We start from the raw sequence: 144,179 nt of genomic DNA, 5'->3' as shown, positions 1-144,179 counted from the left end.
GCAGCTCCCACATTCGGAGCATATATATTGAGGATTGTTAAGTCCTCTTGTTGAATAGATCCTTTAAGTATGATATAGTGTCCCTCTTCATCTCTCACTACAGTCTTCAGGGTAAATTTTAGTTTATCTGATATAAGGATGGCTACCCCTGCTTTCTTTTGAGGACCATTCGAATGGTAAATGGTTCTCCAACCTTTTATTTTCAGGCTGTAGGTGTCCTTCTGTCTAAAATGAGTCTCTTGTAGACAGCAAATAGATGGGTCCTGCTTTTTTATCCAGTCTGAAACCCTGCGCCTTTTGATGGGGTCATTAAGCCCGTTCACATTCAGAGTTACTATTGAGAGATACGAGTTTAGTGTCATCATGATATCTATTCAGTCTTTGTTTTTGTGGACTGTTCCACTGAACTTCTTCTTAAAGGGGAATTTTAAGAGGCCCCCTTAAAATTTCTTGCAGAGCTGGTTTGGAGGTCACATATTCTTTTAGTTGCTGCCTGTCTCGGAAGCTCTTTATCTCTCCTTCCATTTTGAATGAGAGCCTTGCTGGATAAAGTATTCTTGGTTGCATGTTCTTCTCATTTAGGACCCTGAATATATCCTGCCAGCCCTTTCTGGCGTGCCAGGTCTCTGTGGAGAGGTCTGCTGTTACCCTAATATTCCTCCCCATAAAAGTCAGGGATTTCTTGTCTCTTGCTGCTTTAAGGATCTTCTCCTTATCTTTGGAATTTGCAAGCTTCACAATTAAATGTCGAGGTGTTGAACGGTTTTTATTGATTTTAGGGGGGGATCTCTCTATTTCCTGGATCTGAATGCCTGTTTCCCTTCCCAGATTAGGAAAGTTTTCAGCTAGAATTTGTTCAAATACATATTCTGGCCCTCTGTCCCTTTCGGCGCCCTCGGGAACCCCAATTAAACGTAGGTTTTTCTTCCTCAGGCTGTCGTTTATTTCCCTTAATCTATCTTCATGGTCTTTTAATTGTTTGTCTCTTTTTTCCTCAGTTTCCCTCTTTGCTATCAACTTGTCTTCTAGGTCACTCACTCGTTCTTCCACCTCGTTAACCCTCGTCGTTAGGACTTCTAGTTTGGATTGCATCTCATTCAATTGATTTTTAATTTCTGCCTGATTAGCTCTAAATTCTGCAGTCATGAAGTCTCTTGAGTCCTTTATACTTTTTTCTAGAGCCACCAGTAGCTGTATAATAGTGCTTCTGAATTGGCTTTCTGACATTGAATTGTAATCCAGATTTTGTAACTCTGTGGGAGAGGGGACTGTTTCTGATTCTTTCTTTTGAGGTGAGGTTTTCCTTCTAGTCATTTTGCTCAGTGCAGAGTGGCCAAAAGCAAGTTGTATTGGGAAAAAGAGAAAAAGAGAGGAGAGAAAGAAGGAAAGAAAAGAGAAAGAGAGAAAAAAAAAGGGAAGAAAAAGAAAAAAAAAACGAAAAAAAAAAAAGAAGAAAAAGAGAAAGAAAAAGAAAGGAGAAAAAAAAGGGGGTGGGGGAAGGAAACAAATCAAAAAGCAAAACAAAACAAAAACAAAAACAAAAACAAACAAACAAAAAAAGAACCACCGGGGAGTATCTTCTGATTCTGTGTACTTTAAGTCCCTTGGCTTCTCCTGGAAGTTGTCCGTCTAGCTGGTGTTCTGGGGGAGGGGCCTGTTGTGCTGATTTTCAGGTGTTAGCACTTGGGGGAGCTGCTGTGCCCCTGCCTGGTGCAGGGCTCGGTGGGGGTTGTTTACCCCGTGAGGCCGCAGGAGGAACAGCCCCAGTGGCGGGGCCAGCTCTGGAAACCTGGATTCAGCTCCGGCAGGAACTCCGTCTGCAGGGCCTGGAGGCTCCGGGGCGGGGCCGCTGATGTGCTCAGCTGGGGCAGGAGCGTCCTTGCTGTCCTGGGCCCTCCCGGCCTCTGCCTGTCCCGGGGGAGGCGGGATCCTGGGCTGTGTCCCGGCGCCCTGTGCTCCGGAGCCTGCGCTGTTGGATTCGCGCTCTCGGGCCGCAGCCCCCTCCGCGGAGCCGCCGCCCGAGCCCCTCCGAGCTGCTCCTGGAACTGCGCAGGCCCCTCCGCACGGAGCCTCTTCCTCTGCCCGAGCCCCTCCGAGCTGCTCCCGGGGCCGCGCAGCCCCCTCCGCGGAGCCGCCGCCCGAGCCCCTTCAGCTGCTCCGGGTCCCGCCGGGTTCCGCCGTGCGCGCTGCAGCCCTTAGGGAGCTCGGCGCACTCTCCTGGGTGCGCAGTTGCTGTTACTGTCCCCGGGAGCCTGAGGGCATCCCCGCCCTCCTGGGTCCTGCTCCACCTCCCCGCGAGCCCCTCTCCGCCCGGTAAGGTCGGTGCAGCTCCTGCTCCTCCGGGACGGGGCTCTCCTGTCCTGGGGACACTCGCCCCGGCCTCAGCCCGGCTCCTCGCGGGGCCCCTCCCCCTTGGAGGCCTTTGTTTCTTTATTTCTTTTTCCCCGTCTTCCTACCTTGATAGAAGCGCGAACTCTTCTCACTGTAGCATTCCAGCTGGTCTTTCTTTAAATCTCAGGCCGAATTCATAGATTTTCAGGATAATTTGAAGGTTTTCTAGGTAGTTTGGTGGAGACAGGTGATTTGGAGACCCTACTCTTCCGCCATCTTGCTCCTCCCCCGCGAAGGCCTTATTCTCAAGTCTATATTTCTTCTTCTTGGTAGCTGATGTCTGAAATCCTGTTATTTAGAGTTGAGTCTTTGATTCTTTAATATGTAACAAAACATAGACTATGTTCATTTCACTTTTGTACCTGCACAGAATCTAACAACCATGCCTGGCCCATAGGTAATGCTTAATGAATATTTGTTGAATTTGACCTTAACTTCAGAACATTCTTGGAGAGAAAGCATGACTTTCATTTCACACATAAGGCAAAATCATCAAATACAGTTTCTTTCTCCCAACCCATGGCAGATAGTATTAAACAATTTTGGCACTTCTTCTTGCTAAGCTTAGTCCCTAGAGACTGGTGGTTGCCCCCCCCCCCCCCGCCCCCACATACAGTCTTCCCTTCTTGCTTGACATTTGGCTGCCCAGCTAGACTACAATTCCCAACCTCCTTTGCACTTACATGATCTACAGATTATTGTTATAACCACTGAAGTGAGTGGAAGTGATGTGTGCCATATTTGGGCCTGGCTCTTAAGATTTAGTGTATTATTGCCTCTCCATTCTCTCATCTCTTCCCACTCCCTGCAACTTAGACATAATAGATATCTACCTTCAACCATACAAATGGCAGTCATTCCCTATGAGTTGGAAGTACAATTACTTGTAAGAAAGCAAGTCCCTGAATGACTAAGAAATAGAGTTATCCCTCTGACCTGAATTTTCTACATTGGGAGTGTCATGTAAGAAAGAGAATGTGTTTAAGCCATTGAATTATTGATATTCATCCTTACTTTAGTGCATTCTTCCCATAACTCAAAACAACTAGATGCAACCCCACAATCCTTTACAAAGCATTTCAGGTAACTACTATCAATAATTTAGAGTTGGCATACAAGATAAAATCTATTTAACATCCTAGCACTAAGGATAAATTTTTAAGAGCAAATCATATTTGTAAAGAGAATGGTGAAGAAGCTGGAGAAGGCATTTAGTCTCTGAGGACAGGAAAAGGTATTAAGAGAAATAGGGACAATACAGACAAATCTTACTTCTTTAATCTTCTTTTAGGCTTTTCTGTGGTTCATAATATAAGTCAGAAAGATGAGAAATGAGGCCTTTAGTTGGAGACGAGTGGCCAGAAGGAAAAGAGAATGTCTTACCTTAAATAGATCCCTTTGATGGCAATGCTAAGGAGAAAACAGCAAATGAAAAAAAAAAAAAAACAAAAAACAAACAAACCTCAAACTAAAAAAGTATCATATAGCCCAACTCAGAAAGAAAGAATAGATATGTCTTACAAGAAAGTCCAAGTGAGTTCTAATATTTTGCCTTATTAGTTTTTAGACAGGTTTAGAAAATGATAATTGGCATTAGTTCATCCAGTCCAGTATTAGATCTACATAACCTGTGGAAACAAGATAATGGGCTTAAAATGAGTGGATTATACTGTTTATTTTTAGTTCCTTTGTGTTTGATTTTCACAAAGAGACTAGATATTATCCAGGGTGATGATATTATCCAGGGTGACAACAATTTGGGGATCACCTTGTTCTGCGGTAGAGTTTAGCTAGAAAATAGTTGAAGCCACATCATTGTTTGTGTACCCTGTATCTATGAAAATGGAAAGTAGGAAGTAGTAAACATTCTCAGCGCCAGGGGATCCATTGTGAAATGTGGATAAAAATGAATGTAAGTTTTCTACTTTATGTCCACAGATCATTTCACTATTGGCAGTGATATTTAATACTAAAAGCAGGGATCCCTGGGTGGCGCAGTGGTTTAGCGCCTGCCTTTGGCTCGGGGCGTGATCCTGGAGACCCGGGATCGAGTCCCACGTCAGGCTCCCGGTGCATGGAGCCAGCTTCTCCCTCTGCCTGTGTCCCTGCCTCTCTCTCTCTCTCTCTCTCTCTCTCTCTGTGACTATCATAAAAAAATAAAAATAAAAAAAATGATTTAAAATACTAAAGGCAGTAATCACAGGCACAGATAATCTTGGGAAATAAAAGTCAACATAGGGATGTGTTATAATTTAAACAGTTTTAACACCTACTATTTTGAATTGCTGGCAGTCAGTCCTTAATGTAGATATAAGCCACTGATTTAAAGCAGTGGTTGGTTATCACAACCAGATTCATAATTTATGTGATGTCTTCATACATCAAATGGGTGGTAGTGTCACCATATCTAAGGTTGGCTATTTCTTCTGTGACTCCATTTACTTTTTCCTTTTTTCTTTCAAAAATTTTTTTACCAGTTTCTAAGGATCTTTTTTTTTTACGATTCTATTTATTTATTCATGAGAGAGAGAGAGAGAGAGAGAGGCAGAGACACAGACAGAGGGAGAAGCAGGATACATGCAGGAAGCCCAATGTAGGACTCGATCCCAGGACCTCAGGATCTCGCTCGGGGCCAAAGGCAGGTGCTAAACCGCCGAGCCACCCAGGGATCCCCTCTAAGGATCTTTATTCACAAGTCAGTATAGTATTGATGAGTTTGAATGTCATATGTATGGTAATACAGATTATGAAAAGTATCATTCACAATAAAACTATTATTTTATATAACTGAATCATCTGATATGCTACCTCCAGCAGTAACTTAGTGGACACAACTGTACCCTCTGATTGAACCAGTTTTATGATTTTTTTCCTAGAAAGTTTTGAGTTGAATATAGTTTCTTGCTGCTTCTTTCCATGATTCAAGGCTTAAGATAAAATCCTTAGAAACAAACAATTATAATGTGATGTCTTTCAGGATCAAGGAGAGATAGGAGTGAGAAAAAGGTCATCTTGTCATTTTTTAAAGGTCCACAATTGCTATGCTTTGTGGGGTATGGGGGAGAGGACTTCACAGTAGAGGAGGAAAGAATCAGTTCCAACAATCATGAACATTTCTAAACTGTCAATATCAAGAGTTAATTTCTAAAACACAAATTTATAAATAGAAGCCATCTAGTTAGCTGTTAACTGAAATGCATATGCAGTATAGTTAGGGAAATACTGTGCTTGCAAAACCACATACCTTTTATTAGAGATATCTAATTTTAAAATAATACATTTCCTTATTGGATATGCAAGTGAGCAACAGAGGAAGTGGTGCATTTGCAATACCAGCTGGTGCTAAGGATTTCAACTTCCAGAAGATGCAAGCTAGAGAACATTTTTAGGCCCCAGGGGGGTTCTTTTCTCTCAAACAAGATGTCTCCATTTAAGTCACTTGAATTTTGTTTCAATCTTCTATTATGAAAAGTCTAGTATTGGTTGAGGATAGTCTCCAAATGTTTCTTGAGTCACTCTCTGAACTCTGTTTTTCTATTCTGTTTTCATGAATGATCATTGAATCCATGTATATATCCAGCTCAAGGGTTCGTTCTTGTAGAAGTCTAGTAGAGCTGTGAATTTCAATGGTCTGATTATACTTTTTAAAAAAAACAATAGACTTAAGAGAGTCCAGATGCTGGCTATTTAAGTCGATATTCACAATCTTATGGTGATTGTTAGCAACTATCAGTGCCTGACCCAGAAGGGATATATTGCTCTCAGCTCGCAGGAAGTGATGGCATAGGGAATCTGGGAATAATACACCATAGAAGCAGGTTTGTGCTGGTTTGGCTTTCTATACTGTACCCCAGGTAATTTGAACCTATACTGCATTCTCCTCAGTGTCTCTGAAGCTATCACATTTTTTGATGCTCTCTGAAGAATTTTCTTTTTTAAAAAAGATTTTATTTATTTGACAAAAAGAGCACAAGCAGAGGGAGTGGCAGACAGAGGGAGAGGGAGCCACAGGCCTCCTGCTGAGCAGAGAGCCAGACTTGGGGCTCGATCCCAAGACCCTGGGATCATGACTTGAGCTGAAGGCAGATGCTTAACACCCAGGTTCCCATCTCTGAAGAATTTTCTTAAATGAATGTGAATTGTTCCATATCAAAAAGGTCAGTGTCTTCATCTGGTCATTTATTCATCTGAAAAATATCCCAAACTTTCTGGTGCCAATGAAATTAAGTATAAATGATGTCTAAAAGGTCTGCATCATTGAGACTTGCACACTTCTCCCAAAGCAGAACCAAGTCCTGAATGAGAGATTCCTTTCTCTGCTGGAAGTTTATGGCTTGCAGTTGATTTTCAGAGAAAAAAAAATCTCAGGCTTTGAGGATTGTCATTTCAGTAATTGGGATTTTCTTATTTCTTATTTATTTATTTATTTATTTGATTTCAAGTTGTTTAATTCTAGTTAGTTAACATATATGGTAAAATTGGTTTCAGGTGTAGAGTTTAGTGATTCATCACTTAAATATGACATCCAGTGCTCATCACAAGTGCCCTCCTTAACACCTAGCGCCCATTTAGTCTACCTCTGGCTGCCTCCCTACATCAACCCTTAGTTTGGTCTCTATGGTTAAGACTTTCTTATGGTTTGTTTTTCTCTCTTTTTCCCTCCTTCCCCTATGTTCGTCTGTTTTGATTCTTAATTTCCACATATGAGTGAAATCATGTGGTCTTCTGGGAAGGAGCTGCTGCTCTGATTGTGGGCCAACTTGCCCTAGTAAAGATGCACCTGCAAGGTGCAGCGGGGCAGGCCTTGGTGGCTCCAGCTTCCACTGAGGGCAACTGTGTTGCTTACTGAAGTCTGTCAGTGTGTTAGGCATGGGGAAAATGGTGAAACCATTTTCAGGAAACCCTCACAGAAGAGTGAACAACCTCCCCTTCTTGTGTCCCTGCATCTCTGCCTCTCTCTCTATTCTAGCTTGACTGCCTGCCGGGGTGGCACAGTACTCCTGTGTTTTATCTCAGGCATGCAGCAGTTTCAAAACGTCAAGTTTTAGGGATCCTATGTGGCATGGACCTGTTCTGATCCCCTGGGGGGAGGTCTCCTCATGGTGTGACGGTGCTGCTTAGTTCCAGAAAAGCAGTCACACTACCATGCAGAGGCTTGGAGTTTATGATAAAGCACAGTAAAAAGCTGGGACCAAGGTTTGCTGCCCTCAGCAGATATCTCTGTTCCTATGCTAATGACCAGAGCAATAGGTTAGTGCCTGCCAGCTCTTTTGTCCCCTGAGAGGCCCTGCCACCTCTCTCAAGTGCACTCCAAGTAGGAGAACTTTCTCTCTCAGTGCAACCCAGGGGATCCTCAAGCCATCCACTCCCAGGCCTCTGCATATCTTCCCCATAGGAGCACTGCTATGCCAGTCAGTCTCCTCTTGGCAGTGGCATGGACTTCTACAACCTCAGACTTTGAGCTCTGCTGCTTGTAAAAACGTGATAATCAACTGCTCTAGTTTTTCCAGTTAATGGTTTTGGGGATGTGCTTCTCTTGTTCAATTCCCTGTGGGCTGCTTTCTCTCTGTTTCTCTCTAAGATCAAGGATCCTTCCCCTCTGCAGCATCTATGATTCCTTTCTCCACAGAATCACATCTCAGCACCTCCTGCCTTCCATAGTGTGGCTTCTTTTTTCTCGTTCTGCAATTTGTTCTCTCAGCATTTAGATCGATCTCTTGGGTGTTAAGAATGACTTGATATTTATCTAGCTGTGTTCAAGGGTTGAGACAAGCATAGAGTTCTACTGCTCTGCCATCTTAACTTCTTCCCCCAGTCATTGGGATTTTTAAGATGATTCTCTTGATAGACTTGGCAACAGTTTCATACATCTCTTTGGCAAGTCCGACTTTGCCAGCAATGTCTTTTCTCAGCAGCTGTTCTCTTTTCTTCCTTTTTTTTTTTTAAATGGAAATATAATCAACATACAGTATTATTAATTTTGGGTGTACGATATAATGATTCAATAACTCATCAAGGTAAGTGTACTCTTAGTCTCTTTGATATATTTCACCCATCCCCTCACTCACCTCCCCTCTGGCAACCATCAGTTTGTTCTCTGTAGTTTAGAGTATGTTGTGGGTTTTTTTTTTTCAGTCTGTCTTTATTTGTTTTTTAAGTTCCACTTAACGGATGAAATCATATGGTATTTTCCTTGCTTTCACTGTCTTATTTCACATTATGTTTATACATGAAGCTAGTATAACATGTTAATTATTATTGAATTAAAATATATATATTAAACTTTAAAAATCACTTTTAGTTTCTTTTTTGAACTTTCATCTTTACTGGCTAATTCATTTTCTCATTATACATTTTTGTTAAACGTCATATGGGTTTATCAGTAGGAAACAAAGAGGCAATATAAACAAATGCTTTGTTCCCTGCACATAAGCTGAGTATATGCTCAGTGACCAATCACCAAAAGACTGAAAAAAATGATGTAATTAGTCATTAACCATAATTTACATCTGTTAATTGCATAGTAATGATTTATGTACTCAAGAGCTAAAAGTGTGTACTTTATTCAATTACTGACGTTAGTGTACCATGGTAAATGAAACTTCAATTGTGTTGTTGGGCAACTGGTATTATTTAACTAAAGCATGGTAAGTGAAATCTATGCATTCCAGAACTGTGCAAAGTAAGGAATACCTGCATTTTTGCTATTTCCTTTGAATATTGATCATTTTAGTATATATGTGGACATATATGTGAAACTGTGTCTTTTTTAAACAGTCAATTATAAGCTGATATGCTTGTTTTTAAAAATAGACCTTTTGTAAGTATAATTACATCTAGATTTCAATAATGGCCCTATTTATATTATGGTAACTAACATAAACTAGAGATCTGTAGAGTGAAGTAAAAAAGGCTATCTTATCCTACTGTTTTAGGCATGCCACACCCAGTGTATACAAGGGAGAAGTCTGAGCTTTGTAGAACTAGAATCTCAGTTACACCAAAACAGTCACTGGTTTATAGCTCAGAGACCTACTATCAAGTTGTCCACACTGTTGAATGGGGGAGAGGATAGACTAGGTTCGTCAAGCCTTAGACTTGGCATTGCTTAGTACAATAAGCCTTTCAGGTGTATTCAGTAAACCTACAATTAAAACAGTTGGATCAACCCCTTCAAATTAGCAATCAAAGCCCAAGGGGCAGAAAGAGCCTGAATAGTGCATTTTGCAAATATTTATTGAACACTTACTAAATAATAGTAGGTGTTAAGCACTGGTGAATAAAATCTCAACAGACATTATCCCTGACTAAACTTAAAATCTATTGGAAGAGGCAGAAAATACCAAGAAAATATAAACATATAATTATACATTGTGATAAGAATATTAAAGGGAAAGGGAAATTGGATGCAGTATAAAACAAGGGAAAGGGACATATTTACTTTAGAAAGGGTGGCTAGAGAAGGAATCTGTGAAAAGATCACATTTAAAGCCAAACCTAAGGAGAAAGAAATCTGCCACAAAGGGAATGGGTTGTGCTTCCTATGCAATGTAGGCAAACTATTGTGGCTAGATAGAGATCAACAAACTATGGCTCATTGGCTGAATCTGACTTGCTGCATCTTTTTTTGTTTGGCTGGCATCCATAGAAGGTTTATATATTTTTTTGTTCATTAGAAGGAAAAAAATCCTAAAGAAAAAAAAATTCATGTTATATGTAAGTTTTATGAAATTCAAGTATCCAAACAAATTTTGGAATACAGCCAAGCTATTTTATTTATTCTCAATACTGCTTGATGTTGTAACAGCATAGGTGAATAGTTGTAACAAAAATCATATGACCAAAAAGTTTAAAATAATTGCTATCTGGTGTTTTGCAAGAAATGATTGCCAATTGTTGGACTAGAAATTAAGAGTAATGTCATGTGAAAAAGTTGAAAGGGTACGACAGAATAAGATCATGAAAGACACTAGAGAAAGAGAGCCAAAGAGAATTAGTTTGTATTTTATTATTTAAAATTTTTTGATGTACAGTGGGAAACCACTGAATCTTAGGAAGCAAAGGAATGTCCTGATCCAATTTATATTTTAGGAAGATCATTCTGACATTTGATTTTAAATCATAATGTAGAAGTAGTAAAAGACCATTATTCCCACTATAACTAGAAAAAAAAAACCCTAAACAAATAAAATACAAACATCAGAATTTCTAGCTCCGCATAGGTATAGAAAGTTAGAGAAGGTCAAGATCATCAAATAGCCACCATCTTCAAGAGAAGAAGATGGTGGTGGTGGAGGAGGAGAACTCTAAGCTTGCCTCATCCCATGAATGCAACTAAATAACTATCAAATCATTTGAGATATCCCAGAAATCAATCTGAAGAGTACTAGGACAAATTCTACAACTAAATGTAAAGAAGAGGTGACATCAAAGAAAGTACAAATTGTGGAGACTATAGCTTGGGAGAGAAATGGATTGTTGCCTCTGTGATAGAGAGATTAGCCATGGTTGCAGAGAAAGGCCAGAGACAGACTAGCACATAGGGGAGCACAAAAGGAAAATGAATCTCCATAGCAGTGCGCTTGGAAAGTGGGAGAGACTAAATTTTATGAGTTCTGGCAACCAGCAGGGCTTAAGCTTGGCATTTTAAAAGTCAGCATGCTTGGCTCTGAGAGAGCTGGAAAGACAGGGGGCTGCTCTTAGAGAAAAGGCAGGGCAAACAGCATGTGACATACAACATGGAAACAGCTATCTAAAGAGCACCTTGGGCACACAATGGGGAGGTTAGTTGCTCATTTTACAGCATTTCCCAGAGAGGCAACATTCAGAGACCCCTCAAGGAACAAAGGAAGTGGTAGGTTCCATTTTCCTCCTACCCCTCTGCATAAACACAGAGCCACTACAGGAACCAGTGCAGTGCCAACACTTGCTACTTAGCTTGCTTACACCAAGGAGAACCATCCTTCCCAGGCATACTTGCCTCAGTTCTAGTGTGGTGGGCATCCTCTCCCAGAAGACCAACCGAAACCACTGCCAACACCAAGTCTCCTGACCCAGGTCTCATTTCACAAGCAGACCGGAGCATACCTAGATAAAACTCACCACATTCAAGCCAGGGACCAAAAGCTGCCCACAACAGGCAAAGAGAGCCTCTACAGAAGACTGGCCTGAGGGACAAAATGGCCAGGACGCAATAGCAGAGCACACACAGCATACAATGGAGAAACTCTCAGCAATGCCAGGTCCTGGGGAAAAGGGGACACTACACTGCAGAGCACTGAAGGACCCCTTCTTCATAAAGCCTGAAGGACAGAAGTAGCTGACTTTCCTTACACACAGAAATAGGCTCAGAGACAGGCAAAATCAGGAGAAATTTGTCCCAAATGAAAGAACAGCACAAGGCCACAGCCAGAGATCTAAGTGAAACCATTGTAAGTAACATAACTGATGAAGAATTGAAAGTAATGATTATAAGAATACTCATTGGGCTTGAGAAAATAGTGGAGCCCTTAACATGAGGTGGGCACTTGACAGGATGAGCACTGGGTGTTATTCTGTATGTTGACAAATTGAACACCAATAAAAAATAAATTTATTAAAAAAAAGAAATAAGGAATAACAGCACAGATAAGGAACTCAATAAAAAAAAATGAGAAGCACACTTGATGGAGTGACCAGCAGGCTGGAAGAAGCAGAGCAACAAATTAATGACCTAGAAGACAGAGTAATGGAAAGTCATCAAGCTAAACAAAAGAGAGAGAAAAAAAATTATTCAGGAACTCAATGAAACCATCATATGTAATAATATTTGTATTATAGGAGTCCCAGAAGAAAAGAGACAAAAAGGTACAGAGAATTTATTTGAGGAAATAAGAGCTGAAAACTTCCCTAATTTGGGGAAGGAAACCAATATCCAGATCCAGGAGGCACAGACAACTCCCAACAAAATCAACAAAAGCAGATCCACACCAAGACATACTGTAATTAAAATGATTAAGTGGGTTGATGAATCACTGAATTCTACCTCTGAAACTTAAAAATACACTATATGTTAATTAGTTGAATTTAAATAAAAAATAAATTAAAAATTAAATGGTAAAATGTAGTGATAAAGAAAAAATATTAAAAGCAGCAAGACCAAAGAAGACAGTTACATACAAAGAAACCACATAGGGCTATTGGTGGATTTTTCAGCAGAAACATTCCACACCAGAAAGAAGTGTCATGATATATTCAAAGTGCTGAATGGGAAACACCTGCAGCCAAGAATGCTGTATGCAGCAAGGTATCATTTAGAATAGAAGGAAAGATAAAGTTTTAGAGACAAAAACTAAAGAAGTTTGTGACCACTAAACCAGCCCTGCAGGAAATAAAGGGGACTTGTTGAGTAGGAAGGAAAGACCAAACACAGTATCAAGGTAGGAAACACAGAAGCAGTAAAAAATATTGAATATTTCTGTAAAAAATCAGTGAAGGGACTCACAAAATAAGAGAATGTAAAATATGACACCATATATCTAAAACATGGGGAGAACAGTAAATAATGTGTTGAAATGTAAAGGATTATAAACTTAATACAGACTGCCATATGTAGATGATGTTATATACAAACCTAATGATAACCACAAATCAAAAACCACTAATAAATATGCAAAGTATAAAGTGAAAAAATCCAAATATATCACTAAAGAAATGCAGAAAACCCAGAAAGAGGGAAAGATAATAAATGAAAAAGTAATTAACTGGCAACAAATATATATCTATCAATAGTTACTTTGGATGTAAATGAACTAAATGTAATAATCAAAAGATATATGGTGACAGAATGCATAAAAAACAAGACCAATCTATATGCTACCTACAAGAGACTCATTTCAGACCTAAAGACATCTACAGATTGAAAGTGAGGGGGTGGAATAATATTTATCATACAAATGGATGTCAAAAGAAAACCATAGTAGCAATACTTACGTCAGACAAGCTAGACTTAAAAAAAAGGCTCACAAGAGATAAGGAAGGGCATTATATAATCATAAAGGGGACAATCAAACAAAAGTTATAATAACTGTAAATATTTATGCACCCAGCATGGAGCACTCAAATACATAAAACAGTTAATAACAAACATAAAGGAACTAATCAATAATAATACAATAATAGTTGGAGACGTTAATACCCCACATATATCAATGGATCAATGGACAGATTATCTAAACAAAATCAATTATGAAGCAGTGGCTCATTTCAACAGATGCAGAAAAAGTATTGACAAAGTACAATATCCACTCATGATTAAAAAAAAAACCTTCAACAAAACAGGTTTAGAGGAAACATTCATCATAATAAGGCCATATATGAGAAATCCACACTGAACATTATATTGAATGGGGAAAAACTGAGAGCTTTTCCCCTAAGGTCAGGAACTAGACAAGATGTCCACTGTCACCAGTTTTATCCAACATAGTACTGTAAAAACTAGCCACAGCAATCAGGTAACAAAAATAAATAAAATGCATGCATATTGATAAGGAAGAAATAAAATTTTCACTATTTGCAGAGGACATGACATTTTATTTTTTTTAATTTTTATTTATTTATGATAGTCACACACACACAGAGAGAGAGAGAGAGAGAGAGAGGCAGAGACACAGGCAGAGGGAGAAGCAGGCTCTATGCACCGGGAGCCCGACGTGGGATTTGATCCCGGGTCTCCAGGATCGCGCCCTGGGCCAAAGGCAGGCGCTAAACCACTGCGCCACCCAGGGATCCCGAAATGACATTTTATATAGAAAACCTGACTCTCCCCTAAAATTGCTAGAACTCAAAAATGAATTCAATATAGTTGCAGAATAAAAAAAAGTGTATAGAAATCTGCTGCATTTCTATACACCAGTAATGAATCAGCAGAAAAAGAGATTAAGGAAACAATCCCATTTCAACTGCACCAAAAATAATAAGATACCTAGGAATACACCTAACCAAAGGGGTGAAAAAATTGTACTCTGGAAAGTATAAAACCGAGATGGAAGAAATTGAAGATGCCACCAACAAATGGAAAGACATTCAATGCTCATGGATTGGAAGAACAAATATTGTTAAAATGTCTATACTACCCAAACAATCTACATATTTAATGCAATCCCTACCAAAATTCCATCAGCATTTTTCATAGCACTAAAACACACAATCCTAAAGTTTCTATGGAACCACAAAAGACCCCAAATCGCCAAAGGAACCTTGAGGAAGAAGAACAAAACTGGAGGTATCACAATTCAAGACTTCAAGTTGTATTACAATGCTGTAATCATCAAGACAGTATGGTACTGGTACAAAAACAGACACATAGATTAAGAGAACAGAATAGAAAATCCAGTATGAACCCACAACTATATGGTCAGTTTATTTTTGACAAAGCAGGAAAGAATATACAACGTGAAAAAGAAAGTCTCCTCAACAAACGTTACTGGGAAAACTGGAGAGCAACATGCAAAAGAATGAAACTGGACCACTTTCTTATACCATACACAAAAATAAATTTAACATGGATGAAAGACCTAAATGTGAGACCTGAAAACATAAAAGTCCTAGAAGAGAGCATAGGTAGGATCCTGTCTGACATCAGCCATAGGAACATTTTTCTAGATATGTATCCCGAGGCAATGGAAACAAAAGGAAAAACAAACTATTGGGACTTCATCAAAATAAAAAGCTGCTGCACAGTGAAAGAAACTATCAATAAAGCTAAAAGGCAACCTATGGAATGGGAGATGGTATTTGCAAATGACATGTTCAGTAAAAAATTAATATCCAAATATATAAAGAACTGATACATCTCACCACCTAATACCAAAATAATCTAATTAAAGTTGAGAAGACATGAACAGACATTTCTCCAATGAAGACATACAGATGGGCAACAGACACATGAAAAGATGCCCATCATTACTCATCATCATGGAAGTGGAAATCAAACCTACAATGAGATATTACCTCACATCAGTCAGAATGGCTAAAATCAACAACAGGAGAAACAACAGTTGTTGGCAATGATGTGAAGAAAAAGGAACCCTCTTGCCACTTGGTGGTGGTAATGCAAGCTGGTGCTGCCACTCTGGAAAAGACTATGGAGTTTCCTCAAAATGTTAAAAAATGGAACCACCTTCTGATCTAGCAGTCACACTACTGGGTATTTATGAAGGAATTGTAAAACATGAATCATTTATAATAGTCAAGATATAGAAGCAGCCCTAGTTTCCATCAACTAATGAATGGATAAAGAAGATGTGGCATATATATACAATGGAATATTATTTGGCCATGAAAAGAATGAAGTTTTGCCATTTGTAATGACATGGATGGAGATAAAGAATATAATGCTAAGCAAAATAAGTCAGTCAGAGAATGACAAATATCATATGACTTTACTCATGTGGAATTTAAGAAACAAAATAATAAATGCGGAAAAAAAAGAGAGGCAAACCAAGAAACAGATTCTTTTTTTTTTGTAAATTTATTTTTATTGGTGTTCAATTTGCCAACATATAGAATAACACCCAGTGCTCATCCCATCAAGTGCCCCCCTCAGTGCCCATCACCCAGCCACCCCCACCCCATGCCCACCTCCCCTTCCCCCACCCCGAGTTCGTTTCCCAGAGTTAGGAGTCTCTCATGTTCTGTCTCCCTTTCTGTTATTTCCCACTCATTTTTCTCCTTTCCCCTTTATTCCCTGTCACTATTTTTTATATTCCCCAAATGAATGAGAACATATAATGTTTGTCCTTCTCCGATTGATTTACTTCACTCAGCATAATACCCACCAGTTCCATCCACGTTGAAGCAAATGGTGGGTATTTGTCATTTCTAATAGCTGAGTAATATTCCTCTGTGAAATAAGTCAATCTTATTTAAGGAAAGAAAAATAATTATAACTGATAAATTCCCAAAATTAATGATAGGTACCAATCCACAGATCAAGGAATCTTAGCTGACAATAGCACAAAACTTCTACACCTTAGGATATCATATTCAAAGTGGAAAAATTAAAGAGGAAGAAAAGTATTGAAAAATTTAGAGGAACAAACTCCTTAGTTATGGAACAGCAAGGAAATAAATTACATTGCAGTTCTCTTCAGAAACCATGCAAACAAGAGGAAAGTTCAGTATGATATTTTAAGGCATTGAAATAAAAAAATCTAGAATTATATATCCAACAAAAGCAACTTTCATAGGTAAAGGAGAAAGAATAACTTTCTCAGACAAATGAAAATGGGAGAATGTTGTTGCCAGTAGACCTGTGTTTTAAGAAATGGTAAAAATTCTTAATTAAAAGGAAATTTTCATAAGTCAGAAACAGACCCAGATAGAGAAAGAAACAGCATTACAGAAGGAATAAATGAAAGTAAAATAAATACTTTAGCTAGAGAAAGTAGAAAAAATGTGAATGATAAAAAATCAAAACGAAATAACAAAGACAATGAACACAAAACAGTAACAGATATGATATATTTCAATATATGAATAACAATTTTAAACAGCAATGGTATAAATAATTAGTTAACAGAAAGTGTCATAATGGGGAAAAAAATCCTGAAGAACCAAATATATGTTGTTGACAAGAAAACAACTTAAATAAAGACACAGGTTAAATGCAAAAAGGATAAAGGAAAATATGCTATGCTAACACTAATGAAAACGTAACTGGAGTAGCTATGTTAATTTGAGGTAAAGCAGTCTTCAGAGCAAGAATAATTATCAAAGATTATGAGGGGCATTATGATAAAAGGGATCAATTCTTCAAGAAACCGTAACAGTTCTTAATGTGTACGCATCTAAGAACAGAGCACCAAAATATTTGAGGAAAATCTGATGAAACTGCATGTTGAAGGAGACAAATCCACTATTACAGTTGGATATATCAGCACTCCACATTTATTAATGAACTGAACTAGCAGGCAGAAAAATTAATAAAAATACAGTTGAACTGAGCAACTTCACCAATCAACTAAATCTAATTTCCATGTATAGACTGTCATCCAACAACAGCAGAATACACATTCTTCTCAAATTAACACAAAATATTCTGCAAGATATGCCACACTTTGGGCACTAAAATCCACCATAACAAATTTGAAAGAATAGATATAATAAAACATATACTCTAGGATGGTTCAATATTCACAAATCAATCAATGATATTACATCAATAAGAGAAAGGCTAAAAATCATATGGTCATTTCAATAGATGTAGAAAAAGCATTTGCTAAGTACCACATCCATTCATGATAAAAGCCCTCAACAAAGTAGCCTTATCTTTTTAATTTTTAAAAAATATTTTATTTATTTATTCATGAGACACACACACACAGACAGAGAGAGAGAGAGGGAGAGGCAGAGACATAGGCAGAGAGAGGATCAGGTTCCATGCAGGGAGCCTGATGTGGGACTGGATCCTGGGACTCCAGAATCATGCCCTGGGCCAAAGGCAAGTGCTCAACCACTAAGCCACCCAGGCTTCCCAACAAAGTAGCTTTAAAAGGAACATACTTCAACACTATAAAAGCCATCTATGAAAAACCCACAGTGAACATCACATTAAATGGGGAAAAAACGGAGAGTTTTCCCCTACTTATAGGAAAAAGACAAGGATGTCACCAATTTCATTTAAAATAGCATCGAAACTCCAGGAAAGATGGCAGAAGAGTAGGGTCCCTAAGTCACTTGGCCCACCAACTTACCTAGATAACTTGCAAATCATCCTGAAAACCTATGAATGTGACCTGAGATTTAAAGAGAGAACAGCTGGAATGCTACAGTGAGAAGAGTTTGTGCTTCTATCAAGGTAGGAAGACAGAAAAAAATTAATTAAAAAACATCCAAGGGGGAGGGGCCTGCACAAGGAGCTGGGCTAAGGCCTGCGGTGAGTACCCCCAGGACAGGAGAGCCCAGTACCAGAGAAGCAGAAACTTTACCAACCTTCCCGGACAGAAAGGCGTTGGATGGAAAGGCGCTTGCAGGGAGCTCAGGGAGGATCCGTGGAGGGGCAGGGATGCACTCAGGCTCCTAGGGGCACTAACAGAGGAACAGCACCCCAGGGTAGAGTGCATCACACACCCTGGGCAGAGCTCCCTAAAGGGCTGGAGCCTGCCCAGTGGGACAAGGAAGCAGATCAGCCAGCAGCTCCGGCAGCGACTCTGCACAGAGGGGGCTGTGCGGCCTGTAAGCATGATTCCTGCAGTGCAGGCCCCGGAGCACAGGGTGCCGGGGGACACAGCATGGATCCGGCACTTCGCCGGGACAGGTAGAGGCCAGGAGGACACAGGGCAGCAAGAACACTCCTGCCACGGGGCAGCCCTGAGCACTGCAGATCAGTGCCACCGGCCCCTGGAGCATCCAGGCCCCTGCAGACTGAGAGCTGTGCTGGATACTGCGGGAGCTAACTCCAGGGCTGGAGAGCTGGCTGCTGCCACTGTAATAGTTCCTCCTGGTTTCCCCTGGTACCTGGGATTGAGCAGGGGCCTCAGAGGATAAACAGTTCCCACTGAGCCGTGCACCTGGCAGGGGACTGGGCAGCTCCCCCAGGTGCACACACCTGAGAATCACCACAGCAGGCCCCTTCCCTAGAAGACCAGCTGGAAGGACAGGGAAGGAGCAAGTTGTTGACAAAGCAGCTCGGGCAAGTTCCAGGGGAAGTCGAGGGATTCACAGTATATAGAATCAGAGGATACTCCCCCCCTTTTTTTTCCTGTTTGTCCCCCACCCCTTTTTTCTCTCTTTTTATCCTTTTTCCAGTACAACTTGTTTTTGGCCACTCTGCACTGAGCAAAATGACTAGAAGGAAAAACTCACCTCAAAAGAAAGAATCAAACACAGTCCTCTCTCCCAGAGTTACAAAATTTGGATTACAATTTAATGTCAGAAAGCCAATTCAGAAGCACTATTATAAAGCTACTGGTGGCTCTACAAAAAAGCATAAAGGATTCAAGAGACTTCATGACTGCAGATTTCAGATCTAATCAGGCCAAATTAAAAATCAATTAAATGAGATGCAGTCCAAACTGGAGGTACTAATGACGAGAGTTAAAGAGGTAGAAGAACGAGTGAGTGACATAGAAGACAAGTTGATGGCAGGGAAGGAAGCTGAGGAAAAAAGAGAAAAGCAATTAAAAGATCATGAGGATAGGTTAAGGGAAATAAATGACAGCCTCAGAAGGAAAAAATCTACATTTAATTGGGTTTGCAGAGGGCGCTGAAAGAGACAGACGACCAGAAAGTGTATTTGAACAGATAATATCAGAGAACTTCCCTAACTTGGGAAGGGAAACAGGCATTCAGATCCAAGAGATAGAGAGATCCCCCCTAAAATCAATAAAAACTGTTCAACACCTCGACATTTAATAGTGAAGCTTGCAAATTCCAAAGATAAAGAGAAGATCCTTAAAGCAGCAAGAAACAAGAGATTCCTAATCTTTATGGGGACAAGTATTAGGTTAACAGCTGACCTCTCCACAGAGACCTGGCAGGCCAGAAAGGGCTGGCAGGATATATTCAGGGTCCTAAATGAGAAGAACCTTCAGCCAAGAATATTTTATCCAGCAAGGCTCTCATTCAGAATAGAAGGAGAGATAAAGAGCTTCCAAGATAGGCAGAAACTGAAAGAATATGTGACCAGCAGGCCGGCTCTGCAAGAAATACTAAGGGGTATTCTGTAAAAGAAAGAGGAAGTCCAAGGAATCAATCCACAAAAACAGGGACTGAAGAGGTATCATGATGACACTAAATTCATATCTCTCAATAGTAACTCTGAATGTGAATGGGCTTAATGACCCCATCAAAAGGCACAGGGTTTTAGACTGAATGAAAGAGGAAGACCCACCTATTTGCTGTCTACAAGAGACTCATTATAGACATAAGGACACCTAGAGCCCGAAAATAAAAGGTTGGAGAACCATGTACCATTCAAATGGTCCTCAAAAGAAAGCAGGGGTAGCCATCTTTTCATCAGATAAATTAAACTTTATCCCAAAGACTGTAGTAAGAGATGAAGAGGGACACTATAACATACTTAAAGGATCTATCCAACAAGAGGACCTAACAATCATGAATATTTATGCCCTGAATGTGGCAGCTGCCAAGTATATCAATTAATAACCAAAGTTAAGACATATTTATATAATAATACACTTATTCGTGGTGACTTGAATGTAGCGCTTTCTACAATTGACAGATAGTCTAAGCACAACATCTCCAAAGAAACAAGAGCTTTAAATGATACACTTTACCAGGGAGATTTCACAGATATTTACAGAACTTTACATCCAAACGCAGATGAATACACATTCTTCTGAAGTGCACATGGAAGTTTCTCCAGAATAGACCACATACTGGGACACAAATCAGGCCTTAACCAATACCAAAAGATTGTGATCGTCCCCTGCATATTTTCAGACAATAATGCTTTGAAACTAGAACTCAATCACAAGAGGAATTTTGGAAGGATTTCAAACATGTGGAGGTTAAGGACCATCTTGCTAAAAGATGAAAGGGTCAACCAGGAAATTAGAGAAGAATTAAAAAGATTCATGGAAACTAATGAGAATGAAGATACAACCATTCAAAATCTTTGGGATACAGCAAAAGCAGTCCTGAGGGGGAAATACATCGCAATACAAGCATCCATCCAAAAACTGGAAAGAACTCAAATACAAAAGTCTACTTTGCACCTAAAGGAGTTGGAGAAAAAACAGCAAATAGATCCTACACCCAGCAAAAGAAGAGAATAAAGATTCGAGCAGAACTCAATGAAATAGAGACCAGAAGAACTGTAGATCAACAAAACCAGGAGTTGGTTCTTGGAAAGAATTAATAAGATAGATAAACCATTAGCCATCCTTATTAAAAGAAGAGAGAAAAGACTCAAGTTAATAAAATAATGATTGAGAAAGGAGAGATCACCACCAACACCAAGGAAATACAAACGATTTTAAAAACTTATTATGAGAGCTATACGCCAATAAATTAGGCAATCTAGAAGAAATGGACGCATTTCTGGAAAACCACAAACCACCAAACCTGGAACAGGAAGAAATAGAAAACCTGAATAGGCCAATAACCAGCAAGGAAATTGAAGCAGTCATCAAAAACCTCCCAAGACACAAAAGTCCAGGGCCAGATGGCTTCCCAGGGGAATTCTATCAAATATTTAAAGAAGAAACCATACCTATTCTACTAAAACTGTTCAGAAAGATTGAAAGAGATGGAATACTTCCAAACTCATTCTATGAGGCGAGCATCACCTTAATTCCAAAACCAAAGACCCCACCAAAATGGAGAATTATTGACCAATATCCCTGATGGAACATGGATGCAAAAATTCTCAACAAGATACAAGCCAATGGGATCCACCAATACATTAAGAATCTTACTCACCATGACGAAGTGGGATTTATCCCCGGGATGCAAGGCTGGTTAAAAACTCATAAAGCAGTCAATATGATTGACCATATCAGCAAGAGAAAAAACAAGAACGATATGATTCTCTCAATAGATGCAGAGGAATCATTTGACGAAATACAGCATCCATTCCTGATCAAAACTCTTCATAGTATAGTGATAGAGGGAACATTCCTCAGCATCTTAAAAGCCATCTATGAAAAGCCCACAGCAATTATCATTCTCAATGGGGAAATACTGGAGCCTTTTCCCTAAGATCAGGAACAAGATAGGGATATCCACTCTCACCACTGCTATTCAACATAGGACTAGAAGTCCTAGCCTCAGCAATAAGACAAGAAAAAGAAATAAAAGGCATTCAAATTGGCAAAGAAGAAGTCAAGCTCTCCCTCTTTGCAGATGACATGATACTGTACGTAGAAAACCCAAAAGACTCCACCCCAAGATTGCTAGAACTCATCCAGCAATTAGGCAGTGTGGCAGGATACAAAATCAATACCCAGAAATCATTGGTATTTCTCTACACTAAAAATGAGAATCAAAAAAATTAAGGAGTCAATCCCATTTACAATTGCACTCAAAAGCATAAGATACCTAGGAATAAACTAACCAAAGAGGTAAAGGATCTATACCCTCAAAACTATAGAACACTTCTGAAAGAAATGGAGGAAGACACAAAGAGATGGAAAAATATTCCATGCTCATGGATTGGCAGAATTAATATTTTGAAAATGTCAATGTTACCCAGGGCAATTTACACGTTTAATGCAATCCCTATCAAAATACCATGGACTTTCTTCAGAGAGTTAGAACAAATTATTTTAAGATTTGTGTGGAATCAGAAAAGACCCCAAATAGCCAGGGGAATTTTAAAAAAGAAAACCATATCTGGGGGCATCACAATGCCAGATTTCAGGTTGTACTACAAAGCTGTGGTCATCAAGACAGTGTGGTACTGGCACAAAAAGAGACACATAGATCAATGGAACAGAATAGTGAATCCAGAAGTGCACCCTGAACTTTATGGTCAACTAATATTCGACAAAGCAGGAAAGACTATCCACTGGAAGAAAGATAGTCTCTTCAATAAATGGTGTTGGGAAAATTGGACATCCACATGCAGAAGAATGAAACTAGACCACTCTCTTTCAACATACACAAAGATAAATTCAAAATAGATAAAAGATCTAAATGTGGGACAAGATTCCATCAAAATCCTAGAGGAGAACACAGGCAGCACCCTTTTTGAACTTGGCCACTGTAACTTCTTGCAAGATACATCCACGAAGGCAAAAGAAACAAAAGCAAAAATGAACTATTGGGACTTCATCAAGATAAGAAGCTTTTGCACAGCAAAGGATATAGTCAACAAAACTAAAAGACAACCTACAGAATGGGAGAAGATATTTGCAAATGATGTGTCAGATAAAGGGATAGTTTCCAAGATCTATAAAGAAATTATAAAACTCAACAGCAAAGAAACAAACAATCCAATCATGAAATGGGCAAAAGACATGAAGAGAAATCTCACAGAGGAAGACATAGACATGGGCAACACGCACATGAGAAAGTGTTCTGCATCACTTGCCATCAGGGAAATACAAATCAAAACCACAATGAGATACCACCTCACACCAGTGAGAATGGGGAAAATTAACAAGGCAGGAAACCACAAATGTTGGGGAGGATGTGCAGAAAGGGGAACACTTTTGCACTGTTGGTGGGAATGTGAACTGGTACAGCCACTCTGGAAAACTGTGTGGAGGTTCCTCAAACAGTTAAAAATATACCTGCCCTACGACCCAGCAATTGCACTGTTGGGGATTTACCCCAAAGATACAAATGCAATGAAACGCCGGGACACCTGCACCCCGATGTTTCTAGCAGCAATGGCCACGATAGCCAAACTGTGGAAGGAGCCTCGGTGTCCAACGAAAGATGAATGGATAAAGAAGATGTGGTTTATGTATACAATGGAATATTACTCAGCTATTAGAAATGACAAATACCCACCATTTGCTTCAACGTGGATGGAACTGGAGGGTATTATGCTGAGTGAAGTAAGTCAGTCGGAGAAGGACAAACATTATATGTTCTCATTCATTTGGGGAATATAAATAATAGTGAAAGGGAAAAGAAGGGAAGGGGGAAGAAATGTGTGGGAAATATCAGAAAGGGAGACAGAACGTAAAGACTGCTAACTCTGGGAAACGAACTAGGGGTGGTAGAAGGGGAGGAGGGCGGGGGGTGGGAGTGAATGGGTGACGGGCACTGGGTGTTATTCTGTATGTTAGTAAATTGAACACCAATAAAAAAATAAAAAATAAAAAAATAAAAAATAAAAAAAAAATAAAATAAAATAGACACGTAAAAAAAAAAAAAGAGTTAAAAATAGAACTGCCCTACGACTCAGCAGTTGCACTGCTGGGGATTTACTCCAAAGATACAGATGCAGTGAAACGCCGGGACACCTGCAATGTCTAGCAGCAATGTCCACAATAGGCAAACTGTGGAAGGAGCCTCGGTGTCCATAGAAAGATGAATGGATCAAGAAGATGTGGTATATGTATGCAATGGAATATTGCTCAGCCATTAGAAACGACAAATACCCACCATTTGCTTTGATGTGGATGGAACTGAGTGAAATAAGTAATCGGAAAAGGTCAAACATCATATGTTCTCATTCATTTGGGGAATATAAAAATTAATGTAAGTGATCAAAGAGAAAGTAGATAAAATGAGTGAAAATATCAGTAAGGGTGACAAAACATGAGAGACCCCTAAGTCTGGGAAATGAACAAGGGGTAATGGAAGGGGGGGTGGGCGGGAGGTTGGGGTTACTGGGTGATGGGCCCTGAGGTGGGCATTTGGCAGGATGAACAGTGGGTGTTATTGTATATGGTGTCAAATTGAACTCCAATAAAAAATAAAATAATAAACATCTCATTCCAGAAAAAGTAAAGTAAAATAAAATAAAATAAAATAAAATAAAATAAAATAATATAAAACAGCATTGAAAGTCCTAGTCAGAGAAAGCAGAAAACCAAAAGAAATAAAAGGCATGCAAATTGGTCAGGATGAAGTAAAAGTTTCCCTATTTGTAGGTGACATAATAATATATATAGAAAATCAAAAGACCACTGAAGTTCTAGAACTGATAAAGGAATTCAATATAGTTGCAGAATACAAAATCAGTGTTCAGAAATCTGTTGAATTTCTATGTACTAATAATGAAACAACAGAAAGAGAATTTAAGGAAACAATTCCTTTTTCAGTTGCATTCAAAATAATAAGATACCTAGGAATAAACCTATCCAATGAGGTGAAAGAACTGTAATCTGAAAACTAAAAAACCTTGATGAAAGAAATTGAAGATGGCAAAAACTGGAAGGACATTCCATTCTCACAGATTAGAAGAAGAAATATTGTTAAAATGTCTATATTACTCAAAACAATCTACACACCTAATGTCATCTCTAGCAAAACACTAGTAACCTTTTTCACAGAGCTAAAATAAAGAATCCTAAAGTTTGTATGGAACCAGAAAAATCCCATTAGCCAAAGCAATCTTGAAGAAGAGAAACAAAGTTGGAGGTATCACAATTCTAGACTTCAAGTTGCATTACAAAGCTGTAGTGATCAAGAGAGAATGGTACTGGCACAAAAACAGACACATGGATCAACAAAACATTATAGAAAATCCAGAAAGATACACACAATTTTATGGTCAGTTAATCTTCAACAAAGAAAGAAAGAATATCCAATAGAAAAAAGACCGTCTCTTTAACAAATGGTGTTGGAAAAACTCGACAGTCACATGCAAAAGAATAAAACTGGACCACTGTTTTACACTATACAAAAAAGTAAATTCAAAATGGATGAAAGGCCTAAATGTGAGACCTGTAATCATAAAAATCATAGAGGAGAACAGAGGCAGTAATGTCTGTGATATCAGCCATATCAACATTTTTCTGGATATGTCTCCTGAGGCAGGAGAAATAAAAGTAAGATTGAACCACTGGGATCTCATCAAAATTAAAAGCTCTTCACAGTGAAGGAAGCAATCAACAGAAGTAAAAGACAACCTACGGAATGGGAGATGATATTTACAAATGACATATCTGGTAAAGGATCACTATCCAAAGTATATAAAGAACTTGTAGAACTCAAACCCAAAACCCAAACAATCCAATTAAAAAATAGGAAGGAGACATGAACAGACATTTCTCCAAAGAAGTCATACAGATGGCCAACAGACACATGAAAAGATGCTCAACATCACTCGTCATCAGGGAACTACAAATCAAAATTACAATGAGCTGTCACCTCACACGAGTCAGAATGGCGAAAATCAAGAATACAAGAAACAACAGGTGTTTATGATGATGCGGAGAAAAGGGAACGCTCTTGCACTTTTGGTGGGAATGCAAATTGGTACCACTCTGGAAAATAGTATGGAGTCTCCTCAAAATGTTAAAAATGGAACTACACTACCATCCAGTAATCACACTACTGGGTATTTACCCAAAAATACAAAATACTAATTTTAAGGAATAGGTGTACACCTATGTTTGTAGCAGCATTATTTACAATAGCCAAGATATTATAGCTGCACAAATGTCTGGCCATCAAATGATGAATGATAAAGAAGATGTGGCATATACATATTACTCAGCCAAAGAATGAAATCTTTCTATTTGCAATGATATGGATGGAGCTAAAGAGTATAATGTTAAATGAAATAAGTCAGGGAAGACAAAGACCATGTGATTTCATTCATATATGGAACTCAAGAAACAAAACAAAGGGGTGGAGGTAAGGAAGAGAATAGCCAAAAAACAGACTCAACTATGGAAAACAAACAGATGGTTACCAGCGGGGAGGTTGAGTAGGTTGGGATGGGTGAGATAGGAAATGGGTATTAAGGAGTGCCCTTGTGATGAGCACTGGGTGATGTGTGGAATTGTTGAATCACTAAATTGTACAATTGAAGTTAATATAACACTATGTTAACTGTACTAGAATTAAATAAAGAATAAGAGGAGGGGCAATAAAAATAATAAGGGGCACCTGGGTGGCTCAGTGGTTGAGTGACTGTCTTTGACTCAGGTTGCGATCCCAGGGTTCTGGGATTGAGTTCCACATCGGGCTTCACACAGCCTCCTTCTCCCTCTGCCCATGTCTCTGCTTCTCTCTCTCTGTCTCTCATGAATAAATACATAAATAAATCTTTTAAAAATAATAAAATGAATAATTCTTGGTTATGAAAAATACAGCATAGGGAATATAGTAAATAATATTTTAATAATTTTGTATGATGACAAATGGTAACTACAGTTATTGTGGTGAGCACTGCATATCATGTATGCGTTTAGTCACTATATTGTGCATCTGAAACTAACATAATATTGTATGTCCACTATACTTAAAAAATAACAATTACAAATAATTAAAAAATAAAAAAGTAGGCTCTGAAACCACAATGGAATTAATTTAAATATCACTAAGTGAAAGACACCTGGAATATGCTAAATACTCAGAAACTAGATTACATATCTCTAAATAACAAGTTGATCAAATGTTTCAAGAGAAATTTTAAAATTTTGAAATAAAATCAGAAATTGCTGGAAGAGTAAACATTACAACTGAAGCCAAACTAATATAGAGTGTTAAAAGTGACTACAGTGAACAATTACACAGCAACAAATTGGTAATCTAGACAAAATGGATAAATTCCTAGAAATATACAACCTATCAAGATTATGAAAAATACAAAATCTGAATAGACATATAATTAAGGAGGAAATTGAAATAGTAATCACTCCTGCCCCCAATTAAAAGCCTAGGATTCAACTGGTAATCAAATCTTCCCAGCAAATAAAGGTCTTTACCAGAGAACTGTACCAAACATTTATTTTTATTTTTATTTTTTATTGAAGTTTGATTGGCCAACATATAGTATAAGACCCAGTGCTTATCCCATCAAGTGCCCTCCTCAATACCTATTACCCAGTTAACTCATCCTCCCACCTGCCTCTCCTTCCACTACCCTTTGTTTGTTTTCCAGAGTTAGGAGTCTCTCATGTTTTAAACTCTCTCTAATTTTTCCCACTTTCACTATTTTTTATATTCCCTGTATGACTGAAAAAAACCATATGATGATTGTCCTCTGGTTGACTTACTTCACTCAGCATAATACCCTCCAGTTCCATTCACGTCGAAGCAAATAGGTATTTGTCGTTTCTAATGCTGAGTAATATTCCATTGTATACATATACCACATCTTCTTGATCCATTCATCTTTCGATGGACACTGAGGCTCTTTCCACAGTTTGGCTATTGTGGACATTGCTGCTATAAACATTGGGGTGCAGGTGTCTCGGCTTTTCACTGCATCTGTATCTTTGGGGTAAATCCCCAGTAGTGCAATAGCTGGGTCATAGGTTAGATCTATTTTTAACTTTTTGAGGAACCTCCACACAGTTTTCCAGAGTGGCTGTACCAGTTCACATTCCCACCAACAGTGCAAGAGGGTTCCCCTTTTTCCACATCCTCTCCAACATTTGTTGTTTCCTGCCTTGTTAATTTTCACCATTCTCACTGGTGTGAGGTGGTATCTCATTGTGGTTTTGATTTGTATTTCCCTGATGGCAAGTGATGTAGAGCATTTCCTCATGTGCTTGTTGGCCATGTCTATGTCTTCTTTGGTGAAGTTTTAGTTCATGTGTTTTTGCCCATTTTAAGATTGGATTGTTCCTTTCTTGGCTGTTGAGTTTGATAAGTTCTTTGTAAACCTTGGATACTAGCTCTTCATCTGATATGTCAATTGCAAATATCTTCTCCCATTCTGTAGGTTGTCTTTTAGCTGTTTTGACTGTTTCTTTTGCTGTGCAGAAGCTTTTTATCTTGAGTCCCCCATAATTCATTTTTTGCTTTTGTTTTCTTTGCCTTCATAGATGTACCTTGCAAGAATTTTCTGTGGCCAAGTTCAAAAAGGCTGTTGCCTGTGTTCTTCTCTAGGATTTTGATGGATTCTTGTCTCACATTTAGATCTTTCACCCGTTTTATCTTTGTGTGTGGTGTAAGAGTATAATCCACTTTCATTCTTCTGCATGTGGCTGTCCAATTTTCCCAGCACCATTAATTGAAGAGACTGTCCCTTTTCCAGTGGATAGTCTTTCCTGCTCTGTCGAATATTAGTTTACCATAGAGTTGAGGGTCCACTTCTGGATTCTCTATTCTGTTCCATTGATCTATGTGTCTGTTTTTGTGCCAGTGCCATACTGTCTTGATGATCACTGCCTTGCAATATAGCTTAAAGTCAGATATTGTGACCCCAACTTTGGTTTTGTTTTTCAATATTCCTCTGGTTTTGGGTTCTTTTCTGGTTCCATAGAAATCTTAAGATTATTTGTTCCAAGCGTGTGAAGAAAGTCCATGGTATTTTGATAGGGATTGCATTGAATATGTAAATTGCCTTGGGTAGCATAGACATTTTCACAATATTTATTCTTCCAATCCATGAGCATGGAATATTTTTCCATCTCTTGTGTCTTTCTTGATTTCTTTCAGAAGTGTTCTGTAGTTTTTAGAGTATAGATTCTTTACTTTGGTTACGTTTATTCCTAGATATTCTTCTGCTTTTGGGTGCGATTGTAAATGGGATTGACTCCTTAATTTCTCTTTCTTCAGTTCATTGTTAGTGTATAGCAATGGCACTGATTTCTGTGCATTGATTTTGTATCCTGCCACATTGCTGAATTGCTGTATGAGTTCTAGCTATCTTGGGGTTTAGTCTTTGGGTTTTTTTACATATGATATCATGTCATCTGCAAAGAGGGAGAGTTTGACTTCTTCCTTGCCAATTTGAATGCCTTTTATTTCTTTTTCTTGTCTGATTGCTGAGACTAGGACTTCTAGTATTATGTTGAACAACAGTGTTGAGAGTGTGCATCCCTGTCATGTTCCTGACCTTAGGGGAAAAGCTGTCAATTTTTCCCCATTGAGAAAGATATTCACTGTGGACTCTTCATAGATGGCTTTTGTAATATTGAGATATATTCCCTCTATCTCTACCCTTTGAAAGAGTTTTAATCAGGAATGGATGTTGTATTTTGTCAAATGTTTTCTCTGCATCTACTGGAAGGATCATATGGTTCTTGTATTTTTTTATTGATGTAATCTGTCACATTGATTGTTTTATGAATGTTGAACCACCCTTACATCCCATGGATAAGTCCCATTTATTTGTGGTGAATAATCCTCTTAATGTACTATTGGATCCTATTGGCTAGTATCTTGGTGAGAATTTTTGCATCCATGTTCATCAGGAATATTGGTCTAAAATTCTCCTTTCTGGTAGGGTCTTTGTCTGGTTTTGGAATCAAGGTAATGCTGGCCTCATAGAATAAGTTTGGAAATATTCCTTCCATTTCTATCCTTTGAAACAACTTTAGTAGAATTGGTATTTCTTTTCAAAGTTTGGTAGAATTCCCCTGGGAAGTCATATGGCCCTGGACTTTTGTTTCTTGTGAGGTTTTTGATTACTGTTTCAATATCCTCACTGGTTGTTGGCCTGCTTAGGTTTTCTATTTCTTCCTGTTTCAGTTTTGGTAAATTGTAGGTTTCCAGGAATACATCCACTTCTTCCAGATTGCCTAATTTGTTGGTCTATCATTGCTCATAATATATTCTTAAAATTTTTTGTCTTTCTACTGTGTTTATCTCTCTCCACTTTCATTCCTGATTTTATTAATTTGACTCTTTTTTTCTTTTTAATAAGTCTGGCTATGGGTTTATGTATCAATTCTTTCAAAGAACCAGCTCCTTGTTTTGTAAATCTGTTCTACAGTTCTTCAGGTCTCTATTTCATTGAGTTCTGCTCTCATCTTTATTATTTCCTTTCAGTTTGGTTTAGGTTTTACTTGCTGTTCTTTCTCCAGTTCCAGGTAGGTATAAGGTTATCTTGTGTATTTGAGATTTTTTCACTTTTTTGAGAGAGGCTTGTATTGTGATGTATTTCCCTCTTAGGACCACCTTTGCTGTATCCCAAAGATCTTGAACAGTTTTGCTTTCATTGTTTTAGTTTCCACGAATCTTTTTAATTCTTCTCTAATTTCCTGGTTGACTCATTCATCTTTTAGTAGGATGCTCTTGAACCTCTATGTGTGTCAGTTCCTTCCAAATTTCTTCTTGTGATTGAGTTTTAGTTTCAAAAGCATTGTGGTGTGCAGGAAGTAATCCCAATATTTTGGTATCAGTTGAGACCGGATTTGTGACCCAGTATGTGGTCTATTCTGGGGAAAGTTCCATATGCAGTTTAGGAGAATGTGTATTCTGTTGTTATTTATATATATGTGAAATCCATTTGGTCCTGTGTGTCATTCAAGGCCTTTGTTTCTTTGGTGATCTTATGTTTAGAATATCTGTCTTTTGCTTAGAGTGTCATGTTGATGTCTCCTACTATTAATGTATCATTATCTAAGTATCTCCTTCCTTTGGTTATTTATTGATTGATATAATTGGCTGTTACCACATTAGGGGCATAAATATTTGTAATTGTTAGGTCTTCTTGTTGGATCGACCCTTTAAGTATGATATAGTGTCCCTCTTCATCTGTTATTACAATCTTTCATTTAAAATCTAACTTATCTGACATGAGGATTGCTACCTCAGCTTTCTTTTGAGGACCTTTTGAATGGTAAATGGTTCTCTGCCCCCTCATTTTCAGTCTGGAGGTGTCCTTAGGTCTAAAATGAGTCTTTTGTAGACAGCATATAGATGGATCTTGCTTTTTAAAATCTATTCTTATGCCTTTTGTCTTTTGACTGGATCATTTAAGCCTATTCACATTCAGAGTAACTACTGAAAGATATGAATTTAGTGTCATAGTATTACCTATACAGTCCCTGTTTCTGCAGATTGTTTCTTTGGGCTCCCTCTTTTTTTTTTTTTTGGGCTCCCTCTTTAATTACGGGGTCCCCCTTAGTCTTTTTTGCAGGGCTGGTTTGGTGGTCACATATTCTTTCAGTTTCTCTCTACCTGGAAGCTTTTTACATCTCCTTATATTCTGAATGACAACCTAGCTGGAAAAAGTATTTTTGGCTTCATGTTTTTCTACTTTTGTACCCTGAATATAGCATGCCAGCCCTTACTGGCCTGCTAAGTCTCTGTGCATAGGTCTGCTGTTAATCTGAATTTTCTCCCCATATAAGTTAGGAATCTCTTATTTCAAGCTGCATTTAGGATTTTCTCTTTATCTCTGAAATTGCAAGCTTCACTATTATATGTTGGGATGTTATCGTTTTGTTTTTTTTTCCTTCCAGGGGTCCTCTCTATCTCTTGAATACGAATTCCCGTTTCTTTCTCCAGATCAGGGAAGTTCTCAGCTATGATTTGTTCAAACATACTTTCTAGTCCTCTCTCTCTCCATATCCTCTGGAATCCCAATAAGAGGAATATTATTCCTTCCCAAACTATTACTTAATTCTCATCATCTTTCCTTGTGGGCTCTTGTTTTTCTCTTCTTTCCTCAGCTTCCTTCCTTTCCATCAACTTGTCTTCTATGTCACTCATTCTCTCTTCTGCTTCATTAACCCTAGCTGTTAGAGCATCCAGTTTGGACTGTATCTCACTAAGGTATTTTTAATTTTGGCCTGATTAGACCTGAATTCTACAGTAAGAGAATTTCTATACAGTCTTTTATACTTTTCCCAAGATCCACTAGTAATTTTATAATTGTACTCCTGAATTGTATCTGTGACATGTTAATTAAATCCATATCCATTAGATCTGTGGCTGAGAGTATTAATTCTGGTTCTTTCTCTTGTGGTGAACTCTTCCATCTATTCATTTTGTCCAGTGTAGAATGGCTTGTAAGAAGTGATCACTTTTCTCTCTTTAGCATTCCAGCTGTTCATTTTTTACATCTTAGGTTGGATTCATAGGTGTTTAGGATGGTTTGAAATTTATCTAGCTAAATTTGGGGGACCAGATGAAATGAGGGACCTACTCTTCTGCCACATTGCCTCCTCTGGGGCCATTGCAATTGCTGCATTCCCCCGGTTCCAGGCTCTGCGTCCCAACACTCCAGGGTCTGAGAAGAGGAAAGGAGCTCCTCCACCTCGTTCTCCTCCTCTTCCGGAGTGGCCCACAATTTTTATATATTTTTTTGTTGCTTGTCACTTTTGTGGTCATATAGTGCCTTTTTTGTCTCTTTTAATTTTTTGTTTTAAAATCTTATTTGTCTGATATAAGTATTCATATTCTGCTTTTCTTTTGACATTCATTTGTATGAGAAATATTACTCCATCCCCTCACTTTGTCTGTAGTTGTTTTTAGGTTTAATATCAATCTCTTGTAAGCAGTATACAGATGGGTCTTTTTTTTTAAATCCATTCTGACACCCTATGTCTTTTGACTGGAGTATTTAGTCCATTTATATTCAATGTAATTATTGATAGATACGTATGTAGTGCCATTGTATTACTTGTTTTTTTGTTGTTTCTGGAGATTTTTACTCTTTTTTTCTTGTCTTTGTCACTTTTGGCGTCTCCTTCACACTCAGAGAGTTTCCTTTAATATTTCTTGCAGGGCTATTTAGTGGTCATGAACTCCTTTAGTTTTTATTTGTCTGCAAAACGATCTCTCTTTCTATTCTGAATGATAGGTTTGCTGGAGAGAATATTCTTGTCTGTAGATTTTTCCCATATAGCACATTGAATATATCATGCCATTCCCTTCTGAATCACCAAATTTTTGTTAAGAAATCCCCAGCTAGCCCTGTAGGTCTTGTCTTAAATTAAGGACTTCTTTTGTCTTATTGACTTTAAGTTTTTTTTCTTATCACTATATTTTGCAAATTTAATTACAATGTGTCTGAGCATTGGCTTGATTTTGTTGATTTTTATTATCATTATTATTATTACTATTATTTTTAAAGAGAGAGAGAGAGAGGCAGAGAGAATTCTAAGTAGGCTCCATACTCAGTGTGTGAGCCTGATTTGGGGCTCCATCTCACAACCCTAAGATCATGATCTGAGCCAAAATCAAGAGACGCTTAACCAACAGAATCCTGGGCATCCTGGGTGGCTCATCGGTTTAGTGCCGCCTTAGCCCAAGGCCTGATCCTGGGGACCCAGGATCGAGTCCCACATCGGGCTCCCTGCATGTAGCCTGCTTCTCCCTCTGCCACTCTCTCTCTCTCTTTATGTCTCTCATGAATAAATAAATTAAAAATCTTTAAAAATTAAAAAAAAAACAGAATCACCTAGGCACCCCTGATTTTGTTGATTTTGATGTGAGTTCTCAGTGTTTCCTGGATTTGGATATCTGTCTCCTTCCCCAGATTAGGGAAATTTTCAGTTATGATTTCCTCAAATAAATTCTCTGCCTCCTATTCTATCTCTTCTTCTGGGACTTCTATGATAAAAATACTATTACATTTGATGGAGTCACAGAGTCCCCTAAGTCTGTTCTTTTGTTGTATAATTCTTTCTCCTTTTTGTTTAGCTTTATTTTTTCCATTATTTTGTCTTCTATGTCACTAAATCATTCTTCTGTTTCTTCCATTCTACTGTTATTTGCTTCAAGCCTGTTTCTAACCTTGTGTATTCTTCATTCTTCATCTCTGATGAATTATTTTTAGCTCCTTTATCTCTGTAGTAAGTGTCTCATTGATGTCTTCCATGCTTTTCTCAAGTCCAGTGAATATCCTTATGATTGTTGCTTTAAATACTCCATTGGGCATGCTTGTTATATCTTTTCCCCTTATATCTCTGGCTGTAGCTTTATCTTGTTCTTTCACTTGGGATAAATTCCTCCATATTGGCTTTTTTTTCCAGTCTCTGCTTTTTTGGGGGGTGTCAGAAAAGCCATTTATGTCTCCTCCTCCTGAAAGCAATGGGCTTTTGAAGAAGAGGTCATGTTGTGACCAAGGCCTGGCACTTCATGGAATGTCTCTATTGTGTATTGCATGCCCTCTGATGTTGTCTTTTGGCTGCCCTATCTTTCAGGACAGTTTTCTTTTTCTTATTTATTTATTTATTTATTTATTTATTTATTTATTTATTGGAGTTCATTTTGCCAACATATAGCATAACACCCAGTGCTCATCCTATCAAGTGCTCCCCTCAGTGCCCATCACTCAGTCACTCCCACCCCACACCCACCTCCCTTTCTACCACCCCTTGTTCGTTTCCCAGAGTTAGGAGTCTCTCATGTTCTATCTGCCTCTCTGATATTTCCCACTCATTCTCTCTCCTTTCCCCTTTATTTCCTGTCACTATTTTTTATATTCCCCATATGAATGAGACCATATAATGATTGTCAGGACAGTTTTCTGCCGTGGCTCTCCTTGCCTACACTGGGCAATGTTTGGTCCGTGGCCTGAATATGGCAAGTTTTAACTGGGTGAGCTCTAGTCTGCTTGGGAAATGAGACCTGACACTACTTCGTTGCAGAACTCTCTGGTTGGAAGATACTGTGTGGGCAGGGGTTGTGTTGGTCTTCTGAAGGATGCGCCTGACATGCTCGGACAGAGGCAAACTTGACTAAGAAGGGTAGTCCCACCAGAGGGCATGGGGTTGGGGCTTGGTGTAAGTAAGGTAGACAGCCAATGTCAGTGGCTCTATTCCTGCCAAGCCCACTGATCTTTATTTTATTTTTTTAAAAAATTTTTATTATTTTTAAGATTTTTATTTATTCATGAGAGACAGAGAGAGGCAGAGACATAGGCAGAGGGCGAAGCAGACTCCCCACAGGGAACCCGATGTGGGACTCGACCCCTGGACCCAGGATCACATCCTGAACTGAAGGCAGATGGTCAACCTCTGAGCCATCCAGGTGTCCTGCCTGCTGACCTTTAAAACTCCAGTTTTTAAGTCCTGTTGGTTGCAAGAACTCACAAAATTCAGCCCCTCTCATTTTCCAACCCAAGGCTTTGGGGAAACCTTCTCATTTTGCATTCCCCTGTGTTCCTCTCTTTTTCACCCTTCTCTGCAACCAGAGCATCCCCCCTCCATAGCATCTGTGATATGTTTCTTCCCTATACCACATCTCTGCCCTTCCTATCTTCTTTGATGTTGCCTCTTTTATCCCTTTCTTTGTTGAGTTTGTTATGTCAGTTTCAGGTAATTTCTGGGCTATTTAGGATGATCTTCTAGTTACCTAGTTGTGTTTGTGAGATGAGATGAGACCAGGGCCCTCCTACTCAGTTGCGATCCTCCATGTCCTGATTTTCTTAACTTTAAGGTGGAAATAATGTCTGATTTACTTACTTAGCAGATTTTTTTTGGTGAGAATTGAGAGAATAGAAATTAATTAAAAGAAGTAATTTGAGAGAAGTGAAAATTCTGTAAAAGTGTTAAAAGTCCTTTAGATATTAAAGTGATGGTTAGATATATAGTACTAGTTAGATCAGTTTAGTGAAAGGAAGGAGTGAAAGCAAATGGGATTACAGGGCATCTTGCAGTATTTGTGTATCCACTGTTTAAAACCTATATACACGTCATCTGTAGAATAGCATTCTTGGATTCAAGGACATTTTAGCATATCCCACATCTTGGAGTCTGTTTATTTCCAGGAAATGTATACATTTGATTGGCCCATACTGACCCAACTGTTGATCAACCTTCCTTATCTAATGTCTACTGTATGTCCAATTTTGTACTAGGCACCCTTGAGGGAGATAGAAGAATTTCAAGCTCTCAAATGTTCCTTCTTCCCTTGATGACATCATGTTTAACTGTGTAATACTATTCCTATTTTCCATATCAAAATTTTTGATTTGTGGTGTATGTTCCTCTAGAGACATTGGAACAACTTTTTAAAATCTTTTTTTTTAATTTTTAAAAAATTTTTATTTATTTATGATAGTCACAGAGAGAGAGAGAGAGGCAGAGACACAGGCAGAGGGAGAAGCAGGCTCCATGCACCAGGAGCCCGATGTGGGATTTGATCCTGGGTCTCCAGGATCACGCCCTGGGCCAAAGGCAGGCGCCAAACCACTGCGCCACGCAGGGATCCCAACTTTTTTAAAAATCTGTACTGTAATAAAGGATTCAGGATGTTTGGTTACAATAGGCAATACACACAGATGGAGAAATAGCATATTTTATATACTAGTTCAGTGTGAAAGGACTGAGAAAGAGTGCTACATGGAAGATTTTTTTTGACACAGGGTAGTCAAGAAAGTTTTCACTGAGGAGGCAAGATGTATAAGTTTATGAAAAGGAGGGAGAGGGCATTCTAAACATGAACATAGTGATTCTCAGAATAGCAATTGTTTCATATTGGAGGGAATCCAGTATCGGGCATCTGTTGATATCACAACTGAACAAATTTCTGGTGTGGCCTAAGTAACAAACCCAAGTCCACATAGCTCAAAATTGATCTGACTCCATTTTACCCTGAGCAGCAAATCATCCTTTGGGCCTTGTCTTAGGATAACTACATCAAGGGGTAGCTATCAGATGGAATGCAAGCAAAGCCCCAGCTAACGAAGGGGATATGGACATGCCAGGAAATATATCAACTTGTACAGAAATATATTAATTTACAGATATCTACAATTTGCATAGATGAATCAGAATGCCAGATCCTGTCAGATTGTAGCCTACTAAGATCAGAAAAACTTCATTTCTCAGTTTGATTCCTGGCTCATGCCCCAAGAATTATCCCTGTATTTACAGAGATCTATTTTTTTTCTCTGGAATTGACAGCTATACAGTGGGAGATTTGAGATAAGTTCAATAAAAAAAGATCCAGGATATTTTTCTACCTCATAGAATAAATTTATTCATGATAAATGACAAATGAAAGTTTCACATAAAGAACTTGCAAAGATGCATGGGGTGGTCCGACAATGATTAAAACCACATTGGCATAATATTTTAGAACTGGAATATAGATCCTTGAAATCTCTTATTTGACAGCAGAGACACTAAAGCCCAGATTGCCCAAGATCTTATAGTAAATGGCAAAACAAGACTAGAATCTTGGCTTAAAAAAATACCTAGTCCGGTGTTTTATCCATCATACTATGCTGTCACCCACAAATCATCTAAGAATGTTTCACATTTATTGAAATTTTGCTTTATGCCAGACTCTGGGTTAAGTACTTTACATGTATTTTGTCACTGAATCTGCACAAGAACACTCAGAATCTGGTACTATTAATGGTGATATTAAGGGATCCCTGGGTGGTGCAGCGGTTTGGCGCCTGCCTTTGGCCCAGGGCGCGATCCTGGAGATCCGGGATCGAATCCCACATCGGGCTCCCGGTGCATGGAGCCTGCTTCTCCCTCTGCCTGTGTCTCTGCCTCTCTCTCTCTCACTGTGTGCCTATCATAAATAAATAAAAAAATATGGTGATATTAATAAAGAAACCGAGGCCTTGAGAAGTTAAGTAATTTGCCCTAAGACAAAGAGTTACTAGGTGGTTTAATGTAGTTCTTTCAAGCACTGAAGCCTGTTATCTATATAATTATGCTACTCTGTATTACAAATAATAAGCTCTACTTGAAAAATGCTCAGCCTCACTAAAAATAAATGCAAACTGAATTGTTAGGAGCATTTTACTCCTCTTAAGATACTACTACTACTACTACTACTACTAGAACTCAATGCTAAAGAGGTTGCCAAGAATTAGGTACATTTATGCATTGCTGATAGTGACATAATTTGTCCTTGTAAATATTTATAGAGAGCAATCTGGCATTATGCATCAAGAGTTGTAAGAAAGTCAGTCTGCTCTTTAACCTAGAAATTCCATTTCCAGGATGTGTCCTAGGGAAATATTATGAATAAGTTAAAAGATATTTGTGCAATACCACTGATATTCTATTAGTGGAAAATGGGGGAATTTTCCAAAAGTCCCCAATGGGGAAATGTTTAAATTCTAAAATCACAGAATGCTGAAACCAGAATCTTTGAGGTCATTTTTTCCAAATGCTATTTTTAAAAAATCACCCCACCTTGTTTTTCAGATGAAGCAATGGAAGTAAACTCTAATATCAACTGGAATGACTTCTATAGCCATCAAACATGATAAATACCATAAAATGTAGGAAAGGATATAAATAGAATATTGTAGTCACAGCCTCCTATGAAAATGTAATGAATAGTGTAAGAAAAAAGCCAGTGAAGGGGTACCTGAGTGACTCAGTATGTTAAGGGTCTGCCTTGATTTCAGTTTACGTCGTGATCTTGGGGTTGTGGGATTGAGCCCTGTGTCCAGCTCTGCACTCAGTGCAGAGTCTGCTTGAGATTCTCTCTCTCCCTGTCTCTCTGTCATCCCCTGCCCTCTCCCTCTCTTTCAATAAATAAATAAATAAATAAATAAATAAATAAATAAATAAAACATAAAATCTTAAAAAAAGAAAAAATCTAGTGAAAAATCAAATTTTTAGGCCCATTCCTTGACAGCTGTCTGATACCACTAATTATTGAAATTTGCATCATGATGCCTAGATCATTTGCCTGATTCAGAGATCATTTATCTAGAGATAGGGGAGGGGAGAGAAAGCAGGTGGTCCTGTTGTTATCAATGTAAAGACAAATAAAAGAAAATAAATAATACTGCAATGAGAGTCAGGCAAACTTAGCTTCAGTTCCAACTCTGCTGTTAAAAGCAAGTCTTTGTCCACATTAGGACTTTTTCTTATTTGTATTGGAGAAGATGCCCTCAAAGATCTTCTTCCACATCTAACACTGTCAATTCTATAATGTTCCCTGGAAGTTTAAAATTTAAATGCAAATGTGAGTTGTTCAAACATCATGTTCATGAGGCCAAGTCAATAAGTTTAAATCCCCTTACTTTATCATAGATTACTTCCTCAATCCTAGCAAGTAGTCTCACAAATATGTGCTACTGGTTATGGGGAGGCCTGAACAAGAGTATCTGTACTACATTCTCAAAACTAGTGTAAAAAGTACCAAGGTAATATTACCTGAACATGAGGAAGATAAAACTATTATGCTTTAATAGTTTAAAACTATGGTGTTAAAAAAAATAAAATAAAATAAAACTATGGTGTTTTAATCTTAAAACTATTATGTCAGGTGTTGGAATTAGTTAAAAAGATTTAAAAGGAAGAAAGGAAGCAAAGCATCTTTAAGAGTCTATGTTGAAGCAAAAAGCAAATGGAAAGATTAATTAATAATTTTTAGTACTATATGCCACTTAGTTTTAACAAACTTTGAATTATCTCAAGGGGATAAATAAGAGGCTGACTGCTATAGGAGTTCACTGGCCACAGCTTCCCTAAGGGGGAGGATCCTTTCTTTTTCATCTGTGCTCTGGTAACTAGTATGTGTGGAGATGTCCTGGACAACAGCAATACTTTCCTTCACTTGCAGTTTTGAAAGCTCTTTATATCTATGATCTCATTTGATCCTCACAATAGCCCTATGAAGCAAGAATCATTATATTCTCACCATTTCATAAGTATATCATAGATTTTACGTGATCTCAAAGCTAGAAAAACGTAGGGCCAGCATTTGAATCCAAATAATCTGATTCCAAGTTCAGTGCTCTTTCCACAAGACCACTTTTACTCTACTTCAGGTGCTAGGTCTCAGAGCAGTCTCCAAAGGCTGCCTATTCTTTCTTTTTCTACTCACTAGTCCATGATCTCTTTTAATCTTTAGTTTCGTTTTCCATTCTATTGTAGATCAGCAGACTAGAACGTGGAAAAGATGCATTGCATACCTAGAAAAGAGAGATTTTAAAGTAGATTGAGTGTGTTGTAGGCTTAGGTGCTGGCATGTCTTGAGGAACTATTCATTTTTACAAGTTACAATTCATTTTTTTCCCCAAGAAAGAACATCTTAAAACCTCTTTCCAAGCCATGTCCCATTACCAACCTTTTCTATTAAACAACTAGACAATATGAGCATAAATTATCTCTGTCAGCTATTACTGATCTGAGGAAAAACTGGAACATAATATTTGGGTGACAGTAGCCACTGATTTCTTTGGATGCAACATCATATATCCCTCTAGTTGCTCCGTTCTTTATGGTAGGGTCTTTTTTAAATAATAAATTTATTTTTTATTGGTGTTCAATTTGCCAACATACAGAATAACACCCAGTGCTCATCCTGTCAAGTGCCTCCCTCAGTGCCCGCCACCCAGTCACCCCCACCCCCCACCCTCCTCCCCTTCCACCACCCCTAGTTCGTTTCCCAGAGTTAGGAGTCTTCCATGTTCTGTCTCCCTTTCTGATATTTCCTACCCATTTCTTCTCCCTTCCCCTCTATTCCCTTTTACTAATCTTTATATTCCCCAAATGAATGAGACCATATAATGTTTGTCCTTCTCCAATTGATTTATTTCACTCAGCATAATACCCTCCAGTTCCATCCACGTCGAAGCAAATGGTGGGTATTTGTCATTTCTAATGGCTGAGTAATATTCCATTGTATACATAAACCACATCTTCTTTATCCATTCATCTTTTGATGAACACCGAAGCTCCTTCCACAGTTTGGCTATTGTGGACATTGCTGCTATAAACATCGGGGTGCAGGTGTCCCGTTATGGTAGGTCTTGATCTCATTTCTCTTCATTACAACTTCTGGAGTCAGCATAGGTCTGCTCTTAGTGATCAAACCATTTCTCTTAATCTTATGGTATCTTTGAACCAGGTACTCATTCCTCCCAATTGAGACTTAATTCTGACTTGGTGCCCGAAATATATCAAAGTTCATTGTTCTTAGAGGCCAAGCCAACACTAACATGAGTCAGATGAAATCAATAGGTTGGCCAGTGGAGTTCCCATTCTCATTTGTGAGCACAGATTTATTTGTTGATTGTTTCTTTCACTTTGAGCAAACAAAAATTTGAGACAGATGAATAAAAGCCAAGGTTGAGATAAAAGCCAAACTGAAAGAGAAATAAAATTAAGGATTATATAACACAGTAGTATAATTGATTACTCATTAAGCTCTTTATAGAGTAGCAGACTGATATTAGAGATATCATAGAAAATGGGGATGTGAATGCAGAGATAATCCCCATCAAATATGGATGTTAAGAGCATCCAGTTAGTTGAAAGGTTGGTATATTTGAACTTTCTCCTTCTCTAGTCACTTCAAATAATCAGCTGGAGGAAAAGGGGTCCCAGAAAATTTCTTCAACATCCAAAAGTGTAAAATCATTGTTTATAATTCATTACTCTTGCTCTTTGGCCCCTTTAATGTACATTCTATCTAATTTCACTAATCCTTGGGGACTTCAATTTTGAAAGCATTTGGAAGTCTCTTCCTCTGCCTTTCATTCTGATCATTATCTATGTCACTCTGAATATCTGCATTGTTGCCCAGTTTTCATCTGTGAGAACCCTGATCAAACTGTAAGTACAGTTGGTCCTTGAACAACATGGGTTTGAACTGTGCAGGTCTGCTTATATATAGATTTTTAAACTAGTAAAGTACTATAAATATATTTTCCTTATGATTTTCTTAATAACCTTTTCTCTAGTTTATAAGAATATAGTATATAATACATGTAACCTACAAAATATGTGTTGACTGTTTATGTTATTAATAAGGCTTTCAGTCAGCAGTAGGCTATTAGTTAAGGTTTTGGGGAGTCAAATTTATACATGGAGCTTTGACTTCATGGGGGATGGTGGTGGCCGGTTGGAGCTCCTAACCCCTGTGTTAAAGGTCAACTGTATTTCAGGATGTTTTCTCAGAAAACACAATGAAACAGCAGGGTCCATGCACATGATGGGCGTACAAAGAATGCCAAAAGAACTTGAAGAGTGACCTCAAGTAAAAAGAACTGAGAAAGGACCCACTACTTCTACCTTGGCAGAGTTTTCAATGATCAACATTTTTTAAAACATAAGCAGCAGTAGATAATCTTGATGAAAGAATTGGATTAATTTATTCACCTATCAGAAGGCATACATTGTGAAATTGCTCTTCCATAGAAACAAAAGTACTGTGACTTGATATCTTCCCAGTCCTTTCACATGCTACCTTCTTAATCCTAACTATTCTGTTAGATGTAATTATTTCTATTCTACGGAAGAGGCAAAGGCTAAGAGTAAAACTGCATTCTCAAGATTGTCTAGAGAGGAATAGCAGGCAGGAAGCATAAAACAATTTACAGTAAATGTAATATAGATACTGTGCTTCTTTCCCTGAATCATGGCTGCCTTTCAAGAATTGGGAAAGCAGGTAAGAGGTAGCCATTTTAGAAGAGTGAGAAATAATCCTGTAGGGACACAGAATATGGCAAATAATATGTTAGGAAGGGCCTCTTTCATAAGGTGAAATTTTAAAAGCTATCAAGGGAAGCAGTATATCTGATTGCTGAAAGATGGGAGGGTAATTATAGACACAAATTGTTTGCTGTTTTTTTTTTTTTTTTAACTAACTATCAGAGTTCTGTAAATCATAGAATTTGAGTCAGTGGTTTTTAAGGGTTGAAGTATCTAGCACTGACTTTTAAGGACAGATCTGCAGGGTGGAGGATAGTGTCCTCAGGCCCCTCAATGGAGGAGCAAGGATTTTCTGTTCTATTCTTGGATGCTGGGGATGCCAGTTTGACCCTTCCAATTTTTGCCAATACCCCACCCAATTAGCACCTCTAAATAGTGTGTCTATTAATTCTTACCCTTAATTCTCCCTGTCTATCCAGAGGAAGACAGAAATACTGAGTGTCGCATCTCCCATGCCTCTCTTAAAGCAATTTTGGAATATACATCAAGAGCTATAAAGACTTCATATCCTTTTACCTAATAATTTATAGGAATCTTTCTGAAGGAAATTACCAGACTCAGGTAAAGATTTATGTATGAAAATGCTCAAGAAGTCATTATTTATAGTAGCAAAACACTGAAAACAGACTGAATACCAAACTGTGGAAAGTTATGTCATATTCAAACATTGTACTTCTATATAACCATAATTTCATTTCAAAGATCACATACTGATATGGGAAAATATGAAACTGTAAATGCAGCATACAATATGCAATATAATTAAAACTTTTAAAAAATGCATTACACATACATATAAAAATGTTATACTGTAACATTTAAGACATTAAAATGGTTGTAGATGATGGGGTTATGGGAAACTTATTTTCTTCTTCATACTCACCATATTTTATAGTAGAAGCCAATATTTTTATAAGGGAAAATTATCTTAATTACCAAACTTTTCATACATTAGACCATAATACAGGTGCTATTAAAACAAAAACTTAGATCTGTTTGTAGTATCTAAACCTATTTTTCAAAAATGTTTTGAGTATAGTTGACACACAATATATTACATTAGTTTCAGGTGTACAACATACAGATTCTCTTGTATCCCTGAAAAAGGGTATGCTATGCTTACCACAGTGTATATACCATCTGTTACCATACAACAGTATTACAATATTATTTACTATATCCTCTATGTAATGCCTTTTATTCAGGTGACTTGTTCATTCCATAACTGGAAGCCTGTATCTCCCACTCTCCTTCACCCATTTTGCACACTCCTCTAATCCCCTTTGCTCTGGCAACCCTAAGTTTGTTCTCTGTATTTATAGATCTGATTGTTTTTATTTATTTGCTTTTTTAGATTTGATTTATGAGTGAAATAATATTAGCCTATTTATTGGGTCCTTTTTTACAGAAGGGAAAAATAGACTAATTAAAAAAATTTTTGCATATTTTTAATTGGAGTTCGAATTGCCAACATATAGTATAACACCCAGTGCCCATCCCATCAAGTGCCCCCCTCAGTGCTCATCACCCAGTCACCCCATCCCCCCACCCACCTCCCTTTCCACTACCCCTTGATTGTTTCTCAGAGTTAGGTGTCCCTCATGTTCTGTCACCTTCACTGATATTTCCTACTCATTTTCTCTCCTTTCCCCTTCATTCCCTTTCACTATTTTTTATATTCCCCAAATGAATGAGACCATATAATGTTTGGCCTTCTCCGATTGACTTACTTCACTCAGCATAATACCCTCCAGCTCCATCCACGTTGAAGCAAATGGTGGGTATTTGTCATTTCTAATGGCTGAGTAATATTCCATTGTATACATAGACCACATCTTCCTGATCCATTCATCATTCTATGGACACCGAGGCCCCTTCCACAGTTTGGCTATTGTGGACATTGCTGCTATAAACATTGGGGTGCAGATGTCTCAGCGATTCACTGCATCTGTATCTTTGGAGTAAATCCCCAGCAGTGCAACTGCTGGGTCATAGGGCAGATCTATTTTTGACTCTTTAAGGAACCTCCACACAGTTTTCCAGAGTGGCTGTACCAGTTCACATTCCCACCAACAGTGGAAGAGGGTTCCCCTTTTTCCACATCCTCTCCAACATTTGTTGTTTCCTGCCTTGTTAATTTTCCCCATTCTCACTGGTGTGAGGTGGTATCTCATTGTGGTTTGGATTTGTATTTCTCTGATGACAAGTGATGCAGAGCATTTCCTCATGGGCTTGTTGGCCGTGTGTATGTCTTCTTTGATGAAACTTTTGTTCATGTGTTTTGCCCATTTCATAATTGGATTTTTTGTTTCTTGGGTGCTGAGTTTGATAAGTTCTTTATAGATCATGGATACTAGCCCTTTATCTGATATGTCATTTGCAAATATATTCTCCCATTCTGTAGGTGGTCTTTTAGTTTTGTTGACTGTGTCTTTTGCTGTGCAGAAGCTTTTTATCTTGATGAAGTCCCAATAATTCATTTTTGCTTTTGTTTCCCTTGCCTTCATAGATGTACCTTTCAAGAAGTTGCTGTGGCCAAGTTCAAAATGGGTGTTGCCTGTGTTCTCCTCCAGGATTTTGATGGATTGTGTCATATTTAGATATTTCATCCATTTTGAGTTTATCTTTGTGTATGGTGTAAGAGAATGGTCTAGTTTCATTCTTCTGCATGTGGCTGTCCAATTTTCCCAGCACCATTTATTGAAGAGACTTTCTTTTTTCCAGTGGATAGTCTTTCCTGCTCTGTCAAATATTAATTGACCATGGAGCTGAGGGCCCATTTCTGAGTTCACTATTCTGTTCCATTACTCTAGTTGTCTGTTTTTGTGCCAGTACCATGCTATCTTAATAATCAGAGCTTTGTAGTACAAGTTGAAATCTGGCATTGTGATGCCCTTGGCTATGGTTTTCTTTTTAAATATTCCCCTGGCTATCCAGGGTCTTTTCCACTTCCACACAAATCTTAAGATGATTTGTTCCAAAAAAAAAAGATGATTTTTTCCAACTCTCTGAAGAAAGTCCATGGTAGTTTGATAGGGACTGCATTAAATGTGTACATTGCCCTGGGTAACATTGACATTTTCACAATATTAATTCTTCCAATCCATGAGCATGGAATATTTTTCCATCACTTTGTGTCTTCCTCCATTTCTTTCAGAACTGTTCTGTAGTTTTTAGGGTATAGATCCTCTACCTCTTTGGTTAGGTTTATTCCTAGGTATCTTATGCTTTTGGGTGCCATTGTAAATGGATTGACTCCTTCATTTCTCTTTCTTCAGTCTCATTGTTAGTGTATAGAAATGCCACTGTTTTCTGGGCATTGATTTTGTATCCTGCCACATTGCTGAATTGCTGTATGAGTTCTAGCAATCTTGGGGTGGAGTCTTTTGGGTTTTCTACGTATAGTATCATGTCATTTGCAAAGAGGGAGAGCTTGACTTCTTCTTTGCCAATTTGAATGCCTTTTATTTGTTTTGGTTGACTGACTCCTATACTATGTTGAATAGCAGTGGTGAGAGTGGACATCCCTGTCGTGTTCCTAATCTTAGGGGAAAGGCTTCCAGTGTTTCCCCATTGAGGATGATATTGCCTGTGGGCTTTTTGTAGATGGCTTTTAAGATGTTGAGGAATGTTCACTCTATCCCTACACTCTGAAGAGTTTTGATCAGGAATGGATGCTGTATTTTGTCAAATGCTTCCTCTGCATCTATTGAGAGGATCATATGGTTTTTGGTTTTTCTCTGTTGATATGATCTATCATGTTGATTGCTTTATGTGTGTTGAACCAGCCTTGCATCCCAGGGATAATTCCCACTTGGTCATGGTGAATAATCTTAATGTATTGTTGGATCCTATGGACTAGTATCTTGTTGAGAATTTTTTCATCCATGTTCCATCAGGGATATTGGTCTATAATTCTCCTTTCTGGTGGGGTCTTTGTCTGGTTTTGGAATTAAGGTGATCGTGGCCTCATAGAAAAAGTTTGGAAGTATTCCATTTCTTTCTATCTTTCCAAACAGCTTTAGTAGAATAGGTATGGTTTCTTCTTTAAATGTTTGTTAGAATTTCCCTGGGAAGCCATCTGGCCCTGGACTTTTGTGTCTTGGGAGGTTTTTTGTTTTTTTGTGTTTTTTTTTTTTAAAGAGATTCTTTTTTTTTTTAAAAGAGATTCTTTTTTTTAAATTTTTATCTATTTATGATAGTCACAGAGAGAGAGAGAGAGGCAGAGACACAGGCAGAGGGAGAAGCAGGCAGAGGGAGAAGCAGGCTCCATGCACCAGGAGCCCGATGTGGGATTCGATCCTGGGTCTCCAGGATCGTGCCCTGGGCCAAAGGCAGGCGCCAAACCACTGCGCCACCCAGGGATCCCCCTTGGGAGGTTTTTGATGACTGCTTCAATTTCCTTGCTGGTTATTGGCCTGTTTAGGTTTTCTGTTTCTTCCTGTTCCAGGTTTGGTAGTTTGTGGTTTTCCAGAAATGCGTCCATTTCTACCAGATTGCCTAATTTATTGGCGTATAGCTGCTCATAATATTTTTTTTTAATTTTTATTTATTTATGATAGTGACACACACACAGAGAGAGAGGCAGAGACACAGGCAGAGAGAGAAGCAGGCTCTATGCACCGGGAGCCCGACGTGGGATTCGATCCCGTGTCTCCAGGATCGCGCCCTGGGTCAAAGGCAGGTGCCAAACCACTGCGCCACCCAGGGATCCCCATAATATGTTTTTAAAATCGCTTGTTTTTCCTTGGTGTTGGTAGTGATCTCTCCTTTCTCATTCATGATTTTATTGATTTGAGTCTTTTCTGTCTTGTTTTTAATAAGGTTGGCCAGTGGTTTATCTATCTTTTTAATTCTTTCAAAGAACCAACTCCTGGTTTTGTTTATCTGTTCTACAGTTCTTCTGTTCTCTATTTCATTGAGTTTTGTTTGAATCATTATTAACTCTCTTCTTCTGCTGAGTGTATATCTTATTCGCTGTTCTTTGTCCAGTTCCTTTAGGTGCATGGTTAGCTTGGGTATTTGAGTTTTTCCAGTTTTTTGAGGGATGGTTGTATTGCGATGTATTTCCCCCTCAGGACCTCTTTGTCTGTATACCAGATTTTGAACGGTTGTATTCTTCATTCTCATTAGTTTCCATGAATCTTTTTAATTTTTTCCTGATTTCCTGGTTGACCCTCTCATCTTTAAGCAAGATGGTCCTTAACCTCCACGTGTTTGAAATCCTTTCAAATTTCTTCTTGTGATTGAGTTCAAGTTTCAAAGCATTATGGTCTGAAAATATGTGGGGGACAATCCCAATCTATTGGTATCAGTTAATACTTGATTTGTGACCCAGTATGTGGTCTATTCTGGGGAAAGTTCCATGTGCACTTGAGAAGAATGTGTATTCAGTGTATTCAGTTACATGGATGTAAAGTTCTGTAAATATCTCTGAAATCCATCTCGTCCAGTGTATCATTTAAAGCTCTTGTTTCTTTGGAGATGTTGTGCTTAGATATCTGTAGATTGTAGAAAGTGCTACATTGAAGTCACCAAGAATAAGTGTGTTATTATCTAAGTATGCCTTAACTTTGGTTATAATTGATTGATATACTTGGCAGCTCCCACATTTGGGGCAGAAATATTCATGATTGTTATGTCCTCTTGTTGGATCGATCCTTTAAATATGATAGTGTCCCTCTTCATCTCTTACTACAGTCTTTGGGATAAAGTTTAATTTATCTGATGAAAGGATGGCTACCCCTGCTTTCTTTTGAGGACCATTTGAATGGTAAATGGTTCTCCAACCTTTTATTTTCAGGCTGTAGGTGTCCTTATCTCTAAAATGAGTCTCTTGTAGACAGCAAATAGATGGGTCTTGCTTTTTTTATCCAGTCTAAAACCCTGCCCCTTTTGATGGGGTCATTAAGTCCATTCACGTTCAGAATTACTATTTAAAGATATGAATTTAGTTTCAACACGATACCTATTCAGTCCCTGTTTTTGTGTATTGTTTGTGGGGCTTCCTCTTTCTTTTACATAGTCCCCCTTAATATTTCTTGCAGAGATGGTGTGGTGGTCACATATTCTTTCAGTTTCTGCCTATCTTGGAAGCTCTTTATCTCTCCTTCTATTCTGAATGAGAGCCTTTTGGGATAAAGTATTCTTGGCTGCATGTTCTTCTCATTTAGGACCCTGAATATATCCTGCTAGCCCTTTCTGGACTGCCAGGTCTCTGTGGAGAGGTCTGCTGTTATCCTAATGCTTCTCCCCATAAAAGTTAGAGATTTCTTGTCTCTTGCTGCTTTAAGGATCTTCTCTTTATATTTGGAATTTGCAAGTTTCCGTATTAAATGTCGAGGTGTTGAGTGGTTTTTATTGATTTTAGGGGGATCTGTCTATCTCCTGGATCTGAATGCCTGTTTCCCTTCCCAAGTTAAGGAAGTTCTCACCTACGATTTGTTCAAATATATATTCTGGACCTCTGTCCCTCTCGGCGCCCTCGGGAACCCCAATTAAATGTAGATTTTTCCTTCTGAGGCTGTCATTTATTTCCCTTTACCTATCTTCATGATGTTTTAATTGTTTTTCTCTTTTTCCCTCAGTTTTCCTCCTTGCCATCAACTTGTCTTCTGTGTCACTCACTTGTTCTTCTACCTCATTAACCCTCGGTATTAGGGCCTCCAGTTTGGATTCCATCTCATTTAATTAATTTTTAATTTGGCTTGATTAGATCTAAATTCTGCAGTCATGAAGTCTCTTGAATCCTTTATGCTTTTTTGTAGAGCCACCAGTAGCTTTATAATTGTGCTTCTGAATTGGCTTCCTGACATTGAATTGTAATCCAGATTTTGTAACTCTCTGGGAGAGAGGACTGTTTCTGATTCTTTCTTTTGAGGTGAGTTTTTCTTTCTAGTCCTTTTGCTCAGTGCAGAGTGGCCAAAAACAAGTTGTGCTGGAAATAGGAGAAAAAGAAAGAAAAAAAAAAAAAGAAAAAAGAAAGAAAAAAAAACGGGGGGGGGGGGGGGGGAACAAACAGAAAACAAAAAACAAAGGGTAGTATCTTCTGATAATATATACTGTAAATCCCTCGACTTCCCCTGGAACTTTCCAGTGCTGCTTGGTCAATAACTTGCTCTTCCCCTGTCCTTCCAGCTGGTCTTCTGGGGGAGGGGCCTGCTGTGCTGATTCTCAGGTGTGTGAACCTGGGGTAGCTGCCCAGCCCCCTACCAGGTGCACGGCTCAGCGGGAGCTGTTTATCCTGTGAGGCCCCTGCTCAGTCTCAGGTACAAGGTGACACCAGGAGGAACAACAGCAGTGGATGTGGCCAGCTCTCCAGCCCTGGAGTCAGCTCCTGCAGTAACCACCACAGGTCCAGTCCACTGGGGCCTGGATACTCCAGGGCGGTGGGGCACATATCTGCACAGCTTGGGCTGCCTGGCGGCAGGAGCATCCTTGCTGTCCTGGGACCTCCCTGCCTCTGCCTGCCCCGGGAGGAGATCTGGGCTGGATCTTGGGCTTGTCCCCCAGCGCCCTGGGCTCCAGGGCCTGCACTGCTGGAATCGTGCTCCTGGCCACGCAGCATCCTCTTCGCAGAGCCTCTGCCTGAGCCGCCTCCGAGCTGCTCCTGGGCTCAGCGGGGCGGGCGCTGCAGCCCTTTAAGGAGCTTGGCCGCGGTGTGTGGCGCACTCTCCCCTGGGGCGCAGTTCCTCTGTTAGTGCCCCTCGGAACCTGAGGGCATCCCTGCCCCTCCTGGGATCCTGCTCGAACCCCCTGTGAGCACCTTTCCCTCGGGGAAGTTTGGTAAAGCTCCTGCTTCTCCGGGACTGGGCTTTCCTGTCCTGGGGGCACTCTCCGCGGGTCCTTAGCCCGCCTACTCGTGTGGGCTCCTCTCCCTTGGATGCTTTTTTATTTCTTATTTTTTTTCCGTCTTCCTACCTTGATAGAAGCGCAAACTCTTGTCACTGTAGCATTCCAGCTATTTTCTCTTTAAGTCTCAGGCTGAATTCGTAGGTCTTCAGGATGATTTGAAGGTTATCTAGGTACGTTGGTGGGGACAGGTGACTTGGGGTCCCTAATCTTTTGCCATCGCCAGCAACTCCCTGCATGTTCTTCTCATTTAGGACCCTGGATATATCCTGCCAGACCTTTCTGGCCTGCTAGGTCTCTGTGGAGAGGTCTGCTGTGAATGTAATAGTTCTCCACATATAAATTTGGGATCTCTTGTCTCTTGCTGCTTTAAGGATTTTCTCTTTATCTTTGGAATTTGCAAGTTTTGCTATTAAATGTCGAGGTGTTGAACGTTTTTTTTTTAATGATTTATTTATTTATTCATGAGAGACCCAGATTGAGAGGAGAGGCAGAGACATAGGCAGAGGGAGAAGCAGGCTCCTTGCAGGGGGCCCGATGAGGGACTCGATCCCGGATCCGGGGATCACGACCTGAGCCAAAGGCAGGCGCCCAACCGCGGAGCCACCCAGGCGTCCCTGAATGGTTTTTTATTTTAGGGGGGGGGGGACCTCTCTATCTCCTCGATCTGAATGCCTGTTTCCCTCCCCAAATTAGGGAAGTTCTCAGGTATGATTTGTTCAAATATGCTTTCTGGTCCTCTGTCCCTCTTGGTGCCTTCTGGAACCCCAATTAAACGTGAATTTTTCCTTCTGAGGCTGTCATTTATTTCCTCATGGTCTTTTATTCGTTTTTTTTTTTCTCAGCTTCCTTCCTTGCCATCAACTTGTCTTGTATCACTCACTCTTCTGCCTCATTAACACTTGTTGTTAGGACCTCCAGTTTGTATTGCCTCTCACTTAATGATTTTTAATTTCGGCATGATTAGATCTAAATTGTGCAGTCATGAAATCTCTTGAATACTTCATTCTTTTTTCCTTAGCCACCAGTAGCTTTAGAATTGTGCTTCTGAATTGGCTTTCTGACATCGACTTGTAATCTACATTCTTTAACTCTGTGGTAGCAAGTACTGTTTCTGATTCTTTTATTTTTTTTTTTGTGGTGAGTTCTTCCTTTTAGTCATTTTGCTCAGCGCAGAGTGGCTAAAAATGAGTTGTTTTGTTAGAAGCGAAAACTCATCTCTCTGTAGTGTTCCAGTTGTTTTGTCTTTAAATCTCAGGTCGTAAACTGTGGAAAGAGCCTCGGTGTCCATTGAAAGATGAATGGATAAAGAAGCTGTGGTATATGTATACAATGGAATATTAGCCAGTAGAAACGACAAATACCCATTTGCTTTGACGTGGATGGAACTGGAGGGTATTATGCTGAGTGAAATGTCAATCAGAGAAGGACAAACACTAAAAAAATAAATCTCAGGTTGAATTCATTGGTTTTCAGGATGATTTGAAGTTTACCTAGGTAAGTTGATGAGGACAGGTGACTTGGGGACCCTATTCCTCCGCTGTAAACAGCCTATTTTGAAATAAGTCTAAATTTTCTTTTAGATTAATATCTTGGTACAACCTATTGTGATAAAAGAGAAATAATTAGCAGTCCAATATAAATAACAAAAGATAGGATAGATTTTATGATTCATACCTAGAATTCTTATCATGGAACTGTCACCTTGGGCAATATTACTCTGGGGAGATAACAAGGTAGCTGCTGCTTTGGGTGTTTGGCCAAACTTTTGTTGCAAAGCTATAAAGTAAAGATTAGTTCTAAAATAATGTGTTTGTCTTCCCTGCTTGTGGCTGTGTTTCACTAGGTGGTCTTTGATGTCACTATTCTATTTGGAAGCTTGACTAGCTTCATAAACACTATCCATTTATCATACACAGACTTTCAGAGGCATACAATTTGAAATACACCAATGTTATAGAATCATCTCATGGAAACTTAAAATGTCAGAATTAATTGAGGCTCTAGAAAGTGTCTAACTCAGGAATTAGGAAATCAGTAGGTCATTTGTTAAGAAAACAGTTCCCTCCACCACAAAAAGAAAACAAACACCTAAAACCCCAAACACTCTCTCCATCACCACCACCCACTCACCAAATTCTTAAAAAGAATATATGTAGCTACCATGGTTCATATTTTTTCCTTAATTTTGAGACATGGATTCAAGAAATATTTTGCTTTTTACCTATATCATAAGAAAACAACATAACATGAGTTTCAGGGAGACAAGAGTAAATAGTAACGACTGTGGCACAACAATAAATGCTCCCTCCAAAAAGGGCAGGCTGCCATTCAGCTCTAGCTAATTGTTCACATGTGAAATTTCTCAAAAGAAGTGAGAAATCTGGATTTTTATGTGAAGTCTCTTAAGTGCTGGCAACTATCTCAAAATGTGTGAAAAAAAAGTCTGTAGGTCAAAGACATGTCTGTTGGAGGACTGGCTGTATCTTAGTTTGCAACTCTGATATAACTCAGCCTCCTTCCTGGGGATGATGGATAAAATCAAGCTGAGTGTTCTGATTTTTGCTAGAAGTCACTCAGGTAACAGAACAAGGATCATAATTCAGATTTATGGTAATTAGAACTGGAGAATTCTAGTATCCCCCAAAGAATTTCCTACACTGAGGTAGGTAAGTATCCCATTCTGTGTTAAATATTATTTAATCACAGATATAAAGGCAGCTGGTATCAGCCCTCAATAATAGAAAATGTAATGTAAAAGTATTTCCCACATAGCACATCCTACTCCACACCCAAGAAGTTATCAATAAAAAGTATAGATTTTTACATATCCATATGGTAAAGTTTCAAAAAATAATTTTATTTATTTTTAAGATTTTGAGAGAGAGCAGAGTGAGAGCTAGAGAGCATGATCTGAGACAAGGGTCAGAAGGAGAGGGAGAAGAGGGCTCCCTGCTGAGTGAGGAACCCCATGTGAAGCTGAATTCCAGGACCTTGAGATAATTATAATTATCAAAGATGATGGGAAGAATTGAATTTTTGTTATATTACATTTTCCTGCTTTGCTGAATTTGCAAAAGTTTGACATAAGTTTAAAAAAATCTAATATTGCATGCTAATCAGCTTGAGTAGCAATTCAGGTAGATGTTAACATTTGAATTTATAACTGTTGACAAAAGAGTCAAAACTTTTACCTAGTAGCTTCATATTTTGACATTTCTTTCACTAAAAAGTTATGCTTAAGTAAGGTGGAATGCCATATGACTTGACTTTTAATTTTATAGTTCACAGGTGGGCATGCAAAGTAGTTTAGAAACAAATTCCTACTTAGGCAAATACCAAACACTGGGCACAACAAAGGCCTCCAAAGCGAATATATAGTATGAATTACTTACAGGTTTAGATGTAACATTAGCAAGTGCAGGAAGATATGCAATATGCAAAATACAATTTTTAAAAGGAAGCCTTAAGTAACCAACTTAGAATGATGAAAACATAGAAGAGAAGGAAGAAAGGGAGATGTACCAAAGGACACACAATTCATTAACATAGATTTGCACTTTATTGTAATTTTGCATCCTGAGATAATAAAATTTTATATCTGACAAGTGAACAAAAGAAGCAGCAGTGAAAGTTTCAGAGAGGCAAGTGTCCTTCATTTTGGCACAGCTGTAAATAGGTTGAGTTCTTTCAGGGGAGTGACTCTCAAACTAGGGAGAAAAATAAATTCATTCCACAAGCTATGTAACAATACAAGATGCATGAATATTCTTGGTTTGAATGGACATATCCATCTTTATTCTTTTCTGGTAAAGCTGTCCCAGTAGGAATCCTCTGCCAAAAAGTAGAAATCCTAGGCTTTTCAAACGGATGTTTTGATCAATGCCCATTTTCCAGCTACCAGCATTTCCTGTTTTTGTAGCTGAGATTCATATTTGTATGTGGTTAGTCCAAGGAGGGAACACTAGCTTGTTGATTATATAATTTCAAACATCTGTAATTTGTTCAAAGTTCAGGCATTAAAATAATTCTACACTATATACTTACTAGAAAAATGGAAAATTAAGAAAATTAAGCCAAGTAAATAGCAACAAGATAAGCAGGACAAAAAGGGACATTTGAGAAATTATTGCTTATAATGAGTTTATACACAGAACTACTTTGAGACTCAGAAATTGATATTTAGTCCAATGCTTGAACATATAACAGTTTCCACATTTGCAATCCTATGTGTGTATGTATAATTTACAAATACACACTCAATCAACTCAATTATCCTGGAACAGAAGAGAACAGAAGGCAGATTCTAATCTGAAGTTATATAGCCCAGTCTAGCCAAAACACACACACACACACACACACACACACACACACACACCACAATTCAGCATTTCATTATTTAGGGACTGGTTTAAGTAACTTGTGGAGAGGGTCAAATAATCTTAGTTCCAAAAAAAATAATCTTAGTTCCTTTACAAAAGTGGCCTCCGACATTTTCACCATAAGGATCCCTTTATTGTTCCTTCCCCATGTTTTGAAGAGTTTTATTTACTAAACTTTATGTAATAGCAGGCTTTTTCATTCTTTTATTAATCAAAAGCAGAACTGTCATTCACAACTTCTGATCAGTGTGTGATAACCAGTATTATGTTAGGCAGGATTTAAAAAATCTAAGCAAAATGCATGGAAATTCAATGTTTTAGTTGGCTTATGCAGTAGAAATATTATGGGTAAATGTATGATTTCTAGTATACTTTTTGAAGTATTAAAAAAGGTTCAAGGATGCCCTCACTGCTATCTTTATCTGTCCCAAGTTGGGAACCACTGATTTACATCCACCTGCTTTTCCTTCCTAAGTCAAGTATTAACATAACACAATTACTCATGTTAACATATAGGGGATTAATAACAAAATTTACTACTGATAAAACAGATTAACTGCAACACTCATTCTGTAGGGTTTGACTGAGAAAGAAAACATAAAGACTTAAAGGAATCTATTTAGAAATGACAAAATTATGATATCCAGTATATATCTTTCAGTCAACTTCAAAAGCACATTAATATGTGAAAAAATCCTCAATTCCCCTGTGAGGTAGGTCCAGATTATTGTCCCCACTTCCACAATGAGGACATGAGGTACAGAGGAATTAAGCAGCAGAGCTAAGAATTAAACCAGAAGTGACTTGGGTTTGAATTCCATACTACTTCTCTTTCCGTCTAATAGCAATTTGTTCCAACAGATCCTTTTGAGGATATGGAACTTAGTAAGACACTGAAGCAGATATTGGATATTAAATTTTTCACATCAATTTCAAAGTGGATCCTCCCATATCTCCATTGTTGTCACAGTTATAATTCTTGCCTGGATACCAAAAACATAGATTCCACATATGCACAGCCCACAGACCTAAATCTTTAGTTCTTAGGGAAATTAAATTTATTTTTATTACCACAGAAGGGCTGAGGTCTAGCAGGTATCAGGTTCTTTGAGTCTGTGTGACATGAACACACATCAGCTAGGAGCCAGTTGGCAAATCAAACATTTACTGTGTGCAAGGCACTGTGAGAATTTCCACCAAGGGTAGAAGATCTGAGAAAAATCACTCTGGGATTCTGTAGAGAAAAATTTCCTAAGGATTCCTAGAATCAAAGCATGTTAGGTTATCTCTAATTTTCTGTCCAGCTCTAGGTTCAACCCCATGCTTTTACAGATAAATAGACGGATATGTAATTTAAGTGACTTGCCCAAAGCCCATGATATTAGATCATTTCCTCACTTAGTAAGAACCTGACAAAGTCCACAGAAAATGAATATATTCTCAGGTTGCCATCATCAAAATGAAAAGCTGGCTCAGAATCAAAAAAGAGAAATTTGGGGCAAGATATGGATATACATATCTTTTCTTTTTTTTAGTCCTCATGTTACTTAGACAAGTATTATTAATAAAATCTATTCCTTTTCTGTGAAAATTTTCCAATAATTTACCATTTAAAGGAATTCCAACAATTTGACAATTGGTGCAAAATGCAAAATGAATTTTTTAATGCAGAATTTTAATAGGCATAAGAGGACTTAACTTCAATGAATTTGGGGATGTTATAATCAAATTAGCAAAACATATTTCCATATGTGAAACTGCTCAAACGAGTATATATAATTTTTATATCCTTCTAGGTCAACATAGTTAATTCTGATGAAATACTGTTTGGGGTTTTATGTTCAAGTACTGAGGTTTGATTTTAAGTGGTGGTTTATTTGTAAACAAAATTAAAATGCTAATAATTTTTAAAAGCTCTAATACATCTGGAAAAACCCTAGTTGTTCTAAGCCTTACAAATGCTGTTATGGAACATTTGTAAGGATGTGTATGGAACTTCATTCAAATTATGAAAAAAAATAAGAATAAATTTCATTAAAAATGGTAGGGTGCTAAATATTAACACAGATTAATTGATCACATATTAGTGTTTATAGATAATAATATAAATAGTATGTACATTAAATACTTAAGTGGATTTTGGTAGGGCTTCAAAGACCACTGTTCTTCTAGAACCATATTAAATTACATATTTGCTAGCATTAGAATTATACCAGTTTTATAAGTGATTGATAGTCCAGTTCTGTAATATTTTATTACTAACATATATGATTAGGGGAAAACAAAGAAATAGGCTTTAAGTAATAGAAGAAATATAATATGCTAATGAAATATTGGTATATTTGAAAAAGATGGTTTTAAATTTCATGATCTGTCAATTTATCCATTCTGTTTCCTTCAAAATAAAACGTTATCTTTGTTGAAAAAAGACAAGGCACTTCTCCGTCTAATTCTAACATCTGACTACAATGGTCTCTTTCTTAAATTAATATAGTGGGTAGGAGGGAACAAAAAGTAGTTGGAAAAGGTTAGGCCTTAATTTCTTTTTATACATAATTTAGGTGTTTAAAGGGGCATTGAGGATGGAGATGTGTAACGGAATGTTAAAGAAGGAACAGTTTTAACTTGTAATTTCAAAGCTTTGTGAGATCTATATACTTTGGCAAATAGATGTTATTTTCTCTGGAACCTACCACAGCAGGTTTCATAAAAGAATATCATGTAACAAAGAAATTCAACTTTCTTTAACTTAAAAACAGCTTTCATAAGAATATTCTACTAACTTGATGGAAATATCCAAGTATGTTTTATCCTGAGGATAAAAGAAAAAAAAGGCCAATGGGGGAAGAATTAATGATCACATAGTGTACTTCGTCATTTCACCATTCATTGCTGCCAATTTCATTGAAAACATCCCCCTCCAAAGCAGTCCAAAATATTCAACTGCTAATTAGCCCCCTACATAGGAAAATAGTTTGAAAAAACAATCATATAAGAAAGAAAAAAGAAAATTGGGTATTTTCTGAGTAGTTCAAGAAAATAAGATGAGCCAACCAGCATAATGAGCAATAAAACAATAAATTTAAAAACAATTAGAGTAGGTTTAAAAATTAAGTTTACAAACACTGGCAAATTATTTTTATGACAAATATTACTGTAACTTGAGTTATATTCTGTCACCTTCAGATGCACTCTATTTCTGTCTCAATATTTGTTTCATGGAAACAATTCACCACTTCTTGCTGTTCTTTGAGCAAACCAAGTGTGATTTATACATGGCAGAAAAAGTTACTATGACCAAATTCTAAATGTACAGAAGAAAATGAGATTTTAAGGACTGACACTCAAAATTATTCTACCATTGCTAATTAGAGATTTCATACTGTTCTGGAAAACAATTTTGGTATTAGTCACAGTTTGAAGCATAAACCTGATGATATTAGCTGGAGCATAAACCACAGATACAATTGTTCCCTGACCTTAGCTATAAAACAAGACATTTGGTATGCATTTTCAGAGGTTTCCACCTTGTCTATAAAAATACATATTTAATTTTGCAGCAGACAGACAAATGATATTTGCAGGCACACATATTACAAGTTAGAAATTCTGGGTGGCTTGGTAGCACAGGGGTAATGGCGCTCTACAGTGGGAGGTGGAAAAGTGTGCAAACAATTAGAGTCATATCAAATAGTGTCTTTTTTTCCCTCTTCTTTTACTGGTCCAGGACTATGGATTTCAAATTAGGCATGAATTTTAAAAGTGACTTTAAAAGACTTGAACTTGTATGAAAAAATGACTGTTCTCTTCACTGGGATAAATGTTTACCTAAAAATTTTTACTGAATGTACTAAGTAAGAGTTAAGATGACAAATAGGATATTACTGAATCTCAGATACTTTTAACTTATTTTTAGCAACAGGAATTACAAATAATGCCTATATACAGGCATACATTTGTAGTTGAATTAACAGAATATAAAGCTTTAATTATGTTAAAAAATCAAACTAAGTGTGGTGTTCTTGTTCATCTTACTTGTGAAGAGAAAAAGAAAAATAGGTACATATCAATAAAAAGGCTACATGTGTGGTGAATTTATAAACTAAAATACTTTTGTCTAAGTACCTATCTTTCCTCATTAATAATATTCAAATGTTTAAAAAAAAGATGTTCAAAAAATAATATTTTTATCAATTATGAATCAGCCACGAAGTATTCTTTAGATACAGCTTCTCAATTAGCCTTCTCTTTCCCAAAACAAAATATCAGAACTCCATAAAGGGATTAGCAGTGGCTTTGAGTGAGGATCTAGACACCTCCCAGGACATCTGAAATCTTGAAAACACTCCTTTAAGATCATAATTGTGTATATTTTCAAATGAGGGAAAGGATACATAATGGGAAATAAATAAGGACAGTGAGGCTATGAAATGTGTCAGATGTCAAATGAATTTTTTGGGGGGTGGGAGTGGAGGAAAAAATGGGAATTACTGGATTAAATGGAAAAACTAAGGTTCTTGGTTTCAGGTGCAATGCAGAATATATCAGACAATGATTTTAATTTTAATTCACTCGTTACAAAGGGTAATCCTGCCCTACACCTGAAATTTTTAACAAACTCATTATGGCTCTGCCATAAAACAGCATGTTAACAGTCTATACATTCAAGAGGATGCTTGCAAACTTCATTCATATTAAAACCTATGCAGATTTGTTGGCAATACAGTAAGAGTAATATTACATTCTGTAAACCATGGCATATCACATTTTATGTTATGCAAAGAGACAGTATTTATAAGTTTTTTAAGAGTTTAATATTTTATCCACTAACATAAGTGATAATTTAGCAAAGTGCAGGACAAAACCAGTGCTATTAATTGCATGTCCTTTAAAAGCAAGTAAGAGTAAAACCATTTCTAAAAGCTACCAAAAGCTAATTTACTTATGTCCAGTAAGGGATTACAGAGCATTAAGTAGCCTAGAAAACTGATGCATATTTAGAAACAGTGAGTATGAAAATTATAAGGCAGCATGCTCAGAACAAATTTTTGTTTTTGTTTTTTTAAACACCAGCACTGATGTTTTATCTTTAGTGGCAACTATATATATACATATACGTCTCTGTGTGTGTATTTATTTAAAAACTGAGAGTGCAAAACACAAGCTTCATTTAACAAAAACAAAAAGATGTGCAAATTTTCTTCTTAAACCAACACAAATAAAAGAGTAAAGGAGAATATTCTAAGGAAGAAGAAGAAGAAGAAGAAGAAGAAGAAGAAGAAGAAGAAGAAGAAGAAGAAGGAATAATAATAATAATAATAATAATAATAATAATAATAATAAAGAATAAGTTGAACACAGTAAAGGAGACCATCTTCATTCCAAAATCATCTACAAGGCACTAAGGGTAGGAAATGACAAGTAACACAGAAGTGACTGAATCAAATTCCTCAGTCAGGCCGGAATATGGGATATTTTGGTAAGAATTCTATTAGTATTACCTGTAAAATAAAAACAAATAAGAATATATTGACAAAATAATTTTCATTTACTAGAACATATATAACCCAAGAAGTCTATAATCATTTTTCATAGGATTATACTTTGGTCCTCTGTATAAAGCAAGTGAAATATATAAAATGGTTATAGAAACAATTTACAAGTTATCATTAGATTAGCAATTAAACTGGCAAATATAACTATTTATTGTAGCTAAGTTTCTATGACCTAATTTACAATAGTTATTTGTTTAGGTGCAGAAAAGTAAACCCTCTTACATTATCATCTCCTTCTACACCTCCTCTCCCCCCTCCCCTTTTTTTTCTAACAAAGTAGAAAGGATTAAAACTGTTTTATACAGATTTGAAAAAATACCTTTATGTATATTACATCTATATATTTTTCAATTAAAGCAGTGATAATGGTTATTACTACCTTTTACAAGTTGTTTGCAAAAAATAATGAAGTATCCAAATGGATTGATTAAAACATTTTAATTAAAGAAAGGCTAGAAATATAATAAGAACCTAAGGTATTTATAAACATAAATTTATACATTAAATTTATATTTAATATTTTATTTATAAATTTAATGTATAAACTTATAATACATTATATAAGGTATTTATCTATAGTGGATTTTTGATTTGTGGTCATTTGCACATTTTTTCCCTAGCTATTCAAAGTGGAGAAAAATAACATGATAATCCTTATTTATGATATGGAAATGGGATGTTTATACAGTAAATATATACTATATGCCAACAACTTGAAGCTTAGATAAATTTCATATTATTTTGAATGTTTTTTTATTTTTTTAAAGATTTTATTTATTTATTCATGAGAGACAGAGAGAGAGAAGAGGCAGAGTCACAGGCAGAGGGAGAAGCAGGCTCCATACAGGAAACCTGATGACGGACTCATTTCTGGGACTCTGGGATCAGGCCCTGAGCCAAAGGCAGACGCTCAACTGCCGAGCCACCCAGGTTGACCCTCTTTTGAATGTTTATGATGCTGAAGTTACCATATTGGCTATATGTTGTGTTTTGTGATTAAGATTGTATAGATTTCAGTAAAAAAAGCCTATGATGGGATCCCTGGGCAGCGCAGCGGTTTGGCGCCTGCCTTTGGCCCAGGGCGCGATCCTGGAGACCCGGGATCGAATCCCACGTCAGGCTCCCAGTGCATGGAGCCTGCTTCTCCCTCTGCCTGTGTCTCTGCCTCTCTCTCTCTCTCTGTGTGACTATCATAAATAAATAAAAATTTAAAAAAGCCTATGATTTCTTTATTAAAAATTAAATGTTAGCTAAGACAAAAACCAAGAACATGAATTCAGAATTCAGAAGTCAATTACTATTTTATGCAAGTTTTGTTAAGATCGCATTTAGAAATACTTTGTTCAACAGCAGCTGTGCCCATTACCATATGTGATGGTCTGTACCTATATGAAAAGATTAAGGTTGTACCATGTTTTCATTGGAGAATACTACCTGAGATTTTTCTCGGATCTAAGTAATTACTAGCCTTCAAGATATTTTATGTTGGCTACAAATCTAAGGAAGATGGAAGGAAATCTCTATGTTCCAAATGACAAAAGTTTAGGCTGAGGAGAGAAAAGGTAGAAAGAAGAACTGACAAATGATAAATAAGCATAGTAAAATGTAACATTTAGAATGGAATCCAAAAAAAGTAATTAGAAACAACAGCATACTTACATATTCCATCATATTGCTAGTTTCGCATTTCCTTTTAGTCAACTTCCAGTGCAAAGCAAGCTAAGAAAGTACAGTTAAGAATTTTGATATCAACTTATATTATTACCTATAACATTTGAATAAATCACTGAGAACCATCCAGGAATAAGCATAAGATACATAATATAACAGTTAAAAACAACTTGTAAAGAATATACATTAAAATTGAATATTAGTTCTTTAATCCATTCTTTTGTGGTCTGAAAAATTCCCATTTTTTCAATATAATAATGCAAATATATAAATGGGGCATTTACTTGCTTAAACTTTCTTACCTTGTGATATAATCTGTTATTTTCCCATTCTAATAACTTCTGAATTGATCTTCTGGTCTAAGAGAAAGAATCAAGACTTTGTTACAAGATGAACTGAAGAACTTTGTAAATTATGTGTATCTATATTTTTCTGCTTATTTGTAAAATCCAATTGTTTTCTCTTCTTGTTTTTCCTTTAGAAATCAGAAAAAAGCAATGTAACTGACAGAAACTTCCAAAAGAGGAGTAATATGAGCAATTATTATACTGTTAATATAAGATCTCTCTCTCCCTCTCTTCATACACCCACACCTATATATATGAGATTTTAGTATATGCTTTTCAAAATGAAATATGTACAAATTGTTCTGTGTTATGCATTCACCGGATTATTGTGAAATCATTACCGATACCACTAGTAGTCCATTTATGGACCTAATCTTGACTTTCACATACCTTTCCATAGGGTTACTTTTTCTATATACATGTAATACGCCAAGTTAATCTGAATCCTCACAGAAAGCTTTCTCATAAGAGGTCCTAGCACAATGCCTGGCATATAGTAGTCACTCGAGGCGAAGTATACAAACTGAATGAAGCAAGCCAACATATATCAGAATTTCCACTGAAAAGAACATGTTAAAAACAGCTAATCAGAAAAATCGTATTTAAAGGAAAAACTATCAATGAGAAGCAGCACAGTCCTAAACAAGGGGACAGAGGGTGAATTTCTCTATTTGGAGTGCACATATTTTGTAGGGAGGAAGAAAAGTTTGCAAAACCTTCAAAAAATTAAAATAAAAGATTATACATTTTCAACTCTTATTTGGAAGAGCTTTTATTAGGTTTCTGATAAAGAAGTCATTGTTACTTTTTTTAAAGATTTTATTTATTTATTCATGAGAGACAGAGAGAGAGAGAGAGAGAGAGAGAGAGAGGCAGAGACACAGGCAGAGGGAGAAGCAGGCTCCATGCAAGGATCCTCTAAAGAGGATCAGGAAAAAGGGATGCCTGGGTCGCTCAATGGTTGAGCATCTGCCTTTGGCTCAGGTCATGATCCAAGGGTCCTGGGGTGGAGTCCCACATTAGGCTCCCTGCAGGTAGCATGCTTCTCCCTCTGCCTCTCTCTCTGTGTCTCTTATGAACCAATACACAAAATCTTTAAAAAAAAGTTCAGGAAAAAGACAAGAATGTCTCTTCTCACTACTTTTATTAAACATTGTACTAGAAAGTATAGTGTGGGCAATTAGATGAAAGTAAGAAATAAAAGGCATCCAGATTGGAAAAGAAAAAGTGAAATCATCTTCATTTGCAGACATGATCCTGCATAGAGAAAACTCTAAGCGATTTGAAACTATGCTCCATAGGGTTAATGAAGTTAAAACGGTCACCAGCAAGACCCTCAGTGACTACTCCTTCTTCACAAGAATGTTATCCTTATCTTTTAGAGGCAAACAACAGGAAGAGCTTGGGTAGGCTTAGACTAGTTTGAGCTTGACCACAGACTCACACTTGTGCAGATGGACCATGGAATGTCTGACAGTAACTTCTACTTCATTATAATCTCTGCCCAAGGAGGAATTCAAACCTCATTAGCATAACATACAATGCATGTAAAGGCCTATTTCCTAAATACGTGTATATGACATTAAACCTCTACATGCAACGACAAATCCCTCCCCAACTTTTCTGAATATTCATCCTATCCCTAAATAAAAGAAATCCATTTATCTCCACTCAAGAGTCATGGCTTTGGAAGCTATTTCTCATGATTTCCTTATTTGTTGAAGTAAAGTTTTCTTTGTGTGACAACTTCACCTGATGTAGTCTGTTTGTAACTCACCAAGGAGTGAACTCACTTTAGTTGCTAGGTTACAAATTCACTAAAACATTACTTGAATAAGTAAATTCAAGTTTGCAGGAAATGAGATGTTGATAGGTAGAATTATGGCCTCCATAATCTTTACCTCCTGGAGTTATAGCTGTGAATATGTTACACTACATTGCAAAAGGGATACTGAAGATGTAATTAAAGTTGCTATTTGGCTTTAAAATAGGGAGAGATTATCCTGGATTACTATGGTGGACCTGATGTAATCTTAAAAGCTCTTAAAAGTAGAGAACTTTTGGGGCACCTGAGTGGCTCAGTGGTTGAGTGTATGCCTTTGGCACAGGTTGTAATCCTGGGGTCTTGGGATGGAGTCCCACATTGGACTCTCTGCAGGGTGTCTGCTTCTCCCTCAGCCTATGTCTCTGCCTCTCTCTCTCTCTGTGTCTCTCATGAATAAATAAAATCTTTGAAAAAGAGCAGAGAACTTTTTCTGGCACATGGAAGGACAGAGGGATTTGAAGCATGAGAAGAATTCAAACCACCATTGCTAGCTTTAAGACAGAAAGGGCCATATAAGAAGGAAATGATTTCTGCCAAAATCTGAGTTTGTAAGCAAATTCTTTCCCTCTAGAAAGAAATACAGCCCTGCCAGCACCTTGATTTTGAACTTGTGAGATCCTAATATGAGAACTCAATTCAGCCACGCTCAGACTTTTTTTTTAAGATTTATTTACCCATGAGAGACAGAGAGAGAGAGAAAGAGAGAGAGAGAGAGGCAGAGACACAGACAGAGGGAGAAGCAGGCTCCATGCAGGGAGCCTGATGCCGGACTTGATCCTGGGTCTCCAGGATCACGCCCTGGGCCGAAGGCGGTGCTGAACTGCTGAGACACCTGGGCTGCCCACACGCTCAAACTTCTGACTATGAAATAATAAAAGGTATTGTTCTAAGCCATTAAGTTTGTTACACTAGATAGAAAAATATAAGGATCAACCTATAAAAATCAATTGTATTTGTATACACTAGTAATGAACAATCTGAAAAGGAGAGTAACAGACTTTTTACAATATATTAAGAATAAAATATTTAGAAATAAATTTGATAAAGTATAAGACTTATAAATTGAAAAACAAAAAAAAAAACTCTCCTAAAATACCCTAAAGAAGAGGTAAATAAATGGAGAGATATCCTATGTTCATGAATCAGAAGACTCCTGGAATAGCATTCACAACAATGATGCTGGAACAATTGGATATCCAAAAGAAAAATTATAAACTCAGATACCTATCTCACACCATGCACAAAAATTAATTCAAAATGGATCAAAGACCTAACCATAAGAGTTAAAAATTTAAAACTATAATATAGGAGTAAATCTTTGTGATCTTGAGTTAGGCAAAGCCCTTTTAGATATGATGCAAAAAGTACAAGCAAGAAAAATTTAAATATGACGTAATCAAAATTTAAAATTTTTGTGTGTCAAAGATATCAAGAAAGTGAGAGTCCTTCCAGAATGGCCATGTGGGGATCTTAGGAAAATCTCTTCCTTGTAGAGACAACTATTAAACTGATCAGTATTAGCAAGGATACTCAATCAAATGTTCCAGAGACTGATCAAAGGGATTACAATAGATTGAGAAGTATTTATTCAACAAAGTTATAGATAATAGCTAAGAATACTGGGAGGCCTTGGTAATGATGCTAGGCAATACACCCATATCTCCATTGCTCTACCTTGTGGAAGGTACTACTATTTTAACAAGGTTGGGAGCTGAGTGCCAGGTGGTTCCCCATAGCTCCTAGCTCCCTGGAGTGGAACTGCTTTCCTGGGTAGTTTCGGCACGGCAACAACTCTGTGTTGCAGAAAGTCTACATTGCATGGGTTGTGGCAGCAGGGGAGCATCCACTTCCCTACTGTCAACTTTGCAAAATTGGCAAAACAGTTGGTGAAGAGAGCAGTCCCTCTTTTTGGCACATATCCATATTGTGGGAAAACTGATTTACTTGGCTAGACAACTAAGTGGCAGTTCCCATCTTCCAAGGGCAGACATATTCTGGGTAGATTTGATAGATGGTGAATATTAGCAGATCACACCCTCTGGCTCTGGGCTAAAAAAACCCACAGCTAATATCATACCAAATAAGAAAAAAATCATAAGTCCCAAAATTATACCAAAGACTGAGTTTTTCTTCTAGGACAGGAAAAAGACAATGATGCCCATGTTTGCCACTTCTATTTAACACACTACTGGAAATTCTAGACAGGTCAGTTAGGCAAGAAAAGCAGACAGGGGATCCCTGGGTGGTGCAGCGGTTTGGCGCCTGCCTTTGGCCCAGGGCACGATCCTGGAGACCCGGGATCGAATCCCATGTCGGGCTCCCGGTGCATGGAGCCTGATTCTCCCTCTGCCTATGTCTCTGCCTCTCTCTCTCTCTGTGTGTGTGTGACTATCATAAATAAATTAAAAAAAAAGAAAAAAAGAAAAGAAAAGACATTTAAATTGGAAAGGAAGAAGTAAAATTATCTCTGTTGGCAGGTGATATTATCTTATGTGTAGAAAATACAAAAAAAATACAAAAAAATCTATTAGTGCTAACAAACAAATTCAGTAATGTTTCATGATACAAAATCAACATGCAAAATTCAGTTGCATTTCTAGACAATAATAATAATTCAAAAAAGAAATTAAGAAAATAATTACATTTACAATAGCACCAAAAAGAATAAAATACTTAATAATAAACTTAAAGAGGTGAAAGACTGGTAACACAGAAAACTACAAAACCTTGTTAAAAGAATTTAAAAACCTAAATAAATGTAAAGGCATCCTATGTTCATGGGCTACATGACTTAATATTGCTAAGATGACAGTGTTGTCCAAAATGATCTATAGATTCAATGCAATCCTTATTGGAATCCCAGTGACTTTTTTGTAGAAATAGAAAAACATCCTAAAATTCATATGGAATCAAGAGACCACTATTAGGCAGCAATCTTGAAAATGAACAAATATGAAAGACTCACATCTCCTGATTCCATAACTTATTACAAAGCAATAGTAACCAAAACACAAACCAACAAACATGGTACTGGAATAAAGATAGATATATAGACCAATGGAATAGAGTAGAGCCCAGAAATAAACCTTTGAATGTATACGGTCAACTTCAACTGTTTTTTGACAAGAGTGCCAACCATTCAATGGGGGAAAAGGAATAGTCTTCAATAAATGCTGCAAGGAAAACTGGATATCCACATGCAAAAAATATTAAGCTGGACCCTACATTTACACCATATACAAATATTAACTCAAAATGGACTAAAGAACCAAACATAAGAGTGAAAACTATAAAAGTCTGTGAAGAAAATATCAGAGACAATCTTTGTGACATTGGATTTTACAATAATTTCTTGGCTATGACACTGAAAGCACAGGCGAAAAAGGAGAAAATAGTTTAATTGGACTTCATCAAAATTAACAACTTTTATGCATCAAATGACACTACTATCAAGAGAGTGAAAAGATAATCTACAGAATGGAGGAAAATATTTGCAAATCATGCATCTGATAAGGGATTAATAACCCGAATATATAAAAACTATAAACCAGAATATAAACCATTTTATTTTATATATAAACCAGAATATATAAAAACTGCCCCAACTCAACAACAAAAAACAGCTTAGATGCAAAATGAACAAAATACCTAATACTAGAAATGGCCAATAGCACATGTAAAAATGCTCAACCCTAGTCAGAGAAATGCAAATCATAATCACAGTAAAACAACACTTCACACCTATCTGAGTGGCTATTATCAATAAAATGGAAAATAGCTAATGTTGGTGAAGATCTGCAGAAATTGGAATCTTTGTGCATTACTGATGGGAATGTAAAATGGTGTAGCTCCAATGGAAGTTTGGCAGTTTCTCAAAATGTTAAATAATTGCCATGTGATCCAGCAATTCTACTCCTATGTATAGTTCCCAAAAGAACTGAAAGCAGGACTTGACCAGATATTTGTATGGCAATGTTAAATGCAGTATTATTCACAATAGACAAAAGGTAGAAAGAATTCAGGTGTCCATCAACTGATGAGTGGATAAACAATGTGGAATATATATAGAATGGACTGTTATTCAGCCAAATAAAGGAATGAAGTTCTAAAACATGCTATGACATGGATGAACCTTGAAGACATTATGCTAAGTGAAATAAGCTAAGTGATTTAATGCCAGGACAAATATGGAATTACTCTATTTATATGAGGTATCCAGGATAGGCAAATTTGTAGATACAGAAAGTAGATTAGAGGTTATCAGGGTCTGAGGGGAAGGGGAATGAGGAGTTATTACTTAATGGCTACAGAGTTTCTGCTAAAAAGTCATGAAAAAGATTTGGAAATAGGTAATAGTACTTACATTGTGAATGTAATTAATGCCACCGAATCCTTAAAAATGGTAAATGTTATGTGTATTTTACCACTATAACACATTTTCAGAAAAATCCAGTAAGCACAGTAGAAACCAAAAAAAAAAAAGATATCATTAGTTGACCAAAATATAAGTAATTTCTGTACAATATAGATGACCCCATCCTTAAATGAAAAACTGAACTCTAAAAAATTATAGCCTGACTGCAGACATCTTGGTATGAAGGTATAGAAGCCTGAAAAAGAAATAAAGATGAATTTGAAGTAACTTTAAATGTGCACAGCAAGGAGGACATATGCACCCAAAAGAAATTAAGATTCTTTTTTTTTAGATTTTCTTTATTTATTCATGAGACACACACATACACACAGAGGCAGAGACACAGGCAGAGGGAGAAGCAGGCTCCACGTAGGGAGCCTGACGTGGGACTCGATCCCGGGTCTCCAGGATCACGCCCTGGGCTGAAGGCAGCACTAAACCGCTGAGCCACCTGGGCTACCCAGAAATTAAGATTCTTATAATAAAGGAATATAATATGCCATGCCATGACCAGAAATTTAAAAAAGAAATTATGTTGTCAATGGCTCATTAATATCTACAAGGAGACAAATTATTAAAAAGAATCAAATGGAATTCTGGAGTTGAGAAGTACAAAACTGATATAAAAGAAGAGAAAGTAAGTTTGAGCTGAACAATAATCAGTGAACTTGAAGACAGATCAGAAGATAATATGTAATCTCAAAGCACAGAAAAATAGAATGAAAGAAAACGAAAAGAGCCTCAGAGAAATGTTAGACATCATTAAAGGCACTAACATACATATATTGGGAGTATCAGAAAAATACGAAAACAAAACAGAATATTTAAAGAAATAATGTGAAAATTTCTACATTTAGTGAAAAACACTTATATTTCTAGGAAGCTAAAGAGCTCCAAGCAGGAATAAACCACAAGGAGATCCGGAGCAGATACATAACAGTATATATTGAAAAACAGAAAACAGAAAATCATGAAAGTAGCAAGATGAAATGACTCATTACTTACAAGGAAACTACAGTAGGATAAATAGCTGATGTCTGATTAGAAACAATGTAAGGGGGCACTTGGGTGGCTCAATGGTTGAGCGTCTGCCTTTGGCTCAGGGCATGAACAAGCTTGAAAAGGATGGGGGCAGCCTGGGTGGCTCAGAGGTTTAGAGCCTGCCTTCAGCCCAGGACCTGATCCTGGAGACCCAGGATCAAGTCCCATGTCGGGATCCTTGCAGGGAGTCTGCTTCTCCCTCTGCCTATGTCTCTGCTTCTCTCTGTGTGTCTCTCATGAGTAAATAAATAAAATCTTTTAAAAAAGAAACAATATAGGACAGAAGACAGTAGGATAAAAAATTGAAAGTGATGAAGGAAAAAAAGATTGTCAACCAAGAAGCCCATATGCATCAAAATTAACTTTAGAAAATTAAGGTAATTCATTTAGGCATATAAAGGCTTCAAAGTCATCTCTTCTGCCCACATATCAAGAAAAAAAAAAAAACAGAACAACCTGAAAGCCAACTCCTATTAGATTCATCAGAGTAGAAACACAGGAGAAGAAAACTGTGGGAACCAGGACAAGGGTAGCAGCACCTGAACTTGATGAATTGCTGGAAGCTCAGTAGAGACAAGTTTGAGAGTTAAAAATCCCAAAAGGGCCCAGTCGTGGGGAAGACTCCCACAGTTTGAGTTTTGTTACCAGGAGCCCTCTCAGGTTCTCACAGTGACTGGGGAAAAATCCCTTCATCTTTCTAGTAGGGAAAGGGAAAGAACAGCCACTTTTAAGTATGCCCAGAACATTCTGTTCTTAAAGATTGTTCTTAAGAGAAACTATTGTACCAGAGCCTAGCCAATCTTGGGGAAGGGAAATATACAACTCCAGCACCCTCTAGCCTTCCTGTCCCACTGAAAGGGGAAAATAAAACAGAATGAAACAAACTGGGAAGCACTTAAAAGAGCACAGCTCCAGGGCACAGGGGCACTAAAAAACTGGCCAAATCATAGTACTACAGAATACTTTCAGTCTTCCAACACTGTATCACTTCATCAATAAGGTGTCTTATAATATGGGAATACAACTGAAAGAATCATGCATCTCAGACAATATAAAAAATAAATCATATGGATGAAAAGTATAGCATAGGGAATATAGTCAATAATATTGTAATAATTTAGTAAGATGACACATGGTAACTATACTTATTGTGTTAATAAGCACTGTGCAATGTAGAGAATTGCTGAATCACTATGTTGTACACTTGAAACTAATATATCATTATATGACAACTATACTTCAAAAGACAAAAAATAAAAATAGGCAAAAAGTGAAGATAATTTACCTGCAGTACCCTACACTAGAGAATTTATTAAATAGTTATATTAGATTAAAAAACAAAAAAGAAATCTCTAGGGAAATCTAAAGAAAACAGGCCAGACAAACACAAGGACCCACTGGGGAAAGTTTAGCCTTCAACAGTGCCAACTACCGCAAACAGTAAATACAGCCAAATGCCTCACCTTACATTACCTTGTAAGAAATGTTAAAAGTTAAAATCTTATTTAAAGCCCTATTTACCTCAGTTTCTTTCACCTAGTACATATGTGTGGCTTTCAAACAAAAAGTAGAAGTCATACTAAAAGACACTGCAAGCATCAGAACCAGGCACAGAAATGGCAGAGATGCTGAAATGATCAGACTGGAAATATCAATCAACCAAAATTAATATGCCACATGTAATGCAAAAAGTGGACAACATGAAAGAACAGTAATGTTAGCAGAGAAATGGCAACTATAAGAAAAAATCAAAAGGAAATGGCAGAAAGCCAAAATACTATAACAGAAAGAATGTCATTGATCGGCTCTATCAATAGACTGGACATGGCTGAGGTAAGTATCAGTGAAGGTTGAAGATATACCAACAGAAACTTTCAAAACTAAAATAAAAGAAAAAATACATAGAATATTCCAGAACTAGGGGCCAATTATAAAAGGAGCAATAGATACCTAACAGAAATGTCAGAAGGTAAAGAGAGAAAGGAACAGAGGAAATATTTCAAGTTACAGTGACAAGATAATTTCCCAAAATTAATGAAAGGCATCAAACCATAGGTTGAGGAAGTTCAGAGAGTACAAAGCTAGATACTCAAAAATCTATACCTAGTCCTCTCCTATTTAAACTGCAGAAAATCAAGGAAGAATCTTGAACAAAGCCAGAAGAGAAAAATGCCTTACATATAAAGGAGCAAAATAATAGTTACATCAGACATCTCTTTAGAAACCATGTGAGATAAGAAGAGTGGAATGAAATATTTAACGTGTTAAAATGTATCACCAACCTGGAATTCCATATCTAGCAAAGAAATACAGACTTTCTCAGACAAAAAATTAAGGGAACTTGTCACCAGTAGAATTACCTTGTAAGAAATGTTAAAAGAAGTTCTTCAGAGAAAAGGAAAATGCTATATTTAAGACAATTAGATCTTCAAGAAGGGTTATAGAAGGAAAAAAATGAAGATAAAATAAAATAGTTTATTTCTATTATTCCTTTTTTTAAATAAAAGTGTTCATGTTTTTCAATTTGAGGGTTAAATTGGGGGTATTTCTCTTATTCTTAATTGATCTAGGAGGTAACAATTTGTTAAAAATAATAATAATGTATTTAATGATTATAGCTTATGGATAAGTAAAACAAATAGCAGCAATGTTATAAGGGATGGAAAGAAGGAACTGGAAATACTCTGTAAATAAGGTACTTCCACGACCTGGGAAGTGGTATTGTGTTATATGAAACTGGTCTTGAATTGGTTGTATATATATATATATATATACTACAAACTCACTTTAGTTGGCAACCCTCTCCCAAAAAGGATTATAAAGATTATAAATCCTTTTTGATATGCTAAGGGAAGATAAAAAATGATATCATACAAAATACTCAATTAAAATCATACAAGACAGAAAAAGACTAGGAGACAAAAACAGGAACAAAGAACACGAGCAATGAAGAGAAAATAGTTAACGAGCATGGTATATATTAATCCAACTATATCAATAATCCCTTTAAAAAGGCTGCAGTGCAGTAGATGGCAGAAGAGTAGGAGTCCTCAACTCACCTGGTCCCATCAGCTTACCTAGATAACTTTCAAAACATCCTGAACACCTATGAATTTGACTTCAGATTTAGAAACAATGGCCGGAATGCTACAGAGAGAAAAGTTTTCACCTCTAGCAAGGTAGGAAGGTGAGATAAATATATAAATGAGAAAGAAGAAAAGAAAGAAAGAGAAAAGAAAGAAAAGAAAAGAAAAGAAAAGAAAAGAAAGAAAAAGAAAGAAAGAAAGAAAGAAAGAAAGAAAGAAAGAAAGAAAGAAAGAAAGAAGTGGGGGAGGGGCACTATGAGGAGCCGGGCTAAAATCTAGCAGTGAAAGCCTCCAGGACACCAAAGCTCAGCAGCCCTGGAGAAGTGGGAACTTTAAAAATCCGCACCAGATTTTTCCCTGACAGAAAAGTGCTTAGCAGGGAAATCGGGCAGAATCGCAGGAGGGTCAGTGAAGCCTCCAGTTTCCTGAGTCACTAACAGAGGAAGTGCGCTTGGGGGAAAGGGGGGAAAGCGCACCACAAACAGTGGGCCCATCTCAGTAAAGGGCTGGAGCGTGCACCCCTTTGGGGGAAGCCAGTCAGCTCTGGACGGAGGTGGCTGTGCCCCGTTGCCTTTGGGAGAGGTGGCCCCTGGGAGCACAATTCTAGCAGCACAGGGCCCCAGATAACAGGGCACCCGAGCAGACAAAGCCAGCAATCCTGCATTCTCCCTGGGACAGGTGGAACCAGGGCGGACACAGGACAGTGAGAACTCTCCTGCCGCTGGGTGTCCCACAAGCTGTGCAGATCAGTGCACCTGCGCCAGCCCCGGGAGCATCTAGAGCATGCGGACTGGGAGACTGCACTAGTTACTAGAGGGGCGCTGACTCCAGAACTGGAAATCTGGCCACCACCATTGTGTTTTCCCTTCTTGTTTCACCTTATGCCTGGGAGGGGAGGGGCCGCCAGGGAACAAAGGCCTCACAGCATAAACAGCTCACACTGAGCCCAGCACCTGGTAGGGGGCGGGGCATCTTCCCAAGGCATACACACCTGAGAATCAGCACAGCAGACCCCTCCCCCAGGAGACCAGCTGGAAGGACAGGGGAAGAGCAAGTTATTGACAAAGCAGCTCAGCAAAGCTCCAGGACCAAGGGAAAATCAAAGGAATATAATATATAGAAGTAGAGGGTCCCCCCGTTTTAAAAGTTTTTTCCCCATTCTTTTCCTTTACAATTACAACTGATTTTTATATGACACTAAAAATTTCCAGTAGTTTTTTTCATATAGACTTCATTATCCCTCCACTACAACTTCTTCACCACCATCTCCCAGTCCCCCAACTTTTAAAATTTTTTTCCTCTTTACTTTTGTTTTTTTTTTCTTCTTTGGGATTTTTGGCCATTTATTTTTTTCTACTTTGTTTTAAAATTTGTTTTTCACATTAGTGGTCCTTTGGTGTTATTTTGTTCTGATCTTCTTTTTCATTTTCTGGTCTCTGACCTCGTCAAAACCATATAGGGTGAAATTTACTTAGTTTGTGGTTGATATTCTTGCCTCACCCTACTCATACACCCACTCTGCACTGAACAAAATGAATAGAAGGAAGAATTCACCACGAAACAATCAGAAACAGTACTCTCTGCCACAGAGTTACAGAATATGGATTACAATTCAATGTCAGAAAACTACTTCAGAAGCACAATTATAAAACTACTGGTGGCTCTGGAAAAAAGCATAAAGGACTCTAGAGACATTGTTACTGCAGAATTTAGATCTAATCAGGCCAAAATTAAAAATAAATTAAATGAGATGCAATCCAAACTGCAGGTCCTAACGGCTAGATTAATGTGGTAGAAGAAAGAGCAACATAGAAAACAAGTTGATGGTGAGGAAGGAAGCTGAGGAAAAAAGAGAAAAACAATTAACAGCCCATAAAGAAAGGCTAAGAGAATTAAATGATAGCCTGAGAAGGAACAACCTACGAATAATTGGGGTTCCAGAAGATGCCAAGAGGGAGAAAGAGACAGAAAGTATGTTTGAACAAATGAGAGCTGAGAACCTCATTGTCCTAAAGATGAGGGCTAATGAGGTAGAAGAAAGAGTGAGTGACATAGAAGACAAGTTGATGGCAAGGAATGAAGCTGAGGAAAAAAGAGAAAAGCAATTAAATGACCATGAGGAAAGGTTAAGAGAAATAAATGACAGCCTCAAAAGGAAAAATCTACGTTTAATTGGGGTTCCAGAGGGCGCCGAGAGGACAGAGGACCAGAAAGCATATTTGAACAATTCACAGCTGAGAACTTCCCTAATTTCAGGAGGGAAACGGGAATTAAGATGCAGGAGATAGAGATCTCCCCCCAAATCAATAAAAACCATTCAACACCATGACATTTAATAGTGAAACCTGCAGATCCCAAAGAAAAGAGAAAATCCTTAAAGCGGTGAGAGACAAGATTCTTAACTTATATGGGGAGAAATATCAGATTAACAGCAGACCTCTCCACAGACCTGGCAGGCTAGGTAGGACTGGCAGGATGTACTCAGGGTATTAAATGAGAACAATATGCAGCCAAGAATACTTTATCCCACAAGGCTCTCATTCAGAATAGAAGGAGAGATATAGAGTTTCCAAAATATGCAGAAACTGGAAGAATATGTGACCACCAAACCAGCTCTGCAGGAAATATTAAGGAGGACACTGCAAAAGAAAGAGGAAGCCCAAAGAAATAATCTGCAGAAACAGGAGCTGAACAGGCATTATGATTACACTAAATTCGTTATCTTTCAAGTTACTCTGAATGTGAAGGGCTAAATGATCGCATCAAAAGATGCAGGGTATCGCACTGGATATAAAAGCAAGACATCTTGATTTGCTGTCTAAAAAGGACTCATTGTAGACCAAAGGTCACCTCCAGCCTGAAAATGAAAGGGTGGAGAACCATTTACCATTAAAATGGTCCTCAAAAGGAGCTGTGCTAGCAATCCTCATCTCAGATAGATTAAGGTCTATCCCAAAGACTGTACTAAGAGATGAAGAGGGACATTATATCATACTTAAAGGGTCTATCCAACAAGAAGACCTAAGAATCATGAATATTTATGCCCCTAATGTGGGAGCTGCCAAGTGTATCGATCAATTAATAACCAAAGTAAAGAGATACTTAGATAATTATACCCTAATAGTAGGAGACTTCAACATGGCCCTTTCTGCAAATGACAGATATCCTAAGCAGGACATTACCAAAGAAACAAGGGCCTTAAATGATACACTGGACCAGATAGATTTCACAGATATTTATAGAACTTTCTATCTGAATGCAACTGAATACACATTCTTCTCATGTACACATGGAACTGTCTCCAGAATAGACCACATACTGGGTCATAAATCAGCACTCAACCAATACCAAAAGATTGGGATAGTCCCCTGCATATTTTCAGATCATAATGCTTTGAAACTTGAACTCAATCACGAAAAGAAATTTGGAAGAAACTTAAACACGTGGAGGTTCAAGAGCATCTACTAAAAGATGAATGGGTCAACCAGGAAATTACAGAATAATTAAAAAGATTCATGGAAACTAATGAGAATGAAGATATAACGGTTCAAAACCATTGGAATACAGCAAAAACAGTCCTAAGAGGGAAATACATTGCAATACAAGCCTCCCTCAAAAAACTGGAAAAAAAAATCAAATACACAAGATAACCTCACACCTAGACGAACTAGAGAAAGAACAGCAAATAAAACCTACACCAAGCAGAAGAGAGTTAATAATGATTCAAACAGAACTCAATGAAATAGGGGCCAGAAGAACTGTGGAACAGATCAACAAAACCAGGAGTTGGTTCTTTGAAAGAATTAATAAGATAGATAAACCATTAGCCAGCCTATTAAAAAGAAAAAAGACTCAAATTAATACAATCATGAATGAAAGAGGAGAGATCACAACCAGTACCAAGGAAATAGAAACAATTTAAAAAATATATTATAAGCAGCTCTACGCCAACAAATTAGGCAATCTAGAAGAAATGGATGCATTTCTGGAAAACCACAAATTACCAAAACTGGAACAGTAAGAAATAGAAAACCTGAGCAGCCAATAATCAGTGAAGAAATTGAAGCAGTCATCAAAAACCTCCCAAGACACAAAGTCCAGGGCCAGATGACTTCTCAGGGGAATTCTATCAAATGTTTAAGAATAAATAATACTGATTCTACTAAAGCTGTTCCAAAGGATAGAAAGAGACAGAATACTTCCAAATTCGTTTTATGAGGCCACCATCACCTTCATTACAAAACCAGACAAAGACCACACCAAAAAGGAGAATTATACACCAATATCCCTGATAAACACAGATGCATCAATTCTCAACAAGATACTAGCCAATAGGGTCCAACAGTACATTAATAAGATTATTCACCATGACCAAGTGGCATTTATCTGGGGATGCAAGTTGGTTCAACACTCGTAAAACAACCAACGTGATAGATCATATCAATAGGAGAGAAAATAAGAACCATATGATTCTCCCAATAGATGCAGAAAAAGCATTTAACAAAATACAGCATCCATTCCTAATCAAAACTCTTCCGACTGTAGGGATAGAGGGAACATTCCTCAGCATCTTAAAGCCATCTATGAAAAGCCCACAGCAATTATCATTCTCAATGGGGAAACACTGAGATCTTTTCCCCTAAGATCAGGAACATGATAGGAATGTTCACTCTCAGCACTGTTATTCAACATAGTACTAGAAGTCCTAGCCTCAGCAATCAGGCAACAAAAAGATATAAAAGGCAATCAAATTGACAAAGAAGTCAAACTCTCCCTCTTTGCAGATGACATACTCTACAGAGAAAATCCAAAAGAGTCCACCCCAAGATTACTAGAACTCATACAGCAATTTGCCAATATGACAAGATACAAAATCAATGCACAGAAATCAGTGGCATTCCTATACACTAACAAAGAGACTGAAGAAAGAGAAATTAAGGAGTCAATCCCATTGAGAATTTAAACCAAATGCATAATATACCTAGGAATAAACCTAACCAAAGAGGGAAAGGATCTATACCCTAAAAACTACAGAACACTTCTGAAAGTAATTGAGGAAGACACAAAGAGATGGAAAAATATTCCATGCTCATGGATTGGAAGAATCAATATTGTGAAAATGTCTATGCTACCCAGGGCAATTTACACGTCAATGCAGTCCCTATCAAAATACCATAGACTTTCTTCAGAGAGTTGGAACAAATCACATTAAGATTCATGTGGAATTAGAAAAGACCCCAAACAGTCAGGGAAAATTGAAAAAGAAAACCAGAGCCAGGGGCATCACAATGCCCAATTTCAAGTTGTACTACAAAGCTTGATCATCAAGACAGTGTGGTACTGGCACAAAAACAGACACAAAGATCAATGGAACATAATTCTAGAGAACCCAGAAATGGGCCCTCAACTCTATGGTTAACTAATATTTGACAAAGCAGGGAAGGCTATCCACTGGAAAAAGGACAGTCTCTTCAATAAATGGTGCTGGGAAAATTGCACAGCCACATGCAGAAGAATGAAACTAGACCATTCTCTTATACCATACAGAAAGGTAAACTCAAATGGATGAAAGATCTAAATATGAGACAAGAATCCATCAAAATCCTAGATGAGAACACAGGCATTGTGTATTTGATTTTTTGAACTTGGCCACAGCAACTTTTTGCAAGATACATCTATGAAGGCAAGGGAAACAAAAGCAAAAATGAACTATTGGGACTTCATCAAGATAAAAAGCTTCTACACAGCATGAGAAACAGTCAACAAAACTAAAAGACAACCTACAGAATGGGAGAAGATATTTGCAAATGACATACCAGATAAAGGGCAGTATCTAAGATCTATAAATAACTTATTAAACTCAACACCCAAGAACCAAGCAATCCAATCATGAAATGGGCAAAAGACATGAACAGAGATTTCACCAAAGAAGACATACACATGGCCAACAAACCCATGAGGAAATGTTCCGCATCACTTGTCATCAGGGAAATACAAATCCAAACCACAATGAGATACCACCTCACACCAGTGAGAATGGGGAAAATTAACAAGACAGGAAACAACAAATGTTGGAGAGGATGTGGAGAAAGGGGAACCCTCTTGTACTGTTGGTGGGAATGTGCACTGGTACAGCCACTCTGGAAAACTGTGTGGAGGTTCCTCAGAGAGTTAAAAATAGAGCTACCCGGGACGCCAGGGTGGCTCTGCAGTTTGGCGCCTGCCTTTAGCTCAGGATGTGTTCCTGGAGTCCCAGGATCGAGTTCCACATTGGGTTTCCTGCATGGAGCCTGCTTCTTCCTCCACCTGTGTCTCTGCCTCTCTTTGTGTGTCTCTCATGAATAAATAAATAAAATCTTTTAAATAATTGTAAAAAGAAATAGAGCTACCCTACAACCCTGCAATTGCACTGTTGGAGATTTACCCCAAAGATACAGATGCAGTAAAGACTGAGACACCTGTACCTCAATGTTTATAGCAGCAATATCTACAATAGCCAAACTGTGGAAGGAGCCTGTTTTCCATCGACAGACGAATGGATAAAGAAGATATGGTATATATATATATATATATATATATATATATATATATATATATACACACACACACACATATACACACACACACACAATGGAATATTAGCCATTAGAAATGATGAATACCCATTTGCTTCGATATGGATGGAACTGGAGGGTATTATGCTGAGTGAAGTAAGTGAATCAGAGAAGGACAATCATCATATGGCTTAACTCATATGAGGAATATAAAAGATAGTAAAAGGGATTATACGGGAAAGGAGAGAAAATGAATGGGAAAAATCAGAGAGGGTGACAACACATGGGAGACTCCTAACTCTGGGAAATGAACAAGGGGTCGTGGAAGGGAACGTGAGCAGGGGGGTGTGACTGGGTGACGAGCACTGAGGGGGGCACTTGAAGGGATGAGCACTGGGTGTTATACTATATGTTGGCAAACTCAACTCCAATAAAAAATATACATAAAATAGAAATCTGCAATTTCTAAGATTTTATTCATCTTTTAGAGATAGTAAGAGCCAGAGAGAGAGCACATGAGCAGAGGGCAGGGATAGAGGCAGAAGGAGACACCCCACTAAGCAGGGTGCCCAACATAGGGGTTCATCCCAGAAACCCAGGATCATGACCTGAGTTAGGCAGACGCCTAACTGACTGAGCCACCGAGGCACACCACCTAGAAATACTTTAAGTCACAGCTTTGGATTTTGTGAAAAGAATTAAATAGCTTAGTTTCATTTAAATTTACTTCAGTACTCCATTTATACTTCATTTAGTTAAAATGATGGGAATTCAAATCCAGACAAAGACCCTACCAAAAAGGAGAATTACAGACCAATATCGCTGATGAACAAGGATGCCAAAATTCTCACCAAGATACTAGCTAACAGGATCCAATAGTCCATTAAAGCATTATTCACCATGAACAAGTGGGATTTATTTCTGGCTTGCAAGGTTGGTTCAACATCTGTAAATCAATCAATATGATTCAACACATAATAAAAGGACAAGAATCACAGAATCCTCTGAAGTCATGCAGAAAAAGCATTTGACAAAATACAACATTTCTTCTTGATAAAAACTGTCAGCAGTGTAGGGAAAGAAGGAACATACCTCAATAACATAAAAACCACATAGAAGGACCTACAGAGAATATCATCCCCAATGGAGAAAAACTGAGAGCTTTTCCCTTAAGGTCAGGAAAGCAACAGGGATGTCCACTCTCACCACTGTTATTCAACATAGTATTGGAAGTCCTAGCCTCAGCAATCAGATATCAAAAAGAAATAAAATGCATCCCAATAGTCAGATAAATAAATCTTTCATTCTTAGCAGCCAACATTATACTGTATATAGAAAACTCAAGACTCAAATACAAAAATTGCTAGAGTTCATACTTGAATTCAGCAAAGCCACAGGATACAAAATTGATGCACAGAAGTCAGCTGCAGTTCTATACATTAACAATGAGACAAAAGAAAGAGAAATAAGGAATCAACCCCATTTACAATTGAACCAAAACCATAAGATACCTAGGAATAAACCTAACCAAAGAGGTAAAGGATCTGCACTCTGAAAACTATAAAACACTTATGAAAGAAATTGAGGGAGACACAAAGAAATGGAAAAACATTCCATGCTCATGGAATAGAAGAACAAATATTAAATATTGTTCAACTGTCTATGCTATCCAGAGCAATCTACACATTCACTGCAGTCCCTGTCAGAATACCAGCAGCATTTTTCACAGAGCTGGAACAAACAATCTTAAAGTTTGTATGGAACCAGAAAAGACCCTGAATAGCCACAGGAACACTGAAAAAGGTAACCAAAGCTGGAGGCATCACAATTCCAGGCTTCAAGACATATTACAAAGCTGTAACCATTAAAAGACAGTATGGCACTGGCACAAAAACAGACATACAGATCAGTGGGAACAGTATAGAGAACCCAGAAATGGACCTCAACCCTATGGTCAACTAATCTTCGACAAAGTAGGAAAAAATATCCAATGGAAAAAAGACAGTCTCTTCAAGAAATGGTGCTGGGAAAATTGGACAACCACATGTAGAAGAGTGAAGCTGGACCACTTTCTTACACCTTACATAAAAATAAGCTCAAAATGGATGAAAGACCTAAATGTGAGACAGGAATCCATAAAAATCCTAGAGGAGAACACAAGCAGAAATCATTCTCAGCTTGGCTGTAACATGCTAGACATGTCTCCAAGGCAAGAGAAACAAAAGCAAAAATGAACAACTGGAATTTGATCAAAATAAAAAGCTTCTGTACAGCAAAGGAAACCATCATCAAAATTAAAAGGTAACCTATATAATGGGAAAAGATATCTGCAAATATCTAATCAGATGAAGAACTAGTATCCAATATCTATAAAAAACTTATCAAACTCAATACCCAAAAAACACAATCCAGTCAAGAAATGGGCAGAAAACATGAACAGACATTTTTCCAAAGATGACATAAAAATGGCCAACAGACATATGAGAAAATGCTCAACATCATTCCGTATCAGGGAAATACAAATCATAATGACAATAGGATGCTACCTCACAGCAGTGAGAATGGTGAAAATTCACTAGACAGGAAAAAACAAATGTTGGAGAGGATGTGGAGAAAGGGGAACCCTCTTGCACTGTTGGCGGGATTGTGAACTGGTACAGCTATTCTGGAAAACTACTGCGTCATTAAAAAGTTAAAAATAGAGGTACCCTTTGACCCAGCAATTGCGCTACTGGGTATTTACCCCAAAGATACTGATGTAGTGAAACACTGGGACACCCGCACCCCAATGTTTATAGCAGCAATGTCCAGAATTGCCAAACTGTGGAAGAAGTCATGATGTCCTTTGACAGATGAATGGATAAAGAAGATGTATATATATATATATACACATACATACACAATGGAGTATTACTCAGCTATCAGAAGAGACGAATACCCACCATTTGCTTTGATGTGAATGGAAGTGGAGGGTATTATGCTGAGTGAAATAAGTCAATCTGAGAAGAACAAGCATCATATGGTTTCACTCATACAGGGAATATAAGAAATAGTGAAAGGGGTTATAAAGGAAAGGAGGGGAACTGAGTGGGAAAAATTAGAGAGGGAAACAAACCATGAGAGACTTCTAACTCTGGGAAACAAACAAAGGGTTGCGGAAGGGGAGGTGGGTGGGGGGATGGGGTAACTGGGTGATGGGCAATGAGGAAGGCACTTGATAGGATGAGCACTGGTTATTATACTATATGTTGGCAAACTAAATTTAAATAATAAAATAATATAACTATAAAAAATGTAGTAAGAGACCAGATGTCTATTAATAGATGAATGGATAAAAATGATATGGTATATATAAACAATGGAAATCTTGCCATTTGCAATGATATGGATGGAACCAGAGGGTATTATGCTAAGTAAAATAAGTCAGAGCAAAAGAGATACCATGTGATTTCACTCCTATGTGGAACTTAAGAAACAAAACAAATGGACATAGGTGATGGAAAGGAAATATAAAGTAAGATAAAAAAAATAGTGAAAGGGAATAAAGGGGAAAGGAGAGAAAATGAGTGAAAATATCAGTGAGGATGGCAGAACATGAGAGACTCCTAACTCTGGGAAATGAACAAGGGGTAGTGGAAAGGGAGGTGGGCAGAGGGTTGGGGTGACTGGGTGATGGGCACTGAGGGGTCACTTGATGGGGTAAGCACTGGGTGATATGGTATATGTTGGTAAATTGAACTCCAATAAAAAAATAAAAATAATAGAAAGAAAGAAAGAAAGAAAGAAAGAAAGAAAGAAAGAAAGAGAAAGAAAGAAAGAAGAAAGAAAGAAAGAAAGAAAGAAAGAAAGAAAGAAAGAAAGAAAGAAAGAAAGAAAGAAAGAAAGAAAGAAAAGCGGAAGAGATGCTGAACTCCAGGAAATAAACTGAGGGTTGTTGGAAGGGAGGTGAGTGGGAGAAGGGATAACTGTGTAATGGGCATGAAGGAAGGCACCTGATGTAATGAGGACTGGGTGTCATATGCAACTAATGAATCACTAAATTCTATCCCTGAAACTAATAAAAAATAATAGTCAATAAAGAGAAGAAAATAAAATGATGGGAACTCATACTAAGTGATACAGTATTAATAAAGGCTGGACAAATCACTTTATCTCTCTCCCCCAAGCTTGTCTCTAGAATGAGGCTAGCACTGTTAAGAGAATTTTTAAAAAATTATGTAACATACTTGGCACATTTAAGTGTTGAATAAATGTTAGCTCTAAGGTTATACATAAAATGGTTACTCACTCTTTTGTTGAGACAAATAACAGGCCACAGGCTGCAACCCAGTGTGCAACAGCAGCAGAGACAACCACATAGCAGCCATTTCACATTGACTGGGAGAGCCTTTTTCAAACATGCATTCACACGGCCAATGCTGGTCTTAAATTCTTCTGGGGCCACCTGTAACAGGGGCATAATCTTTATTTAACAGTTTGTGGGCAGCTTTCCACCACTTATCTCTAAACCTAAAGAAAATGTTTATCTTATTACAAACATTTTAAGGAATTACATGTCTAAAGACATTTCCTCCCTATATGTATCACATACTCTTGGATGACATTAGAAAGCAAAACAATATAATTTCATGTTTACAGAACTTATTCTGATGTTCAACATAATCTTTTGAAATTACCAGTAATAAAATAACAATAAAACTGGTGGTAGGTCCCTGGGTGGCGCAGTGGTTTAGCGCCTGCCTTTGGCCCAGGGCGCGATCCTGGAGACCTGGGATCGAATCCCATGTCGGGCTCCCGGTGCATGGAGCCTGCTACTCCCTCTGCCTATGTCTCTGCCTCTCTCTCTCTCTCTCTCTCTCTCTCTCTCTGACTATCATAAATAAATAAAAAAAAAAACTGGTGGTAAAGAATACCCATCAAGCAGTTTTTTCTACCAAATATTCTCATTATTCAGGGAATATTACAGTCTCCAATCATTATGACTAGTAAGACTAGAAGTGTTACGTAACAGTTAAAACCTAAATATTACCGAGGAATTGGAATTAAAATTAAACTTTGGTAATATTCCTGGATTTTAAACTTCTCCTGGATTTTTCAATTTTTCTCCCTGGCAAAGTTGCAACATAACAATTTTAACACTTGTTATTGTTTGCAGGGAAAAGCTACACTAGAAAGACAGTAAGGAGTGATTACATTTTTTTAAAAGGGTCTTAATACGCAGCATAAAGTAGATTCAAAATTGCTGTAAACTTTGAATTTTGAAAGGTCCTTAAATACACAAACTTAACATTTTAAATTACGACCTCCATTCCTGGAAGTGCTGCTTGTGCCTCTCTGTAAACAATGACAAACTTAGTTCAAAGGCAAGAGCATGGTAGGCATATTTATACTGGAAATGCTGCGTGAAGGTTATACAATTCAAAGGCATACTAAAAATAGTTTGCTTTCAGTGAAATCGTATTTCTGGATCACAAAAATTATTCCCTTTTTTTAGAAAGCTGTTTGACTATAAAATCTATGGGAAAAAATTCTAACATCTGGCTGTGCAAGTAAAAATTATGAAAATATTAGAAAAATAAGCTGCTATAAAAATAAAAACCCTATTAACATGTTTGGTATAAAAAAATATGGAGCTTTACAACTCTTCCAAGTAAAAATTGCACTAGAGGAATCAATTTATTGAATTTTTATCTTTTAATGGACATATCTTAGAATCAACACTATAAACCATATACCTATTAGCAGATGTTATAAAGATACATGACCAAAGAATTCAGTGCCATCATGATTAAAACATTAATTATACTAGCTTTATAATTGTTCATGCCATCCAATAAAGTTAATTGCTTAACCCATAAATCTTATTTTCTTCCTAATATGTTAACCAACAACACTTGTAAAATTGCAAGGCTCAAAACTGTTTTTACATGGGCAAATAAACTAATCTATTCTCCATCTAAATTGTTGGCCATATCACCTAAAGACAATCACTAAGTAAAAAGAATTCCAATTAAATGGCTAAGTTCCTGGGGTAAATATGAAAATAAATTCAGAGAACCATGTCTTATAGCTGAAAAACAGAAAATGCTAACAGGCTAAGCATATTAGACAATAAATGAATATTTTTTATTCTAGTTACTTATTAGCTATGAAAAATCATAGACAAATTCATTAAATTTTTCTGAGTTTTAGTTTTCCATGTATAAAATGAGAATAATAATCTTGGTCTTACATATCTTACAGGAAATGGAAATCATATCTGAATAAGAACCTCATAATCAGACTGTTTTGAAAAAGGAAGCCAGTGAATCTTCTCTCTTGACTGGATTTGGAGAAAGAAAAGCAAATCTCTCTGTTGCATGGAGTCTCACCTGAAGGCAGGGGGTTTGATCAGGTAACCATTAATAATCCACAGCCTTTCTATACCCTCTATTATAAACAAAAGGATAATTAGCTACACTTTTTTTTCATTTTAATTCCAGTAAGGTAATATACAGTGTTATATTAGTTTCAGGTGTAAAATAGAGTAATTCAACAATTCCATACATCACTCTGTGCTCTTAAAAAATACACTCCTTAATCCTCATTACTATTTCACCCATCACCCTCAACCAATTGTTCTCTATAATTAACATTGTTTCTTGCTTTTTGTCTCTTATTTTTTCCCTTTGCTTATTTTGTATCTAAAATTCCACACAAGTGAAATCATATGGTATTTGTCTTTCTCTGACTTATTGCACTTATCATTATATAATGATACTTTCTAGCTCCATCCATGTTGTTGCAAATGGCAATATTCCATTCCTCTTTATGGCTGAATAATATTCCATTGTATGGATATATCTTTATCTGTATCCACAACTGTATATCACATTTTATCCATTCATCAATCCACAGACACTTACATTGCTTCCATATCTTGGCCCATTGTAAATAATGATGCTATAAACATTGAGGTGCATATGCCTCTTTAGTATTCTTTGGGTAAATATCCAGTAGTATATTGCTGGAACATAAAGTAGTTCTATTTTTAAGTTTTTTGAGGAACCTCTATACTGTTTTCCATAGCAGCTGCATGAGTTTGCATTCCCCACAGTACATGAGTGTTCCTTTTCCTCCACATCCTTTTTATGCTAGGACCATACTGTCTTGGTTGCCATGGCTTTGAAGTATAATTTGAAGTCGGAATTGTGATGCCTACAGCTTTGCTTTGCTTTTTCAAGATTGCTTTGGTTATTCTGGGTCTTTTGTGGTTCCAGACAAATTTTAAGATTATTGGTACTAGCTGTGTGAAAAATGCTGTTGCAGATGGCATTAAGTCTGTAGACTGCTTTGGGTAACATGGACATTTGAACAATATTTGTTTTTACAACCCATGAGCATGGAATGTCTTTCCATTTCTTTGTGTTGTTTTAAATTTCTTTCATCAGTGTTTTATAGCTTTTGGCATACGGTTCTTTCACCTCTTGGTTAGGTTTATTCTTAGGTGTCTATTATTTTGGATGTGATTACAAATGGGATTGTTTTCTTAATTTCTCTTTCTGTTACTTCATTCTTAGTGTATAGAAATGCAACTTATCTCTGTACACTGATTTTGTTTCCTGTGACTACTAAATTTGTTTATCAGTTGTAGTAATTTTTTTGGTGGAGCCTTTAGGAATTTCTACATATAGTATCATGTCATCTGCAAATAGTTAAACTTTTACTTCTTCCTTGCTGATCTGAATGCATTTTATTTCTTTTTGTTGTTTGATTGCTGTGACTAGGACTTACAGTACTATGTTGAATACAAGTGGTGAGGGTGGGCATCCTTCTCTTGTTTTCAGTTTTTCCTCATTAATGATGACGTTAGCCATGGGTTTTTCATAGGTGGCCTTTATTATGACGAGGTATGTTCCCTCGAAAATTATTTTGTTGAGGGTTACTATCATGAATGTGTATTTGTTCCAATGTGTCATTCAAAGCCATTGTTTCCTTGTTGAAGTTCTGTTTAGACAATCTGTCCACTTATGTAAGTTGGGTGTTAAAGTCCCTTACTATTATTGTATTATTATGGGTTAGTTCCTTTAGGTTTGTTACTGTTTTATGAATTTGCACGCTCCTACGTTGGGTGCATACATATTTACAGTTGCTGTATCTTCTTGTTGGATTATCCCATTTATTATTGTATAGTTTCCTCGTCTCTTGTTACAGTCTTTGTTTTTTAAAGATTTATTTATTTATTTTTTTTTTTTATGATAGAGAGAGAGAGAGAGACAAACAGGCAGAGGGAGAAGCAGGCTCCATGCCAGGAGCCCGACGCAGGACTCGATCCCGGAACTCCAGGACCACACCCTGGGCCAAAGGCAGGCGCAAAACCGCTGAGCCACCCAGGGATCCCCAGTCTTTGTTTTAAAATCTATTTTGTCTGATATAAATGTTGCTACTCTGGCTTTCTTTTGACATCCATCTATATGGTAAATGTTTCTCCATTCTCTAACTTTCAATCTGTAGGTGTCCTTAGGTCTAAAATGGGCCTTTTATTTTTTTGGTATATTTTTTTTATTGGACTTCGATTTGCCAACATACAGCATAACACCCAGTGCTCATCCCATCAAGTGCCCCCCTCAGTGCCTGCCACCCAGTCACCCATCCCCCTGCCCACCTCCAGCTTCCACTACCCCCTGATCGTTTCCCAGAGTTAGGTGTCTCTCATGTCCTGTCACCCTCACTGATATTTCTCACTCATTTTCTCTCCTTTCCCCTTTATTCCCTTTCACTATTTTTTATATTCCCCCAATGAATGAGACCATATAATGTTTGTCCTTCTCCGATTGACTTACTTCCTCAGCATAATAAGCTCCAATTCCATCCATGTTGAAACAAATGGTGGGTATTTGTCGTTTCTAATGGATGAGTAATATTCCATTGTATATATAGACCACATCTCTGTCCATCAGGAATATTGATCTATAATTCTTTTTGGTAGGGTCTTTGTCTGGTTTTGGAAATTAAGGTGATGCTGGCCTCAAGAACGAGTTTGGAAGTATTCTGTCCCTTTCTACCTTTCAGAACAGCTTTAGTAGAATAGGTATGGTTTCTTCTTTAAACGTTTGATAGAATTCCCCTGAGAAGCCACCTGGCCCTGGATTTTTGTGTCTTGGGAGGTTTTGGATGACTGCTTCAATTTCCTCCCTGGTTATCGGCCTGTTCAGGTTTTCTATTTCTTCCTGTTCCAGATTTAGTAGTTTGTGGTTTTCCAGAAATGCGTCCATTTCTTCTAGATTGCCTAATTTATTGGCGTATAGCTGCTCATAATGTTTTAAAAATCGTTTGTATTTCCTTGGTATTGGTGGTGATCTCTCCTTTTCCATTCATAATTTTAATTCTTAGAGTCTTTTCTCTTTTGTTTTTAATAAGGCAGACTAACGGTTTATCTATCTTATTAATGCTTTCAAAGAACCAACTCCTGGTTTTGTTGATCTGTTCCACAGTTCTTCTGGTCTCGATTTCATTGAGTTCTGCTTGAATCTTTATTAACTCTCTTCTGCTGGGTGTAGGTTTTATTTGCTGTTCTTTCTCCAGTTCCTTTAGGTGCAAAGTTAGCTTGTGTATTTGACTTTTTTCCAATTTTTTGAGGGATGCTTGTATTGTGATGTATTTCCCCCTTAGGACTGCTTTTGTTGTATCCCAAAGATTTTTAATGGTTGTATCTTCATTCTCATTAGTTTAGTTTCCATGAATCTTTTTAATTCTTCTCTAATTTACTGATTGGCCCATTCAACTTTTAGCAGGATGCTCTTTAACTTCAACGTGTTTGATTTTTTTCCCAAATTTCTTCTTGTGATTGAGTTCAAGCGTCAAAGCATTATGGTCTGAAAATATGCAGGGGACAATCCATATCTTTTGGTATTGGTTGAGTGCTGATTTATGACCAGGTATGTGGTCTATTATGGAGAGAGTTCCATGTGCACTTGAGAAGAATGTGTATTCGGTTGTGTTTGGATGTAAAGTTCTGTAAACATCTGTGAAATCCATCTGGTCCACTGTATCATCTAAAGCTCTTGTTTCTTTGGAAATGTTGTGCTTATAAGATCTGTCATTTGCAGAAAACGCCATGTCGAAGTCTCCCAGTATTAGTGTATTATTATCTAAGTATGTCTTTCTTTTGGTTATTAATTGATTGATATACTTGGCAGCTCCCACATTAGGGGCATAAATATTCATGATTGTTAGGTCCTCTTGTTGGATAGATCCTTTAAGTATGATATAGTGTTCCTCTTCATCTCTTACTATACAGTCTTTGGGATAAATTTAATTTATCTGAGATGAGGACTGCTACCCCCAGCTTTCTTTTGAGGACCATTTGAATGGTAAATGGTTCTCCACCATTTCATTTTCAGGCTGGAGGTGTCCTTAGGTCTAAAATGAAACTCTTGTAGATAGCAAATAGATGGGTCTTTCTTTTTTATCCAGTGCAATACCCTGCGTCTTTTGATGGGATCATTAAGCCCATTTCACATTCAGAGTTACTATTGAAATATATGAATTTAGTGTCATCATAATACCTATTCAGTCCCTGTTTTGTGGAACATTTCTTTGGGCTTCTTCTTTCTTTTACTGAGTTCCCCTTAATATTTCTTGCAGAGTTGGTTTGGGGGTCACATATTCTTTCAGTTTCTGCCTATCTTGGAAGCTCTTTATTTCTCCTTCTATTCTGAATGAGAGCCTTGCTGGATAAAGTATTCTTGGCTGCAGGTTCTTCTCATTTAGGACCCTGAATATATCCTGCCAGCCCTTTCAGGCCTGCCAGGTCTCTGTTGGAGAAGTCTGCTCTTAATATAATCGTTTTCCCCAAATAAGTTATGGATCTTGTCTCTTCCTGATTTAAGGATTTTCTATCTTTGGAATTTGCAAGTTTCACTATTAACTGTCGAGGTGTTGAATGGTTTTTATTGAGTTTAAGGGGGAACCTCTCTATCTCCTGGATCTGAATGCCTGTTTCCCTTCCCAAATTAGGGAAGTTCTCAGCTATGATTTGTTCAAATATGCTTTCTGGTCCTCTGTTCTTCTCAGCCCCTCTGGAACCCCAATTAAATGTAGATTTTTCCTTCTGAGGCTGTCATTTATTTCCCTTCACCTTTCCTCATGGTCTTTTGTTTTTCTCTTTTTTCCTCAGCTTCCTTCCTTGCCATCAACTTGTTTTCTATTTCACTCACTCTTTCTTCTACCTCATTAACCCTCGTCATTAGGACTGCCAGTTTGGATTGCATCTCATTTAATTGATTTTTAATTTCGGCCTGATTAGATCTAAATTCTGCAGTCATGAAGTCTTTTGAATCCTTTATGCTTTTTTCCAGAGCCACCAGTAGCTTTATAATTGTGCTTCTGAATTGGCTTTCTGACATTGAATTGTATTCCAAGTTCTGTAACTGTGGCAGAGAGTACTGTTTCTGATTCTTTCTTTTGTGGTGAGTTCTTCTTTCTAGTCATTTTGCTCAGGGCAGAGTGGGTAAATATGAGTTGTACTGGAAAAAGGAAGAAAAAATAAAGGAGGGCTATCCTCTGGTTCTATATACTGCAAATCCCTTGACTTCCCCTGGAGCTTTCCATTGCTGCTTGGTCAAGAACTTGCTCTTTCCCTCTCCTTCCAGTTGGTCTTCTGGGGGAGGGGCCTCAAGTGCTGATTCTCAGGTGTGTGCACCTGGGGGAGCTGCCCCGCCCCCTGCCCGGTGCATGGCTCAGTGGGAGCTGTTTATCCTGTTAGGTCCCTGTTCCCTGTTGGCCCCACTCCGTCCCAGGCACAGGGTAACACCAGGAAGAACAACACTGGCGGCAGCCAGCTCTCCAGCTCTGGAGTCAGCTCCCGCAGTAACTACCACATTCTCCCAGTCCACGCTAGCCTGGATGCTCCGGGGGCAGGGGGTGCTGATCTGCACAGCTTGGGGGTGCCTGGAGGCAGGAGAATCCTTGCTGTCCTGTGCCCTCCCCACCTCTGCCTGTCCCGGGGGGGGCACAGGATCCTGGGCTGTGTCCACTGGGCATCCTGGGATCTGTGGTCTGTGCTGCTGGAATCGTGCTCCCGGGGCCAGGGCTCCCAAAGGCAGCAGGGCATAGCGGCCTGAGCTTCTCCTGAAGCCCCGCCAGGCGCACACTCCAGCCTTTTACCGAGATCGGCCCACAGTCTGTGGCACGTTCTCCCCCGGGCACACTTCCTCTGTTAGTGACTCCGGGAGACTGGAGGTTCCACTGCCCCTCCTGCAGTTCTGCCTGAGTTCCCGGCTAAGTGCCTTTCTGTCCGGGAAGAATCCAGTGCGGATTTTTATAGTTCCCTGCTTCTCTGGGAGTGGGCTTTCCCGGAAGGCTTTTGCTTCCCTGCCTTAGATCAGCTCCTTGCAGTGGCCCCTCCCCTACTTGATTCTTTTTAATTTTTTTTCTGCCTTCCTACCATGTTAGAAGTGAAAACTCTTCTCTCTGTAGCATTCCACCTGTTCTCTAAATCTCAGGTCAAATTCATAGGTTTTCAGGATGATTTGAAAGTTATCTAGGTAAGTTGGTGGGGACAGGTGACTTAGGGACCCTACTGCTCCATCATCTTGCCCTGCCCCCTTATATGGGCCTCTCGTAGAGAGCAAATAGACAGGTCTTTTTTCTTTTTTTAAAGATTTTATTTATTTATTCATGAGAAACACAGACAGAGAGAGGCAGAGACACAGTCAGAGGGAGAAGCAGGCTCCATGTAGGGAGCCTGATGTGGGACTCGATCCTAGGTCTCCAGGTTCATGCCCTCCCTGGGCCATAGGCGGCGCTAAACTGCTGAGCCACCCAGGCTGCCTGGCCCCCCCCTTTTTTTTTAACCCATTGTGTCACCCTATGTCTTCTGTTTGCAGCATTTAGTCCATTTACATTCAACGTAATTATTGATACATACATGCTTATTGCCATTTTGTTACTTGTTTTGTGGTTGATTCTGAAGATTTTCTCTGATCCTTTCTTGTCTTTTTTCATGCTTTGCTTATTTTCTTTAGTGATACATTTGGATTTCTTTCTCTTTATTCTTCACATATCTATTAGTGGTTTTTGAGATATGGTTAGTTAGGTTTGTATGTAACCTCTTCTGCATATAGCAATCTATACTGTTGATGGTCATTTAAGTTTGAACACATTCTTTTCTCTTGTCCTCTCCACTTTTTAGGTATATGTTATTTTATTTTATATCATTTTTGTGAGTTCCTTGACATGTTGCAGGAAAATTCATTTTTATTGCTTTTGTGTTTCCTACCTCTATACTGTCACTTTTGGTCTCTCTACTCAAAGAGTCCCTTTAATATTTCTTACAGAGCTGATTTAGTGGTCATGAACTCCTTTAGTTTTTGCTTGTCTGGAAAACTCTTTCTCTCCCCCTGTATTCTGAATGATAGCCTAGATGGATACAGTATTGTTGGCTGCAGATTCTCATTCAGCACTTTGAATATATCATGCTATTTCTTCTGGCTTGCAAAGTTTCTGTGGAGAGATCTGCAGGTACCTTTATGGGTTTTCCTTTGTAATTTAATGACGACTTCTTTTGTCTTACTGCTTTTAAAATTTTTTCTTTATCACAATATTTTGCAAATTTAATTACGAAGTGTCTGTGTGTTGGTCTGCTTTTGTTGATTATGCTGGGTGTTCTCTGTGCCTCCTGGATCTGGATATCTCTTTCCTTCCCCAGATGAGGGAAATTTTCAGCTCTTATTTCCTCAAATAAACTTTCTGCTTTTCTCTTCTTGTTTTTCTGGGATTCCTATAATATGGATGCTGTTACATTTGATGTAGTCACTGAGTTCCCTCAGTTTATTCTCATTTTGCATAATTCTTTTCTCCTTTATTCAGCTTGATTAATTTTCATTACTTTGTCTTCTAGGTCACTAATTCATTTCTCTGCTTCTTCTATCTTTTGTTCATTCCATTAAGTGTGTTTCTCATTTCATTTATATTGTGCCCTTTATCTCTGCTATGTTAATCTTTACCTCTGTGTTAAGGGTCTCACTCATGTCCTCCACTTTTTTCTCAAGCCCAGTGAGTATCCTTATGACCACTGTTCTCTATCAGGCATGTTACTTACATCTGTTTGGCCTAGGTCTCTGGTTATGGCCTTGTCCTGTTTTTTCATTTCAGATAAATTTCTCTGTCTCCTCATTTTGTCTGCCTCTCTGTGTCTCTGTGTGTTAAGAAAGTCAGTTGTTTCTTCTGTTCTTGAAAGTAGTGATTTTATGAAGAAGAGGTCCTGGAGTGCCCTGGAGTGCAGTGTCCCCTGTTTACCAGAACCTGGCCCTTCAGTAGAGTATCCTATGTGTGTTGTTATGCCCTGCTGTTTCATCTGATTCAGTTTTCCTTTTAGTGCATCTGCACTGACTCTCTCCCTGTTGTGGCTGTGCTTACTCTCTGTGGGATCCAGCAGGCCAGCTCTGGGAGGTTGTGTCTACTGGGGAACTTGGGAGCAGAGGGACAGTGTTAGCAAAATTTGTGCTGGATCACTAGTCCTATGCTGGATCCCCTCGAAGCACCGTGGCAGCTGTGGGCTTCAACCAGGGTGGCCAAGGGCACAAGGCTGGGTATGATGTGTGATGGTGGCTGAGGGTGTTTGGTTGGGCACAGTGCAGGAGGACTGCTAGGGGAGCACAACTGAGTGCAGTGTGCAAAGGCACCTGAGGGCACCTGGCTGGGCAGGTGTGCAATGGCACCTGGAGGCAATGGAAAGTGTCCAGAGAGGTACATATGTGGGCATGGCCCATGATGGTCAATCAGCTACATTTTGCATGCAAATTCAATGCTCTTCAGTTCTTCAATTCTTTAGAGGAGTTTAAAAGATATGTCCTTAAAAAAAAAAAGGTGCCAGGTTGCAATCAAGATTTACCTCTCAGACAGTGATATTCAACTTTTTTCCTAGTCAATTACTTGGCAACCAAATAGAAATTAAAATAAGGAAAACATATTTATATATTTAGCTCTAATTTGTAATATAACATTACTATTGATTCTTTTTAAATTGTGTGTCCAGAAACACACACGTTTTTAAAATATGGTAAATTTTTATGTAAACTCACATAAATCATAAAATTACTGAATCTGTGCACTCACAAATTTAAGTGCTTATAATTAAAATTTAAATTTTTATTTAAAAAGTAAAATTTTTACTTAGAATATTTATTTGGAAGTGTATAAGCACAGATAAATAAAAGAGGGAGGCTAAAGCCAGAAATGAATCAGTTTAAAAAGTAAAAACTTGTTTTTTGTTAAAATATTATTAATAAAATATATACCAAGGTATGTAAAATTTGCTATTTTTTTCTTTTATTACATGCTTCTGGAAATAACCAACGGTTTTACAGAATGTGGCAATTTTCCTTCTTTCCTGCTAATACTTTCCACCTTTAACACATAATCATATCAATTAGTACTCTATTACCATGGGAAAACTAAAAACTACAATACTGAAGTTACTAAAAATGAGAATTCAAGTTTTTTGAAGTCATAAGATAAACATATTGGAAGGAAAACTTCTAGAACTTCAAACAATAAAATAAAATCTGCATTTTGCCTTTTTAAAAAGGAGGCCAGGATTGTCTTTGGGAAAAAAAATCTGTATTTGAATAACAGTAAAAGTTATAAAACAGATGATGAGGGCATTAGAAATGAGAATTGGTTAATTCCTAATTTTAAACATTGTGAAAAAAATGTTTAGTTAACTGTGGAATCAGGGTTTTACTCATTTACTTCCACATAACTCAGTATCTTTAGTAATGAAAGCTGAATGGGAGCCTTTTACCTTCTAGTTGAATGGCAGGTTGTAAAGAAAAATTTAATTCCTTTTGACTTTCTTGGAAAGAAAGAAGCAAGCCACATCATAAAGGTAGGGGAAAGGGTCATAATATTTTATAGCAGGATACAAGAGACTCTGCAGACAGAAGAAAATATAAGCAAAACCCAGCAAGACTGTTTGCCTCTTCCAATCATGAGGAACACAACCCTATCAATCACCTGTCATATTGGGTCACAATAGTAATGGTCGATTTTATGGCTTAGGGTTCCTCCAACACTGCACACCCATCTCCTCATAATACCATTTAATTGTTTCAAGCTGAGGGTTGGAAGCTTTTATTTCTTCTAAAGTTCTGTGGTTCTTTCATTTTCTGTTCACCATAATCTATGTGTATGCACCTGATTGATATACCCTATCATGATAGGAAGACTTATCTTTAGTGAAACAATCTTTACTGCACTTGATACAAAAGGTTAACTTTTTATTTGTATTAGAAACATTAACACATAAGAAGCACAAGATTAATACTGAGCCACAGTTTGTCAAAATGGCTTTACATTTTCAGAATTAACTCTGTGGAATACTGTTTAGTTAGGCATAAAAGCTACTTAGAATCCCATTCATGCCAGAAGACTGATTTTGTAAAAGGTAGATATATTTTTCTATTTTAGATACTGCATTTATTCATTTTTAAATATTTTACACAAAGGTTGCTAAGTTTGGAATTCAGACCCTCCTTTTAGCTTTTTTTCCTGGTTAATGTAATTCTTCTTGCCCCTTCCCCCAGTTATCAGAGAAGCATTTTGATAATTCATAGTAACCTATACAAATACAACAGTGTGTAATAGACAAAAACTGTTTCATTAAAGAGAAAAATGAATAAAGCTAATGTTATCACCATGTGACTTAAAAGTCAGACTTTCAGCATTCCTTTTAGTGTTGTTTTCATCACTAAAAACTAAACTAAGATAATATCATAGTGTCATTTGTGCCTCATTTAATATATGAGAATTCTCATCCACTTTAAATAATGCACACTAGAATAAATATCCAATCATTGATATGTACTACAGAAATGGTCACCTGAAAATAAAGGATATCTTTAAGAACATCTCACATTCAGATCACTTACGTCTTGTAAATGCATACCAAAAGCAGCTTAATATTCTTATTCTAGTTCTAAAAAAAAATGTATTATCTTTTGCAATGGTGGAGTTTTTAGTTTTAGAAGGCTTGTAAAGAAATGAAGAAGTATGAAGGAATATTCTGAATATTTTTTGGGCATATAAAACTGGCCAATTTCAAAGATGGATAAATTTTGTGCTTGGGAACTGATTTTCTTTCTTTTTTTTTAAAAAAGATTTTGTTTATTCATGAGAGATAGAGAGAGAGTCAGAGACATAGGTAGAGGGAGAAGCAGGCTGCATGCAGGGAGCCCGATGCAGGACTCGATCCCAGATCCCAGGGTCATGACCTGAGCCAAAGGCAGAAGCTTAACCACTGAGCCACCCAGGGATCCTGGGAACAGTTTTTCTTTTTGATTATTCATTTTCTAGAATTCTATGGGCTTGTAATTCAAACTTTTTAAAAAAAGATTTTATTTATTTATTCATGAGAGACAGAGAGAGGGAGCAGCAGAGACACAGGCAGAGGGAGAAGCAGGCTCCATGCAAGGAACCTGATGTGGGATTCGATCCCGGGATTCTGGGGTCATGCCCTGAGCTGAAGGAGATGCTCAACTGCTGAGCCACTCAGGCATCCCATGTAATTCAAACTTTTAAAAAACAAACCAGTATTAAAACTGAATGTAACTGCCCAGACAACACATGCAGCTGTACCAGGGAAACATATTTTCTATTGGAGATGTTTTAATTCACATTTTCTTTAATATTGAATTTGTCACCTTTCCACCAACACATTATTATTCAAGAGATTTTTCCACAGCTATTTTTTTCTGTTGGAGAAAACATTTATGATTAATTCATATAAAACAAATCTAAGTTTGAACTGCTGCTTCCCTTGGCAAATTATTCTAAATAATCAGGATAGGAAGGTAGAACATTGTAGAGAGTGAGGCCAAAACCTCTTTATGAGGGCTCTTTGTATTCTAAAAAGGTAAATGGACATATATTTTCTGTGAACGTAGCCAGGGAGTATTTCCACTCGCTTATTATATGGAATGATTTAACATTATACTTTAGGAAAGAGAGAAAAGGTCAACAGTTAAAAGGATAAACTACTGATGGGACCAGTGAATAAACTGTTTCTCAGATAATGTAAAAGAAGCAAAAACAGCTAAAAATTGAAAACTGGAAAGAAAAAAATTAGAGAAATAATCAGGATGAAACTGAGATATACTGGTGAAAAGTGGTCAATAGCAACCACAAATTTATACTGGGAAGCTAATAAGTACCTGACAATATATTAGTTTTATACATGCTCTTTCATTTAACACTTACAAGAAGTGAGGTACTGTTATCTTCATCTCTATTTTTCACTTAAGAATTGAGGCTCAAAAAAAAAAGAACTGAGGCTCAAAGAAGTGGCTTGCTCCAGGCCACAAAGCCAGTAAGTGATAGACCTTGTATTCCAACCCAGAACTGATTTCAAAGTTTAACTACTCTATAGTGTCTCTTGCTTGCTCCCATTTTTCAGATGGTAAAGGAAGCAAATAAAGTATAAAATACCTTTCATGATTAAATAAAATAGAATTTCTTATAATTTTAATGATAATTCTCATGAAAAGAAATAGCTCTGCTATATTTCTCTCCCCATCTACTTCTGAATAAGGCTGGGGAGAAGATTGGGATTAGGCCAAAAGTGAAAAGCAAGCAGCTGGAAAATATATCATGACCAAAAAGAGTCAATATTAGATGTATTTTATCCCATTCTCAGAGTTTGGAATGAGAGGACAAATTAAATTAAGGTTTGAATTGGTAACATAGTGACATGGTTGAAAAATCAAAACATTACTAAAAGATACTCCAAAAATGGTGTCATCCTTACCCTTGCCTCCATCTATCTCATTCCCCTTCTCCCATCAAGGTAACCACTTTTATTTAGTTCCATGTATAGCCTTCTACAACTTCTTTACACATTAATATGTGCTTATTTCTCTCCTTTATTACACATACCAGAGACACTGATTTGCACCTTGCATTTCTTACTAACATTATGAGAAAAATTAACAATAAGTTGCATAAAAGCCCTTTAGGGAATGGAATAATTTTAAAATACAACTAAAATCCATTCTGACAAGCAGCATTATTCTAGTACTAAAATTGAACAGAACAATATTAAATTACAGGCTTCAAAATACAAAAAGTTAATTTCTTTTAACTCCAAAACATCATTTCAGCTATTAACCATTTGGAAATTAGTATTTTGTAATATAATGCCTTTTCTCTTTCTTCTATATTTCCTCAAGTAACAAACACGTGTAAATAACTTTTTGTCTTAGTCAAAGTATTTTCCTTTGGGCTTAGAAGTTAGCATTACTGTTATAAGAGGATTTTCCAAACAGTTTCAAATCCTAGGAAGTCTGGTAACATTGAACCTCAAGTTTGAAGATACTGTTGAATGTAGAGGAACCAGGGAATAGAAAAGTAGCAAGTCCAATTCTAGAAACTCAAGCTATCTAAAAGGCAGACCAACTCCTAACTAAACATTTGATTCTTTTGACTTCTATTGCAGGACACTTTAAAAATAATAGAGTGATACAAAGTTAAACAATTATAACTTTTGTTAACTCTAAAAACATTGGGATTACTGACCCAAATGAAAACAATTACAGCTACTAGTGCTTAGAATAAAGGCAACACTGGAAAATCTGAACAGATAAGCAAATAGTGGTTGGCATTCATGGACAATGAACAAGATAACTGGTCATGGTGACAGCTTTCAGTCACTGACACAGCCTCCAAGTACCCTGGTCTCTTATTACCAACATTACCAGGGAGCCAAAGCATTTGTCCTAACACGGAATAAGCTATAAAACAATGCTTTTAGAATTGAAAAGCACAAAGTAAATTCTCACTTACCTTCCCTGTTAGAACTGAGGGAAATTCAGTATCAAACTTGTTGCTCAAGCCAAACCTTAAAAACAAAGAACAAAATATATTCTACCCAGCATATTTAACTCTTTACTTCTCTCCCTTTTTAAATAAAAAAGCTATGCATTTTTCTTTTGATGTGGTGATTTAAAAACATGTCCTAAAAATAATTTTATGTTTTTTACAGAAAACAAATCTTTGACTATTAATCTGAATTAACAGTCAAAGAAACTTATGATGCAAATGTTAAAGTAGGATTCTAACTGCTATCCACGAATGACGTGGGATTAAATAATCACAAATCAGAGCTGGAAATAAGATTTTTGACTGAATGTTTCTGTTAAAACCCATTTTTGTTGATAACTATAGATCTGACTGATTGGTAGTATATACGACTGGATGACACTATTGTTTCTACTTTAATGTATATATGAAAATTTTTCTAATAAAACTAATTTAAACTTTGGAACTGTAGCTGAAACACTTATCATCAGTTAGTATTCAGATACTCAAAGGTGGTCTTTACAAATGGCTTTCACTCAACTTGTTTCAAGAAAACGGGTCTCAGCCTTGAAAGCTCTGACTCAAGTAAGCTCATTGCCATGTGTTTTCAGAACTCAAGATTAATTTCATAAGCCTTCAATTCACCTACTTGTTGGTTTCAGTAGTAATAATAAAGGCCATTTCCTGCATCTTAGATGATATATCACAGTGACAATAATTTTATAGTATAGTGTAGTATTGTATAGGGGTTGACAGGTGGTGAGCAAAAATGAAGAAAACAGGATTATTTATTGAGAACTCCTGGTGATGTAGGCAGTAATAGTAATGGTTACCAGTAACTATCCACTTACTATGGGTTAGACACTGTGCTCGATAAATATATTACTTCTAATGTTTGCAATCCTGCAAGAATGATAGTCAACCCCTCTTACATACAAGAAACCTAATACTCAGAAATTTTTTTTCAAAAACTAATTATGAAGAAAGAGAAATTAAGGAGTCAATCCCACTTACAATTGCACCCAAAAGCATAAGATACCTAGGAATAAACCTAACCAAAGAGGTAAAGGATCTATACCCTAAAAACTACAGAACACTTCTGAAAGAAATTGAGGAAGACACAAATAGATGGAAAAATATTCCATGCTCATCAATTGGAAGAATCAATATTGTGAAAATGTCTATGCTACCCAGGGCAATTTATACATTCACTGCAATCCCTCTCAAAATACCATGGACTTCCTTCAGAGAGTTGGAACAAATCATCTTAAGATTTGTGTGGAATCAGAAAAGACCCCCAATAGCCAGGGGAAGATTGAAAAAGAAAACCAGAGCCGCGGGCATCACAATGCCAGATTTCAGGTCGTACTACAAACCTGAATCGAGACAGTGTGGTACTGGCACAAAAAAGGACACATAGATCAATGGAACAGAATAAAGAACCCAGAAATGGACCCTCAACTCTATCATCAACTAATATTTGACAAAGCAGGGAAGACTATCCACTGGAAAAAGGACAGTCTCTTCAATAATTGGTCCTGGGAAAACTGGACAGCCATGTGCAGAAGAATCAAACTAGACCATTCTTTTACACCATACACAAAGATAAACTCAAAATGGATGAAAGATCTAAATGTAAGACAAGAATCCATCAAAATCCTAGAGGAGAACACAGGCAACACCCTTTTTGAACTTGGCCACAGCAACTTCTTGCAAGATACATCTACGAAGGGAAGGGAAACAAAAGCAAAAATGAATTATTGGGACTTCATCAAGATAAAAAGCTTCTGCAAAGCAAAAGAAATAGTCAACAAACCTAAAAGACAACCTACAGAATGGGAGAAGATATTTGCAAATGACATATCAGATAAAGGGCTAGTATCCAAGATCTATAAAGAACTTATTAAACTCAACAGCAAAGAAACAATCCAATCATGAAATGGGCAAAAGACATGAACAGAGATTTCACCAAAGAAGACATACACATGGCCAAGAAGCGCATGAGAAAATGCTCCGTATCACTTGCCATCAGAGAAATACAAATCAAAACCACAATGAGACCTGCCCTACGACCCAGCAATTGCACTGTTGGGGATTTACCCCAAAGATACAGATGCAATGAAACGCCGGGACACCTGCACCCTGATGTTTATAGCAGCAATGGCCACAATAGCCAAACTGTGGAAGGAGCCTCGGTGTCCATCGAAAGATGAGTGGATAAAGAAGATGTGGTTTATGTATACAATGGAATATTACTCAGCTATTAGAAATGACAAATACCCACCATTTGCTTCAACGTGGATGGAATTGGAGGGTTTATGCTGAGTGAAGTAAGTCAGTCGGAAAAGGACAAACATTATATGTTCTCATTTATGTGGGGAATATAAATAATAGTGAAAGGGAATATAAGGGAAGGGAGAAGAAATGTGTGGGAAATATCAGAAAGGGAGACAGAACGTAAAGACTGCTAACTCTGGGAAACGAACTAGGGGTGGTAGAAGGGGAGGAGGGTGGGAGTGAATGGGTGACGGGCACTGTGGGTAATTCTGTATGTTGGTAAATTGAACACCAATAAAAAATAAATTAAAAAAAAAACCGCAATGAGATACTACCTCACACCAGTGAGAATGGTGAAAATTAATAAGACAGGAAACAACAAATGTTGGAGAGGATGTGGAGAAAGGGGGACCTTCTTGCACTGTTGGTGGGAATGTGAACTGGTATAGCCACTCTAGAAATCTGTGTGGAGGTTCCTCAGAGGGTTGAAAATAGAGCTACCCTATGACCCAGCAATCGTCCTGCTGGGGATGTACCCCAAAGACACAGATGCAGTGAAAAGCTGAGACACCTGCACCCCAATGTTTATAGCAGCTATGTCCACAATAGCCAAACTGTGGAAGGCGCCTTGTTGTCCATCGAATGATGAATGAATATATATATATATATATACACACACACACACACACAATGGAATATTACTCAGCCATTAGAAATGACGAATACCCACCATTTGCTTTGATATGGATGGAACTGGAGGGTATTATGCTGAGTGAAGTAAGTCAATTGGAGAAGGACAATCATTATATGGTTTCACTGATATGGGGAATATAAAAAATAGTGAAAGGGATTATAGGGGAAAATGAGTGGGAAAAATCAGACGGTGACCAAACATGAGAGACTCTTAACTCTGGGAAACGAACAAGGGGTAGTGGAAGGGGAGGTGGGCAGAGGGATGGGGTGACTGGGTGATGGGCACTGAGGGGGGCACTTGACAGGATGAGCACTGGGTGTTATACTATATGCTGGCAAATCAAACTCCAATAAAAATATACATATAAAAATGAACCTAAGAGTAACCACAAATTAAGTATCTGTAAGAGGTACACAAAAAATAAAGAAAAGAATCCAAGCACATCACTAAAGAAAGCTACCAAATCACAAGGGAAGAGAGTAAGACAAGAAAGGAACAGAGAAGAACTACAAAAACAATAATAACACAAGTAATAAAATGGCAGTAAGTACACACTTAACAATAATTACTTTGAATGTAAATTGAGTGAATGCTCCAATCAAAAGACAAAGGATGACTAAATGGATAAAAAAGCAAGACCTATCTATATGCTGCCTACAAGAGACAAACATCAGACCTAGAGACACATGCAGACTGAAAATGGAGGAAAGGAAAAACTTTCATCATGCAAATGAAGTGAAACGAAAGCTGGGATAGCAATAGTTCTACTGAACAAAATAGATATTAAAGCAAAGACTGTAGCAAGAGACAAAAAAGGAAACTACATAATGGTAAAGGGAACAAAGCAACAAGATGCTATAACAACTGTAAATATTTGTGCACCTCATGTGGGAGCACCTCAATACATGATAGTTGATACAACTATCAACAGACACAAAGGAAGAAGTTGACAGTGATACAAGAGTGGGGTACTATAACATCCCCTTACATTAATGGATAGATCATCCAGACAGAATCAATAGGGAAACAGTGGCTTTGAATGACACATTAGACCAGATGGACCTAACAAATATATTCAGAATATTCCATTGTTATTGGATGGAATATTCAGAACATTCCATCCAATAACAATGGAATATTCATTCTTTTCAAGTGCATATGGAACATTCTCCAGAATAGTTTACATGTTAGGGCAAAGAATAGTCTCAAAAAATTAAAAAAGATTAAAGTCATCTCATGCATCTTTCCTGACTACAGGTTATGAAACTAGAAATCAATCACAGGAAAAAATCTGGAAAGAATACAAATACATGGAGGTCAAATAACATGCTACTAAACACTGAAGGGATAAACCAAGAAATCAGAGAAAATTTAAAAAATACACTGAGAAAATGAAAATCAAAATGTAGTGGTCCAAATCTTTGGGATGCAGCAAAAGCTTTTCTAGGAGGGAAGTTTATAGCAATACAGACCCACCTCAAGAAGCAAGGAAAATCTCAAATAAGCAATATAACCTTATACCTAAAGGATCTGGAAAAATAAGAACAAAACTCAAAGCCAATAGAAGGAAGGAAATAAAACAGTTATGAGCAGAATTAAAAAAAAAAGAGTCTAAAAAATTAATGGAAGCAATCATTGAAACCAGAATTTGGTTTTTTGGTTTATCAAGAAAATTGGTTAGTTGGTTTCAGATTTATTCAGATTTATCAAGAAAACTTATAAATCTTTAGCCATACTCATAGAAATAGGAAGAGAGAAGGCACAATTAAATAAAACCAGAAATGAAGAGGAGAAATAACAACTGACACCACTGAAATATAAAGGCTTATAAGAGAGTATTATGAAAAATTATTTATCAACAAGTTGGGACAAGCTAGAAGAAATGGATAAGTTCCTAGAAACATATAACCTTCTGAAACTGAAGCAGGAAGAAATAGAAAATTTGGCAAACAAATTACTAACAACAAAATGGATTCAGTAATCAAAAAAAAAAAAAAACCCAACACACAAAAGTCTGAGACTAGATGGATTCACAGGTGAATTATATAAAAAATTTAAAGAAAAGTTAATATCTATTTTTCATAAAGTACTATAAAAGAGAGAGGATGAAGGAAAGTTTCCAAATTTATTCTGCAAGGCAAGTATTACCCTGATGCCAAAACCAGATAAAGACACTGCAAAAAGGAGAGAAAACTACAAGCCAATATCTTTGATGAACATAGATGCAAAAATCCTTGATAAAATAATAGCAAACTGAATCCAACAATACCTAAAAAAAAAATCATTCACCATGATCAATTTGGATTTCTTCCAGGGATGTTTAAATGTGGTTCAATGTTTGCAAATCAATCAATGTGATGTAGCACATCAGCAAGAGAAAGGATAAAAACTATGATTATCTCAATAAATGCAGAAAAGCATTTGATAAAGTACAACATCCCCTTATGATAAAAAAATGGCAACAAAGTAGGTTTAGAGGGAACATACCTCAACATAATAAAGGCCATGTATGAAAAACTCACAGCAAACATCATCCTCAGTGGTAAAACACTGAGAGCTTTTCCTCTAAGATCAGGAACAAGACAGGGATGTCTACTTTCATCACCTTTAATCAATATACAACTAGAACTAGAAGTTCTAGCCACAGAAATCAGATAAGAAATAGAAGACACCAAATTGGTAAACAAGACTTAAAACTTTATCTATTTGCAGATGATATATTATATATAGAAAAACCTAAAAACTTCACCAAAAACCTACTAGGAAAAAAAAAACCTACTAGGACTGCTTAATGAATTCAATAATGTCACAGGATACAAAATTAATATGCCGAAATCTGTTGCATGTGTACACTAATAATGAAAGTAACAGAAGGAGAATTAAAAAAATAATTCCATTTACTATACACCAAAAAAAAATAGGTAGGAATAAACTTAACCCAGGAGGTGAATGCCCCATACTCAGAAAATTGATACACTGGGGAAAGAAATTTGAAGATGACATAAACAAATGGAAATATATTTCATGCTCATAACTTGGAAGAACCAATATGGTTAGAATGTCCATACTACTCAAAGCAATCTACAGATTTAATGCAATTCCTAAAAGAATATCAATGACATTTTCCACAGAACTAAAACAAATAATTTTAAGATTTGTATGGAACCATGAAAGGCCATGAATAGCCAAAGCAATCTTGAAAAAGAAAAAAACTGGAGTCATCACAGTCTCATATTTCAAGATATACTACAAAGCTGTATTGATCAAAATGGTATGGTACTGGCATAAAAATAGACATATAGATAAAGGTTAAGAATAAGAGTCCAGGGCAGCCCGGGTGGCTCAGCAGTTTAGCACCGCTTTCAGCCCAGGGTGTGATCCTGGAGACCCAGGATCGAGTCCCACGTTAGGCTCCCTGCATGGAGCCTGCTTCTCCCTCTACCTGTGTCTTTGCCTCTCTTTCTCTCTGTCTCTCTCATGAATAAATAAAATAAAAAAAGAATAAGAGTACGGAAGTAAACCCATGATTTTATGGTCAATTAATCTCCAACAACGGAGGTAAGAATATACAATGAGAAAAAGACTATTCAACACATGGTGCTGGGAAACTGGACAGCTACATGCAAAATAATGAAACCAGATCACTTTCTTACACTATATACAAAAATATGATCAAAATGGATTAAAGACCTAAATGTGAGACCCCAAACCATAAAATTCCTGGATGAAAACACTAGCAGTCATTTCTTTGACATTGGTCATAGATAAATTTTTTTAGGTCTGTCTCTTCTGGTAAGGGAAACATAAGCAAAATTAAATGATTGGGACTACACCAAAATAACAAGCTTTTTTACACAGTAAAGGAAATCATCAAAAAACTAAAAGGCAACCTACTGAGTGGGAGAAGATATTTGCAATGAAGAGTTAATATCCAAAATATATAAGAACTTATATAACTCAACACCAGGAAAACAAACAATCTGATTAAAAATGGGCAGAGAATTTGAACATTTTTCCCAAGAAGACATATAGATGGTCAACAGACACATGAAAAGATGGTCAACATCACTAATCTTCAGGGAAATGCAAATTAAAACTATAATGAAATACTACTTTACACTTGTCAGAATGGCCAAAATCAAAGTGATAAGAAATAACAAGTGTTGGTGAGGATGTGGAGTAAAAGGAACCCTCATGCACTGTTGGTGGGAATGCAAACTGGTACAGCCACTGTGGAAAACAGTGTGGAGGTTCCTCATAAAATTAAAAATAGAAATACCATGTGACCCAGTAATTCCACTACTGGGTCTTTAACCAAAGAAAATAAAACCATTAATTTGAAAAGATACACGCATCCTGTTTAATGTAGCATTATTTTTAAGAGCCAAGATAGAAGCTACACACACACAGGAATATTACTCAGCCAATAAAAAGGATAAAATCTTGTAATTTGCAACATGGATGGACCTAGAGGGTTTAATGCTAAGTGAAATAAGTCAGCCAGACAAAGACAACATGATTTCACTGATATGTGGCATTTAAGAAACATCACAAATGACGAAAAAAAAAAAAAAGAGACAAACCAAAAATCGACTGCTAAATACAGAGAAGAAACTGGTGGTTGTCAGAGGGGAGGCGGGTGGGGGATGGGTAAAATGAATAAAGGGAATTAAGAGTACACCTATCCTGAGGAGTATTGAGAATGTATAGACTTGTTGATCCACAGTATTGTACACCTGAAACTAATATAACATTGTATGGTAATTATATCTTAATAAAAAAAAACCATGTTCCTACCTCATTTGGAGATTGCTGCTATTATAGATTTTTCAGGCTGCCATTCTTTTACTATGTATCAAATATGTAGAAGATATAGACAGATCTATCCTTCAAAACATAAAGAATATTTTTATTATTTTAAAAATTCTGAGGTTTGCTATTCTCTTTGAATTTAGCACTGAGCAAGTGAACTTTCCTCTGTTTCCACTTCCTTAATATTCTCTCCTTTCTTGCCCATTTAGAATTTCCCTTTGTTGCTGTCATTTTAACTGAAAATAATCTTATTGACTAAATTTATTCAGAAAGACAAGTTCATCATGTCTTATTTAATTTTATATCCTCTTCCTAGAACTTTTCTCCTTGACTTTGCAGCTTTGTCACACTGTTGATCATTCCCTTCCTAACACTCTCTCTCCCATCCTTTCACTCTCTAACATTCTTGCCTTTCCCCAAAATTTAGCTTTTAGTCATCTGCTTGTCTTTCGAAAGGAACTTTAACAGCTCATCTATATTTTATAGTTTGACAGCACTTCTATGCTGATGACTATCAAATCTGTATCTCTACTTCTGTATTTTCCAACATTCTCTGGTCTCTAACTACATACTGAAAATTTTCTTTTCGATATCTTGTTAAAAACAATACCACCTCAAGCAAAACATGTCTAAAATTAAATGTTATCTTTTTATTGGAAACTAGTACCCTTTCAAATTTCTCATCCCTATCAATGGTACACTGACTCTCTTTAACTCTCTTGGTATTGGTTTTGCACCTCCTCTCTCCTATTTTTTGTACCTTACTTGCTCTAAGGTGGCCCCAAGTCCTGTGATTTGATTCTCTGAAATAGTTCTCATACTCATTCTTTCCCTTCCACTGCAACTGCCATATTGGCTGTTGTCTTTGCTCAGGTGGTTCCTCCTGCTTCCCCTCCCTAGTTTAAATCCTATGTAACCTTTGAGGCTCAAGTCAAGTCCCAACCCCTGCTGTTATGACTTGAATGCTCAAGCTTTTATGGATTCCTTCTTTCTCTGAATGCTCACAGATGCTTCTAATCTGTACTATACAATTCAACAGCTAGTAAAATATTTTCCATTATCCTTTGCTACTCTATAGCAATATCTTAAAGGCAATTTTCCTGTTAGTTTTTTAAAGCAACTTGTACTTTGCTTTTTTTCTGTATTCTTCATAGTGCTTAGGCCAGTATACAAGTTCTCTATACTTGCTATATTCACATTACTAATTTTCTTCTTTAATATAAAAAGGGATTGTCTTTTCTAAAATATAAAAATTATATTAGAAATGGTAAGAGTCTCATTTTACTTTTTAAAATACTTCTTTAGGGATGCCTGGGTGGCTCAGCAGTTAAGCATCTGCCTTCGGCTCAGGGTGTGATCCCGGAGTTCCCGGATCCAGTCCTGCATTGGGCTCCCTGCATGAAGCCTGCTTTTCCCTCTGCCTGTGTGTCTCTGCCTCTCTTTCTTTCTGTGTCTCTCATGAATAAATAAATAAAATCCTAAAAAAATAAGATAAAATACTTCTTTAGAGGCTATATACATGTCTATATTTCAAAAGGTATATAGGCAAACTAGGCTTTACTCTCATAATTTTGGCTAAAAGGCAGTAGCAATCCTATTCTTGCCTACCAGGAATTTTTTTCTTTTTTTTTAATTTTTATTTATTTATGATAGTCACAGAGAGAGAGAGAGAGAGGCAGAGACACAGGCAGAGGGAGAAGCAGGCTCCATGCACCGGGAGCCCGATGTGGGATTCGATCCCGGGTCTCCAGGATCACGCCCTGGGCCAAAGGCAGGCGCTAAACCGTTGCGCCACCCAGGGATCCCAGGAATTTTTTTCTTATCTTTCTTCATTATAGACTCAGCACTTAAAAAGAATACTTAACTCAAATAACCTTAGGCATAACATTTCACTTGATACCTACTAGGAAAACGTTGAAATGGCTGCTGCTGAATAAACACCTCAGCTCTGTTTCATAAACAAGCTATTAAGAACTGTGAGTCCACAGAGGTTAGAGAAGATCATCTACCCATTACTGATTAGTGATAGGCATTAGCCAAGATATGGGGGTTTTTCAGCATTAGATAAATAGGCACTTGGGAACTTCTCACACTGTCTATTTTATCGGCTTCATTAAACACAGAGACTATTATGTGTTTGAAGCTGTCCTAGCTGGTGGTTCCTAATGACTGTATTTTATTTGTCAAGTATCTTCAATGCTTTAAGTTTTTAGTTTCTTGGATGATTCTTTGGAGTAAAGGAAACTGAGGCAAAGAAGGATGGGTCCTCTTAGTTGCTCTTCCTTCCTCTCTCCCTCCCCACACCACCCCCCCCCATTGTTTTTAATCCCTTTGGAAATGGCTACACACTAGTCTTTGAAAACACTTTACAAATTAAAGCTTATGTGTTCAGGTTGTTTAAGAAAACAGATAAAAATAGTAAAATTCTGCCAACAAGAAACACGAATTCACTAGAAAATTATGTACTTATAGTAGAGATTCTGAAGTGTATACATTGAACTTTATTTACTATACCATGAAAAAGGAAAGTCTATGCCATAAAATTCAAAGATATTTTCAGAAACATTATAGTTAAATCTCTTTAATATTTTATATAAAAACAATCACGTCTTGCCACACTGTAAAATGGCAAGTTACCATGACTTCAATATTCTGAAAGCCTAAAATCTTTTTTTAAAGGAAATTTTATTTACTTATTCATGATAGATACAGAGAGAGAGAGACAGACAGACAGACATACAGACAGAGGGAGAAGCAGGCCTCCAGCAAGGAGCCCGATGTGGGACTCGATCTCAACCCCAGGATCATGCCCTGAGCCAAAGGCAGACGCTCAACCGCTCAGCCACCCAGGCGTCCCTGAAAGCCTAAAATCTTATAAAATATTTACCATATACAAACATATATTAACAATGCATCACTGTAATTCCTCAAAGATAACTTTATAGAACAGGCATTCCATTAAGTGACTTGAGAAGTATCACTAACCAGAGTCTAATAATTGCTGTCTAAATTTTACAGAAATGCACTTTTTGGAAAATGTGGCCATCTTTTTCAATTCTATATGGAATAACTTTACCTTTTATAGATTAATTTTAATGAGACAATTTTATAAGAATTGGTAACCTATCATCTCTACTAATTTGCATACAGATCTACTATCATGGGTAAATTATGTTGGTTTTCTTTTAAGAGATTTTATTTATTTATTTGAGAGAGAGAGTGTTTGTGCACACGAGAGGTGGGGGTAGTGTGGTGGGGAGTAGCAGAGGGTGAGGGGGAAGCAGACTCCCCGCAGAGCAGGGAGCCAGATACAGAGCTTGATCCCAGGACCCTGAGATCATGACCTGAGTTGATGGCAGATGTTTAACTGACTGAGCCACCCAGGCACCCCTGTATATTTTAAGCAATATAAAGAGTGTGATAATGCCTATAAATAAAAGATCTCATGAGATATAATTTTCCTTGTATTTCAATACATTGGATCCAAATATTTATCCTAGAAATATCAAGAAGAAAGGTGATAGACACTAAATTATAATTATAATATCATTATATTATATGTATAGTATTTCTAAAATACTTAATATTTCCAAGAGGCATTTTATTATGTCTGTTTCTATAAACTCCTATCTGTGGAGCTAATTTTGTCATATATTTTTTTATTTGGAAAAAAAATCCCCAAATATCCATTCATCCTCATCATCTCAGCACTAGAATTACAATTAGTGTGGTTAGCTCATTCTACTTCTTCAAAACTTATAACTAATTCCATGTTAAAAGATTAGTATCTTGTTAAGGTAACTAGAAAGCCAATATATTAAGATAATACAGATAGGCATATTCTCACATCTTAACAAAGATTTCAGAGGTAAGGCCATGCCATAACCCCCCGTCACTGGGACTGGTGATATTACTGTAGCTCTATAGATCCTACCTCAGAATCACAAGTTCACTCTCCAGCATGATTCAAGTAACTGGTATTTGTTGGGGGCCTAAAATATAGCATGCATTATGATAAAAATATTGAGAGTTACTAAAGTGAACCTGTATTCCTTCAACTCACTTTTATTAACTACCTACTTCAGGGCATGCACTGTGCTAGGCAATGAGGATTCAGAGGGAACTAAAAGTTGTTCCTGCTATATTGCAGATTACAATTTAGTGAGGGTAGAGAAGACTTGTAGGAGATGGAGACCTGGGGTAAGGGCAGTGGGTACTGAAATTCTAGTTGGAGGTCCCAGTTTGAGTAGCAGCAAAGAGATAAGAAACAGCATGCTACAAACAGGAAAACATGAGCCATAAGGGGGAATGTCATAAGATTACGCTGATAGATAGGCAGCATCCAGTTCTATATGCCATGTAATGGAGCTTAGATTCTACCCTGTGGGTAAAGGGAAAACCACAGAATAGTCTTAAGCAGTAAAGGGGTATCTCAATCTGGTAGTAGGCTGGGGAATGGATGTGAAGATGACAAGGATGAAGGCAAGTTGACTGGTTAAGGTGGTGAAAGGGGCTCAAATCAGGGAAGTGCTGGCAGGGAGGAAAAGAAGAATTTTTTAGGTCATATATTATTAATACTTGTTACTAAGTATAAGTGAGAAAGAGGAACCAAGGATCAATAATGGGATAGGTGGAAGAATATTTAACTGAGATGGAAAACACAGAAATAGGGGGGAGTTTTTGAGGGGGTTGGGATGGAGGTGTAGAGGGATGAGTTCTGTTTTGAATATGCTGAACTTAGGATGACTGTAGGCTGTCAGGTGAGGAAGCTCGGATGAAAGTCTGAGCAAAGTCTGTACAGAGATAAATATTTGGGAGATGTCAGAAAATTGAAATCATGAGAATTGAGATGAGATCATCTAGGCAGAGTAGGAAATAAGAAGAGGAGCAGGTTGAGAACAAAACCTTGAAGACCACTAGTATTCAATGGTCAAGAGAATAAGAGAAGCCAATGAATGAGAGAGTTAAAGAATCACCAGAAAAATACAGGGCGAGCCAGGAGATTGAAGTGGCCAAGAAATTCCTAGGTTTGTTTGACAGGCAAAATGTTTTTACAAAATCAGAATCTGAGTATCTTTAGGCACAATATATACCACCTTCCAGTTCAACTAAGGCCCCATCGTTACTCATGTTACACCACTTTCTGTGACCTGTATTACCTGTGTGTTTGTGACCCCTGGAATACAAGCCTCCAAAAAAGAGGGAGTCATTATAAGTGTCATATACAGCAGAGAGGACCAGAAAGATAGGGAATGAGAAATGCCCACTAATGTAATAACAAAAGGGTCATGGTGATCTTAACAAGGCTAGTTCTCCTCCACCCCTTAGACTGTGATCATGATGGCAGAATCCAGGTTACAGAGGGGTTAAGTGGACACAGATATGGTGAATGTAGCTACTCTTAAGAAATCTGGAGAGGTAAGGAAGAAAGACAAGAGAGTAGCTAAATGGGAACATAGGTCTAGGGAGGCTTTGTGTTATTTTGTTTTAAAGAAAGAAACTATGTTCATAGGCTGATGCAGAGAGGTAATATTGGAGAGATGAGACTGCCTGATGGAGCAAGATTTGGGAGGAGGCTGGAAGAGAAGGGTGCAGAAAGCACAAGTGGAGTGGTAAGTTTAGAAGTGACCTCTGAGGCTAGAGGAAGAGAGCATAAGAACTCAGACCTAATTAAGATCTAGTGCAGGTTTTTCAGCAGGAAAGCAACATGATTAAACTGTGTTTTAAGAAAATTAGTTTGGCACAAGCATGCAGAATGGATTGGAGGGGAGAGAGGTGGCAGACTGTGGCAATAATTCAAGCAGGAGTTGATGGCAACCTAAACTACAGTGGTGCCAATAGAAATGGAGACAATAAATCTAATATACATTTCAAAAGATCTGATGACATAATTCTGGGACAGAATGGCACCGGACAAGTCAAGGAAAAGGAATAGTTAAAATGACTCAAGGATTTGAAATATTACCCCCAAATATTGGAGTGGTGATATCAGGGTCAGGATATCATGGGGCAACTGGAATGCACAGCCATGTGGGGTGGGAAAATGATGGCTTAAGATATACTGAGTTTCTTGAAGCAATGGTTCTCAAATTTTAAACTTTGAAAAGAAACAAAGTCCTCTGTGTAATAGACGACTACATAGTGAATGGAAAAAATAAGAGGGGTAGGAGACAATAAGAAATATTCCATTCAGAGAGGGAAAGTCTAATATTCGCATGCCAGAAAGAATTTTAACAGAGCTGGTTATTTTAGATGTCTCAAAATTATATTAACTATTTCATAAGGATCTTTACCTGATACAGGGCAAGTTTCACTACCATAGAAAGGCGAGTTCCTCAGATTCAGTAAAACTTTCTCCTAAACATTTCATTTTTTTTCAAATCTCAGACATTGAACATCAGATGTGCTTTTTAGTTGAGAGAGTGTGTACAATACAACTAGATAATTCTCCAAATTATATACACTGGTTAGTGGTTCAAGTACTAGTTTCCTGCTTTTCAGGTTTTGGCTTCAATTAATACTAACGGTTACTTCCAGCACCACTGCTTCATACTCCTAATTCCAGAATTTTTAAGCTGGGAGGGACTTTATACCTATCACAAGGCCCCGGATATGGCAAGTACCAGTGCTTTACTTTTAATTGAAAACAGGTTGGTAAGTACTTCACCATGATTGTGTGAAGAACAGAACCACAATTAAGTTTCTGGTAACTTGAATTCTGTTTCCTTGCTCCTCCTGTTTTCTTAATGTTAGAAAATAAGAAGGGGGTTGGAATGTTGGGAATATAAAATTATAGACTGGAATAAAAACTCCTTTTCTGTTCAGTCATGTGAAATAATCTGCATGAAAGTAACCTTTGGTGCCAGAATCATAATTAGAGTAATAAATTGTCTCCCTAGTGATCAAAGGAATAAAAGTAAAACAGCGCAGTAGGCTGGCATCTGATCATTGTAGACTATCTGCAAAATTCTTGGACCAAGAAAAATTGTGTTAAAATAATTGCCTAACCAAAAAGCAGGTCTAAAAATCTTCCCAAACTCATCTACCATTTCAAAATCTTTCTTAATATATTCCATGCAAAGATCACAAAAGCGTATTACAATAAAAATATCTAACATGTTAAAATTAAAAGCTAACATGATGGAAGGGAAGTGTTGCATATTATAATACATGATTTCTGATAATATGAATTCAATTGAAAGTCAAAGGGACTAGGTGAGTCATTATCAAAATTAGAGGCAGCAATAGGAAAATGCAGGAAAAGACCGCATAGTTAAGAAGATAAACATGACACACACTCAAACTTTCAAGCATTTATAGCCCAAGCACATAAAAAAGAAAAAGCACTCTTCAAAGCCCAGAGAACTATTAAAATTTTCTTTTGCTTTGCAACTACTAGGCTATGAAGTCTCTCCTCCTTTAATTTTCTCAAATATGATCCAAGATTTAAATTTTAAAAAAAGTCACTCTGTATAAGTTTTCAAAAAACTCAACCTCAGCTCCTAGGGAAATAATTTCCATAAGTATTTAATGTCTGCATATTTAGTGTTTGGGCATACAAAATCTCCTATAGGTATCTTAAATTATCTCAGAGCTGAAAGGTTTTAGAAACCATCTGCCTCCAACCCCTCATTTTACAGATGGAGAAATTAAGGCCCAGAAATATGAAGTAACCTGAGCAAGGTCACAGGGCCAGTAAGAAGCAAAGCTGGGACTAACTTCCAAGAGCCCTCATTCTCAATCTACTGCTCTTTTACTTTTTACAATTGCCTCTTAATCTGAACCTCTAATTGTGTGATAATTAAGGAATGTCAGAATGAGGAGTTATTAAGACGTGGAAAGGATTATTGTATTCATTCATATAAGGATTAGATAAGAAGAATAGATGAATGAGTATGTGGGTGGGTGGACAGTCTATAATATTATTCACAAAACATATGTTTCTGTTTTAAAGAATCCAAGCCTAGGTCTTGTCACAGGTCACAGCAGTCACCGTGTTCCACAACATACCAATTTTAGCAGCAAAGAATCCTCTGGTACATCCTGCAGTTTAAAGACTACTTGCCAGCATACACAGAAGCAAGGAAACTCACCTCTACTCCCAATTTCTTTGGTTCCCAAACCTCTAATCTTCCCGTTCTATACTCACTCTTTACCTGATGTTGGTGCATCACATTTGCATTCTCCTCACTTCCCTTACACCTATCTCCCTTGGTTTCTCCATTTAGACCAGGTGTCCCTTTTTAATTGTTATGCCTTATCAGCCCTCCCCCACCCCACGGGCCCCTCGATCACCTTCTTATTCCTCTGTCGACAAATCTCACCGTTTTCAAACCCCTGGCCCCCTCTTGCTTACACAGTGATATGGCCGGCGCCCCGCACTAATACAGGATCAGGGGCATATCTGCGCAGATGCTCCTCACTCACTACCCGAGGCGGGGGCGGCGTCTCCTCTTCCTCTTCTTCCTCGTCCTCCTCTTCTTCCTCGTCCTCTTCATCTTCCTCGTCGTCGTCTGGCCCCGATACCGACGATGACGGCGACGACGACGACGACGTTGCCGCTTCTTCTTCCTCCTCCTCCAGTTCCGAGATGGTGTCGAACTCCGCCATGTTGGGCAGCAGGATGCTCATCACGTGATCTCGATCGCCGCCACCCTCACGAAGAGTTTGAACCTGCCAAAGTGCTGGAAGAGGAGGGGGAACGAAATGAAGAGAAAGAACGAGGGGTAGGGACAGGATTTGAAGAGATGCGCCTGCGTGTTGGGGCAGAATGGGGGGGGGGAGTTGGAGGCGGGGGCCCGAGGGAGAGAGGAACAAAATCAGTCTACGCTTGCGCGGCTCTAAAGGAAGGGGGGCGTTAGAGGCGAACTCCGGGGAATTATCGAGGCCGGGTTTGCGGGTTCTGTGCTTAATATTGCTTTTTGGGTTTCTGCTGCTTGGGCCCCTGGGACGTATCTTCTGGCTTTATTTCCCATTCATTAGTAGTGGGTACTATTTACCACACACCCCCACCCAGTGCAGGGAATGTATATTCTAAAACGTGAGGTTAGAACTTTGCCCCAGAGATCTCAAGGTATATACCAATCCCTTATGTTTGTTCAGCATTATAGTTTAAAAGACTTTTGCATCAGAATTTTACCACCCTGCGAGGTATTTTTATTAACATTTTACTGAAGAGGAAACTTTCTATTACTACTTCTACTGTGTAATACTTAATAAAGGATTTACTAAGTGGGACTTTGCTAAGCACTCTTTGTGAATATCGCATTTAATACTTCACAACTGCATGAGATATGTACCAGGATGATCTCACTTTGCAGATGGGAGACCTAGATGCACGGAGGATAAATAATGTGCCCAAGATCCTGGCGTTAGTAAAATGGCAGATCTGTTTTTAAACTTGGGAATCTCTTCTGATTTCAAAAGCCCAGTATTCTTAACCAGAGGGCTACACTGCCTGAAGTTGTTTGGAAAGGCTTTGTACAGTGGTGCCTTTTGGGCTGTTTCTTGAAAGATGTTTGAAGTTTGGAGTTTTTTGTCCGTTTTTTCCCTTTTTACAGGGGAGAGGGGCATGGAGGAGGTGGAGGAAGCATTCCAACCTAAGGAAACATTAATGAACATCATCCATCTTCCAGAGAGCTAGACTCTTTCATGTACAGTATCTCAGTTAACCCTTAAACAATCCTATGAGGTAAGCATCATCATATCTACTTTATAGATGGCAAAACTGAGTCTCATGAAGTTTAAGTAATTAAGGTCTGTGGTAACATTTTGTCCAAAATTTTCCATTTCAAATATTTTTCCTATCTTCTCCACAATCACTAAAATGTTGTAGAGATCACATATTTTGAGTTTCCAAACTATGTGTCAAACTATTTAATACTTAGCAGTAGCACAGAAATCCATGTCATAATTCAGGGATCATTAGGACAGTAATGTCACGTAGCTGCTAATTAATAAAACAAATCCTGTGATCCAGGTATTTTAATATCAACTTCACAGCTCTTTCTGCTACTCTGCAGCTCCATCCAAATTTGATGGTGAGACTGGGGAAACAGACATAACTGCACTTTATTTTTTAAAAGATTTATTCGTTTATTTGAGAGAGAGAGAGAGAGAGAGAGCTGGAGGAGGGGCAGGGGGAGAGAAACTTCAAGCATGCTCCAAGTCCAGTGCAGACCCTGGCTTGGGGCTGGATCCCAGGACCCATGAGATCATGGCCTTAGCTAAAAGGATTAACCAAGAGTCAGAGTATTAACCAAATGAGCCACTCAGGCACCCTATAAGTGTACTTTAAGAAGAGTATTATGTTAGCAGTATAGCAATACAAACAAAGCATTTAGGATGCATGAGGGAGGAAGAAATTAGTTTTGTAAGAGGTGCTGATCAAACCATTATTATTATCAATAAGTTTGTGTTATTTTTTTTTTAATTTTTATTTATTTATGATAGTCACACAGAGAGAGAGAGAGAGAGGCAGAGACACAGGCAGAGGGAGAAGCAGGCTCCATGCACCGAGAGCCCGATGTGGGATTCGATCCCGGGTCTCCAGGATCGCGCCCTGGGCCAAAGGCAGGCGCCAAACCGCTGCGCCACCCAGGGATCCCTAAGTTTGTGTTATTAAGGTGAAAAAATGTTTTGTACTCCATACCTTGTTTACTTATGAACTTTAAAAATATGTTGCAACATTATCAATAAGCAACAAAATTTAGTTTCTTTTTTTAAATTTTTTATTGGAGTTCAGTTTGCCAACATATAGCATAATACCCAGTGCTCATCCTGCCAAGTGCCCCCCTCAGTGCCCATCACCCAGTCACCCCAACCCCCCGCCCACCTCCCTTTCCACTACCCCTTGTTCATTTCCCAGAATTAAGTGTCTCATGTTTTGTCACCCTCACTGATATTTTCACTCATTTTCTCTCCTTTCCCTTTATTCCCTTTCACTAATTCTTATATTCCCCCAAATGAATAAGACCATATAATGTTTGTCCTTTTCCAATTTACTTATTTCACTCAGCATAATACCCTCCAGTTCCATCCACGTTGAAGCAAATGGTGGGTATTTGTCGTTTCTTTTTTTTTTTTTTTTTTGTATTTGTTTTTTATTTATTTATTTTTTTTATTGGTGTTCAATTTGCCAACATATAGAATAACACCCAGTGCTCATCCTATCAAGTGCCCCCCTCAGTGGCACCCAGTCACCAGTTACCCCACCCCCCGCTCCCCTCCGTTTCTACCACCCCTTGTTCGTTTCCCAGAGTTAGGAGTCTCTCATGTTCTGTCTCCCTTTCTGATATATCTCACTCATTTTTTCTCCTTTCCCCTTTATTCCCTTTCACTATTTTTTATATTCCCCAAATGAATGAGACCATATAATGTTTGTCCTTTTCCGATTGACTTATTTCACTCAACACAACACCCTCTAGTTCCATCCATGTCGAAGCAAATGGTGGGTATTTGTCGTTTCTAATGGCTGAGTAATATTCCATTATACATATACCACATCTTCTTTATCCATTCATCTTTCCATGGACACCAAGGCTCCTTCCACAGTTTGGCTATTGTGAACATTGCTACTATAAACATTGGGGTGCAGGTGTCCTGGCATTTCACTGCATCTGTATCTTTGGGGCAAATCCCCAGCAGTGCAATTGCTGGGTCATAGGGCAGTTCTATTTTTAACTCTTTGAGGAACCTCCACACAGTTTTCCAGAGTGGCTGCACTTTAGTTTCTGTAGTATAGAGAACTTTACTAGTCTAATAATATTTGACCATAGCCTTCTGATAAGACAGATACAATATATCTGCTTTTCTTGGAGATTAATAAAAATGTATCATGTGTCATTTATGGGAGCAAAATACTTTAGACTTAAGATCAAATCAATATTTCACACCAGTTCTTCCCTTTCAAAAAGTAAAAAAGTCATAGGCAATACTAAAAATTTTCCAAACATGCTGTATTATCCATAAAAGTCCAAGTCACTGACTAAATGGAAGTATTTTGCCGATTACTGCTTAAATAGTAGCTTCTCCTTTTCACCATTCAGGATTAGGCTAGGAAGAGATATTTGAAGGAGAAAAAGAGAAAGGAGTATAAAGGGTGGACTTTGTGATAAGTGCAAGTAAGATATTGGAACTATGGTAAGAAATGATGACTGTGGGGGATGGGAGGGGAGGAGGGGGAGGGGGAAATCATACTGTCAAAATGGAAAGCAGTCTCTGACATTTAGTCATATTCAAAAGAACAAAGCAGTGCTACGCTTGGAGAAACTCACAAGTATGGTCTGCTTTCTTGAATATACACTGTGCTGAAAATGCATATATAATTCCAAAAGTAAGTTGTTTTGCTAGATATAGGAGAATTTGGAATTGGGCAAGCTGAGAAAAACACATTTTGTCAGTAAATACAAGGAACATGATTTTTAAATGATAATTTAGTAACTATCAAGAATACTAAAGCTAGGAGTGGGTGGAGAAGAAAGTAGGCCATATAACTTTTTGTCTGATGAGCTGAGCAGGGCATGGGGTAATTACTCTGTCTGATAGATGGGGACCTGAGTCAAGAAGTAACAGATTTAACCACCTAAGGGGGTTTCAATCTTAGAACAGCTGAAAAGAAATGTAACTTTTAAGATGGTTCTCCCTCCCTCCCTCCCATCCTCCTTTCCGTCCTTTTCTCTCTCTTTCTAAGTGTACAGTGATTTTAGTACATCTACAGAGTTTTTAGTACATTCAGTGATTTTAGTACATCTACAGAGTTTTGCAACTATCACTACAAACTAAATTTAGAACATTTCTGTCACACCCAAAAGAAATCTGTTCCATTTTCAACCATTCCCCACTCTGACCCCCAGCCCCAGGCAATAATTAGTCTACTTTCTGTCTCTATAGATTTCTTTTTCTAGACATTTCAAATAAATTTGATCATACAATATGTGGTCTTTTGTATCTAGTTTCTTTTGCTTAGCATAATATTTTTCAGATTTATCCATGTTGTGTCTTATGTAAGTACTCCATTCCTTTTAACTGATAAATAGTATGTCATTGTAAGGATATATCACATTTTATCCATTCACTAATTGATGATATTTGGATTGCTTCCACATTTTGGATATTATGAAGATGCTGCTATTAAAATTCACATACAAGGGGAAAGGAGAAAAAATGAGTGGGAAATATCAGAAAGGGAAACAGAACATGAGAGACTCCTAACTCTGGGAAACAAACAAAGGGTGGTGGAAAGGGAGGTGGGTGGGGGTGACTGGGTGACGGGCACTGAGGGGAGCACTTGATGGGTTGAGCACTGGGTGTTATGCTATATGTTGGCAAATTGAACTCCAATAAAAATAAAAAATAAAAAAAATAAAATTCACATACATGTCCTTGTGTGAACATGTGTTTTAATTTCTCAAGGGTAGATATCTATGAGTGGAATTATTGGATTATATGGTAAGACTGTTGATTTTAAGATAACTGCCAAACTGTTTTTTGAGGTGGATCAATCAGTTTGCATTCCCAGCAGCAATGTATGAAAGTTCCATTTTCTCCACATTCTCTCCAACATCTGTTATTTTTTTATTAGAGCTATTCTTGTGGATATGAAGTATATCATATTGTAGGTTTATTTTATATTTCCCTAATGACTAATGAGGTTGCACATCTTTTCACATGCTTGTTTTTATTATATACATTCTTTGATGAACTGTTGATTCAAATCTTTTACCCATTTTTAAAATTAAGCTTTTTTAAAGATAGAGATTCACTTATAATTGTAGAAACTAATACAGAGAAGCCCTGTTTATCTTTTACTCAGTATTTCCCAATGATAACATCTTGTATAACTATAGTACACTATCTATACACAAAAGAACACCATAGTACACAAAATTGACATTGTACAATCTACCCATCTTACTCAGAGTTCCTCAGTCATAGATGTATTCATGTGTGTGTATTAGTATGCAATTTTATCACAGGCGTAGGATGTATTCATGTGTGTGTATTAGTATGCAATTTTATCACAGGTGTAGGATCCTATGACTATTACCATAGACAGGATAAAGAACAGTTACATCACCACAAGGATTCCTACTGTCATCTTTTTATAACAATTCCTCCCTCTATCCCCAGCAAACTTTAAGATGTTTACCATCTATAATTTTTGTATTTTCATGAATGTTATGTAAATTGTGTCACATGGTATGTAACCTTTGGGGATTGGCTTTTTCACTCACGTAATTCTTATTTTTTTTAATATTTATTTTATTTTATTTTTGAGTGTCTTTCAATTTACTTGGGTCTATGATTTCATCCAGTAATTTTTTAAAAAATTTTTTATTGGAGTTCAATTTGCCAACATATAGCATAACACCCAGTGCTCATCCCGCCAACGGCCCCCCTCAGTGCCCAACACCCCGTCACCCCAACCCCTGGCCCCGCCCACTTCCCCTTCCACTACCCCTTGTTCATTTCCCAGAGTTAGGTGTCTCATGTTTTGTCACCCTCACTGATATTTTCACTCATCTTCTCTCCTTTCCCTTTATTCCCTTGCACTAATTTTTATATTCCTCAAATGAATGAGACCATATGTTTGTCCTTTTCCGACTGACTTATTTCACTCAGCATAATACCCTCCAGTTCCATCCACATCAAAGCAAATGGTGGGTATTTGTCGTTTCTAATGGCTGAGTAATATTCCATTGTATACATATGCCACATCTTCTTTATCCAGTCATCTTTCGATGGACACGGAGGCTCCTTCCACAATTTGGCTATTGTGGACATTGCTGCTATAAACATCAGGGTGCAGGTGTCCTGGCGTTTCACTGCATCTGTATCTTTGGGGCAAATCCCCAGCAGTGCAATTGCTGGGTTGTAGAGCAGATCTATTTTTAACTCTTTGAGGAACCTCCACACAGTTTTCCAGAGTGGCTATACCAGTTCACATTCCCACCAACAGTGCAAGAGGGTTCCCCTTTCTCCACAAGCTCTCCAACATTTGTTGTTTCCTGTCTTGTTAATGTTCCCCATTCTCACTGGTGTGAGGTGGTATCTCATTGTGGTTTTGATTTGTATTTCCCTGATGGCCAGTGATGCAGAACATTTTCTCATGTGCTTGTTGCCATGTCTTCCTCTGTGAGATTTCTCTTCATGTCTTTTGCCCATTTCATGATTGGATTGTTTCTTTGCTGTTGAGTTTAATAAGTTCTTTATAGATCTTGGATACAGGCCCTTTATCTGATAGGATATTTGCAAATATCTTCTCCCATTCTGTAGGTTGTCTTTTAGTTTTGTTGACTGTATCCTTTGCTGTGCAAAAGCTTCTTATCTTGATGAAGTCCCAATAGTTCATTTTTGCTTTTGTTTCTTTTGCCTTCGTGGATGTATCTTGCAAGAAGTTACTGTGACCGAGTTCAAAAAGGGTGTTGCCTGTGTTCTCCTCTAGGATTTTGATGGAATCTTGTCTCACATATAGATCTTTCATCCATTTTGAGTTGATCTTTGTGTATGGTGTAAGAGAATGGTCTAGTTTCATTCTTCTGGAGGTGAATGTCCAATTTTCCCAGCACCGTTTATTGAAGAGACTGTCTTTTTTCCAGTAGATAGTCTTTCCTGCTTTGTCATATATTGACATAAAGTTGAGGGTCCATTTCGGGATTCTCTATTCTGTTCCATTGATCTATATGTCTGTTTTTGTGCCAGTACCACACTGTCTTGATGACTATAGCTTTGTAGTACAACCTGAAATCTGGCATTGTGATGCCCCCAGCTATGGTTTTCTTTTTTAATATTCCCCTGTCTATTCGGGGTCCTTTCTGATTCCACACAAATCTTAAGATGATTTGTTCCAACTCTCTGAAGAAAGTCCATGGTATTTTGATAGGGATTGCATTGAATGTGTAAATTGCTCTGGGTAACATTGACATTTTCACAATATTAATTCTTCCAATTGATGAGCATGGAATATTTTTCCATCTCTTTGTGTCTTCCTCAATTTCTTTCAGAAGTGTTCTGTAGTTTTTAGGGTATAGATCCATTACCTCTTTGGTTAGCTTTATTCCTAGGCATCTTATGCTTTTGGGTGCAATTGTAAATGGGATTGACTCCTTATGTTTTCTTTCTTCAGTCTCATTGTTAGTGTATAGAAATGCCACAGTTTTCTGGGCTTGATTTTGTATCCTGCTACGCTGCCGAATTGCTGCATGAGTTCTAGCAATCTTGGGGTGGAGTCTTTTGGGTTTTCTATGTACAGTATCATGTCATCTGCAAAGAGTGAGAGATTGACTTCTTTGCCAATTTGAATGCCTTTTATTTCTTTTTGTTGTCTGATTGCTGAGGCTAGGACTTATAGTCCTATGTTGAATAGCAGTGGTGAGAGTGGACACCGTGTCTTGTTCCTGATCTTAGGGGAAAGGCTCCCAGTGTTTCCCCATTGAGAATGATATTGGCTGTGGGCTTTTCGTAGATGGCTTTTAAGATGCTGAGAAATGTTCCCTCTATCCTTATACTCTCAAGAGTTTTGATCAGGAATGGATGCTGTATTTTGTCAAATGCTGCCTCTGCATCTATTGAGAGGATCATATGGTTCTTGTTTTTTCTCTTGCTGATATCATCAATTGCATTGATTGCTTTACGAGTGTTGAACCAGTCTTGCATCCCAGGGATAAATCCCACTTGGTCATGGTGAATAATCTTCTGAGTGTACTGTTGGATCCTATTGGCTAATATCTTGTTGAGAATTTTTGCATCCATGCTCATCAGGGATATTGGTGTATAATTCTCCTCTTGGTGGGGTCTTTGGTTTTGGAATGAAGGTGATGCTGGCCTCATAGAAAGTGTTTGGAAGTACTCCATCTGTTTTTATCTTTTGAACAGCTTTAGTAGAATAGGTATGGTTTCTTCTTTAAACGTTTGATAGAATTCCCCTGGGAAGCCATCTGGCCCTGGACTTTTGTGTCCTGGGAGGTTTGGGATGACTGCTTTAATTTCCTCCCTGGTTATTGGCCCGTTCAGGCTTTCTATTTCTTCCTGTTCCAGATTTAGTAGTTTGTGGTTTTCCAGAAATGCGTCCATTTCTTCTAGATTGCCTAATGTATTGGCGTATAGCTGTTCATAGTAAGCTTTAAAAATCGTTTGTATTTCCGTCGTATTGGTGGTGATCTCTCCTTTCTCATTCATGATTTTATTAATTTGAGTCTTTTCTCCTTTCTTTTTAATAAAGCTGGCTAATGGTTTATCTATCTTACTAATTCTTTCAAAGAACCAACTCCTGGTTTTGTTGATCTGTTCCACAGTTCTTCTGGTCTCGACTTCATTGAGTTCTGCTTGAATCTTTATTAATTCTTTTCTTCTGCTGGGTGTAGGATCTATTTGCTGTTTTTTCTCTATCTCCTTTAGGTGCAAGGTTAGCTTTTGTATTTGGGTTGTTTCCAGTTTTTGGATGGATGCTTGTATTGCAATGTATTTCCCCCTCAGGACTGCTTTTGCTGTATCCCAAAGATTTTGAACAGTTGTATCTTCATTCTCATTAGTTTCCATGAATCTTTTTAATTCTACTCTAATTTCCTGGTTGACCCTTTCATCTTTTAGCAGGATAGTCCTTAACCTCCTCCTGTTTGAAATCCTTCCAAACTTCTTGTGATTGATTTCTAGTTTCAAAGCATTATGGTCTGAAAATATGCAGGGGACGATCCCAATCTTTTGGTATTGGTTAAGACCTGATTTGTGATCCAGTATGTGGTCTATTCTGGAGAAAGTTCCATGTGCACTTGAGAAGAATGTGTATTCGGTTGCATTTGGATGTAAAGTTCTGTAAATATCTCTGAAATCCATCTGGTCCAGTGTATCATATAAAGCTCTTGTTTCTTTGGCGATGTTGTGCTTAGAAGACCTGTGGATTGTAAAAAGTGCTACATTCAAGTCACCAAGTATAAGTATATTATTATCAAAGTATATCTTAACTTTGGTTATTAAGTGATTGATATACTTGGCAGCTGCCACATTCAGGGCATAAATATTCATGATTATTAGGTCCTCTTGTTGGATAGATCCTTTAAGTATGTTATAGTGTCCTTCTTCATCTCTTACTACAGTCTTTGGGATAAACTTTAATTTATCTGATATAAGGATGGCTACCCCTGCTTTCTTCTGAGGACCATCTGAATGATACATGGTTCTCCAACCTTTTATTTTCAGGATGTAGGTGTCTTTATGTTTAAAATGAGTCCCTTGTAAACAGCAAACAGATGGGTCTTGCTTTTTTATCCAGTCTGAAACTCTGCGCCGCTTGATGGGGTCATTAAGCCCATTCACGTTCAGAGTTATTATTGAACGATATGAATTTAGTATCATCATGATACCTATTCAGTCCCTGTTTTTGTGGATTGTTTCCTTGGACTTCCTCTTTCTTTTACAGGGTCCCCCTTAATATTTCTTGCAGAGCCGGCTTGGTGGTCATATATTCTCTCAGTTTCTGCCTATCTTGGAAGCTCTCTATCTCTCCTTCTATTCTGAATGAGAGCCTTTTGGGATAAAGTATTCTTGGCTGCAGGTTCTTCTCATTTAGGACCCTGAACATATCTTGCCAGCCCTTTTTCTGGCCTGCCAGGTCTCTGTGGAGAGGTCTGCTGTTATCCTAAATTTTCTCCTCATAAAGGTTATGTATTTCTTGTCTCTTGCTGCTTTAAGGATCTTCTCTTTATCTTTGGAATCTACAAGTTTCACTATTAAATGTGGAGGTGTTGAGTGGTTTTTATTGATTTTAGGGGTGAATCTCTCTATCCCCTGGATCTGAATGCCTGTTTCCCTTCCCAGAATAGGAAAGTTTTCAGCTATGATTTGTTCAAATACATACTCTGGACTTCTGTCCCTTTTGGCACCCTAGGGAGCCCCAATTAAATGTAGATTTTTTCCTTCTGAGGCTGTCATTTATTTCCCTTAACCTATCCTCATGATCTTTTAATTGTTTTTCTCTTTTGTCCTGAGTTTTCTTCCTTGGCATCAACTTGTCTTCTGTGTCACTCACTCATTCTTCTACCTCATTAACCCTCGTCATTAGGACCTCCAGTTTGGATTGCATCTCATTTAATTGATTTTTAATTTCGGCCTGATTAGATCTAAATTCTGCAGTCATGAAGTCCCTTGAATCCTTTGTGCTTTTTTCTAGAGCCACCAGTAGCTTTATAATTGTGTTTCTGAATTGGCTTTCTGACATTGAATTGTAATCCAAATTTGGAACTCTGTGGGAGAGAAGACTGTTTCTGATTCTTTCTTTTGAGGTGAGTTTTTCCTTCTAGTCATTTTGCTCAGTGCAGAGTGGCCAAAAACAAGTTTTACTGGAAAAAGAAAGAGAGGAAAAAGGAAAAAAAAAAAAGAAAAAAAAAGGGGGGGGCAAACAGAAAACAGAAAACAAGGGGGAGTATCCTCTAATTCTATATACTGTAGATCCCTCTACTTCCCCTGGAACTTTCCAGTGCTGCTTGGTCAATGACTTGCTTTTCCTCTGTCCTTCTAGCTGGTCTTCTGGGGGAGTCGCCTGCTGTGCTGATTCTCAGGTGTGTGCACCTGAGGGAGCTGCCCATCCCCCTGTCAGGTGCACGGCTCAGTGGGAGCTGTTTATCCTGTGAGGCCCCTGTTCAGTCCCAGGTCAAGGTGACACCAGAAGGAACAACAGTGGCGGTGGAGTCCAGCTCTCCTGCCTTAGAGTCAGCTCCTGAGTAACTACCACAGCTCCCAGTCCACAGGAGCCTGGATGCTCCAGGGGCAGGGGGTGCAGGTCTGCACCGCTTGGGGCTGCACCGTGGCAGGAGCGTCCTTGCTGTCCTGTGTCCTCCCAGTCTCTGCCTATCATGGGGGGAGTGCGAGGGAGTGGGGAATCCTGGGCTGTGTCCCCCAGGGCCGTGGGCTCCGGTGCCTGTGCTGTTTGTATCGTGCTCCCTGGGCGCGCAGCCCTCTCCACGCGAGCTGCAGCCTGAGCCACTGCCTGAGCTGCTCCCACGCCCCCCTCCCCCACCTGCGCTGCAGCCCTTTAGGGAGCAAGGCCTGTAGAGTGTGTGGTGCGCTCTCCCCGGGGCGAAGTTCCTCCATCAGTGCCCCTGGGAGCCTGAGGGCATCCCCGCCATTCCTGGGATCCTGCCTAAGCTCCCTGCGAGTGCCTTTCCATCCAGGAAGATTGGTGAAGCTCCGCTTCTCTGGGCCTGGGCTTTACTGTCCTGGGGGCACTCGCTGCGGCGCCTTAGCCCGGCTCCTCGCTGGGGCTCCTCCCCCTTAGATGCCTTTTTTTTCTTTCTCTTTCTTTCTTCCTTCCTTCCTTCCTTCCTTCCTTCCTTCCTTCCTTCCTTCCTTCCTTCCTTCCTTTTTCTTTCTTTCTTTCTTTCTTTCTTTCTTTCTTTCTTTCTTCTTTCTTTCTTTCTTTCTTTCTTTCTTTCTTTCTTTCTTTCTTTCTTTCTTTCTTTCTTTTTCTTTTTCTTTCTTTCCTTTTCTTTTCTTTCCCGTCTTCCTACCTTGATAGAAGCGTGAACTCTTCTCACTGTAGCATTCCAGTTTTTCTTTCTTTAAATCTCAGACCGAATTCGTAGGTTTTCAGGATGATTTGAAAGTTATCTAGGTAAGTTGGTGGAGACAGGTGACTTGGGGATCCTACTCTTCCGCCATCTTGCCCCGCCTCCCACTCAGCGTACTTCTGAGGATCATCTAGATTCCTGGGTATATCCACGATTCATTCCTTTTTTATTGCTGTGTAGTATTTATAGTACAGATATACAATGGTTTGTTGAGCAGTTCACCTACTGAGGAAATCTTTCTCCCCCCTAGATTTTGGCTTTTATAAATAAAATTTCAATGAACATTTGTGTATAACTTTGTGTGTGTATAACTTTTTTAAAAAAATTGGTTGTCTGCTTGTTGAGTTACAAAGTTCCCTTTACATGTTCTAGATAGAAGCCCTTTATCAGATGTATGGTGGATAGACATTTTCTACTAGTCTGTGGCTTGCCTTTTTATGTTGTTCATGGCATCTTTTGAACTGAAAAAGTTTTCAATTTTGATAAAACCCAACTCATCAAATTTTATTGCTTGTGCCTTTAATATGTATCTAAGCAATTTTTGCTTAACACGATATCAAAAAGACTTGCTCTGTTTACTTCTAAAACATTTTTAGGTCTGTGATCCATTTTGAGTTCACTTTTGTGTGTGGTTTGTATAAGGGTCTAAATACATATTTTTACATGTGGCTGTTGAATCGTCCCAGCACCATTTGTTAAAGACTGTCCTTTTTCTAAATTGAATTGCCTCAATATCTCTGTTGAAAATCAATTAACTGTAAACTTAGAGATTTGTTCCTGGACTCTTAATTCTATTCAATTGTCTCTAGGTCTGTCTTCATGTCAGTACCATACCATCTTGAATATTATAACTTTGTAGTAGGTTTTTGTTTTGTACTAAGTTTTTAAATTAGAATATGTATGTCCAGTAAATTTGCTTTTTAATTATTATTTTGACCTCCCTGAGTCTTCCATATTACTATATAAATTTTAAGATCATCTCATCAATTTCTTTTAAAAAACTAGCTGGAATTTTGATAGGAATCACATTGAATCTATAGATAAATTTGGGACCATTACCAAGTTAGCAATGTTAAGTCATCTGATCTTGAACATGGCATATTTCTCCATTATTTAAATATTAAAATTTTCTCCAATAATGTTTTATAGTTGTCAGTGCACAAAACTTGCAATTCTTCTGTTAAACTTATTTCTACATGTTTTCTCTTTTTTGAACCTATTGTTAACAGAATTACTGAATTTCATTTTGGGGTTGCATATTATTAGTTTATGGTAGTACAATTTATTTTTGTATATTGATGTGCAGCCTCTTGCCCTTTCTGAGCACATTTAGTAGTTCTAATGTGTGTGTCTATGTGTGTGCATGTGTGTGTCTATGTGTGTCTGTGCCAGTATCTGTAAAATTCTTAGGGTTTTCTACATATAAATTTATGTAATCTGTGATGAACAGTTTTATCTGTTCCTTTCTAATCTAGATCTTTTCCTTTCCTCCTTTTTTCTCTTTCTCCTACTTCTCCTGTTCTTCTTTTTTGCTTCTCCTTCTCGCTCCCAGCCCCTTGTCTCTGTCTTTTCCTTTCTTAAGGATTTCCAAAATTTAAATTAATTTTGAATTAAAACATTTCTATTTGAATTACATTTTCTTCTGTTTTTGATTTCTAATTTAATTTCAGTGTGGTTTGGGGACATAAATTGTATGATATAAATCCTTTAAAATTTTTTGAGATTTATTTTATTTTACCATAGTATTTATTTTAAGAGAGTTTTATGTACATTTGAGAGGAATTTATATTGTTATTGGTTGGATTGTTCTAAAAATGTGAGTTAGGTCTACCTCATAGTTCTGTTTATTTCTTCTATATTCTTGTTGATATTCTGTCTCATTTTCCTCTCCATTATGCAGAATGCGTCACTGAAGTCTCCAACTATTTTTGTTGGATTTTACATATTTTATTCATTTCTGTTAATTTTTGCTTCGTGTAGCATGGGGCTCCTTTGTTAGGTACAGATATGTTTACAATTCTTATATTTTCCTGATGAATTAATTCTTAACCACTATGAAATATCCCTCTTTATCTCAAGTAATAATGTTGGTTTATATTTTTATATTAGCATGGACACCTCAGCTCTCTTATTGTTACTGTTTGCATCTTACTTTTTGTTTTTTTTTTACTTTATTTTATTAAAAAATCTTTTATTGAGTAATAATTGACATATAACAGTGTGTAAATTTAAGGTCTATAACATATTGACTTGATAAATTTATATCTCAATAAGATTGCCACTGTGGCATTAGGTAAAACCTCTGTCATGCCACATAACTGTTATTTCTTCTAGTGGTGGGAAGAATTAAAATCTAGTCTCTTAGAAAGTTCAATGTTTATATTTTTGTCACTGTGCTGTGTATTAGATCTCTAGGTCTTATTTATCTACCAATTGCAAGCATATAGCCTTAAGCAATATCTCTCCCATTTCCCCACTCCCCAACCCCTTATAACCATCAATCCACTCTGTGTTTTCAAGTTGTTTTTTTTTTTAGATTTCACATATAAGGGATACCATACAGTATTTATTTTTCTGACGTATCTCACGTAGCATAATGTCTTCGAGTTCCATCTGTGTTGTAGCAAATGACAGAATTTCCTTTTTTCTCGTGGTTGAATAGTATTTCATTATGTATACACCATGTCTTCTTAATCCACTTATCCATTGATAATGTTTTTTTCATATTTTGGATATTTTGAATAATAAATACTACAATAAACATGGGACTGCATATATTCTTTAATAACCAGCTTTCATTTCCTTTGGATATATACCCAGAAGAGGGATTACTGGATCATATGCTATTTATGTTTTTAATTTTTTGAGGAATTACCATACTATTCTCCATAATGACTGAACAAGTTTTATAATCTCACCAACTGTACAAGGATTCCCTTTTCTCCACTTCCTTGCCAACACTTGTTAATTCTAGCCTTCTTGATGACCATTTTTCTGACAGGTGTAAGGTAATATCTCACTATGGTTTTGATTTGTATTTTCCTGATTAGCAATGTTGAGTACTTTTTCATGTACCTGTTGACATTTTGGATGTCTTATTTGGGAAAAAAAATCTGTGTAGTTTCTCTGCCCATTCTTTAATTAGAATTTTATTTATTTGTTATTGAGTTGAATGAGTTCTTGAAAATTTTTGGATATTTATACACTTTTTGATACATAATTGGCAAATATTTTTTCCATGTATTTTCTTCATCTTCATGATTGTTGTTTTTTTGTTTTCTTCATCTTCTTGATTGTTTAAGTTTGATCTAGTCTTGTTTATTTTTCTTTTGTTGCCTGTTCTTTAGGTGTCATATAAAGAAAACCATTGCCAAGGCCAATATCAAGGAGATTCTTCCCTATATTTTCTTACTAGAAGTTTTATGGTTTCAAGTTTATGTTTAAGTCTTTAATCTATTTCAAGCTACTTCTTCTGAGTGGTGTAAGATAGGGGTCCAATTTCATGTTTCTGTATGTGGTTATCCAATTTTTCCAGCACCATTTGTTGAAGACATTGTCTTTCCACATTGGATAGTCTTAGCTCCCTTATCAAGTATTAGTTTAATAATAAAATAATGTGGGGGTTTAATTCTATTATACTGATCTATGTGTCTATTTTTATGCCAGTACCATATGTTTCAATTATTATAGCTTTGTAATATAGTTGAAATATAGATGCCTCCAATTTTGTTCTTTCTCATTATTGCTTTGGCTGTTTGGGTCTTTTATAGTTCTACAAGTTTTAGGATTGTTGTTCTATCTCTGAAAAATGCAATTGAGATTTTGATAGAGATGTTTTAAATTTATAGATGGCTTTGAGTAACAAGGACATTTTAATAATATTAACTCTTTGGACACCTGGGTGGTTTAGTGGTTAAGCGCATTCAGCATTCAGCTCAGGGTGTGATCCTGTAGTTCCGTGATTGAGTCCCACATTGGGCTCCCTCCCTCTGCTATGTCTCTGTGTCTCTCATGAATACATAAATAAAAAATCTTTAAAAAATAATAATAATAACTCTTCTGGGGCAACTGAGTGGCTCAGTTGGTTAAGCAGCTGCCTTTGGCTCAGGTCATGATCCTAGGGTCCTGAGACTGGACCCCACGTTGGGCTCCCTGCTCAGCAGGGAGCCTGCTTCTCCCTCTCTCCCATGCTCATGCTCTTTCTTTTTTTTTTTTTTTAAATATTTTATTTATTTATTATTTATTTATTTATTTATTTATTTATTTATTTATTTATTATAGCCACAGACCGAGAGAGAGGCAGAGACACACACAGAGAGAGAAGCAGGCTCCATGCACCAGGAGCCCGACGTGGGATTTGATCCCGGGTCTCCAGGATTGTGCCCTGGGCCAAAGGCAGGCGCCAAACCGCTGCGCCACCCAGGGATCCCGCTCATGCTCTTTCTCACTATCTCCCTGTCTCTAAAATAAATACATAAAATCTTTAAAGATAATTAATAATGTTAATTCTTGCAATCCATGAACACAGGATGCCCTTCCATTTCTGTGTGTTTTATTTCTTTTGGCAAAGTCTTGTATTTTTTAATGTACAGATTTTTTATTTTCTTGGTTAAATTTATTCCTAAGTATTCAATTTTTTGATGATATCTTGAAAGTATTGCTTTCATTTTTGGGGAGAATATATCCAGAAAAGAGATTGCTGGGTCACATGATAGTTTTATTTTTAGATTTTTTTTGAGAACTCTCCATAGTATTTAATGCCTTTGTCTGCCTTTGGTCTCATGATAATGCTAGCCTTATAGAACGAGTTAGGAAGTCTTTGCTCTTCCTCAATGTTTTATAAGAGTTTGAGAAGACTTAATGTTAATCTTTAAGTATTTGGTGTAGTTTACTCAAGGAAGCCATCTGATGCAGGGCTTTTCTTTATTGAGAGGTTTTTGATTACTGAGTCCATCTTCATACTAGTTATAGGTCTATTCAGATTTTCTATTTCTTCATGAATCAGTGTTGGTAGATCATGTGTTTCTATTTTTTTGTATATTTTTTTAATTGGAGTTAGATCTGCCAACATAGAGTATAACACCCAGTGCTCATCCTGTCAAGTGCCCCCCTCAGTGCCTGTCACCCAGTCACCCCATCCCCCCACCCAGATCATGCGTTTCTAAAAACTTGTGCATTTCATCTAAGTTATCTAGTTTCTTGGTGGACAACTTTTCGTAGTATTCTTTTACAATCTTTTTATCTCTTAAAATCAGTAGTAAGGTTCCACTTCATTGCTGATTTGATAATTTTTTTTTCTCTTTTTACTTAGTCGGCATAGGTAAACGTTTGTCAAATTTGTTGATCTTTTCAAAGAACCAATTTTTTGTTTTGTTGTTTTACTCGTTTTTTTCCCATTATCTATTTCATTTGTTTCCACTTTAATCATTATCATTTTCTTTATTCTGCTAGGTTTGGATTTAGTTTTATTTTTTTCCTAGTTACTTAACATGTGAATTTTAGTTGTTGATTTAAAGTCTTTCTTCTTTTTTTCAATATAAACACTTAGATCTACTAATTTCCATCTTAACACTGCTTTCACTGCATCCTATAAGCTTTTGTGTCATGTGTTTTGTTTGATTCTCTCAAAATATTTTAAAAATTTCCTTGTGCTTTTTTTAGTGTTAATTTCCATGTATTAGAGAATTTTCTGGTTTTTTTTTACTATTGATTTCTAGTATCATTCCTTTCTGTCTAGAATAATAATACTTTGCATGATTTTAGACCTCTTAAGTGTGTTAGTATTATTTTGTAGACTTAGAGTCCTCTATCCTGGAGGATGTTTGTTGTGTACATGAGAAGAATGTGTGTTCTGTTGATTCATGGACTGTTAATGTATATGCGAGGTCTGGTAGATTTATTGTGCAGTTCAAGACTTCTGTTTCCTTACTTATACAATGTCTGATTATTCTATGCATTCTGAATGTAGGGTATTAGAGTCTCCAGCTATTATTGTAGGGCTATGTATTTCTTCTTTCGATTTTTATCAATATTTGCCTCATATATTTTGAGCCCTGATACCTGGTGCATATGTTTTTTATTGTTATATCTTCTTGGCAAATTGACTACTGGCAATATATAATAATGTCTTTTTTGTCTCTTGCAACAGTGTTTGACTTAGAGCCTATTTTGTTATTAGTATAGCCACCTTCACTCTCTTTTGGTTACAATATGAATGGTATATATGTTTTTAAAATTTTTATTCAAGTATAATTAACACAATGTTATATTAATTTTAGGTATACAGTATGATTCAATTCTACACATTTCTCAGTGCTCAGTAAGTGTACTCTTAATCTCTTTTGTCTATTTTACCAATTCTTCCCAATTTTTTAAATTACTGAAGTATAATTAACATATAGTATCATATGAGTTTCCAGTATATGTCTTGATTTGACAATTCTATGTAGTACTAAGATAAGTGTAGTCACCATCTGTCATTATACAACATTACTACAATATTACTGACTATATTGCCTATGCATTCCTTTCCAATTTCATGACTTATTTATTTTATAACTGGAAGTTTGTACCTCTTTTTTTTTAATTTATTTTTTATTGGTGTTCAATTTACTAACATACAGAATAACCCCCAGTGCCCTCACCCATTCACTCCCACCCCCCACCCTCCTCCCCTTCTACCACCCCTAAATCCCCTTCATCTATTTTGCACTCCCCATCCCTCTGGCTACCACAAATTTGTTCTCTATATTTAAGACTTTATTCATTTGTTTTGGTTTTTAGATTCCTTCCACATGTAAGCGAAATCATATGGTATTTGTCTTTCTCTGTCTGACTTATTTCACTTAGCATAATACACTGTAGGTCCATCCTTGTTATTGCAAATGGTGAGATTTCATTCTTTTTTATGGTTTAGTATTATTCCATTATTTGGGGGGTGTGTGTGTGTGTGTGTGTGTGTATGCCAAATCTTTTTTATCCTTTCATCTATTGATGGGCACTTGGGTTGTTTCTTGATTATTGTAAATAATGCTGCAATGAACAAAGGGGTGGATATATCTCTTCAGATTGGTGGTTTTGTTTTCTTTGGAAAAATACCGAGAAGTGGAATTGCTGGATCATATGGTATTTCTGTTTTGTAATTTTTTGAGGAAACTCTTTACTGCTTTCCACAATAGTTGCACGAATTTACATTCCCACCAACAGTGTATGAAGGTTCCCCTTTCTACATATCCTCACCACCTTATCATTTTTCCTTTTAATAATAGCAATCCTAAAAGGTGTAAAGTGATGTGTCATTATGGTTTTGATTTGCATTTCTCTGATGATAAGTGATGTTGAATATCTTTTAATGTGTCTGTTGGCCATCTGTATGTCTTTTTTTTTTTAAATGTCTATTCAGGTACTCTGCACATTTTTAAATCAAATTGGGTTTTTTTTTTGTGTGTGTTGAATTATGTAAGTTCTGTGTATGTTTTGAATATTAACCCTTTATACGATATATCATTTGCAAGTATCTTTTCCCTTTCAGTAGGTTACCTTTTTTTGGTGGATGGCTTTTCTTGTTGTATGAAGGGTTTTTGTTTTGTTTCAGTAGTTTAATTTTACTTTCATTTCCCTTGCCTGTGGAAACATATCCATAAATATGTTGCTAAGGCTGATGTCCAAGAAATTACTGCCTATATTTTCTTTTAGGAGTTTTATGGATTCAGGTCTCACATTTAGGTCTTAATCAATTGTGAGTTTAAAAAAATTGTGAGTTTATTTTTGTGTATGGTGTAAGAAAGTGGTCCAGTTTCATTCTTTTGCATGTAGCTCTCCAGTTTTTACAACACCATTTATTAAAGAGACTGTTTTTTCTCATTGTGTATTCTTGCCTCCTTTGTCATATATTAATTTACCATATAGGTGTTTATTTCTGAGTTTTTTTATCCTGTTCTTTTGATTCATATGTTAATTTTTGTGCCAATACCATTCTGTTTTGATTACTATAACTTTGTAGTATATCTTGAAATCTGGGATTATGATATATTCAGTTTTGTTCTTTCTCAAGGTTTCTTTGGCTATTTGAGGTCTTTTGCAGTTATAGGCAAATTTTAAATTAGTTGTTATAGTGCTGTGAAGAAAATGCTATTGGCATTTTGGTAGGGATTCCATTGAAACTGTAGATTGCTTTGGGTAGTATGAACCCTTTACCCATTTTTAATTGAGTTACTGTGAGGTTTTTTTCGCTATGGAATTGTTTAAGTTTCTTATATATTTTAGATATTAACCCCTTATCACGTGTATCATTTGCCAATATTTCTCCCATTCCAAATGCTATTCCTATTTTGTTAATTATTTCCAGGGTTGTGCAGAGGTTTTTAGTGTGATGCAACCTGGCTTGTCTATTTTTTTTCGACTGTGCTTATAGGGCCAAATCCAAAAAATCATTGCTCAGATCAATGTCAAGTTTTTTTCCCTATGTTTTCTTCTAGGAGTTTTATAGTTTTGGATGTTACATTTAAGCCTTAATCCATTTTCAGTAAATTTTTGTATATGACATAAGAAAAGGGAATAATTTTATTCTTTGTCATGTGGTTATCCAGTTTCATGCCATTTATTGAAGAGAATATGCTGTTTCCATGTTCTTGACAACTGTGTTATTGTTTTTGTATATTTTTTTGGTTGGAGTTCTATTTACCAACATGTAGTATAACACCCAGTGCTCATCCCATCAAGTGCCCCCCTCAGTGCCCATCACCCAGTCACCCCATCCCCCTGCCCACCTCCCCTTCCACTACCCCTTGTTCATTTCCCAGAGTTAGGAGTCTCTCATGTTCTGTCACTCTCTCTGATATTTCCCACTCATTTTCTCTCCTTTCCCCTTTAATCCCTTTTAGTATTTTTATATTCCCCAAATGAATGAAACCATATAATGTTTGTCTTTCTCCGATTGACTCAGCATAATACCCTCCAGTTCTATCCACATGGAAGCAAATGTTGAGTATTTGTCATTTCCAATGGCTGAGTAATATTCCATTGTATATACATACCACATCTTCTTTATCCATTCATCTTTCGATGGACACCAAGGCTCCTTCCACAGTTTGGCTATTGTGGACATTGCTGCTATAAACATTGGGGTGCAGGTGTCTCAGCTTTTCACTGCATCTGTATCTTTGGGGTAAATCCCCAGCAGTGCAATTGCTGGGTTGTAGGGCAGATCTATTTTGAACTCTTTGAGGAACCTCCACACAGTTTTCCAGAGTGGCTGCACCAGCTCACATTCCCATCAACAGTGCAAGAGAGTTCCCCTTTCTCCACATCCTCTCCATTTGTAGTTTCCTGCCTTGTTAATTTTCCCCATTCTCACTGGTGTGAGGTTGTATCTCATTGTGGTTTTGATTTCTATTTCCCTGATGGCCAGTGATGCAGAGCATTTTCTCATGTGCTTGTTGGCCATGTCTGTGTCTTCCTCTGTGAAATTTCTGTTCATGTCTTTTGCCCATTTCATGATTGGATTGTTTGTTTCTTTGGTGTTGAGTTTAAGAAGTTCTTTATACATCTTGGATACTAGCCCTTTATCTGATACGTCATTTGCAAATATCTTCTCCCATTCTGTAAGTTGTCTTTTAGTTTTTGTTGACTGTTTCTTTTGCTGTGCAAAAGCTTCTTATCTTGATGAAGTCCAGTAGTTCATTTTTGCTTTTGTTTCTCTTGCCTTCATGGATGTATCTTGCAAGAAGTTACTGTGGCTGAGTTCAAAAAGGGTGTTGCCTGTGTTCTCTAGGATTTTGATGGAATCTTTTCTCACATTTAGATCTTTCATCCATTTTTAGTTTATCTCTGTGTATGGTGTAAGAGAATGGTCCAGTTTCATTCTTCTGCATGTGTCTCTCCAATTTACCCAGCACCATTTATTGAAGAGACTGTCCTTTTTCCTGTGGATAGTCTTTCCTCCTTTGTTGAGTATTAGTTGACCATAAAGTTGAGGGTCCACTTCTGGATTCTCTATTCTGTTCCATTGATCTATGTGTCTGTTTTTTTTGCCAGTACCACACTGTCTTGATGACTGCAGCTTTGTAGTACAACCTGAAAGCTGGCATTGTGATGCCCCCAGCTATGGTTTTCTTTTTTAAAATTCCCTTGCCTATTTGGGGTCCTTTCTGATTCCACACAAATCTTAAGATGATTTGTTCCAACTCTCTGAAGAAAGTCCATGGTATTTTGATAGGGATTGCATTAAATGTGTAAATTGCCCTGGGTAGCATTGACATTTTCACCATATTAATTCTTCCAATCCATGAGCATGGAATTTTTTTCCATCTCTTTCTGTCTTCCTCAAGTTCTTTCAGAAGTGTTCTGTAGTTTTTAGGGTATAGATCCTATACTTCTTTGGTTTATTCCTAGGTCTCTTATGCCTTTGGGTGCAAATGTAAATAGGATTGACTCCTTACTTTCTCTTTCTTCAGTCTCATTGTTAGTGTATAGAAATGCCACTGTTTTCTGGGCTTGATTTTGTATCCTGCCATGCTGCCAAATTGCTGTATGAGTTCTAGCAATCTTGGGGTGGAGTCTTTTGGGTTTTCTATGTACAATATCATGTCATCTGCAAAGAGGGAGAGTTTGACTTCTTCTTTGCCAATTTGAATGTCCTGGCTATCATTTAAAGGTTGTTGGGTGAATTTAGTAGTGGCTTATATGTATGCTATAATGTCCTCCAGGCCAATGGAAGGAAAGGAGATGATAGCCAAATGATTGTACCAGTGGAAAACAGAACATGCCCATCTGGCCTTAAAGAGAGGGAGGTTGGCAGCTTTAGGAACTTGACTTTGTTGTGCATACCATACTTATTGGCTGAGGGAAGCAGCACTGTCAAGGTGTGAGAAGATGGACTGGCGGCAGGATATACTACATCAGGACCTCTAAATTTCCCCCTCTTTCAACGGCGTGTGTTTCATTCCAAGTATACTGTGTTTCAATAGGTCTGGCTTGCAGCAGGACAATGGGATCCCATGTTGAGTGGTTCCCCCACCCGCCCAGGAATGTAAAGTAATCACGCATTCCAGTAGGTCATTCCATTCCATATCCCAGTAGATAATGCCTTTCCCAGGTATGATGGGGCTTGGTGTTCTCATCAACAAAGAACATTGATCTGTGGTGAGAGTTGGGACAATGACTATTTACTGTGATTTCCATACCTTTTTGATAGTGGATGTCTTGGCAGGGGTCCAAGCATATGGGGCATATGTCTTGGGCATATGGGGCAACAACCTCTGCTTGTTGATCATTTAAATGTATTAAAGCTTGGGGTAATACTTTAGTTCACCTGGCCAAGGTGGTTTTATCTGTTAGTTATTTAATCTGCTGCTTTACTATTCCATTTTTCTTTCTACTATCTCTGCTACTTACAGGTTATAAAGGAGATGTAACCTCAATTAATGTCACGTTTTTTTGCCTAGGCTTGAATATAATGACTCTTAAAATGTGATTGTATTTCTATATAGTCTAATGCCCTAATGGTAGTAGCTTGGCTTACACATCGATGGGAAGGCTTGGGTTAGGCCAGATGCGGTATCCACACAAACAAAGGCATATTTCAAACCCTCCCTTGGAGGGATGGGACCAATATAATCAATTTGCCAGTCTCTCACTGGTTGAGCTCTGGTGGATGGCCTTTGGCAGTTGCCATGGGCATTGTTTAGAATATACAGGAATGCTGTTATTGCACTAACCAAATCACTGTATTTCGAGGGCAATCCACCATTCTTGGCAATATGCCATTCAACCTGGATACTATGGTGACTGGCCACTCTTCTATGCACCCAGTCTGCTGTATGTACTGAAGGGTTAGTTGCTAGGGGTTATACCTGGGCTAAGAGTTATCAGTACCTTATAAGATGTGATATGGAAGAAGGTGAGGACTGCTTAGGCTCTTGCAGGCAAACCCAAATACCTTTTCCAAATAGACAACCCCACAAGGGATTATTCATGATTATCCACACCTCAGCTTCGCATTATCCAAGAAATTGGTTTAATCCTTTTTGATCGGCCCAACTGTCAGTCAGGGTTAATGGCCAGGGCTCATGAGCAATCACTAGCCAAACTGCTCTGAGTTCAGCCCACTGGCTACTGCGGTTTTTTCCTGTTTCCATCCAGATGGTGTCAGTGTTGGGTTGAATAGTGACTCCAGCTCCTGTGGAAGATGCCCTGACTAGACCTATCTGTATGCCAGGCATCAGCAGAAATATCCCCAACTCCTCTATACAGGATGCAGGGGCCCCCACAGGAATGTGTGAGGTTATTTGGAGAATCTATATAGTCTACAGGGCCTAGTACCTCCTGCGTTTCTAGAGACAGTGGGCTGGTGAACATGGTGCTCTTTTGCTGCAGAAAAGCACACCACTTAGTCAAAGTGAGAGTTTGAGCCATGGCAGAGGTGGGTTGATGGTACATTCTCAACCCACCCCATGATAGGAAGTGAAGTTCTTACTATGATATACTGTTCCTCTATGAGAGGTTCTACCTGAAGGTGTTCTAGATACACTGATGTTGCTCTATGGGGGTGCCTGGGTGGTGTAGTTAGTTAAGCATTTGACTCTTGTTTCAGCTCAGGCTGTGATCTCTGGGTTGGAATCTCAGGGATCGTGAGATTGAGCCCCGGGTCAGGCTCTGTGTTCAGTCCAGAGTTTGCTTGGGATTCTCACTCCCTCTCTGTCTGCCCCTCCCTGCCTCAAATAAATAAATAAATCTTCTGGTTTTTTGTTTTTGTTTTGATTTTAAAAACAAAACTTTTATAAAGAGAAATAATTTTAATTTCTCTTCTTATTTATTTTTTAAAATTCAATTCAATTTGCCAACATATAACATAACACCCAGTACTCATCACATCACATGCCTTCTTTAATGTCCATCATTCAGTTACCCCATCCCCCCACCTGCCTCCCTTTCAGCAACCCTGTTTATTTCCTAGAGTCAAGAGATTGTCATGGTTTGTTTTCCTCTCTAATTTTTCCCCTTTCTGTTTCCCCTCCTTCCCTTATGGTCCCTTTCACTATTTCCTATATTCCACGTATGAGTGAAACCATATGATGATTGTCCTTCTTAGATTGACTTACTTCACTCAACATAATACCTTCCAGGTCCATCCATGTTGAAGCAAACGGTGGGTATTTGTCTCTTCTCTGGCTGAGTAATACTCCATTGTATGTACATAACATCTCTTCTTTGTCCATTCATTTGTCAAAGGACATCAGGACTCCTCCCACAGTTTGGCTATTGTGGACATTGCTGCTATGAACATTGAGGTGCAGGTATCCCAGTGTTTCACTACATCAGTATCTTTGGGGTAGATACCCAGTAGTGCAATTGCTGGATCATAATTTAGCTCTATTTTTAGAGCTTGAGCAACCTCCACACTGCTTTCCAGAGTGGCTGTACTAGTTTGCATTCCCACCAACAGTGCAAGAGGATTCCCCTTTCTCCACATCCTCTCCAACATTTGTAGTTTCCTGCCTTGTTAATTTTCCCCATTCTCACTGGTGTGAGGTGGTATCTCATTGTAGTTTTGATTTCTATTTCCCTGATGGCCAGTGATGCAGAGCGTTTTCTCATGTGCTTGTTGTCAATGTGTATGTCTTCCTCTGTGAGATTTCTGTTCATGTCTTTTGCCCATTTCATGATTGGATTGTTTGTTTCTTTGGTGTTGAGTTTAATAAGTTCTTTATAGATCTTGGATACTAACCCTTTATCTGATAGGTCATTTGCAAATATCTTCTCCCATTCTGTAGGTTGTCTTTCAGTTTTGTTGACTGTTTCTTTTGCTGTGTAGAAGCTTCTTATCTTGATGAAGTCCCAATAGTTCATTTTTGCTTTTGTTTCCCTTGCCTTCATAGATGTATCTTGCAAGAAGTTACTGTGGCAAAGTTCAAGAAGGTTGTTGCCTGTGCTCTCCTCTAGGATTTTGATGGATTCTTGTCTCACATTTAGATCTTTCATCCATTTTCAGTTTATCTTTGTGTATGGTGTAAGAGAATGGTCTAGTTTCATTCTTCTGCATGTAGCTGTCCAGTTTTCCCAGCACCATTTATTGAAGAGGCTGTCTGTTTTCCAGTGGATATTCTTCCCTGCTTTGTCGCATATTAGTTGCCCATAGAGTTGAGGGCCCATTTATGGGTTCTGTATTCTGTTCCATTGATCTATGTGTCTGTTTTTGTGCCAGTACCACACTGTCTTGGTGATCACAGCTTTGTAATACAGTTTGAAATCGGCCATTATGATGCCCCTGGCTCTGGTTTTCGTTTTCAATATTCCTATGGCTATTTGGGGTCTTTTCTGATTCCACACAAATCTTAAGATGATTTGTTCCAACTCTCTGAAGAAAGTCCATGGTATTTTGATAGGGATTGCATTAAATGTGTAAATTGCCCTGGGTAGCATGGATATTTTCACAATATTAATTCTCCCAATCCATGAGCATGTAATATTTTTCCATCTCTTTGAGACTTCCTCAATTTCTTACAGGAGTGTTCTGTAGTTTTTAGGGTATAGATACTTTACCTCTTTGGTTAGGTTTATTCCTAGGTATCTTATGCTTTTGGGGACAAATGTAAATGGGATTGATTCCTTAATTTCTCTTTCTTCAGTCTCATTGTTAGTGTATAGGAATGCCACTGATTTCTGGGCATTGATTTTGTATCCTGCCACACTGCCCACTTGCTGTATGAGTTTAGCAATCTTGGGGTGGAGTCTTTTGGATTTCTATGTACGCTATCATGTCATCTGCGAAGAGGGAGAGTTTGACTTCTTCTCTGCCAATTTGAATGTCTTTTATTTCTTTTTGTTGTCTGATTGCTGAGGCTAGGACTTCTAGTACTATGTTGAATAGCAGTGGTGAGAGTGGACATCCCTGTCATGTTCCTGATTAGGGAACATGTTCCTGATTAGGCTCTCAGTGGTTCCCCATTGAGAATATTTGCTGCGGGCTTTTCATAAATGGCTTTTAGGATATTGAGAAATGTTCTCTCTATGCTTACACTGAAAAGTTTTGATCAGGAATGGATGCTGTATTTTGTCAAATGCTTCCTCTGCATCTATTGAGAGGATCATATGGTTCTAGCTTTTTCTCTTATTGATGTAATCTATCACATTGATTGTTCTACAGGTGTTGAACCACCCTTGCATTGTGGAGATAAATCCCACTTGGTCTTGGTGAACAGTTTTCTTAATGTAAATGTACCATTGGATCCTATTTAATAGTATCTTGGTGAGAGTGTTTACATCCATGTTTATTAGGGATGTTGATCTATAATTCATTTTGGTCGGGCTTTGTCTGGTTTGGGAATCAAGGTAATGCTGGCCTCATAAAACAAGTTTGGAAATATTCCCTCCCTTTTATCCTTCAAAACAGTTTTAGTAGAATAGGTATTATTTCTTCTTTGTTTGGTAGAATTCCCCCTTGTAAAGCTCACTGCAAACCACTGTCCCATCTCAGTAACAGGCTGGAGCACCACAGCTTTGGGAGAAGCCTTAAAGATATGCGGACTGGCTCCGGAGGGCCCTTTACCCTAGAGCCTGGCAATGGACAGAGGTGGCTGTCCTCCATTCCCTTCAGGAGAGGTGGTCCTGGAAGCACAGGTCCATTGGTGGAGGGCCCCAGATCCGAGGGCATCACACAGACAAAGCTGGCTATCCTCATTCCCCCTGGGACAGGCAGAACCGAGGAGGGCACAGGAAAGTGGGAACTCTCCTGCCACTGCATGGAGGTCAGTTCACCTGCGTCTGCCCCCAGGAGCATCAGGGCCAGTGCGTACTGGGAGACTGGAGTTAGTTACTCGTGGGAAGCTTGACTCCAGAGCTAGAAATCTGGCCACCACCATTTTTTTTTCTATTTGTTTTACCTTGTGTCTGGGAGAAGTGGGTCCTCTAGGGAACAAAGGCCTCACAGGATAAATAGCTCATACTGAGCCCAGCACCTGGCAAGGGGTGGGGCATCTCTGCTCAGGCTCAGACACCTGAGAATCTGCAGCAGACCCCTCCCCCAGAGGAACTGCTGGAAGAACAAGAGAAAAGGAAGTTTACTGAACAAGCAGTACTGGAAAGCTCCAGCACTGAGGGAAAATAGTATATAAAACTAGAGGGTCCTTTTTTTTCATTATGACTCATTTTTATATCAGGCTAAATATTTCCAATATTTTTTCACTTTTCGCATCCTAACGT

At 37.6% G+C, this 144,179-nt stretch overlaps 1 protein-coding gene, 1 long non-coding RNA gene and 1 pseudogene across 6 annotated transcripts; 1 reads left to right on the top strand and 2 right to left on the bottom strand.

Annotated features, from left to right (window-relative positions):
* Positions 1-5,641: 5,641 nt before the first annotated feature.
* Positions 5,642-8,261, bottom strand: LOC100682804 (annotated as a pseudogene).
* Positions 8,262-41,254: 32,993 nt separating this feature from the next.
* On the bottom strand, positions 41,255-116,198 carry CHIC1 (cysteine rich hydrophobic domain 1). 4 transcript variants are annotated; one of them, XM_038587734.1, is made up of 6 exons: positions 115,775-116,198; positions 99,621-99,675; positions 84,088-84,243; positions 62,835-62,891; positions 62,521-62,580; positions 41,255-41,725 (listed from the first exon to the last, which is right to left on the bottom strand). In XM_038587734.1, exons 1-6 carry the CDS (start codon positions 116,047-116,049, stop codon positions 41,642-41,644), a joined length of 687 nt encoding a protein of 228 aa, XP_038443662.1. In that variant the 5' UTR covers positions 116,050-116,198; the 3' UTR covers positions 41,255-41,641. The 4 variants fall into 4 exon arrangements, with proteins under 4 accessions (XP_038443662.1, XP_038443660.1, XP_038443659.1 ...); XM_038587731.1 differs by lacking the exon at positions 41,255-41,725 and adding an exon at positions 54,464-60,807 and having other exon boundaries at positions 115,775-116,188; XM_038587732.1 differs by lacking the exon at positions 62,521-62,580 and having other exon boundaries at positions 115,775-116,188.
* Positions 115,816-132,317, top strand: LOC106558455. 2 transcript variants are annotated; one of them, XR_005386342.1, is made up of 3 exons: positions 115,816-116,144; positions 116,979-117,109; positions 132,261-132,317. It is a non-coding gene; the product is annotated as an uncharacterized LOC106558455 (long non-coding RNA). The 2 variants fall into 2 exon arrangements; XR_005386343.1 differs by lacking the exon at positions 132,261-132,317 and adding an exon at positions 126,584-126,642.
* Positions 132,318-144,179: the final 11,862 nt, after the last annotated feature.

The sequence above is a fragment of the Canis lupus genome, chromosome X (genome assembly GCF_011100685.1).
Source record: "Canis lupus familiaris isolate Mischka breed German Shepherd chromosome X, alternate assembly UU_Cfam_GSD_1.0, whole genome shotgun sequence".
Lineage (NCBI taxonomy): Eukaryota > Metazoa > Chordata > Mammalia > Carnivora > Canidae > Canis > Canis lupus.
This window is presented reverse-complemented; position numbering and strand designations above follow the sequence as displayed.

Coding starts and splice junctions, on each gene's coding strand:
- CHIC1 (XM_038587734.1), bottom strand. CDS start 116,049: ATGAGCATCCTGCTGCCCAACATGGCGGAGTTCGACACCATCTCGGAA. Junction 84,244..99,620: donor CCTCAGTTCTAACAGGGAAG/GTAAGTGAGAAT, acceptor CCCCTGTTACAG/GTGGCCCCAGAAGAATTTAA. Junction 62,892..84,087: donor TTATTTGTCTCAACAAAAGA/GTGAGTAACCAT, acceptor TCTTTCTCTTAG/ACCAGAAGATCAATTCAGAA.